The following is a 123,782-nucleotide window of genomic DNA, read 5'->3' on the forward strand; positions in this document are numbered from 1 at the left end:
TGTTGGATTAGAAAGTCCCTGCTCAGGGGCCTCCCAGGGGGCCCAGGGGTAAGTCTCAGCACTGTGAAGCTACCGCCAGCCACTGTGGCCTGAGTTTGATCCTCAGGCAGGGAACTGACCCACATGGCACGGCAGACCTCTCCTGCCTCCCCCCTGCTCCCTCAGCAGTGTGCTTCAATCAGTCCGCCTGTTCTGCTCCCCACTCTGTCTCTGGTGAATCTTCTCACCACCACACCCCATGCCTGCACCTCTGGGTTCTTGTATGCATGAATATATAAAAAATAAATCTTTGAAAAAAAGAAAGAAAGAAAGTCCCTGCTCACCCTACCCACAGCCTGGGCAGAAACCCTAAGGCAAGAGGCATCACATTCCCAGGCCTGAGGCCAGGGCCTTATAAGACGACTCTCCAGGGAGCCTCTTGCTGAACCATTAACTAGACTGAGACAAAGCCGCCCCTTCTCCTCTCAGGAGGGTGTGGGGCTTCCTCATCTTTCATCCCCCAGGCTCCCCCAAGGCCCTGAGACTTAATCCCTGGGCCCCAAGGCCTGTGAGGTGAGGTGGGGTTGTGGAACAGGGGATCCATTGTCCTCTAATAAGGGCCTGGGGCTCCTTGTGCTGAGATGGGGCCTCTTAATGTCAGTCTTACCTGTTCAGCCACAGCTGTGGAAACCCCCTCCCCCAGGGGCAGACGGGGTCACGTGACTAAGGGTCTCACTTGGGGTATAAAGGTTCGGCCCCATCTTGTTCAAAGGCAGCTGCTTTCCAGAGGGACCTGCAAGGTAGGCGGCCCCTTCTCCTGATGGCGTGGGGGCAACAGAGGGAGGGAGGGGCCAGGCTGGAGGAAGGAAGGAGAGAGGGGGGACAGGTAGAGGGCTGGAAAGGAAGGGAGGAGGAGGGGACGGAGGGAGGGAGAAAGCACCGCAGAGGCTGGAGGGGACATGGGTGGAAGGAAGAAATGGAGAAAGAGAGGGAGGGAGGGAGCGTGGGAGGCTCTCCAAGGGCTCTGAGAGGTCCATGCTCCCCCAGGATGCAGCTGGAAACCCCCAGGCATTCTCAGCCCCCCTACACAGAGATGCAAAGCCAGAGACACAGCACTTGGTGGATTTACCTGGAGGAAAAGTCCACCGTGCCCCAAGTGAGGGCCCTGAAGACCAGTGGGCCAGGGACTGTCCCCAGCGCACCAGGTGCCCTGAGGTCTTCATAAAGTACCACCGTTAGGGAATTTTCTGGATGAGGCTGTTTCAGTGTTTGACTCAGCCACTCAGCACTGAAAGGTTCAGCGCCTGAGGCACTTGCCTGTCCTGCCTCCCCCAAGCCTGCCCCACAGAGAGACCTTGCTGCAGAAAGACACTCCCTCCCCTGGGTGGATTTGGTCATCAGGAGGCAGATGAAAGGGCGAGTCTCCAAACAGCACGTGCAGGCCAGCGCCAGGCCTGGGCAGCCTCAGTCCCTGGAGGACAGCGCTGCTCCACGCACCCGGCCTGGAGACCTTCTTAAGCAAATTAGGAAAAGGTGGCCCTTCCTCCAGGTGACCCAGTCTTGCTCCCAAAGTTACCTGACTAGGCCAGCAGAGGATGCTGTGTATCAGGAGCGGCCCTGCCCATTCCAGACCCCAGATCCTAAGTGCAAGTTCCCCAGACTGGGTCTCCCCCTTCAATGCTCAGGCTGATTCTCAGCTTAGCTGGTGGCCACCAGCTAGTGGCAGGCACCCCAGTGAGGGCTGGCCACTCCGAAGGGCCTCCCAAGAAAGTGTTGCCAAAAGTCAGAATACAGGTGCACAGTGAATAATGACGAGGCTTGTTCTGGAATGAACGATCAGCACTGAGCTGGGTGATGCGTGCGGAGCAGGTGGGACCGGCCTAGGTCGGCTCCTGAGCCTGGTGTGACTGTGCTGGCCCTGCCCCTGCCGTTGCTCCTCGTGGCAAGTTGCTGGACCTGTCTGAGCCTCAGTTTCCAGCCTGGGAAGCGATAGTACAAGTCCTAGGGTGTCCTTACAAGCCCGTGAGGGAGAATGTTGGGGGGCACAGAGATGATGAGGCAGAAAATGGAAGGTAGCATTTAAGGGAATAAGATCCTGGAGTTTATAACTCACTTTAATTGTGGTAAAACATGAATAACATAAAATTTGCCACTTTAATCACTTTAAGCATTTGAGGTGCCCCCCCCACCCCGCAGCATGCATGAACTCGCAGCGCTGAGCTCACGTCACCACCTTTTATCCCGCAAATTTTTCATCTTCCCCAACTGCATCTAAGTACCCCCTCAACCCCCCAACCCCCCTCCCTAAAACCTACTTTAAAAAAATGTATTAGAGCAGAGTCAAGACCATGCTGCAATAAGGTCATTTTAGCTCATCTGCATTTTAATAAAAAGATGCTTGAAAATCCAATAAACGTATTTGCAATTCCAATAAACTTCACCTCCAGCCCGTCCTCTCTGAGCACCAGGACAACCCAGGCAGCGTCTCCCTGAGTGAGCATCAAAGAGGAAAGAACAGCTTCGCTGCACTAAACGCCCCACCTCCTGCATCCCTCCAAGTGGGAATCGAGGCTTTACTGCAAGAGCCACTCTTTCTTGAGCCTCAGCGGCCCTGCGGACACTGTGGTTGTAGCTGCTAAAGTTTTCCGGTCTTTCCTCTCCATCAGGCCCGGAAGGACTGAGTCATTCAGGCCTCACAGCCACCTCTAGGGCAGGTGCTGTGATGATGAGCTGTGGATGTGGGAAGTGGGTATTTTTACCCTAAATTGTCTCTCTGAGTCTCCATGAGTCTCGTCTATAAAATGAGAGTGGGCCTTCTGGAATTCTCTCATTGTGCGAGGAGAACATAAAAAATGCTGGTTTAGCAAGTGCCTGCCTTGAACACAAGGCAGAGCCCTGGCTGGATTTCCTCCTCTATCAGCCCCCTCAGCACAATGCTGGTGCACAGTGCACCGTGCACACACAATGCCAGTGCACAGTGGACAACTGTGCCAAGCAGTCCAGTGTGCCACTGCGGTTATCTTGATCACACTGTGTCATCGTTCATACTTTGTCCTAAAATCATATCCTGAAGCAGAATAGTCTCAAGTCAGTCATCCTTTTTACATTCTGTAGGAAGTTATATTTCCAGAGAATTAAAAGTGTTCTAGCCCTTTCCAGTCTTTCATTCTTTTCTTCTCTACAAAATACTCAGTTGACTTGTTCTCTGAGAGTCAGCAGTGCCTTTTGAAGTGGAGTATTTGCTGATCTAACCCAGGTAGCTGTGGTAGGCTCCTGGGCCTTGTCCACCTCTCTTGAACCCCTAGGATTGCAAAAAATTTAAATTGCTCAAAAGCCAAGGAATAGGGAGGCTTTCAGGAGAAGTATTGTTTGCTAGCCCACTGAGACATCAAGGCCATCAAGCAATCGCCAGATTTATTCATAGACCAAGTCAAGCTGAACAAAGGTTCAAAGTCAGAGTGCTTCAGGGAAATTTGGAAAGCAGGTGCATCTTAAGGTCGGCATCATTTCAAAGTCAATGGGAAAAGTCTAACTGCAGGGCCTCCCCGGTGGCGCAGCGGTTGAGCGCTGGGTTGCGAGGTTGCCCGCAGCCTCTGCAGCGCCAGTTCTATCCCCGGCCACCGGCGAGGGTCCCACCAAAAAAATAAATAAATAAATAAATAAGTCTAACTGCAGTTAGACTGCAGCACTTGCTAACTTGCCTCCTGGCCATTAGCCTGTGAACTACTCACAGGTAAGCAGCTTCCTTGCCTTCAATTCCTGGATCCTTACAACAGGCCTGACACACAAGTGGCCACGAATACATGAGTGCATAGCGAGACCACACCGCAGCCTCAAGGGCTCAGTTGCATTTCCATTTTTCAGATTGATGCAATGACTGTCACAGAGGGAAGGTGACCTCCTCAATGTCACACTGCAGCTAGTGGCAAAGCCGGGCAACCCGCTTCTGGGGCTTTCTCTTTTTAGCACCCCTCCTTAGAGGACACAGGACGCCTCAGGTGCTGTCTTGTAAGGTGTCTGCACGCCTACTCACCCTATCTCACTGACTTCTCCCCAGGAGGCTGTTCTCCCCAGGAGGTTGGTGCCACAGTCCCATTCTCTGCCCCCTGCTATGATCCTGCTTCTCCTCATGAGCTTGCAAGTGGCCCCACATGCAGGTGAGTCATGGTGTCTACACTGCACTTCCGCTCAGTGTAGTGACAGGGGATTGACGGTGGACTAGGGTTCTAGCAGCAGTGCTGAGAGCCTTTGTGTCCTTGAAAGTCAACGAGGATCCAAGGAAGTTGGAGCCAAGAAAACAATATGGCAGCGTAATCCGCAGGCATTTCCTGTGAACAGCTGACGGCTATTTAGCATGTTTACCCCGTTGCCTAATGAGTGACAGGAATCAAACATCAGTGAGAAGCTGTAGGTTTAATTCAATCGGTATCTAGGAGCTCGTGCCATGCGGGGTGGGCGAGGAGGTGGAGGAGCAGGAGAGCAAAAGGCAAGGTGCCCAGGGAGCGACCTTCTCTCCCTTACTTGTTCAAGGGGGGGGCCCTTTGTTTTGCTGATTTCTTTGGAGTCTGTTGGCCGTGGTGACATACACAGCCCCTTTCTCTTGAAGGTGTGTCCAGTGTCAAGGGAAAGCACTTCAGTCCCACATTGTAAAGTTGAATTCTGTGCCCTACAACCTAAAGTCATCTAAGCAAGATCCTGAGATCGGGTGGTCATTCTCAGTGTACCTGGAGTCTCAGCTACAACCTGAGACTTCTGTCTCCTTCCTATTTCCTTTGCTTCGTGAATGTGCAGCTCTCAAACACCTGAAATCACGCCTTTCTTTCTTACAACTGTTTGGGCTCTGTAGTTACCTAGAGTACTAATTTAGCCAGGCATGTTCCTCCTGTTCAGGTAGACCAATGTCCTGAGGGAATCACTAGATAGTATTAATCATTTATCTTTTTTTTAAGATTTATTTATTTATGCATACAAGAACTGGGGTACAGGCCAGAGGTGTGGGGGGTGAGAGGATTCACCAGAGACAGAGTGGGGAGCGGAAGAGGCAGATCTACTGAAATACACTGCTAGTGGGGGGAGAGTAGCAGGCAAGATAGGAGAGGTCTGCTGCGCCATGTGGGTAGCTCCCTGGTGGGGGATTGAGCTAGGGCTGCAGTGGCTGTGGACAGCATCATAGATTGCATCTTAACTCCTTGCACCACCAGGGAAGCCCTGATCCTTTATCTTGACCATGACCCAAGTTAGTGGACAACACAGGGTTCACATGTCACCCAGAAGCTCGTGTGAGGTTTCAGTGGAGCCACTTCCCTTCAGAGTCAGTGTTCCTGCAGCTCCACACCCTGCATCACCCCCAGGCCTTCCCTGCAGGACACAGTGGGCCTTCCACCAACTGCTGGACTTCCGCTGGCTATTTCCTACCTCCAAAGGAGTTTTTCCTGATTATAACATTTTTGCCATGACTTGGGTCTTCGTTGCTAGTGCCACTGGGTAGCATGTCAGCCTCAACTTTTACCAAGAACTCTATTCAACTTGATCAAATTCCAAGTAAGAGTTTGACTCATCTCATTTTTTGGTGACAAAATTGTGAAATATCCTATAGATTTTCAGTCTTTTCCCTATTTTTCTCTTAAGTGAGATCTCCTTTACCCAATTTTCTAAATTTTTGCACTTATTTTCTTCATTAATTCACCTTTTCTTCTTCCAAAACAGTACATTTCCCCTTGAGTAAAAAAAGACCTTGTCGACATCCTCCCAGCTACTGCTTACACATCCTTTGACATTTTTTATTTCTCCATAAAATTGTGGTCCTTAAACACTGTTCTACACAAAGTCCTTCTTGCTTTATCTTTTCTCCCCCTTAGTACATCGGGATATTAGTGACGATGATATCTTACTATGCTAAATTGTTGCAAACATCTGCATGCTTGTCCTGAAAGATTTTATTCTTAAACACAAACACCAAGTGCTCACAAAAAGTGATAGCCTATCAGGGAAGGCACAGCTGGGGAACGATCAGAGAGCTGGGAAGCGTAGGGGATGAGGAGAGGGGACACGTCCTAAACCACAGTAGCATCCGAGAAGAGTTTGGCCAGGCCTCCAGGCAGGAGCCCTTCAGAGGAGTCCTGTGTCCCAGGAGCAGGTTCACCTACCTGCTGAGTCACTGGCTGGGAGCTGCCGCGGGGGTCTGCAAACATGACCTCCTTGTAAACACTGCCTGGGGCTGCTGCCCCTTCTTCTCTGCACCCAGAGCTGCCTCATGGCTGGGAAGGGCGGGAGTTAGCGGGTGGAGTGGTGGTCACATCTGTGTTGGGAGAGGGAGAGCTCTGAGACCTTGCACCTGCACCGTGCGCTCCCTGTACCGAGGCGCTCTCCCCTGGATGTATGCCATCGTCTCACTGACCAATGGCAGTTCCGTCCCCGCTCTCCATCGTCCTCTGCCATGTTCATGTCCTTCCAGACTGCTGGGCAAGGGGTGGGCAGAGGAAGGTAGATCTTCTGGGAAGAATAACCCATAACACTACTCATCATCACTAATAGACCTTACCCTTCCATTAACTAGAGGTGGACGTCTCCGAAATTTGCTTAACGTTTACTAGACTAGGAGTCTGTAATTCTAGGAGCCATCGCTCATTGGCTGATGGATCTGCCATTTTATGTTCATGCACTCATTAGCAGATACGATTGAACTTGAACTTCAATTTGTCATAGTCCTTGTCCTCATTAAGTTCCTAGTTTAGTAAACAGTTACTTAAACAGATCTTGGTAACATGAGGTCATAAGCACAATGAGAGAAGTGGCCGGATGTCATGGGGTCTCCAACGAGCCCAAGCTGAGGTCAGGCAGGGCTTCGTGGACTTTGAGTGGAACTGTACATTGTCAGAAGCATCTGGAATGCAGAGTCTGGGGCACAAAAATTCTGGGACACAAAGAGTCTGAAACGCAAAAAGGAGAGCACCCCGTCTGGGGCGCAGCACAAAGCAAAGGTAGGAAGGCAGGAAGTTGTCTGGTGTCAGAAGCCGTGAGCTTTCCAGCATCTCAGGAGCAAGGTAAGAGGTGGTTTTGTGGAGCCAGGTGAGTTCCAGGGCAAAGAGAGCTTGTGTGGGGGGTGGGAGAAGCTAGCGCTTCATGGAGGGAGTCTGGGTTTCATTGTCCAGAAGAGGACAACTACAGCGTGAGCTTCACTGCACTGGAGTGTGCTGGGGTGGCCCACAATAAAGCCCGGAGAGGCTGGAGCTGAATGGTCATCACCTCGGCCTTGTAACACTCTCGTTCCAGAGCAGGAAGCCATTTTATTCTGTGCATTCTGTCCTTATGTTGCCTCTCTTCTCCTCCTCTGGACTTTGTAAGTGAACTAATACAGTCTCTGGATAAACAATTTACAATTTAGGGTGACATCTTCAGTTGCTAAGAAAAATGTGTGGGCGTCAATATCCTGAAAGTTAGGGGGAGTGTGTGGGGAGCAAACATGCCTTAGGAGCGCAGCAGTGATGAGCTCATCTCCCACCCTCCAGAACAGAATTTAATTATCAGTTACACAAAGAAAATACCAGCGAGCTAATTATCAAGGAGCAGGCAAAATTTTACAATTGCTGCTGAAGTGGGCAGCAGGTATTCCTAGCTGTTGGCTGTTATGCTAATTAAATAGTTTCTGAGGTAATTATACCAAAAAGTAAAACATGCCAGAACAATTAGATGGGCTCTGTCTGTGATATGGGTTCAAATGGCACCAAACTCAGGACTCTCCCTCCTGGACTGAAGGTCTGTGTTCTGCAAGACACTGTCCACGGCGCTCAGCTGGTGAGAAGCTCCCTGCCTAGGAATCATTCCTAGGCCAGACAGGTGGTTGGCACCCAAAGCTGAGAGAGGCACCATCAGTCCATACCCTGTCCAGTGGGCCTAGAGGAAGTCCTATTCCCCAAACTCCTCTGTGTCCACCCAAATACCTTCCTTTTACCTTCAAACTGAAGTCAATCTGCACATTTATTGTGTTCAGGCAAATGTTGAGTCAAGAGCTTAAATTGGGAAGATTTTACCAAAAATTTAGATTTCAAAACAATTTTCAAATATCTGAATTGTGGGACTTTGTCCCCAAGATCTGGAGCTGAATGACAGCTGCCCCTCTCATTGTTGCCTGTCTCTCTAGTTCTCCACAGTCCCCACTGTTCCCTATTGCTTCCCATCCCATCATGGTAAATTAAACCCCTTTCAAAAAAAAAAAAAAAACAAATAACTTAAAAATGTATACTAAGAAATAATACTACAGGCAAGGTGTGGCTTCCAGACTACCAACTTCAAAATCAGTGGGGGAATTTATTAGAATGTCTATTTCTGAGTCCCACTGTGGAGCTGCTAGATCACACTGGAGCAGGGCACAGCAATCAGAATGCGGACAAGCCTGCCTCCCAGATGAGTTTGATGCTGATATTCTGGGAGAAAACCCCATCCTCGACTAGTAACTCCTTAGGGAATTGGATCGTTACCATGTCTGTCCTTATTTTCTCTAACCTTTCATCTCACGAAACCCCAAACAAGCATGTACTTTAAGTTAAAACTTATGCTTCATGTGCAACAAAAATTCTGGATCAGTTCCCCAAGTTCTCTTTCCCCAATCAGAAGGCCATTCTTTTTTTTTTTTTAATATAAGAACTGGGGTGCAGGCCAGAGGTGTGGAGGGTCAGAGGATTCACCAGAGTAAGAGTGGGGAGCAGAACAGGCGGATCTACTGAAACACACTGCTGAGGGGAGCAGCAGGCAAGACACGAGAGGTCTGCTGCGCCATGTGGGTCAGATCCCTGGCTGTGGATCTCACTCAGGCTGTAGCAGTGATAGTGCTGAGTCTTAACCCCTAGGCCACCAGGGAGGCCTCTGAAGGCCACTCTTAAGGCCAGCCAGCACGAAACACTGGGCCTATCTCAGCCATTCCTTTATTTTCTTCAAGAGCCACCACAGAGGCCTGGAGCAGAGCAGTCACAAGATAAATATGCCTAGAAATGGATTTATGTGCCTCTCGTTGCCTTCCTTGCTGCCACTTCCCAGCCTTAGCTCAGTAATGAACAGTGGCTAACCCTGTTCTCTTTCTCAATTATAGGGGGTCACCCTCTGGACACCCCACACCTTCCACGGGAACTACTGCCAGGACTCTCAAAAGATATCAGTAAGGACTCTTTGAACTTTTCTTCAGAGACAAAGCTGGGTAGAAAGTTGTCCAGGACATTGGCAGAGAAAATTGCCCCTCTGAATGTGCCCTAGAGTCACTGGTATGGAGTTTGTAGGTACAAAAACCTTTCCCTCACAGTTCCCCCTGAAGCCTGACCCACCATTGGCCTCTCCTTTGAGACAAAGTACTAAAAACTCCCATCAGAGGACAAAGGTCAGGTGGAGGGGGAAGCCAGGAGAAGGAAGTAGAAGGACTGAGCGAGGGTCCCATGGCGACTGGATTCCAGCTTCAAACTGAGCTCAGACCTTTCTAGAAGGCAGGACGAAAAGAGACAGCTGTGGTGAGAAGGAAGATCCATAATTGTTTCTTTTTTTTAAAGATTTATTTATTTATGCATACAAGAACTGGGGTACAGGCCAGAGGTGGTGGGGGTGGTTAGAGGACTCACCATAGACAGAGTGGGGAACAGAACAGGCAGGTGTACTGAAACACACTGCTGAGGGGAGCAGCAGGCGAGCCAGGAGAGGTCTGCTGCGCCATGTGGGTTGCTCCCTGGCCGGGGATTGAACTCATACTGCAGAAGCTGCGGACAGCCCCACAGGCCGTGTCTTAACCCCTTGCACCACAAGGGAGGCCCCATAATCATTTCTTGAGGAAGAGCAAGTTTTCCTGGTGACAGTGTAGAAGTTGCTCAGGTGCGTCCCTGTAGGGGGATCATTGAAGAACATCACCCATAGGAGGAGAGGGTCTGTTCCTGACCTTTTGGAGAATCAACCGGACCTGGTTGGGTCAAGGCAACCAAATTATTTGTGCATGAGCTCATGAAAGCAAAGTGATCAGTTCCACCCTGCCCCAAATGACACAACTTCCATGGGAAATGCAGTACCCCCCTCCCGGTGGTCTTCTTCAAGCAGATGTTTAGACTCTCGGGCCACACCTGGCACTTGGAAGGGCCGAGGTCGGGAAGCACAGAGGGCCAGCAAGCCATGGGCACCAGGTCTCTTCGGCAAGAGCAGCCCGTTGGTTACTTAGAGTCTGTCACTTTGAGTCTGTCTCTACCAGTCCAGACACAAGTCACCAACCAGGGGTCATTTTTTTTAAAAAACATTCAACAATTCTATCTAGTAACATACTTCCCAGGTTAGCAGATCAGGCTTCCACGGCAACTGATGTTACTAGAAAATTAGCCCAGGGTCAAATCCACCTTTTGAGAAAAAGGATCCAAATGATTACTCTTACCCCACAGAGCAGAAGGCGAAACTTCATGCTTTCTAATTTGTTTTCTTTTTTTTAAGATTTGTTTTATTTATTTATGCATACAAGAGCTGGGGTGCAGGCCACAGGGTGAGGGTGGGGGTGAGAAGATTCACCAAAGACAGAGTGGGGAACAGAACAGGCAGATCTACTGAAACGCACTGCTGAGGGGAGCAGTGGGGAGACAGGAGGGGTCTGCTGCGCCATGTGGGTCAGCTTCCTGGTCGGGGATCGAACTCATGTCATAGTGTCTGCCGATAGCTTGATAGCGCTGAGACTTAACCCCTGCACCACCAGGGAGGCCCTAATTTGTTTTCTTTTTTTCCTCTTAGACATCACATTCTTTAATGGGGTGTTTAAAAATGTGGAAAGTGTGGCTGAAATTTTTGGTAAGTTAAATCTGAGGTTGGGTTTACCCACCAGTTGTGTCAGGATTGGAGTGTGTATGGGATGCTACCAGGGTACAAATGACCAGGGACTTGAACTCTGCCCTCTGAGCTCCACAGCCTCCTGGGCAAGCTCTGACAACGTGACCCGGTTCCTGAGGGCGTGGAGGGCAGGATGCCCCTGGGCTGCCAGGTGGCTGCATGGATCTCACTACTTCAGCCCCAGCCACACCTGGCTATGACCAGTACGCCACCCCCATTTCACAGGCGAGGGGCCTACGAGAGCTCAGTGACTTGTCCAAGGCCACAGCTCCACGGAAAATTTCTCCTCTGAGCCCAGAGCTTAGTCTCCTTACATCAAAGTAATTTTACTTTTTTCTTCCCAATTAATAAACATACCTGAGCCCTAAGAATTTCAGTGTGTCAAGGCACCTGGTGTCACTGTCACCTGCAGGACACCAAGGCGACTCCCAGCTTTGATTATGAAAAGTACCTGACAGATAAGCCTGACATGAGCAAAAAGACGCGTGAGCTCCTGGACTCCACAGCGCTAAGCCTATGGCGGCTCTAAAAACGTGTACATGATGACATGTGGGAGTCCTGGAAGTTTTCCCATGAAAATGCATTTGAGAGAAACACGCACACATACGCGGAAAGCAAAGAGTGACGTTTCTGCATAGAACCATTTCTTCATTTTTCTGACTAGACTCTATGGAGACAAAATTTGGGAAAGGGAGTGTGAACGTGGCAGGAAGGAGGCAGAAGAGCAGTCGTGTGGAACCGCTCATCCCAAACAACTCTTAACCTCCCGTGCCCCCTCCTGGGGTCCTGCACATTTGAGCCAGCGTGGTGGGGTCACCCCCTGAGCATGCCACTGTCCTCCAGTTAGAAGGCAGCGTGTGGAGAGCAGCGAGTCAGTGTAAAAACTGGCCCTTGGCCTCTTGCCAATTTTTTTCGCCAAAGCATATTTGTTTCGGGCAAGTCATCATCCTGGCAAATACCTTGGCTCTGTCTCAGACCTTCAGTTTTTTACCTGTGAAATGGAGGTTGCTAGAAGAGCGCCTGCCTGGCAGGATTAGCATGATGAGATAATAGACCGAGTGAATTCTTTCTAAAGCATCGCTGACTTTGTCAATAGTAACTGTTGTGCTATTTAAAGCCTATGGAGCAGTTTCTGGAATATAGTAAGTGCTCAAAATTTCCGAGTGTTGAACCCCCTCCCTTCCTGCACTGGTTTTACTTCGCTAGTATTGGGACTGCATCATTTATAAGCCCTTCATCAAATTAGTATGATATAAATAATAAAGATCTATAAATATTTTACAGAAGTGTCTGACAGCACCAGGACAGGTGCAGTAGCTCAACACAGTTGGCAAAGACCCAGCAGGTCCATTCCATCCTGCTCCACTGCTCACTGGGCATATTGGTTTGTTAGCTTTAAACCAGGGCCTCATGGTTACAAGGTGGCTGCTGCAGTTCCAGGCAGCATATCCTCACCCACATTCAAAAGAGAAAGAAAAAATCTTTCAGAAGATTTTTATGTCAGAAGAAAAAATCTTCTGACATAACAGTAGACCCTCTGCAAATGCTTTGCCTCCTTGGCATCAACCTCTGTGCTCCCTGAAACTCTGTTTCTCTTTCTTGCACTTTCCACACATGAGAGTATGGGAACACAACTGGTTTCCTGCTCCACTCAAGACCCTCTCGCGAAGGTCTCCCCATATCATTTCTTTATAAGGAAATAAGTATTTCCCCAAAGCCTCTAGTAGATGCCCCCTTAAGTTGCTTTGATCAGACCTGGATCACATGCTCAGCCCTAGGTCAACCACTGTAAGGGGAGCTTGGGGTTACCATGGCCCACTGAGAATAACCAGGGAGCATCCCCAAGACGTGGGGCAAAGGCTCACCTTCCTTGAGCACATTTATGTTTTTTTTTTAAGATTTATTTATTATGCATACTAGAGTTGAGGTACAGGCCAAAGGTGCAGGGGGTGAGAGGATTCACCAGAGACAGAGTGGGGAGCTGAACAGGCAGATCCACTGAAATACACTGCTGAGGGGAGCAGCGGGAGAGACAGGAGAGGTCTCCTGTGCCATGTCGGTCAGCTCCCTGGCCGTCCGGGGATCGAACTCGTGCTGCAGTGGCTGGCGATAGCTTGAAAATGCTGAGACTTTAACTCCTATGCCACCAGGGAGGCCTCCACATTTCTGTTTGTTAATAAGAAGGGAGAGGTAGCTGTTGGGTAGGTGTCCAACGGGGGGCATGACCTAGACACTTGCCACCTTCAACTGTCCAGAACTGTCCTTAGTGATGGTAAACGAACTGGTGAAGTGCCATCACCCCGAGGTATAGGAGTCCTGGAATGGGGGCTCCCTCCTCACCAGTAAGCCCCCATGCTCACCCTGCTCCCCCTCTGCACAGAATGCCTGGGCTCCCATTTCACCTGGCTGCAGGCTGTCTTCACCAACTTCCCTGCTCTGCTCCAGTTTGTGAACGGTATGCAGTGTGTGGCTGGTCTCTGCCCCCGGGACTTTGAAGACTACGGCTGTGCCTGCAGGTTTGAGATGGAAGGGCTGCCCGTGGATGAGTCTGACAGGTGAGCAAGGGTGACAGGTGAGCCCGCAGAGGCCTGGCTTCCACGTGGGCAGAGCGTGGACACAGCTGCGCTGAGGACGTGCCACCATGGGGTGACTGCTTTCCCCAGCGCTCAGCTGCCGTGCAATCTGCAGGCTGTTCGTGTTCAGAGGGGTTATCAAGATCTGTGTGACATCCACGCCACAGTTTAGTTCTAGTGTTTCTCAAATTTTGGGTCATCCATATCAGAATGACCCAGATGCTCACAGAACACAGATGCCAGGGTCCCGCTGAGTGTTGTGAATCAGACCCCTGCCAGGGACTACCCAGAGACAAAACCATCATGGGTTGCCCGCTTGTCTCCTAACCCTGACCGAAACTGTCGCCCTAATCCTTCCCCTCACCCACAGCTGCTGCTTCCAGCACCGACAGTGCCATGAAGAGGCTGCCGAGCTGGGCTGCCTCCAAGACCCCGCCAAGCTCAGCACAGACATCAACTGCATCAGCAAGAGGGTCACGTGTGGTGAGCACCTGCAGGTGTCCTGGGGTGGGGCTGCAGGAGAGGGGCTGAGAAGTGACAGTTCAGAAACCCCAGATCCAGATGAAGCCCAGGGGTCGCTTCCGAGGGGTTGTCGTCATCACTGGCAACACCATCGGCTCTGCTAAGACCACAGTCAGGTCTGCGCACCTGTACCTGGCCCAGAGTAGATGCCCAGTAAATGCTTTTTTGAATTGAAACAGAAGTTGGTCAACAGATTGTTGGATTTGTGATGTTACACTTGTAGCAACCCTGCGAGCTTGGGGCCTAAGCTGCTCTCTATGCACTGTGTGAGGTTGGGGTAATTTTGTACCTCCTCCAAACCTCAGCATGGAGAGGAGAGAATCTCCTTCAGAGCTTGGCGATGAAAACATAATCAAACAATGATTACATGAAAATGATGTTACATTAATTCAGTGTGATCAATGGTTAGGGCAGACTGGCCATCCTGGGACTCAGCGGTGGAGCAGCAATGGATGAACATGGCGGTGGTTATTGCTTCTTGTAAGAAGCAGACACATGTAGGTCCAACCTCAGCACCCCACGTACCAGCCAGGCGACTCCTGGAACTTTATTTCATGTCTCTGGGTAACCTTGGCACAAAAGCACACCAGGCAAAGGCACAGAGGGCCGAGGGCAGGAACGCTGGCACCACCCAAGCCGTCCATTCTCAGAGCCTGCTCTGTGTGCCCAGCCTGATACTCGGCAATGCTGATCTCCCCAAAATCCAGATTAGATGGGGGTCCCCATGTACAGTTTACAGGCAAAGAGAGGAAAGAGCAGAGAGAAATTAAATTCCCAGCATCATGTAGCTGCTAAGTGGCAGAGCCAGAGTTTGAACCAAATCTACTGACTCCAAAGCCCAGATCACGTGGCTCGGGAGGCACAGGAAAGGCTTGGGGCGAATCACTGAGTGAGGACACAGAGCTCGGAAAACACAATTCCCTCACTCGCTCGTTGATTTGCTCGACGGACACAGGCTGAGCACCTGCACCGAGGCAAACGCCACAACACTCCGGGTGTTGGGGATATCCTGACCTTCTAGAGTTTCTTCATGGTTCTCAAACACTAAAAATATCAGAAACACATGAGGCCGTGTACTACACAATGACAGGTGCTGTTGGGGAAAATAAATCAACGAGGAGACATGGAGGGGGTGTGGGGTGGGCAGTGAAAGGGCGAAAAGCCTCCTGAGAAGATGACAGCTGAGTCAAGACTGAGGGAATTTGGGGAGCAGCCTGTGACTCCCAAAGATCCGCGTAGACAGAGGACACTCCGGGTGGATGGGCCTAAACCTCGAGTGTCTGATGTGTTGGAGAAATCAGGGGCCTGTCAATTAGAAACGGGGCGATGAGGGAGGGGGGCAGGGGAGACCTCAGAAGGAACGGAGTGGGGACAGCAGTTCTTACATTGAGCTGGGGAGTTGTTGGAAGGTCGTGGACAGACAGACAGACAGGGGTTTACCTGAATTCTGAAAGAATTTTTCTGGCTCCTCGTTGAGACTAGACTGGGAGACAAGTTAGGGGACAGTGACAAACACTGGACAAGAGGTGAGGGGCTTGGCCCAGGAAGTGGTGTGGAGATGGGGAGACGTGTCAGACTGGAAAGCTCTTGGGAGCAGCGCCCAGGATGACCCGTGCTTGGGTGTGGGTGGAGAGACAGGAGTAGGCGGCCCCCCCGGACAGGGACACCCCTCAAGAGATGGAGGTGACGTGAGTGAGATGAAGAAGCCGCCAGAGAAGCGGGGTCTGGAGGGTGCATCAGCTCTTAGGACGCAGGTGAGAGCTTGCGCCCACGCTGTTCTTGCTCAGAGTCCAAGGACGCTTGTGGGCGCCGTCTCTGCGCCTGTGACAAGGCCGCCCTGCAGTGCCTGGCTCGGTCGCATGTCAACTCCTCCCTGAACCTCCTGGACACCTCCTTCTGTCTGCCTCAGCCGCCAGGTAAGACGAACTGGCCCTGCGTCTGCTCGGGGTTGGCAGTCTCTTCAGATGCCAAGTCCAGAACCTTCTCACGCACCCCAAACCCACTGCTCTGAACAGACTATCCAATGTGTTTTCTTCTCAGAGACAACCAGCGGGATCGAGCTGACGACACTCCTGCCCCGAGGTGGGCCTCCAGGGAGGGGCTTTTACTGGGACCCCAGGGGCTGACACAGCCACAAGCTGCTTCACAAAAGTTACACGTGTGGAGAGAAGTGTGGCTGTGTGGGTGTCAGGGAGTGTAGTCACGGTGACTCAGCCGCACAGCCAGCTCCACTCTCGGGGCCGGTTGACCCAACACTGTCAGGGGCACCTGACATTGAGGAGCCGCTTCACGGGGCCAGTGAGCCAGGGCCTGGGTGCCAGGTCTTCTGATGAAGCCAACTCGAAGGCCTCCCTGCACCGGTGCAGCTCTGCCCCCTGCTGTGTGACGGGGGTGGATTTGGTCCTTTTAGGAGGGCGCTGCAAGTCTCTCCTTTCTCCCTCTGTGGTCAGAGCCTGGGCTGCGGTGCCCGGGCAGGGTCGCAGCCCCAGGGAGCCAGGCCCTGCACAGTTGGGTGAACTCCTAGCCACTGAGGCCTCCCAGCAGGCACCCTGCTTCCTTCTTCCTCTCCCCTCTTGCCTCCGCCACGCAGCATCCAAAAGGGAGGCTGTTTTCTGTGTCTCCTCAGGCCAGGAAGCCCCCTCACAGGTGTCCGCTGAGCTAAGCAGGTGTTACCTGCTCTACAACAGGCATCTGATGGAGAAAGAGAGAGCTGGGGTCACGCCTGTCATTCCTGCCTCAGCAGCGTCCCCACAGCTGTGCCCTCTCAACAGGGGGCGCCTGGGGTGGGAAGTGCAAGGTGCCCCTCGGCCAGCCTCCTCCTTCCTGGGGCTGGGGCTCCTCCTCAGCACTGGTCCTGCAGCGTTTGTTAAAGAGGGTGCTGATGTGGGGGTGTGTGGTGTGGGCGTGTGTGGGGGTATGAGTGTGCATGTTTGGGTGTGGCTGTGAGCCTATGTGGGTGTGTGGGTGTGTGTACACTTGTGAGACGGGGGTGCCTGCACTTTTCCCATCTCTTGGTGCCTTCTGAGACCAGCCTTCCCTTTTCTCTGCCATCCTGCCTCCTCACGGAGCAGAAGTCTTCTCAAACCAGGTCTCACACGCCACAGTCACAATCTGTGGGGTTTGCAGTCCTGTCATGGCCTCCAGCCTGTGTCTGACAGTGCCCACATGCGCCCCAGAACCCAGCACTGGCAGGAGTCCCTCCGAGTCCTTGCTGAGCACCCCTGCTTTCTGGGAGGTTTAGGTGAGGCCGGGACCCCTGAGACAGAGTGGACAGTTGCTCTCTGGCTCCTTCCCCCGAGGTCAGCTGCACCCGCCCCCTGCGTGTTGACACCGTGATCTCAGTCATTGCTTGAGGGTCTCTCTCTTTCCAGTGGTTCCCGTGGAGCCCACAGACGCCAGCCTGACGGCCCTCTCAGGAGAAGGTGAGCGCCAGGGGACTGATGTGTAGCCAGATACCTGCCCTCTGATGGCACCGACTGCCGACTGGCTGGCGTCAGTTCCCCAGAAATGACCCTGGCCTGGGCTTGCGGCAGAACCACCTCATGTGCACTCCGGAGTCTCTGCTCGCTCTTCTTGGCCCTGAACCTCTTCCCTGCATGCTCGGCTTCCCCTCACACTCCTAAGTCCACCTGTTAGAACTGTCAGGTAAAATGCAGGACCCCCATCCCAACCGACCAGTTGAATTTCAGATGAGCAACAAATAGCTTTTTGAGTATAAATATGTCCCGGACTCTGCACGGGGCATTCTTTTAAAAAAAAAAATGATTTATTTTATTTATGTACACAAGAGCTAGGGTGTAGGCCAGAGGTGTGGGGGGTGGTGGTGAGAGAATTCACCAGAGACAGAGCGGGGAGCAGAACAGGCGGATCTACTGAAATACATTGCTGAGGGGAGCAGCTGGCGTGGCAGGAAGGGTCTGCTGCACCATGTGGGTCAGCTCCCTGGCCAGGTATTGAACTCGTGCTGCAGTGACTGTGGACAGCTTCATAGTGCTGAGACTTAGCCCCTTGCTTCACCAGGGAGGACCCTGCATGGGGTATTCTTAGACTAAAAAGTTACTTATTATTCCTCACACCCGAATTTTCCCTGGACAGCCTGTATCTTTATCATTAAGTCTGTGCCCTTAATGATGCACCAGGCCCGCTGGATGTGTGTTAATTTCTCTACTGCTGCTGTGAGCACAGAGATGGGCCTGGTGGGACAGCTCACCCATGACCATCCAGTTCCAGGCAGCTCATTTCCAACCTGCCATGGGGTCCAGGAGGAGAGAAGTCCCAGGCAGAGCAGAGCCGGCCATGTGCCATGCCCCAGTCCAGAGTGGTGGTCGGCCGCCACATCCACGCTGGAATGAGGATAAGCTGCAAAGTTCACCGTCCCACCAGCCAATTGCAAAATAAGCCCAGATTGGTATATTTCCATTTCCTTCAGCCAGAGCCCTCACCACCTTGTGGCAGGACCCCAGGAACATGCAAAGGAAATAAAGCTCCTCCAAGAGTGTGGAGTGTGGCTGGAGCGTGTGGACACACACCTTTGCCCACGCCCACTCACATCCGTGACCTGACGGTGCACACACTTGCCCTCCAGGTCAGTTTCTGGTCTCTTTGCCTGAAAGCAGGACTGACACTAGCCTTGTCCACTGAATTGGAGTCTCACTGGACATCGACGTTCAGACATATTGGCAAAGGCCTTCTCTTTGGTCCCTCAGCCCCAAACCTGTGTCATTTGCTGGTGACCCCTGCCGGGTCCAGGCGCTGAGCTGGCTGAGAACTGAAGTTGGGCTGTTTCTTTTCACAGTGGCCATAGAGACCAGCCCTGACCGACTGACCACACTGTCCAGGACAAGTAAGCCAAGGGGCCTTTGGAGCAGAGCTTGGAATTCCATGGGAAATGGCATCTAAATATGTGTGCTCAGTTCTGGCGACCACTTACAACAGGGCCTGCAGGAACCGTCCGACCCATTCTGCAGGTTCCGTAGGAAACAGGTTCTGGGGGGTTCAAAGTCCAGCTCATCCAGCAAGTGACCTGGGCTGGTCACTCTCCGTGACCTCAGGCTGAGAACTGGTTTTCTTTCCATTATACAATTTGCTCATGAAAAATAACCCCTTTTCTAAAAACACTTAGGTCGAGACACTATCAGAATTGACTTAGCCGCTTACTTTGTTCTGTGCTGACTAACCACGGCTGCTTTACCAGCGGGTGTAAATAGCTGGTAATAACTCCTAGTAATTGCCGAGAATGAGCAAGCAGCCAGCAATCCCTTGGTGAGCAGCAGCCATGTTGAGGACCTCAGTGTGCTGCCTGTCCCTGAGCCCCTCCTGGCCTCTGGGTCATTCCTCCCTGGTCCTAGGAGACCCCGCCTCCCCCCATTTAGCAGACACAAGACAAGCGCTGAGCAGCAATTGGCTGGAGCAGGTGAGGGAGGGCGGGGGTTGGGGAGGATGGTTTGGTATTTCTTTAGTCCTGCTTCTATGCAGTTTGCCTCTGAGGAGAATCCCCTGCCCAGCTTAGAACTGTCCAGAGTCTCAATTTGTGTCACATCAGTGTACCTGAAACCCTGATTTTCACTTAACACCATCATAACCTTGACCTTTGATACACTGAATTAAGGCAGCTCCTTATGGAAAGCATCCCGGGGCTGCCCTATCCAGCGCTCTGTGGTGGAGCCAGAAGTGAAATCTGGGGTGCTTAGGAGGTCAGCTTCAGCCACATGGCCTGGGCTGGCTTCCCTCTACCTCCTGGCTCCCTGATCTTGAGCAAGCAATTTAGCTTTTCTCTGCGTTGCTTTCCTCATCTCTAAGCAAGGCTGAGTATGGCACTAACCAAGGGGTTCTATGAAGACGCATGCTGAGTGCTGTTTCTGCCACGTAGTGAGTTTTCGTCCATTCTGGCTTGTAAGCCACAGACATTTATTTCTCTTGGTCTTGGAGGCTGGAAGTCCAAAATCAGGGAACCAGCATGGTCGAGCCTAGTTTCTGTTCCTGGCTCCCAGGAGGCTGTCTTTTCCCTACAACCTCACGTGACGAGACGGGGAGGGGTGCTCTTCTAAGGACACTACTCCTGTTTCAGGGAGAGCTGCACCTCCGGACCTAGTCACTTCCCAGAGCCCCAGCCCCTCACACCAGCCTATTGGATGTTAGGGTTACTATGAATTTTGTAGGACACAAATATTCACTCTGCAGCACGACAGGAACTTAATAACTGTCCAACAACATCAGACTCATGTAAAGAAACCAAGGCTCAGCAGCCTTCCTAGAGGCACGGAGCAGTCCACTGGAATCACAGTTCTGCTGCCTCATTATTCCCTGTGCAAAAAAAAAAAAAGTGATATTCTTTTATTTTTTATTCTTTTCAAATTCTAAAGAGGTTGACTATCCCAAAGTGCCTGGGCAAGCCCCCTGCCTCCAGCCTGGGGCGTTGCAGGTGTGTCCACCTGCAGGTCAGGACTGGGGGGCTCCTCAGGTCTCAGCTGTGACCCTCCCTTTCCAGTCCTCCCAGAGTGGCCAGCGGGTCGGGCGGGGTGGACACTCACTCTGTCTCACTTCTCTTGGGGGCAGGACCGAGCCAAGACAGGGAGGATGTGGGAGCCGCCAAGGCCACACCAGCACCAGGTAAGCTCCCTTGGCTTCCCCTGCTTTTTATGGGTCCCCTAGATTTGGATGAGATCAGGTGTGTGAGGGATGGAAGAATTCACTGGAGCCTTCTCGCGCTGACCCCCGCCACCCTGCCAAAAGCAGAGAAACGACACTGAAAGACAGTTCCATTAGTGGGGAAAATGGAAATTTTCCTGCTGAAGAGAGGCACTTAGAGAAACAAGGAAGCTATATTTAGTTTCTTATTTAAATCGTCTAAACTCCACATCATAAAGACAGCCACTTTGACTATCTGAAGACTTTTTTTCTCGTCTTCACTTCCCGCCCACTTACCAAAACACATCCATGACCAGAAACGTGCATTTAGGTTACTAGGCAGCCACGGCCTGTTGCCCGAGCTGGGTCACTTAATTAGACGGCAGAATATTCTCCTGACCTTACGTACTTTTCTGTAACATAACTTTTAGTGACTCTGCCTCGTTCTTTGCAGGGAAGCCTGTAATTTATTGAACCTGTTATTTATGATCTTTGCTGTTAGAAATGATAGCGATGCGCTTTCTTCATGCCCATCCACTCTGATTAATCAGCCAGGCTAGATGCTTAGAACTTGAATTTCTGGGTATGAGGTGCAGTCATTGCGGGGGGGCCCTCAATATGTTGTTGCCAAGTTATCCCAGAGAATAATGGAAGCAGTTGACACATTTCCATAGCAGAAAGCAAGAAAACAAAAGCCTCTGTTCATTATAATAGGGGAAAAAAAAGCAGCCACTTTCCCTTCTCTCCCCTCTGAGGAAGATCGAGAGGTGCATTTAGTACCTGGCCTCTCCCCGGGCTGCTGGGCCAGGCCTGGGCAGAATCCCCAACCACACACACAGCTGAGAGCATGGAGACTGCGGCCCACCGCCCTGAGAAGCCCCGAGAAGCCCCGAGAAGCCCTGCGACCTCTGGGTGCAGGAGGTGAGGGGGCAGGAAGGGGCTTCAGAGGAATTGCCTGCCCAGACAGGTGGTGGGGCTGGTGGGGCGACGAATCCCAGCAAAGCCCCACGGCCACAACCCTCTCCCCTCCTGTAAGGACAGGAATGACACAGAGCAGGTTTCCTGATCCAGCAGACCAGGTAAAGGAGGAGTCAGAATCCTTAGTGGCTTTTTGCAGGTCTTTTTATTGGGATTTACCAGGTACACAGCAGGCAGGGGTGCTGGGGGGCCGGGAGGCTGGCAGGCCCCCCAGCCCCCTGCAAGTCTTCACTCTAAGCTCTCCAGCCTTCTCTGCTTCGTTCTCGGCTTCTTGGCTTCTGCTGGCGTCCCCATGACGCCGACCTTAAAAGCCCAGTCTCAGCCCAGGTGAATCCCATCTCCCTAGGCCCACACCCTACTCCAGGTGCCGCCATCAGGCATGCATTCAGGACCGCAAGGATCCATCATCTCTCCTGATGGTGGGAGGGCAGAAAAGCCTGACATTTTTCCTTACCCTACACCTCCCTCGTCCATTACTCCCCTCCCCACGCCCTCTGGTACCCAGTATTTTTTTCACGGAGTCTAAGAATTACTCTTGTTGTTTTGCCAGTTTGTTCGCTTTGGTTATTTATATCCTGCAAATGAGTGAGACCATCCGGTAACCGTCTTTCATTTTCTGACTTATTTCACTCGGCATCATCACCTCAAGATCCACTCTTATTGTCCTAAAAGGCGCGATTTCCTCTTTTTTAAATAGCTGAGTAATATTCCTTTGAACATATGTGTTCCACAATTTTGTCATCCAGTCACCTTTTGGGCATTTCGGTTGGTTCCATGCCTTGGTTTTTGTAGTAAGGCTGCTGTGAACAGAGGCGCCATATTGCACTCCCTCTATCAGTATTTCCATCGTCTTTGGATAAATACCAGCAGATTTGGGTAAATACCCAGCAGATTTGGATAAATGCCCAGCAGAGGTGAAACTGTCAGGTGAGGAGGTGTAGGGGCAGCCCTGCTCCTGCCCCATCGGCCGAGGGCTGAGTGAACAGACAGGACCCAGATGTAGGAAGCAGCCAACCCAAGATGGCGGACCCACAGCAGATGCTGGGCAGGGTCTATCGAGGCTCCTTTACCTGGACTGGGCTGCATCTGGCTTGCGGCCTGCAGCGAGAGACTCCTGCGTCCAGCTAAGAGGGCAGGTGGGACCAACACAGGAGAGCAAAGACAGACCCAGCCAGTGCCAGGGAGGCAGTGAAGGGAGGCAGAAGCATCAGAGGCTGCCTTCCATGTAGGACCTTCCACTGCCTGAGACCGATGAGAAGCTGCTACAGTGTCCTGAGGAGCAGGAGAGGGCAAAGGAGCTGAGGGGAGCTGAGGAGCCTGAGGGGAGCTGAGGAACCTGAGGGGAGCTGAGGAGCCTGAGGGGAGCTGAGGAAACTGAGGGGAGCTGAGGAACCCGAGGTGAGCTGAGGAGCCTGAGGTGAGCTGAGGAGCCTGAGGGTTGCTGAGGAGTTTGGAGGGAGCTGAAGAGCTTGAGAGGAGCTGAGGAGCCTGACAGGAGCTGAGGAGCCTGAGGAAAGCTGAAGAGCCTAAGGGGAGCTGAGAAGCCTGAGGGGAGCTGAGGAGACTGAGGGGGGCTGAGGAGACTGAGGGGAGCTGAGGAGACTGAGAGTTGCTGAGGAGTTTGGAGGAAACTGAAGAGCTTGAGGGGAGCTGAGGCGCCTGAGGGGAGCTGAGGAACCTGAGGGGAGCTGAGGAGCCTGAGGGTTGCTGAGGAGTTTGGAGGAAGCTGAAGAGCTTGAGAGGAGCTGAGGAGCCTGAGGGGAGCTGAGGAGTGTGTGTGTGTGTGTGTGTGTGTTTGGGGGGGGGGTTTCATTATTGTGGACCAGGAACTGGCTCCATTTCTCCACCATTCTATAATCACTGTGAGCCCCAGCTGGGCCCTCAGTGCAGGCGCCTCACTGGGACACAACAGGTAGGTCTGAGTGGCTGCAGCAGCTTTGTCCACGGCCGCCCTCCAGATGGCCTAGTGAAGACTCTGGCCCACTTTATGGTTATCATAGAAATTGGGGGCATTCTCAGGTCTAGGATCCCTGAGCCTCTGCCCTGATGTCTGCAGCCCCTTCCCCCACCCCCGGAGGGCGCTCTCCATTGCTTTGTTGTTTGGAAATCCCTGTCTGCATTCAGTCTGCACCACGTGTCCATCTGCAAATCCACTCTTGAACCACTTTTTGAATATGGACCATAAAATTGTGCTTTTTCAGAATCTGCAGAGGTGGTGGCCACAGTGGAAGGTGTAACCATAGCCCCCACCAGCGTGAAACCTTTGGGCTTGGCTGTGTCACCTGTCAAAAGCCGTCCTGAGGAGACAACTGCCAAAGGTAAATGGGAGCAGGCAGCAGAGACCAGTCCTCTCCAGTCTCAGGGTGCTGGGCCGCGTTGTCCACAGACCCCCACTGATCCATGGCGTGCAATGCCAAGTATGGAGAACCTGTGTCTGAGAGGGAGGCTGGGCCAGGAGCCCGACGCTGGGCCTCTGGCTCCTTAGCTCTCCCCCCACTGCTTCTATAACGACGGGGTTACACAATAGACTTCAGCTGAACTGACCCAAAGTTGCAGGCAGAGGAGGAGGGAGGCGGGAGAGGCTGGGAGGCAGAAGGAGAGACAGAGGCAAAGGACAGTCAAGCATCCTGCAGGCAAATCCTGCCAGATGTGCTCACCCGGTGGGGCCAGGAAGCCAGTGGGGACCGCCAGGACCCCCCAGGATGCTGGGCCATGTGGGCCCTGAGCTGGAGCAGGCCCCAAGAGCATCTCCAGTCCAGAAACACCCCAATCCCTGATGGGGGATTTAACAAATAGTCTGAGCAGAGAGGTAAAAACTTGGGAATGAAAATTGACTTTTTGAAAGACACCCCATCCCAGGCGGGGACCAAGCACGCGACAGAAATCCCAGAAGAACGATGCTGGGAGGCCGAGATCAGGGGTGTCCCTCCTGTGAACGCTGTCCCATGTTCCTTGCTCTCCTGAGAGTCTTGTTCCTGTCAGCCTGTGACAGATTCACCTTCCTGCACCGGGGCAGCGGGGGCAGCCTGCAGGTGAAGCCTGAGCTCGGGGAGATGCTCTTCTGTCTGAGCGCCCGGTGCCCGGAGGAATTTGAGTCTTACGGCTGTTACTGTGGACAAGAAGGACACGGCGAGCCCAGGGACGCCCTGGACAGGTATGGGCGGGAGGGTGGAGGGCAGAGGCGCCAACGCCGCCCGCAGAGAGAGCTAACCGTGTCCTCCGAGCAGCTGTCCCTTCGGGACTCACAAAGAGCTTGTCGCAAGCGCGATCTCACGGATGGTGGCTGGTCACCACCGTCACCCCGTGCTCTGGGCGAGCCGCCGAGGCCCAGAGGCTGACTTGCGTCGGTGGCTCGGGGGCACAGAGGCAGCGCCAGATCTTTTGACTTGGGCGTCCGCAGTTCTACCACAGTTACTCCCAGCCGCCCCAACGGGGCCCCTCTCCAAGGACACCCCACCAGACCCCGCCTCTGCTGTTTTGCAAGGAGCCACATGGACAATTGGTGTCTCCGGTTGATGTTTCCCTGCAGGCAACCACATAGAAAGGGGCTTCTCCACTTTGAAGCCTAAGTGCTTAATTTTAGCTTTGCCGCCGGGGGCGAATGGACACTGACCTCACGCGCGCCTTAGTTGTCCGTGGCCTTAGCTGTGCCTTCGGCCCACCCTCCCTGCGCCTCCTCTCTGCGCCGGGCATGACCCCACCTGGCAGGGACTCAACAAGGACAAAACCCAAACAGCAGAACCGAAACGACAGCCCGTGTCCACGGCGAGGGAGCTGGACATGCAGCCAAATGCCAGCGCAGTGAGGGTGGGGGAAGAATAGGAGGAAAAGTGGGGGGAGCTCAGCCTGGACGTGCACTGGAGGAGCATCCTGGAGGTCGAGCTGAGGAGCTGTAAAGACAGGCTGCCTGTGGGGACGGCCCCCGCCCCGGCATGGGGACAGTCTCCCAGGCCCCCACCCCAGGGGCTGTGGAAAATCAGCAACTACAGATGAAATTGAAGAAATAGACCGAGAAAGACAGGCTCCTGGGCTGACTGCAAGCGTACGGCAGGGGCCGCAGAGCAACCGTGTCCGTGGCAGGCTAGACAGGGTCTGGACGGCTCCTCCAGCCAACCTCCCACACCCACCTGCACCGTCTCTGCGGCACCGTCATCCGTCCTGTCAGCATCAGAGAAGGAGAGCGGGGCCAGCCGCGCAGGCAAGCTGCCACGCTCACCCCTCAGGACACTGAAGTCCTGTTTCCAGCAAAGGGCGGCCCGCCCGAGCTAGGGCAGCACATTTGCACCTCCACGGTCCGCCGTCTGCCTCCATTCTCAAGACAAAGCACACGGCGGCAGAACTCTGGGATCCACAGCACTCACAGGTAAAAGGTGAAAGATAGAGATGGTGTGCTTTGATGGACCCCATGAAAGAAAGCAGGGAAGCCGCTGAAGCTATGTGCTGGCCACAGAGAGAGGAGGTTTGGCCGTGCAGGCAGGTAAGCCGTGACGTCGTCAGGAAGGCGTGGGAAACTGAGAACCGGGAAATGGACGAAGGAAGAGCCACACTGGGGCCCGGCGGCCGGGGGTCTGTTCAAGACCACAGCTGCTTTCCATTCTGGCAATTTTTACATTTCCAGGAGGTTTTCGAGACGTGTGAGCACTGATTCACTCACTGACTTTAGATTTCAGTCATTATATTAACTGTCCTCTGCTGCCCCCGCCACATGAGCACACGAGCTAGTCTGGCCGTGCTGTGAAGGCGGTGGAATGGGGCAGGCTCTGGGGTGTGCCCGCACGGGGTGGTGCTGTGCCTCCCAAGGCTGGGGACTTGGAAAGGCTGGTGAATAGGTGCTTGACTGAGCGTACCAGCCCTGTCAGCGGCTGCCACGGTCTGTGACTGGCCTCTGCCCTGGTTGAGTCTCTAAGACCCTTAATAAGATCCCCTGTGAAAGGCCAGGAAGAGCTGAAAGGAGAGGATTTGGGGAGCCACTGCAGGCCTTATTGGCAGAAGCCATCACAAGTTTCCCGGGGATGCCCACCTGTCTGGGCGGGGAGCTCCACTGGAGAGGGTGAGGCTTTATCAGGCCAGATGGGTGGACTCAAAAAACAAGACATGGGTTCATTCCCGTTTATTGACAGGAGACACTTTTATTTACACACACTTTTCTAGATGCAGTTCTTTGTTTATGCTCAGAATACTTACTCTGCTCTCTTGAAGGCCGGGGACAGAGGGAGGGGGTATACTTTGTGAAACTGAAAATAATACCCCTTCCTCCAGACTCTACATTCACCTGTACAATTATTGTAATCATTTTCAATAATCTACATACAAATTACCCACACTTGCACTCAACAGAATCATAATAAAACTATAAAAATAATTTAAATAAGACGCATATAGCGTGATTGGTCCTGCCTAAGAGAGTCTTTGCTCACTATACAGACTGAACCACCCTACGGGACTGCCCTTGGGATATAGATATATACATATTTACAAATCAGCCCTATGGGCTTGGGAAGGGAGGCGCTGCTTTCTTCTCTACTATGGAGTGTGCCACAAGCAGGCCCTGAGGGAGCTCCAGGCAACTGGGAGCTCTGGGCCTCAAAGGGTTTTTCTTGCTTGTAGGTGCTGTTTGAACCATCACTGCTGCTTGGAGCAGGTGAGAAGGCTGGGCTGCCTGCTGGAGAGGCTTCCTCCGTCCCCGGTGGTGTGCGTGGGCCGCAAGCCCAAGTGTAAGTGCTATGGGATTGATTGCACAGGGAGTGCGTTCATGTCAGCCTCAGGACACTTTACCAAGCAGTTTTATCTAGCATGTGATTTCATGGTCTTAACTTTGAGAAAAGTCTTGGCAGCCTAGCGTCCTCTATGAGGGAGAAGCTATTAAATCAGTGGCCATGAGGGGGCGCCAAGGCCCAAGAGCTCTCAGAGAGAAGAGAGCTGGGATAGTCTCAGACCTTGCACCTGGTCTTCATTAAGCCAGCAGGGATCTCCTAAGAAGCAGAAGCCCCCTCCCAGAGAGATCTGGGGAGAAACTCTAGGAAAAGTGAATGGTTCAAGAACGAGAAGAAAAACACTGGCATTTGGGGAACTCCAGGCAGTTTAAAGACAGCAGTGGTTCTGTATTGTTGGGACAGAAAGTGGGGGTTGGGGGGCGGCTGTGGTCCAAGGGGAGCTGGGGAGACGGAGGCACACTGGTCACGAGCCCAGGAGGCCTGGAGTCTTTGCATAGTGTTCCAGAGGGGACTAGGAGCTGGGGCTGGACAGGCTTAGAGTCCGGGAGACGGGATACATCATGACTGTGGTCTGATGAGGGGGCCCGCAATGCTGCTCGGCCAGACACCTTCTCCCTCCCTCAGATCTCACAGGAGCCAGGGACACTGCATTTGTAGTCTGAACCCCAACTGACCCTCTGTGAACTCTGATGGTGCAGTGTGGGGCAGTAAGAAATGAGGGCACCAGGCCCAGGGAGATGGTTGTAGTTATCCTGGGGGAGCAGGCTTATGGGGGTGCTCCCCCCTATGCCTTCTGCTGTTGGCCGGTGTGCCTGGGGCTGACAGAGAAGGCAGGGTAGGAGATTTGGAGGGTAAGTGTGAAAAGAAAAGTCCGCTTAGTCCAGTTGATGAGCACTTCATGGTATGATCAGATGAAAACCACTGAACAGACCAAATCCACCTTTCACTCCATCGCCAAGCGCAGATAACAAGGATAGCAGTTGCAGAACGAGTGTTGATGTCAATTCATCTTCAAAGTCATTATTTTGTTTAAGTCACAATGAGGCTATGTACCCCCTCCCCACTGCCTGCAGCAGAAACCTTCAAGAAATAGGTAGAATGGCCAAATCCCATGAAAACAAAAAAGACACAAATTTGAAGTTCAGACAAACAACAAATAGTTGTTTAATCTAAGTCTGCCCCAAAGGGAGATCTGATTTGGACATATTTACCTGAAATTTAAATTTAACTGAGCATCCTGTGTTCTATCTGGCCAAATTAAAACAGAATGGACAAGAATTACTATTTCTCTTTGACAAATGGGAAACTTTGGCCCAGAGAAGTAACAGTTCAGTCCAACCAATATTTCTTTGGAGGCAAACCCAGCAGACACTCGTCAAGGATCGCCCTGGGTGCGCCCACCCGCCCAGCCAGCAGGAGTCTCCGCCCAGCTACAGGAAAAGGTGGAGGCACAGATGCAAGCACATGAATGTCACCGGCAGGCCATCTGTTGTGCCAGAGCACAGCAGGGGTGCAGTCGATGGCGCCCACAGGAAAACCACTTCATGTGGGCTGGGAGGTTCGGGATCTGGCCACCTCGCCTATTTTTTGCAGGAGGAGGGAGGGAGCGGGTCTCACCCCACCAGGAGCTAGGCAGGAGGAGAAAGTTAAGAGTTTCCCAGCAGAAGGACGGCCTTGCGCCTGATGCCAGCCGTGGGCCTGAGCCCACAGGCCTGTCCTCACCGCCCGTCTCCACCCGCCTCCAGGTGCGGGGCGCAGCCTGTGCGCCAAGGTGCTCTGCGCCTGCGACCAGACCGCGGCCGCGTGCATGGCCTCCGCCGTCTTCAACCAAAGCCTCAAGTCACCCGGCGGCGCCCAGTGCCGGGGCAGCCGGCCCCGCTGTGAGCACCAGGAGCGCCCGCGGGCAGGGCCGTCCGCGCTGGCCCCGGGGTCCAGCGCCAGCGCCAGCTCCGAGGACAGCGAGGAAGCCCCGCCCCTCCCCGCCCAGGACAGCGAGGAAGCCCCGCCCCTCCCCGCCCAGGACAGCCAGGAAGCCCCGCCCCTCCCCGCCCAGGACAGCTAGGAAGCCCCGCCCCTCCCCGCCCGGGACAGCGAGGAAGCCCCGCCCCGCCCAGGACAGCGAGGAAGCCCCGCCCCTCCCCGCCCAGGACAGCCAGGAAGCCCCGCCCCTCCCCGCCCAGGACAGCCAGGAAGCCCCGCCCCCCGCCCAGGACAGCGAGGAAGCCCCGCCCCTCCCCGCCCAGGACAGCCAGGAAGCCCCGCCCCTCCCCGCCCAGGACAGCCAGGAAGCCCCTAGGACAGCCAGGAAGCCCCCCCAGACATCCAGGAAGCCCCGCCCCTCCCCGCCTAGGACAGCCAGGAAGCCCCGCCCCTCCCCGCCCGGGACAGGGGTAACCCCGGGCGCAGGGGGCGCCTGAGAAGGGAGCGGGGATTCCCGAGCAGCTCCGTGGGTGACCCGGGAGGGTCCCCAACCTGGTCCCAAATAGAACCCCAGAGTGAAAGGCAGCCGCGCCCTGAGCGTCTGGCCCCCCCTTCTCTCACCCCCGGGGGCCGTCTCCAGTCCGTGCGTCTCGGCGCGGGCGGCGGGGGGCGGCGGGGGCGTCGCGGTGGGTCCCGGGGCCCGAGAGGGCCTTTGGCCAGGGCCCGCGGGTGCCCCTGCTGCCTCCGCGCTGGGGCGCAATAAAGGCTCCACCAGCGCCTCCCCGTTGTGCTGAGGAGCCAGGTGAGGCCTCGGGGCGTGGGCGCGCAGGTGAGGGCAGGTGCGAGGCGCCGCGGCGGGGAGACAGCTCCACGCCCAGCCGCCGCGCCCGCCTGTCCTGCGGGAACGAGGGTGTCGTCAATAAAGAGTCACCGGTCTCCTTCCATCGCAAAGACCCCGCCCAGGTGTGTGCCGAGGGCCGGGACGCCGGTTCTGGCGCGTGCCCTGAGCATACACTCGCCTCCCTGTCCCTCGGGGCCGGGGGGCACAGTCAGCCCACGAGGCGTCGTCGCTCACACCCCTGCCTTGGCTCCGGCGGTGTTAAACTGTTTCCCCGTCTTTTTTCCTTTTTTTTTTTTTTTTTTACGTTTTAAAATAGCAGATTTATTAGGAAAAGGAGGAAAGCAGAGGCACCTGCATAGTCACAGGCGGGCAGGAGAGCTACCTAAGCTGATTTTTTAAAAAAGATTTATTTATTTATGCGTACAAGAACTGGGGTACAGGCCAGAGGTGTGTGGGGGGTGAGAGGACTCACCAGAGACAGAGTGGGGAGCAGAACAGGCAGACTGACTGAAACACACTGCTGAGGGGAGCAGCGGGCGACACAGGCGAGGTCTGCCGCGCCGTGTGGGTATCTCTCAGGCCCACTGGGGTTCGAACTTGTGCTGCAGAGGCTTCGGAGAGCTTCATAGTGCTGTGCTTAACCCATTGCGCCACCAGGGGGGGTCCTAAACTGATTTTTTTTTTTTTTTTTTTTTTTAAATTTCGGTGTCTCATGCCTTATTCTCGGAGTCCCCATGTCTGTCAACGATGTGTGGAAGGATAAAGGCAGGCACTGGGCTGAAGGAGGCAGGTGGACAGTGGAAGGCAACAAATGCCCACTTTGACATGCAGGTTAATATGGTAACTGTGAAAAACTGGCATCTACCCATCCATCATGCACCCACGGGCAGCTACTGAGATCACATTGTGTACCGGGCAGAGGGCAACGTGGTACCAGAATCCCCCCTCAATACTCAGTGGGGCCCCGCGGGCTTTTGGGGTTCACATCATGCCCTTGGCGCTCAGGCCCGGCGGCCTGTATCCTGTAGGGGGAGCGCCTGAGTTCGGGCCTGCTCTGCATACACAACAGCAAGAAAACCTCCAAAAGCTGGTGTCAGCTGACCTCAGGTTTTAAAAATCCCTCCCTGACTCTTTAAGCTCAGTGGGAAAGATCTGAAATTATAAATGTGATGGTCCTAGACTGAGTCTCGCCCTTAAACCCAGGCTAACGGGTGCCAGAGAGGGCATCTTGGCCTGGCTAATGCCCACCTGCTCCCAGGACAGGCTGTGAGAGCCAGTCCCGCCGGGCCCCCTCCGCCCTGCAGGGCCCCCCGCCTTCCGCACCTTCTCGCAGCGCGTGTTCTCAGAGTCGGGCCGCACATTCAAGCACACACAATCCAGAATGGGGTGGGGCATCGATCCCCAACAGGGTCACCCTGATCGTGAAGAGCAGAAGCCGAAGGGTACATGGTTTCCCGTCTCCCAGCGTCTGGGTGGACAGCTGTGAGATTTCATGAGCTCCTCGGAGTGTCCACGAGGACGGACCTCCAGGCACCTGCTGTGACGGGCAGTCCAGGAAAAGCCGTGCAGTGAAGTCCTCCTGCTCCACGCCGTCCTTTGCGCATCCCGGGGTCATTTCCCAAAGTAGCCCCTGCACGGAGACCGTCCTGGCCGCGGAGGGGAACCTCGGCCAAGACGGGGCCTTTCCGATGGTGCGACTCGGCAGCTAAGTGTAAAGCACCGAATGGAGCAGAACTAGGAGACTTGGAACATGAGGATGTTCCCACTTGGTTCTGCTCTTGCGCTCACTTGAACTTGGTACTGACATAACTTACGTACCTGGTGTAGTTGTAGTTGGAAAGAGCCTGTGAGAGCCAAGCACACAGACTCTGTGCGTGTGCGTGTGTGTGTGTGTGTGTTTTAAATGGGGCGGAGGCCAGTGTCAAAGCTCACTCTGCTCAGTCACGGGCCAAAATCCACCGGCCTGGAGGTGGGGCTGCACCCGAACCCCCAGTCTGTCCTTCCCCACTTTCTATCACGTGAAGCCTCTGAAGGCCCTCAGCGCCCAGGCACAGCGGTGAGTAGCAGAAGCAGCAAACCAGGGGCCAGAGGGTGGTGATTTCACTCATTTACAGCTCAAGGACACAGGGTTGAGAAGACAAACCTGAAACTGAGGCAGAGACGGCACCTCCGCTCCCACCAGCGCACCCCGCGTTTGCTCCCAGCCGCCTCCCCCGACCAGCGACTCCGGATCGGCGGCTTCCGGTTTAGGGGAGCAGGAAACCGCTGGGCAACTCGGTTTTCACCAAAGCTCATTTTTAAGGAAAGTGAAATATTGAGTAAATTTAACCTAATAAATGTAATAATAGCTATTATAAAAAGTACTTAAACAGGAGTGATTTGACTGCTTTATTGCTTACGTATGAATTGCACAGTGAATTTTACACTTCAAAACAATTACATTTATTACATACATGGCATGAATAGGACAAATGTGTTCCATTTTCAGACAGGAAAACATTCTGAAGGGGGGCAGTTAGTTGCTAATATAGTATTATTTGAAGAGAACAAGCGCAGAAGTGTTAAGGAAGGATGTGTGTGTGTTCAGGTAAACCCACCAACAAACGATGTGAACAGTCAAAGACAACACAAGTTTAGGAGGAACATTTAGATGTTTACTATTCAATGTTGGAGAAAGAAAAAGGAATGATACCAGCAACTGCATACCACAAAAAGAGAATGAACAAGTTTATTAAAGTTTTAAATATCTACAAAAATATAGTAAAATACAGTGAACGTCAACGCATCTTAAATTTCCGTCTCTACACCGACTCCGTACAGCATGCAGCTCCTCCCCGCAGGTGTCCTGCGGCCCTGGAAGAGACAGCCCAGTGAAGACCCATTTCTTGGGAATCACTGTTAACTGGACAAGTTCAGTGACACCGAAGACGACTGGGCCTCAAAACCAGAAACCGAATTAACAGTTTACAAACAGACCCCAAGAAAGTGATGGCCGTTGACCGAAATGATTTTTCTTTACGTGCAATACATGCATTTTTTAATCACAGAGAAACAGGAAATTCTGTAGAGCAGTTTGTTCTGCGTGAGAGCAAATGAATATATATCTTCTTTTCTTATACTATTAAATTATATATCTTTTCATACAAAAGCACACAGTGTTAATCTGTAAAATGACATCCAAGAGGATGATGATTGTTTTTGCATGTCCCCCTGCTTAGATTTTTTTAAAATGCAGTCAAAAATTAATGTCCTTCTTTAAAAATACCAAAAAACAAAAAGGAATTTTAAAAAAAAGTAAACTTGGTCTATTAAAGGGTGAAACTTTTTATGTGATCAACAGGCAAAGTTACAGTGAGAGCTGCAATGAGGCCAGGCAGCCCCACGGTGATGACTGTTCTCTGGAAACAGGTCTTGCTTACCTACAACTACTAAACGTCCAGGATATCTGACTATCATTTTATAGGCTTAATAACTGGCACTTTTTGGAAGATGTTTCAAGTTGCTGTAATCTTAAATACTTAAAAAATAAAATCAGAGTATCCTGTTCTATGATGCTGTTCTTTACTTTTTTCTGGTTCTACGAGTGTTGCCCAAATCATCATAAACATTATTTATGATGATTTCATAAATAACCGCATTATTTCAAACAAAACCAAAGGTAAAAATTGAAAATTTTTAGCTACCAGTTTTGATATGTATATTGTTATATGTATAAAGAAATCAAACCTGAACAAGTAGTATTATAAATGGGTGACTTTATAAAAAATGTTCCAAGCACTATATAAGCATCGCAAAGAAAGTTGCTCGCTGCAGCTGCGGATGGATTCCCCGAGATGCACCTGATGCCACGGCATCACTCTGCACGTGCAGAGAGCATGCGCCAGCGCAGCAGCTTCCGTCAACAGAAGCCTAACGCGACCCTTAACCCCTGGGACTGCTAAAACGATAGGTACTCCTTTCAAATGTAATATAAGAAACCCCCAAAAGAGATGAATGCCAGTTATAATTCAAATCTTAAAAATTAAAAGTCCGCTTGGGGAATTTTTTTACTGTGAGGATTTAAAACAATGCACAACATGGACTGTAAATTAATGTGCTTTTAATAGGAATGAAAATGTACACACTCTTCACAGGTGAACTAGTAGTTGTCTTAAATGTCTTTTTCCTATACTAAATATATATCTCATTTAATCAATGGAGCCACAGCAAAATACTACTATTATTTCAAAGCATAGTCTGTAAACTAATACATCTTATGATGTAAAAAATATTCCACAGTTTGGTACTCCAAGAGTAAGCTCTAAGCCTCTCATGTAGAATGGTCAAACCCTTGGCAGAAACAAAGTATTACAAGAACTAGATACTTTAAAGTCTGGTGATTTTTAAGGTCATATTCTAGGATATTACTCATTAGAGGTCATCATTACACACACTGGAGGACTGCCATCACACATCATCACAGCGACAAGCAGCGGGAGGCCAACCACAACACGTGAACCATGGGGCGCAAGCTGCAGAACAGTTGTGCAGCCCGGAACTAGGGATACATTTGCTTACTTGCTTTTGCAGATGACCAAAAACAAAAGCAATGCTATTTCTAAGCAGCTGTGTAGAAGTTCACAAAATACAGTAGATGCTTCATGTATTTTCAACCCTCTGGAGGCTTATTTTGTTGTTAATCTCTGTGAAATCTTTAAAATGTACTATTGAACAATGGAATAATATGAGACCTACATAGGTTCAACTTTAAAAGCCAACAGGAATCTCAGAAGAAATTAACAAGGCATAAATCTATCTTCAAAAGTACTCTAAATTATATATAGTTCTAAAATTTCTGCTATGGTATGCTAAGCATTTGGTTAAAAATAGGTTCCATCATTATTTTCAAGAAATATGTTACTACACATTAAGTAAATCCTGAAAACTCAGTTTGGCCTCAATTTTTAGCTTTTAAAGTCCTATGCTGAGGTCTTCATGAGCTGCTTAGTACACACACAAATCTGGAAACTTCATCTCATAGACTGGGACAGACTGGTACTGGGCATGCCCGGAAGTAATGGTCAGTGTTCCCGATGGACTGGGAGGAGGGCTGGAAAAGAAGAACAAGCATGGTCAAGAGCATATTTGAGAGCGGTTCATTTCACAGAGCACCCTGTGAAGCAGAATGCAAACAGCACAGCACAGCATGCAGATCCTTCACTGCAGAGATCAACGTGAAGTCGCCAGCTGGTTCCAAGGAAGTAGCTCATAGTACCAAGCTGTTTTTAAGTCTTGACCAGACATTTCCCTGTGTCTGTGTGTTTGGATATACAGATGTATGTATATACACGAAGAGATGTGTGCGTGTATATGTATATAGCTTTCTATAATGGGATAACACTACACCCATTCTTGCAAGCTTGCTTTGTTTCATTAGCAAAAGTTCTGTTTTACATGCATGCATTATCCTTTCTGATGGTATTTCATTATCTGGCTATATTGTAATTGAAAGGTAGGAACTTTTGCTTATCCTAAATGAAAAGCACCATAACTTAAAAATATTTAGCCACAGGGCCTCCCTGGTGGCGCGGCAGGGTGGGTGCAGCACTGTGGAGCTGTCCGCAGCTTCTGCAGCGCGGGTTCGATTCCTGGCCGGCCAGGGAGATACCCACATGGTGCAGCAGACCTCTCCTGTCACGCCCACTGCTCCTCTCAGCAGTGTTTTCAGTCCAACTGCCTGTTCTGCTCCCTGCTCTGTCTCTGGTGAATTCTCTCTCCCTCCTGCACCTGTGACCTGTACCCCAGTTCTTGTATAAATAAATAAATCTTAAAAAAAAAATTACCTAGCCACAAATTTATATACACACACAGGTGTGTATATGGGGTACACACCTGTGGCCTGTACCCCAGTTCTTGTATAAATAAATAAATCTTAAAAAAAATTACCTAGCCACAAATTTATAGGGGTCTAAAATTTTCCATTTTGTTTTTTGTAGTAAGAAAAAAGAAAACCCTTACCGTATGGTGAGTTCCAATATTTGAGCAAGTCTATCATGAAGCAAATTTGCCTACAAAGGGAAAAAAAGAATGGGTTTATTATTTTCCAAATACCCATATGTAAAACAATGCAATTTAAAGGAAAACGCACAATTATAGCAATTAAGCGGATCACACCTTCGAAGGCTTTAACATTTTGGTTTTATCTGTCTCATATTGGAATTTAACGGTTCTTTCAGTCCTTTTTGAGTCTCACTACTAAAAACAAACCAACAGAAACAAAACAAAATACCCACAGTAAAATTACTGGAGACCACTACAAAAAATATATCAAAGCAGGGCCTCGCTGGTGGCGCAGTGGTTGAGCGCTGGGTTGCGAAGCTGCTCGAAGCCTCCGCGGTGCCGGTTCAATCCCCGGCTGCTCCCCGGCCACCGGAGGAGGGTCTCGCATGGTGTGCAGACCTCTCCTGCCACCCGCTGCTCCCCTCAGCAGTGTCCTTCGGTCCTTCTGCCTGCTCTGCTCCCCGCTCTGGCTCTGGTGAATTCTCTCACCCTCCCGCGCTTCTGACTGTACCCAGTGCTTGTATAAATAAATAAATAAATCTTTAAAAAAAAAAAAAGTATCAAAGTGCTAACAGTCATTAACATTCAGTTTGGGATGTGCCTTTCCATCAGCTCACAGCGCGTCCGTCACAGCTCTGCCTTGACAGTGACCAGACGCACTGCCTGTGCTCTCCTGAGCCTGCAGCTTGGCACCTTCAACAATGACCAAGAAAGTTTCCACAAAAGCGAACTCTACTCCCTCTCCCTTCACCACTGGTTCACTTACTTTGGATTCACACTGCGCTGCTATTTCCTCAAAAGGTGCCTTCTGGAATTTTTCTATCACAAGCCGCCTTTTCTCCTTTTCCTGCTCTTCCATTCCATTGGTATCTACGTAAGTGTTTACAAAGACCCATTAAAAGAAATATAGAATCTCACAGAACCTGGCAGATGGCCATAGGAGCAAATGATCTATAAACTAAAATTAAAGGCAATTTTCAGGACTACTTTCATAGGAAAGAAAAGGCATAAATCCTTGCCACATCTTAAATCTAGAAAGCACACATATTTAAAAAAAAAAAAAAAATCTAAACTACACAGCACCGGTTCCTCTTCACAGATGATCGCCGTCTCCCTTTCCAAAAAAGCAGGATAATTTTCTACAGGTGAAGGACCTTCATGAAAGATGATGCTTTTATTAATAACTATCCCTTTGCACCTATAAGGTGCTAAATAAAACGTGTGCCAAACTGGACACTGAATGCCTAACTGCAATACGAACAGGGACACTTGAACGGAACCGTCTCAGCCAGTAAACCGTTACCACAATTCCAAAGATATGTTTTGTTTGCTTGATCTGAAGATGATGTGGTCTGGCCAAAGTTTGTAAGATAGTAAAATAAGATGTCTTTTTGACACTACTAATACAGTAACTGGGCCTATTTTTTTAAGACAATGAAAAGACTACTTAGTGGCTTATCAATTCATCTACTGGTAACAGCTAGTAATTCCTCAAGGGTGTTTTTTTTGTTTTTTTTTTCCCCAGCTGAGAGTTTCATAGACATGCACTGTGCCCACGCTTCCTTACACAAAGCTGCTTTTCAAGTGGACAAACTAAAAATTACAGTTTTAAAAATTGGAAATAGTGGGCAGAAAGGAAGTGGGCATTGTTGTTGTTTTTTCCCTTTGAGATTGTGGCAGGTTAACAAAATTGAAGACTTAACCTACTGATTACAACACAGAACTATGATCGCAGGACTGGAGTGACATCAAGTGTGTCTAGGGCTTGGCAGAAGATTGAAATGTTTAAATCAAGCAGGTTAAAGCAGCAGATGTTCAGGTAAATGTGGGCAAGCTGAGCACAAGCCATGTCCGAAGTATTTGGGCTCTCTACATAAAAATAATATTTGCACCTAAATCTGGCCTAGTGGCATAGAGGTTGCTTTCCATTGTAGCAGTTCTCAAATTTTCTGGTTTTTAAGACTGTTTATACTCTTAAAAATTACTGAGAACACCAACCAGCTTTTTATTAATGTGTTAAATCTTTTACCTTCTATATATTAGTACATAAAATTGAGAAATTTTAAACATTTAAAAAGAATGAAATAATTGTGTTAACATAAGTAACATTTTGTGAAAGAACATCTTTGAAAATGAAAAAACTTAAAGAAGAGACTGGCATTGTTTTATATTTTTGCAAATTTTTCTAATGTCTGGCTGAATGGAAGGCCGTTGGATACACAGTAAGTTATTCTCGTTGAAGTACAGAAAGACAATCTAGATCTGTACTGGGAAGTACTGGGAAAGGGGAGTCTTTTAATAGACTTTTCACTTAATTGTATTTCTTCTTAGACACCACAGCAAAACTTGACAAGTGATTGTTTCTTAAAAGTCAGCTGCAATATGGAATGTGAAGCCTGTGAGTACACTTTCTGAGCTTGGCCAGGGCGAGTGCCTTCGTCTCTTACTGTCTGAAGAGACCTTTCCTCAGGCATGATTCTGTGATCTCATGCAAAGGTCATTTGGGATATTAGTCCACTGACTCATACAGACACCTTTCATAATAAAGTGTTTTTAAAAAAATCACATTCATTAGTTATTACCACTGATCTCATTAGAAAAGTCTTTAAATATCGGGAGCTGTCAAATTCACAGTGACAGGCACAAGTTTCAAAATTCTAATTTTGTTCTAAAGTGCTAATTTTATCATTGGGAACAAATACTGTCAGAGGGTGTTGTTTTTCTCCTCTCCTCAAGTGACAGCCTCACTCCATTTATTTTCCAGAAAATGTCTGCGAAATATCATAAGTTTTCTGTCAGCTTTTTTTTTTTCCCAGTGAAAATGGTGCTCTTCGCAAACGAAGGCAATCAAAAAGTGCTTTATATGTACTTCCCAAAGACTTGTACTCCTGAGTTGCAATTTAATAAAACTGGTAATTTATACTGGTTCATCAGGGAATCTTAAGTAAAATCTTGCTGTTTTAAAGTAACAGGGAGCCGTGCTTCTGACTGTACCCAGTGCTTGTATAAATAAATAAATAAATCTTAAAAAAAAATTAAAAAAAAAAAAAAATAAAGTAACAGGGAGCGTGTGATGCTGAGGAATCCGGTGACTGAGGACCACTAGGCAGAGAGACGCCACTGCCTTTCTTGTTGTCAGTGGGTGCAGTGAAAAGGCAGGTGTCTTAGCATCATGATGGAAACACCAGCTTCACGAATCCCTGAAAAAGTCTCCCCTCCACTGTCTTGGAGTCCACAGATATATCTTGAAAACCATGGTCCATGCTGCATAGCCCTCAATTTGTTTTACTCTTTACATGTCTCAAAGACCACATAATGGACATTCAAAAATTGCTTACCAAATTCAATTAATTTTATTCTTGCAAATTTGATACTGCGTTATAATCAGAAATAAATTCTCTCTTGGCTGAAGCCAGAAAAAGGGCAGTTTATTTCATGTATGATGGACACCAGAGCACTTCACACTTCATTTCCCTTGATGATGACTTTCTTATTCTAACATCCCTGAAAAAAATAAGAGCCAGTTTCTACCCTATCTCCCTTTACCAATTAGAGGTGAACTGAAATGAAGGCCTCATTACCCTAGCAGTAATTCATATATTAATACTTAATTAAAGGAATCATTTTAAAATGAAGAGGCAAATTATTTAAGAGGCTTTATTTCCATAAAAGAAAAAAGAGAAAAAAAATCAGAGTAATATTTTTATGGAAAGATAAGTGAAAAATGATAGTGAGATGTGGATATGAAATCTGGCTCCAGCATGTGCTAGCTATGTGAGTTCAGGGTCTGCTAATTTCTCTGCCTCAATGTTCTCATCAATAAAAAAGTAAGGACTGATATGCTTCTCCATCGTGCCTGCTGACAGTCCCAGCCAGCTCCTTTCTCTTACCCCTTTGCAAACATACTTCCAGTTATACTAAATTCCCTTTTTCAGAATTTTCATCCCCATATCTGAAATGAAAGATTATTTCTCTTAAATTCAAGCCACCTAAATGCTGGTCTAATGGCATTAAATGCCACTGTTTTCATAACTCCAGAAAAGTCAGTCTATCAAAGGAAAAGAATTATCTATGATAAGACAATTGTAAAACTTTTACAACTAAATAAAATCAATTCTATGGAACTCAACTATACACACATAATGTATATATAAATATACATATATATATATATATATATATATGCTAGCAAACTGTTAGGAGTGTTAAATAAGCGTAAAACCTCACCAATAGCTTTCTTTAATGCTTCAAAGGTGATTTCTTCCGTGTTACTCACCTAGTGAAAAATGAATTTAAATAAAATAGTTAGAAGGTCAATACAAATAGCATCTTCATCTAGTTTCAAGTCATCTAAGAATGTCTACAATTTTTTTTCTTCTGTGTTTACTTGATTTGTGATTATGCTCCATGGTATCAAATGCAAACGAGCTCACTTTTTCACTGCTATGACAAAGGCCTACTATAGTGAGTCCCCAAATAAGTCTACCTATTAACATTAGCTTAGCATCTTGTAGGCAACTCAACCAGCACTGAATGACAACTCAGCTTCCAGAAGCCTGAGGTGCAGTGCGGTTGAGGCCTACTGGCTGAACTATGCTTCATCAGATCACAACGATTTGAAATATTCAAGGCAGAGATTACACAGATAGTTAAAACTTAGCACTCCACAGCCTCTGTATCTGTGGCACCACACAAAGTTTACCAATCAAAAGTGAAGTGCCTAAAACTGTAAATGTTTAAAAGCAAGAATCACTGCTTTGGGAAGAGTTCAATAAGTATAGTTAATAAACATCTTAAAATAATCTTATTTTGGATCTTCTAACGTCAACCACCAAGTCTTATCCTCCAGAAAGACCCTTTAACTTGGGGTTTTCAAATCTCTCTCTTGCTCTAAGATATAAAACAGGTATACAATCAACTGCTAGAGACAAAATGTCAGTAACACTTATTGTGGCACTAGCCCATTTCCAGGAGGGAATCTTTCAGCTACTATAGTATCTCTGATAACAGTTAAGAAATGATACATGAGTACTTGCCTGGGACTCTGGTCATCCCTAATTTTAGCTCCTGAGCTTCTTTTGCTAAGTCTAAGGCAGCAAGACTAAATGAAAGCAAAGGAATCCACGCTCTGCACCTTAGCTTCTCTGTAATACAAAGGCTTGAGCTGGAAATCAAGCAGCAAGAGTTCCACCCCCTCAGTTTTTCTACTGAGGGTTCATATTCCTAGTTGAAGTCAGATTAAACTTTGGAATCTTCCGTTGCTTTGTTCTAGATGTTTGGAGCAGATATTCAAGATTAGGTTTGGACTGGTCAATAATTTGTACTTAGAAGCAATCTAGCACTTGAACGAAAAAAATCCACTGTTGTTCTTACAACTGGTTAAGAGCTTTATCAGACTTTTGAGAAACAACTACAGTATAGGAGAAAGAACATGAGAGAAGTTCAAGGCCAGCATTCTTGTTACACGTAATTTTTATGTATTACCTGCCCAATCCCGAGTGAAAAGTTAACTAATTTGCCCTCTAATCTAATCTACTTCACCCCAAATTGTCCCTCTTTGTTCCTATTCCCCTTAATGTGGATTTTATGATTCAGTCTCCCACCATCAAAAACCTCCATGTCATTCTGTCCCCTCCTTTCTTTTTTTTTCTAACTCTTGTTTCTAAAAATCCTGTTATGTTACTTGCTGGCCCCACCCAGTCGATCTCCAGAACAGGGTGCTCCTCTCCTGCCCCTCCTCCTCATCTCCACCCTGGCTACTCTGGCTTAGGGCCTAATTTCTTCAAGTGAAGAGCATTACAAAGATCTCCTGACTTGGCTCTCTACCTCCAATCTCTTCTTGTTAGTTTAGCTAAGGCACATTTCTGAGATTTCTTTATGGAAACATAGGCTCACAGTGACACTGCTTGAACTTCAGCATTTACCCACCCCCTACCAAATTATACACAGAGCCCTCCACCTGGTGACAAAACCTTTATACATTTGACTTCCATTTTGTATATCCTACCCTTCCCTTTGGTGGATCCTATGTAAAAATAAATAAAGACCCATTGTTTTACCTTAAGGTTTAATGATTTGTATTTTTCATACAATGTAGCTGCTAAATACAAAGCACCTATTTCATTTGGTGCTCAAGCAAACTGCAATCTGTTCCAACTCTAGCAGAAAAACTATGTGTTGGTGTTATGGAGAAATGGAGCACAGGCGCCATCCCATAGGAGTTTCAATATCCCTTTTACTCTTTATGACTTCTGCCTAGCTCGTGATCTATAGCTCTAACCAAGATTCTACAACACCACTGTGGCTGCTAAAAATCTGTACTCATCTGTTTCCAAACAAAATAGTTGTCACTTCCAAACAAATTAGTTTAGTAAAATTACTAAAATTACTTTAGTATTTTAATTACTTAGTATTTTAATTTTAATTACTAAAATAATTTTAGTAATTTTACAGCACCTACTACAGCTGTCTTGATGCTAGAGATTCTTGTCTTGTTAGCTCACATACAGTCATCTTCAGTTATATTTGGGAAAAAGGCAGGAATATTTATGTATAAAATGAAGATTCTGTTATGTGTTCTAGGAAAAACAACAATCCTTTAGAATTAACCAGTGCTTTGATTTTACACCAGAAAAATACAATAAGTACTCAAAATGTAATACATATAACCTCCTATCCATTCCCCCAAATAATTTAGCACTATTACCTTTTGGGAAGAAGAACTAAGTAGTGATTTCAGGCTTTACTCGTACGTGCATTATGTATATTAATCGTGTCTACAGAGGAAGGCAGGGATACCTTTATTCCATTTCAGTCACTTATCTTCTTGATTAATTTAATTTAGGTATCTTTACATAGACATAGGGTAATTTATAGAAAAAGTTCACTAAGTGATTCATGGTGGGTTAAGATTTGATTTGCAAACATTAGAACTTATATATCTTAAGTGGAACAGGTAATTCAATAGTTCTATAGAAACAGTTATATCTAAGAAAAACAAAAGTTTACTATGATTTTCATTTAAACAATTTTTGACTAAGTTATAAACTCTAAAAGCAGTATTAGATGTAACAGGATAAATTGGGATTACGCATTTAAAATTTCAAATAATTTTGATCACAAACAAAAAAAATGCTCTTTTTAAAGAAGCAATTTTCATGTATGATTCACTGCTAGCAAATACACTTATTCATAATTTCATATTTTGCTGCAATATCAATTAGTGAGTATGTAACTGAAGTGAATTTCTCCTGTCCATGCAATGAAATTAATTAGTTTTAGCCTAGAAGGTAATGTTGTTCTGTCTTCTGGATTTGAACAACCATTCTTAACATGCAAAATTAGATTCCATAATAGTAATGAATATGAAACAAATGTATTCAAGTAAATCTTACAATAAATTGCACTTAAATTTTCAAATGCTTAAGTGTGAGGCACATTTGACTCAGGATTTATAGCAAAGAGAAAACAAGGGGTTTTAAAACAATAGGTTTAAAAGCTAACCTATGTGTCAACGGACTTTTCAGGTTAAATATATGCTCAAGAATCTCCCTGTGTTATGCCTTCATGCAATTTTTTTCAGTTTATCAAAATAAACTGATTTTTTGCAACAGTTTGAAATGCTACATATGAATGTCTAAAAAGAAATAAAAATGGCTAACAAAAGAATGAAATATGAGTCAATAAAACATACTGCACTCTTGACAAAATGTATAAATGAAGGCTTTAGATGAATTTCTTCCTTCAAAAGGTAACAGCAGCAAACTCATAACCATTAAAAGGGTTACCAAGAGAGAAAGAAGTGTATAAATTAAATTGGCTTTGAAGAGGTGAATTTAGGAAAGATGATTTTTCTTGAGTATTAAGTTGGCAAGAAACTTTAAACCAACCTAAGTTTCTAAGTTAATCACCTCTTCAATGACTGTTGATGCTCTGCTGACAACTTCTTGATAAAGCTGATTAATTCTACATAAAAGACAGTTGAGTAGCACGGAAAAATGACGTGGCTGTAACCTGGCCACCGAACAGTTTTAATACCTGAAGACAAATGAGCTGGCAGGGACTGGAGGAGGGTGGAGAAAGAAGGCTGCGAAAGCATGAATTCAGACAACTTCCTTCCCCTTTTCTTATATGGATATTCTTTTAATTATTTATATTGTACCAAGGAGAAATAATGAAGTACCTAGTAAGGCAAACAATGGATAAACCACGAGGAGGAGGCTGACTTGACATGTTGGCATTTCGGCATTTTTACTTGACTATCAAAAAATTCTCAGGTGATTTGTGTGGAATAAGTCCTAGAGAATACTGGCTGCTTTTTCTTCCTATAACTCAGGAGGGTACACTCTCTTGCTCTATTGAAACAGGAGGAGAGTATTAAATCTACGAAGTCTCAAATAAGCCACAGTCCTTAAGGAGTACGTAGATCACCAATCAGCCTAACTTACATGAAATTTGTTATATTTACTATCCAAAATCATAAAAATCTTTCCTTCATAGATGAAGTTTTAAAGCTTCTGAAAATAGTGAGCATTTGGCTTTATATAAGCATGTATAATTCCATTTACTCTCACAATTTATTTTTCATAAATCATTAAAGATGATAGGATCCAGCAGTCCTACTATTTAATAATAGGCCTTGTGTAATATTTTTTACTTATGAAATACTTTATTTGTCTTATAGCTCCTTTGATTACATCAAATTAGAATGTGAAATTTAATGGTATCAAATACATAAAAGTTAAATTTAGGCATCTTTATAGATAGCTGAAATGCATTCTGTCATATAAATCATAAATAAGGTCAAGGCTAACTCAGATTAATTTCTACTAACAATATATTTGATTTAGAGATAATGAAGAGTTGTATTTGCTCCTGTTTGCAAGTTTGACAGTACAAAAAGTTCTTTTAAAGTGTTATCTATCACAACATAGTACTAAGTCATAAAGTGGAACAACTCACCACATCATCAGATGGAAAGCTGTTGGGTAAAATATCCACCTGAATGGATACAGTGTCCACAATACTTTTTCTTCTAGAAAGTCGATCTTCATCTAAAATAAAAAATGTTTCCCCATTACATGCAAGTTAGAAACAGTTTATCATTTGTAAACTCTACCTATTTTAAATTTCAAAAAAACTGAAACAGTTGTATTTTTGTTCTTCCTAAACCATAAAGCAGCATGTTTTCAGACTTTGAAATTTCGTGAAGATTTAAAAAGTAAAACTGATAGGGTGAACTGAAATAGTTAATAGTTTATTTTCCAAAATGAGTCTTCTAGAATAGCTACATAAAACCCATTATCTAAGTTTAATAAAAAACCCAAAAGTCAGGCCTCAGTCAGCACTGTGAAGCTATCTGCAACTACTGCAGCACGAGTTTGATCCCCGGTCAGGGAGCTGAACCACATGGCACAGCAGACCTCTCCTGTCTTGCCCACTGCTCCCCTCAGCAGTGTATTTCAGTCAATCTGCCTGTTCTGCTCCCCACTCTGTCTCTGGTAAATCCTCTCACTCCCTATACCTCTGGCCTGTACCCCAGTCCTTGTATGCATAATTAAATAAATCTTAAAACAAAATAAAAAACCCCAAAAAGTCAAAATAATACCAAGAGGAGGGCATAATCTACACTGAAAATTTCAGTTTAATTCAAACTCACAATAATTGCCCTTATATCTCTAATTTTTCCACAAAACAGTGAAAGCTGACAATTTATTCTAGGTCAGTAATTGGGTGGCCCATATCCAGAAGTGTTTACTGTGAATTAAAATTTATGGATTAAAAGAATTTGCTACTTAATTAACAACTCCATCTCTCCTAAGTCCAATCATTCATCCCACTGGTTGATTCCTGATCTTTTGCTTTATAATTCAACCAAACATCCAGAAAATCTTTCTCTTCACTTCAGTACTCCAGCTAATCTACTTTTCTCCCCACTTTTGCTAACTTGCTTACTTGTTTGATCTGAGCCAACTGCTGTGATCTTTTGCTACCTACAAAACTTAAACCCCTGCAGTAAAGATCCTGCCCCCATTACTGTTCTCAATGTGTTTTTTCATACAACTTCACTGTTTTCCTCATCACTAAACTCACCCTCTATTCCTCAGCCCATTTTCTCCTTAAACATTGCATGTACTGTTTTGTATAGCATGGAAATTTGAATCTTTTAATTAAAATCTTCTATACATTTTTTTCTACTTCTGTTTTCCACTTCAGCATACAACATTCAACAACTCTAAACTGATTAGAAGCCATGTCAGGTGTTAAAGACTGCCATATGTAGTCCACAGCCTCCTAGAAGCTACAGTCTAACAAGGAAAACAGAAAATACAAATAATACACAAATAATTTCACAAATAATAATGTATAATGGAGAAGTACAGGGTGCTAGGAGAACAGCTAATAAGATGGTTAGTTCTCTCATCAGATCTTACCAACAGTAACTTCAGTTTTACCCTAATTTTTCTAGTATTCAAATCAAATGTGCCTATTCTCCAATCTCTGAGCCTGTTTTTACATATCTGCTTCTAGGCTTTTCTACAACACGACACCTCTGTTGGTAACATTTATTACCTAACCTCATTTAAAGAATCTTACCTTTCAAGACCAATCTGAACATTACATGGCTTCCTGAATATTTACATAATACTCTAATTCTTTAAATCATCCCTCTTTCTTTTTTTAAAGATTTATTTTATTTATGTATACAGGAACTAGAGTGAAGGCCAAAATGTGGGGAGGGGATGAGAGGACCCACCAGCGAAGAGTGGGGAGCAGAACAGGCAGATCTACAGAAATAAGCTGCTGAGGGGAGCAGCGGGGAGAGAGGAGAGGTCTGCAGCGCCATGTGGATCACCAACCTTGCCGGGGATTGAACTCATGCTGAAGTAGCCAGTGATAGCTTGACAGAGCTGGGACTCTAACCCCTGTGCCACCAGGGAGGCCCTATCCCTCTGATAGTCACAGAAATTTACTATCAGTTATGACTGAAGTGTGATTTGATCACACTTCAATTATCATCCTTGAACCACTTACTGGCCTTGTAGATGAAACATGTAAATTAGTATCTCCTCTCTCCAACCATATAAGAAATATAGAACATTCTGTATTTTGTGTCTATATTCTGAATTCTGTGAGTCCCCCAGGTTCTGCTGTATGGTGAAGGTTGGAGGCTATGAGTTATGGATACATTACTCAACTGTGACAAATTACCACATACTATTTTGCTACAGTTTTCAGGATGAACTGTTTTATATCCTGTATGTGGCTATTTCTGAGCTGAGCTCACCTAAACACTATATTCCTTCATGCATCCTTCATGAATGTATGCTCTGACATCAATTACCAAACATAATGACATCAATGGAACTGCTACAAAATAGCATGAGGTCATCATTGCTGACTTGCTTTTAACGTCTAACTAGGCCAACTTTCAAGATCTCACCAGAACTCAAAATGAGGCTCAAATAATAGCCTGCCTCTCACAAAAAAACCTCATAAAAGAATTTCTAGGTTAATATACAAAGGCTCATGGAGAAGAGTCAAACTGAAACCTAAGTTAAAAATAAAAAGGAAAGAAAGTGTGGGGGCAGACAGGGATCAATGAGTGGCAAAACCAAAGAGGACAGAAGGAAAGTAGAGCGGGCAGTGATTTTAAAAAATGATCAGAAATTTTAAAAGGGAGGAAAATAAAATTCAACAGGAAACTCTATTCTCAGAGCTTTTTTCCTTTTGACCTACATAGTCACCTGCTTACAGGTGACTGAAGAAAATCCAGGTACAACTATAATCAGATATCTCGTGCCACTGCACAAAAAGGTTTCTCAAATAGAACCTGGGAAAGGTATGTTCCCATAAGCCGTCTACATCTTGCTTTCCAAGACTACTGAAACCCAGTCTTGCTGCAGCCTCCATGGGCCAGACTGCCAGGTGGCGCTAGCAAACTGCCCTCACTGTCACTGTCTGATATGACCAACTTGCCACCCCCCCAGCAAGACCCTTGCTTCCCCCTTGCGCAGGCTGAGTTGGGATAGTGCCGGACTCCACTCCCATGCCCTGCCCATCTCCTATCCCTCTTCCCTCCTCCCTTCCCCTATCTGTTGCTCACATTTATTCCTTTTGTTTTTTACCAGAACCTGCATTTTAGGAGCAGTGCTTAGAGAGCAGTGCCTCACTTCCTTCAGTGATATTCTGCTGCCACCTGGTGTATCTGCATAGAATGTATAGAACTGCAGGCAGATGGTTACAGCCTAGAGAAAACTACAGGAATATAATCTGGCACAGAAGCACATTAAATTACTCTCAATCCATTTTCCTCTGGCTGTATAAAACATGAAATCTAGGAACCGGCTTAACTGTATACAGTAAATCATAAACGTAAATACAACTACTATGCCACTCAGTTTCCATTAAAAAGCTAACTGTGACAAAATGAAATTTCACAGGTATTTTATGTACACAAAATTCAAAATGTCACAGTCTAATGCTGATAAAACTCACATAGATAAACTTTTTAGGTGCTACAGCAAAACAAAATTCCATCTAGCACTAAAATACACTGATAAATACAAAGAAACCACAAGTCATTTTCATCATGGAATAAAAAGTCAGTGTAAGAAAAGGACACAAATAAACTTTAAAACAGACCCATACGTGGCAATACTTTTATAAGCAGATATTGGTTGGAAAATAATGGAGAATTTGATAAAGAAGATAAAAACAGTGATGCATTATAAAGATTTTAATCAGTAAGACAAAAGAACAAAATTCTAAGTGCCAACTGCAAGATTAAGACATTGAAAAATCCCAACACCATTTTGATAATTACATGGCATTCTGCAGTTCTTGGAAGTGCTTTCATATATATAGATAAATAGCAGCTACTGTTTGATGATGGTGGGTGCATGCGTTAATACCCAGCAGACTAAGTATGTTACGCTTTTCCTTTGGATATATTTTTCTTCAATTTTTTAAAGTGAATATCTGCTGGTTAGACAGCAAAAGGAAAATTTCAAAATTGACTGATTATTCCATAAATTATCACTGTCTCTTCCAACACCTTCCACATTGGGAGAGGACACAGGTAGCACACACTGGTTATCAAAGTCTTTAAAAAAAACAGATCAATCGCATCACATTAAGGGATTCCTCTGCAGTTATTTAACTAAGTATATACTAAAATATTCTGAAATTGGGGGAAGACCAACTACCTATTTAAAATAAAAGTACCAGATAGTCATTAAACACCGCGAAGAGGAAGAGGAGCAGGGTAAAAGGAAATAACAAGGGGAGGAAATACACTACAGCTATGGGTAAAAGAGAGCAAAGCAGTAACCAAACTTATCAGTATATAAAACACAAGGGTCACTGGTCCAGTGTTGAAAAGGCACATTTTATTAAGCTGCTCTCCTGGGGGACAGGTGAGGGAAAGGGCAAGTCAACTGACATAGGATTTACCTTTGTACCTGTGCCTGGGCTTATGAGGCTTTTTGCCTGAAGAAAAGAGAGCTGACCCAAATTATAAGAACAAAATATTTTTTAAGTCTTTTTTTAAAAAAATCTTTAAAATTACACAGTTTTACTAATGTTATATTCTTAACACTTTTATTTCTCCCATGGAATTCATGAGAAATAGAATCTTTTATACTACGGAATTTAAAAGAAAATGCGAAAACATTCATTAACATCTCATGAATTATGCACGACTATTACTGTAATAAAAGTATACATTTGGGCCCACATTATTAAAAAGATAGGTAGTTAGAAAGATTGTGCCACTTTTAAGTGATTAATATAGAAAACTACCTAGTGATTAATATAGAAAACTATCTAACAAATAGTTCCCTTATAGAACAGAGCTGCATGCCCAAAAGAAGAACTAGTTCCTCTATCAACTAATATTTATACAATGATCAAATAAAAATGAAAATCAAATATAGAAATTCATTGATTAGCTTTTAAAGTAATACTGAGTACAAGTCACCATTCAGTTTTGGGTTGAAACGCAACAGTCATTTTAGATAATGGCGAGAACAGAAGGAAACAGACAGTGCACAGAGGAGCACATATTCTTAAATTAAAAGTTTGCGGGTTTCTTTACCAATAATCTGTACTCTTTCAGAAGGAAAAACACTGCCTATTTCACTAAGTTCAATAATCACAAATTACTAATTAAACAATTTTCATCAGTTTCCATTTGTTAAATATAATATTGGTAAATAAGAAAGATCTTATTCTGCCTTTTTGTTTATAGTTTTATTATTAAGTATACTAACATATTAAGCATAAATAATAGCAATACTAATCACATGAAGACTCAACAATCTCATGATAAAATCATGCCTTTAGAGGTTAAAGATTTTTAAGAACAAACTTTTAAAATAGAAGCCCTCTAAAGTATTTTTAAAAAGCAGTGATATATAAGCACACAAACAATTCTCACTGCTGAGTTAGCAGAAAATCTCCATTATCATAGAGTAAGAGTCCTGCTCTTACCTGTGACCTGCGGGACATATGGCACGGACAGTCTGTCAACACTATAGCCACTTCCACCCAGTGACTCAGAAATTTTATTGATCAAAAAGTACAAATTTTTGTCATGCTTCTCTAAAGTCTTTGGAAGCCTGTCGAGTTGATCAGAACAAAAGTCACTCAGTACTATTTTATTATTGAGCAAAAAGTAAATTAACAGGCGAACATTCTCGATCAAAGCCTAAATAATATAAATACAACTTAGATTGCTACTAGTACACCTTAAACTGTTATTTGTAATAGAAAAAGCAGTATCTTTGAGATGACTAATTTGAGTTCTTTAAATACACATGGCATTAACCTTTCTGCTAGGATCCTCCCCCCTATAACATTCCAATGGTACCGTCAGCCTTACATTATTCTTCTGGTTTTCACACATTAAATGAAGAGGACTAAATTCAGCATGAACTTTCATACTCATTAAAAATCTGAGAGAAGAAAATGAAAGTATTGTTGACTTGACATCTCACTGACTTTTAATGAAAAGCAGATCAGGAAAATCAGCGATGGGAAGCAGTGGCCCAATCACAAAAGGTTTCACTTTCCTTCAAATTGCTTGATATAATCTTAATCTGACACTTTCAATATTAAACTGCTTTTAGAGCCCAACAGTTTCAATGAAACTTTTGAAAAGAATGTTCATATATATTTTTTGTTTGGACAGCACAGAAGAATGCAGTGCATAACTTATTGACTTTCCTTAATACATTCCTTCTCTCACAATTTTATGAATACTGTTATCTATTGTTCAAAGTCGTGAACAGGATATTGTACTCTGAAAGGAGTGTCACTTTCTATATGAGAACATATTCTGTATTTAAGAGATTTCTCTCCACATTAAAAACAGTAAGTCTTGTCATCAAAGATTGACTCAATGCATGAGTCTGCATTTGTAGTATACAAGAACTTTCATGGCAAGGGGAGGAAGTTAGATGAATTGACAGAAACACAAAGGAATCATTATGAAACAGCAGAACATCATTTTAACAATAATTTACTCTTTTATAATCACTGATTGGTTTCTCAATTCAGCACCCCTTCTTTAAAATGTAAAGAATTAACATACATGCACTTATCTCTGAAAATATGTTCTGGTAGAAAATAAGGGGCTTCCATAGTTCGAATTTCAATAACCTGAAAAAATATCCAAAAACAAAACAAAAATCAAAAACCTCGCCTCAGGATATTGCTATGAAAATTTGGAAAACAAAAGGAACAGAAACAAAAAATTGAACATTTATTAAGAAATGACATCACTTTATCTTGGAACTTAAGCTATGTTGACAGCCCAAATGCAGAGTTCACTTTGTCCCCACATTTATTATCTTAAATATTTAACAAGTTAATAAAGCCATGACAACAAAATGGGATGCATTTTCTCAAATGCCACTACTTGGAAATTGCGTCAGGAAGCACAGGCCCTTGCCAGGCCCATCCAACTTCATTGTGTTCCGCAGCATGGGCACAAAGCTTCAGGGCACGTGAGCGCCATGGCTCCTCTGCTTGTCTGTGAGCAACACAGGGTACTCGGTAGCCTAATCGTTGCATCTCCAGTGACTGATGTCGACTATTCACTCAAACACTGTTTAACCCTTTGCACTCCGCTGTCCCCTCTCAGGGGACATCGGAATTCTAGCATATCACTCGGATGTCCCCTCTCAGGGGACATTGCAATTTATTAGTGATTACGGGGAATTGAGTTATTTCAACGCAACTTTTTGAGACATGCATGTTTCCCTGAAGTTTTATCTTGAAATGGCACAAGAAATTAAATCAAAATATCATAAAATTACTAAGATATATACAAGAAATGTCAGCGGGTTTTGTGTCGGGCGAGAACGTGAGATGCGTGCTCACGACGGTCCGAGCACTTCGTGACGCCACTTGAAAAGAGCGATAAGCTCACGACGGTCCGAGCACTTCGTGACGCCACTTGAAAAGAGCGATAAGGGGAGTTTGTAGAAGAAAAGTCGGTTTTCGAACATAGCGCGCACTGTATAGTGAGATATATAATTACAAATAAACAAGTCTACATCTGGAGGAAAAGATTTTCAAAGCTGAGCTCATTGTGGTTTGAAGCTTCGAGCAGTGCACATAGATCTAACGAGGAGAAAATCGGAAAAGTGATTCTTTTCTTAGTGAATAAATTGTTTGGTGAAAGCTATTTTGGTAAATATCATCTTGTCAGTTAGTAATAACAATTAGAAATTTTCAACCCATGCATTTATTCATATTTTTTATTAGAACAATGGCAAAGCGTCCAACCACGAATGAGTCTCATGACACAAGTAGTAGTGAAGATGAGCTCCAGATAGACCTCTATACAGACATGTCAAACATGCACTCCATCAGCCTGCAATGCATATTGGGGAATGTTACAAAACTTATCATACTGTACAAAATTATAAACAATAAAATATTGGTTTTTTTGCAAATATACATTCCTCGATGTCACCCAATTCATATAAGTCCAATATCATTATAATATGTTACTTGGTTCCAAAATTATACTGAATAATACGAGGGTCTGTAAATGCACGTTTCCGCCGCAAAGTAGCGTCGAGTACCTGGTAGCCAATGTCCAGAATGGTTCGGAGTGCAAGGGTTAATGAATGAATGAGTTTTTCACAATATACTAGAAACCTGAGGTGACTCAGAGATGTACTTCCAATTTCATAAAAAGGAGCTTCTCTCTGACAGATGTCTTTAAAGAATAAAAATTACAGTGGACTTTTTTACCATGTAAGTGAGGAATTTTGAATGTAAAAACATGCAAGTAACTAATGAATTACTACTGAAAATAGCAAAATGACACAGGGTAAATCTGAGAGGCAAATTTTGGAGTTGACTAGTTCAAGTAGATTGGACTAAAACAATAACAATAACAAAAATAGTATAATCTAAGAATGTTTATATGCTACTATTTTTTAAATGCTTTTTTTTTATTTATGCATACAAGAACTGGGGTGTAGGCCAGAGCCACAGGTGCAGAGGGTGAAAGGATTCACCAGAGACAGAGTGGGGCACAGAACAGGAGGATCTACTGAAATACACTGCTGAGGGGAGCAGCGGGTGAGGTGAGAGGTCTGCTGCACCATGCGGGTCAGCCTCCCTGGCCAGGGATTGAATTCATATTGCAGTGGCTGGCGATAGCTTGATAGTGCTGAGACTTAATCCCTGCGCCACCAAGGAGGCCCTATATACTATTATTATTAATGGTTAAAATGAAAAAAATTATATGAGAATTTAAGCATTCTAGAAGAAAACCATGTAGTCTACTCAACCATTACATTAAAAAAATTCTAACAAAATAGGCATCAAAGAAAATACATAATAAACACTAAGTGTAGTTTTAGCAGCAGTTTCTATTTATTCACAGGATAACATTACCTTAAGTGGATACATCATTATCAAAATTAAAAATTATCACTATAAAAAAATTGGTCCTTCCTCTATATAACTGAAGTTGAAGGTCTCTTCTAAATACATTACCTTACTAACATGCTGGCAAAATGCAGGGACAGCGATCATCTGGCTGACAAAGTTGAGATACGCTGCTACCAGAGCCATGATCCCGCAACGATGGAACATGGACAAATTGTCCTCATTGATGATGGCGCTGTCCTGTATGAAGACACAGGCACAGCTGAGGGCTCAAAGTCATGCACACGCCACTAGCATGTTCTCTGTGCTTACACTGAAGACTTGGAGGCCGTTTGGAATGTTAACCAAAATGTCACCTTATAAGAAGGTACTTACTTTTTAATTATGACCAGGAGAATAAATGCCCATTTACAGGAGAGTTAAATCTTGCAACGTCAATAGCTCTTCCTTAGGCAGGACCTCAGGGGCCAAGGGAGTGGGGAAACACACACACACACACACACACACACACACACCCTTCCCCACTCCCCCTCCAGATACAGAGATAGCCCTGCTGCTTACTCTTCTTTGGGCCACAACATTTAAACTCCAACTAAATAACTGCATATGTGTAATTCTCATGTATGAAGCTCTTCCCAACTGTACTGAGAGTGTGAGCACAGGTCGGTGTCACCTTTTCCATCACAGTGTGCTAGGGCCTTAACCGATATTTAGCACACAGTCAGTGTTCACTCGCCATTTGCTCAAAGAAAATGAATGTGAGCAAGATCTTAAGTAGAAACCTCCCTTTTAAAATTCATGTTCTTGGACAAAGGCAATACTTTAAGGCTGGTGTCTAAATAATAATTTTTAAAAAAGCATACCTGTAAAGCAATGGCTAATCGAATGAGATCGATAACCACTTCTTCATTTGCCAATTCAATCGTCATGAGAGCAAGAGAGGTATAAAGTAGCTCATAGTTTTTCTGCACATTGTCTTCCTCTTTACAGCCCAAATATATATGCCGATAGAGCTGCTGCCCATTCTTAAAAGGGTAATGACAGAAGAAAAACAAATTTTGTTCGAAATGTGGTAAAGGCAGACTTCTACATACACAGAACTTCCTACAACATAGCTATTTTAATATGGAAAAGAAATTTAAGTGGACAATTAGATGATCAAATTGCATTCCAGTTATTAATATCAACAAATACACTAATGTAATTACAAACTAATATTAGTTGAAGAACAAACCTTAAATAAAAGTAGCAAAAAAATAGTTTCAGTGTAAACAATAAGTGTTTTTAGTAATAATCTGAGAAGTCAAAAGCAAATTATAGATTACTTTGAGAAAAAAATTGCAATGGATGGTAGAGTTATGGAATATACTTTTTGCCACACAGCATAACAGTGATAAAGTGTATTTGGCTGAAGAGGAACTTACTAGGCTTTCTTGCCTTGCAACAATCTCCTGTAACGTGGGTTAGGAGCTGTCCAGGGAACAGCATCTGCAGGTTTTGCTATGCTCCGGCAAGAAGTCACCAAAGCCAAGCCCAAAATCTGTCCATAGGGCAGAGGCCACAGGAACACCCCAGGATACACAGAGCTTTTCCCCCCTAAGCCAAACTAATCTAAATGTGTTAATAAAGGACGTGACACCTGGCGACTCTAAAGCAGTCCTGGCACAGCTCTGACTGCCAAGTGCGCTAACAGAAAGAAGGTGGTGCTCCATTTCAAGTTACCATAGTAGCTGACTCAGTTCGCGGCAATGGTTCTCCACACTGAACTATGACCACCGGGACACTTCACTGAGCACCAACTGTTTCTGCCTTCCCACTCCTCACCTCTGCCCACCCCCAAAATATGACTTAATGATGAGTGGTAAAGTCCAAGCACCAGTGTTTTTAAAGCAGAACTCCTAGGAAATTCTAATGTGCAGCCAGTGTCAAGAACAGTGGGGTGCTACTCATTTATATGTGCCTAAGCTTTAGCTTAACACTGAGCTGACTCATCTGACTGATCATTTTAGGGCAAAGAATTGAGTGAGAACAGCACAGTCTTGGGAAGCCCACCTGTCTGTAAAAAGTATCTTTTGTTCTGTTCTCTATTTAAAATGATGACCTACCTTGTTAAGGCAGACCTGTGGTTCTCCAGCTGTGTCAACCTAGTAAAGACTAGTAAAATCTGTTTAAATCTGCTGTACAGTACTGGCAAGTCACTGTTTGGCTATAAATATAAAGCTACACACTCCTTACAGATCCCTCTTTATTCTGGAGCTGTTATTTTGGCTTCCACCTTTCTGAACCCAGACTTTCTCTCACGTGGATCTGTACACAGTAGCCAGGAGGTCTACATATTGGGCCCTATGAAGCCTTAGAAGATTCTTGAATCCTATGGTTCCTGGACATCACAGATGGTCAGAAAAATGGTGCTTACAAGCATGTGAGTTTAGGCCTCAGGTTCCTTAAAGTAATTCAAGTTTATTTTTTAAAAAATCATTTATGATGTAGCCATCCTATTAGAACAAATTGAAATTTAACATTATCTCCTAATAGTGTAGTGTAAATAGGTGTAATGACTTTACAAAGTGGTTGGCATTATCAGTACCTCTGAAGACTACATAACCCCATTCTTGGCATCTCCTCCACTATATGCCATTCACTGATAAAACAAATCAGAAGACAATGAAAAGGGGTATCTAATTATAAAAATAAAACATTATAAAGATGTGAACAGATTGCTCCTAAAGAAAAACATCTTAAAAAAACTATTTATACTAAAGTTAAGAAATGCTTATTTAGCCAGATAAGTTTCTTAAAATTATAAAACGGAAGGCCAATTCAGAGACGTTTCCAGCTTCAAACTTTACATGGACTACTCCTCTAATCTTTCAGTTAACTGTAGTCTTTCAAATTGGTTGACATTCCAGATGAGAGACACAGAAAAGGATTATTTCTATCACTGCCATGCCAGATAAAATAACATCCAGTTCTAAGGTTTTGGGCTGCTTAATGTCATTCTGTAAGTCAAAAAGCAAAAATTTAGTTACCAATGAGTTTTCAAAGGTCACTCTATTAATTGTGATTAAAATTCATTGATTTTGGGAGGCAAGTTCTTTCATTAACTGAAGGACATAAAGAAATACTGAAAAACAAATGTTGGAAGGAGTTACTATGTCTTTGTCCTGTTTACTAACCACTTTAATTTCATATACAATATAGCCAAGCATAAAGAATTATTTTTATTCCTAATACAATCAGGCATCATTTAAAAATTACTTTTCAAATGAAGTTTTTAACAGGCTATTAACTTGAAGCCAGGGCAATCACAATGGAGAGTGACAACAAAATAAAAGCACCATCTAGTCAAGAGCCAGAAGTGAGCATGGGTTACTGCTACCTGCACCTACCTATTGCACCTACCTATCTCCCTAAGGGTGCCTCACGCCTCTACAGATCAAGACTCATTTCTACACCAGGCTGAGATTACCATGAGGCCAGTCAGCACGTGTGTATGGTTCTATCCCTCAGTGTTGAGCTCAGTGTCTGGAAAATGAAAGGCTAAAGGTGAAAATGAAAAGCTACAGACAAATAAAGATCTGCTAAAGACAGATCCTGCCAACCTCAACTTTCTGTCCCAAATAGAGCACAGAACAATGCCTGGTACAAAACATTCACTATAGGTTTTTTTGGTGGTAATAAGTATTTTCAAAAATTTATAAAAGAGGTACAAACATGGGTCAATAAAAGAGTCATTAAAGGGCCTCCCCGGTGGCGCAGCGGTTGAGCGCTGGGTTGCGAAGCTGCACGCGGCCTCTGCGGCGCCGGTTCGATCCCCGGCTGCTCCCCGGCCACCGGAGGAGGGTCCCACATGGCGTGCAGACCTCTCCTGCCGCCCGCTGCTCCCCTCAGCAGTGTACTTCGGTCCTTCTGCCTGCTCTGCTCCCTGCTCTGGCTCTGGTGAATTCTCTCACCCTCCCGCGCTTCTGACTGTACCCAGTGCATGTATAAACAAAACAAACAAACAAACCAGCAAACAAATAAATAAAGCATGCCTCTATAAAAAAAAAAAAAAAAAAAAAAGAGTCATTAAAAACGGAATCAGTATGTATGCATGCTTGGGGTGAGGAGCAGTGCAGAGCAGAAATCAGAGGGAAACATTTTTCATGAAGAAATTCAGCAACTATTACAGCAACCCCACAATCCAATGCTTCAACACAGGCAGGAGCACAAACGGTCAGGCATGTTCCAGAAAGGCGGGAGAAGCTGAAAGTGGTAGTGTAAGGTTGTCACTCCAGATTCTATGACTTCACCTTACGATCACAGATCAATACAAAACTAGCAATGCAAATGAATATAACGCATCTCACAAATTTTCTAGGAGACAATCTTACCTTTTTCATGAAACTTGTATCTTGTCTACAAATTTTTTCTCTTTTTATCTTTAGGTCAGCTACATCTGGTATTATTCTAGAGACAATCAATGTATATCATCTTTAATAAATAGCACATGTAGTTAAAATGTCATGACTTATATGCAAATCAGTTACATTTAGGATTTTGTACTATTTACATTCATTCCCAAGAACATTTTTAAAAAGTCTATAGATATGACTGAATGACCAAGTTTAATTAAGGAGAATTGCAAACGCAATCTTGACTTCTAACATTATTCCTAAGTTTAAAGCAAAACCAAAATAAAATTCATGTAACTCATGATTGCTAGTAGATGAGATCACTGAAAATACAATAAAAACTATTAAAGCATTTGTTACCTTAAAATATAAACCTGAAATTCGTACATTAAAATAAATCACAATGTTTAAACACATTAAGTAAAAATTTTAAAATATTATCATTAGATTTAAAAATAGCAATTACCTGATCCCTCGAAGCTTTGCCCTGTTGTCGTGGCGATCCATGAGATTATGCATTACTTCTAAGACTAACTGTCTCAGTTCATAGTCTTCCATGAGGGATGGTGATAACAAAGGATCCAGAAAAGACCCAGGCAGGGCAGTAACAATAGTCTTAGCTTTGTATCCAGAGGTCACCTGGTTACAGGGAAGAAAAAAAGGAACAGCAAAGGTACCTTTGCCATGAGTCCTTCACAAGAAACTTAAAATGAGGAGCTAGCAAGTATGAATATAGTCTGAAAGAAAATAAAAAGGCAATCTGTCTATAAGGTGACGAGGATTTTACTGAATTGACAAAAACAACATTCATAAAGGGAATGAAATTAGTAAACTCACATTTATCATGTGCTAGGCACAAATCTAAGCACCGATATGCACTGCTTTCCCATCACATGCCATTTTATAAAAGAAAACTGAAGTTTATTAGAGAGGTTCAGAATATGTGGGAGAGCTGGTCATTACTAAATGAGCAGAAGGAGATTAAGTAGCAAAAAGAGTAAGTGAGACCTGAGATTTTAAAATTTAAACTGACAATTATTCTTTTATTTTAAATTAAGCAGTTTAAGTTAATATGAAACATTTTCATTTTCGAAAAGCTTCTTACTTGATTTGACATTTGAGTACATCCCTCTCTTCTAAACAGAGTTTTAAAGTACATAAATACTATTAAACCTTTTTTTTTTTTAAGATTTTATTTATTTTTATGCACACAAGAACTGGGCTACAGGCCAGAGGTATGAGAGGTGAGAGGAATCACCAGAGACAGAGTGGGGAATAGAACAGGCAGATGGACTGAAATAAACTGCTGAGGGGAGCAGCAGGGAAACAGGAGAGGTCTGCTTGCACCATGTAGGTCACCTCCGGCTGGGGATCAAACTCGTGCTGCAGAGGCTGCTGATACGCTCATAGGTTGTGTCCTAACCCTTTGTGCCACAAGGGAGGCCCCTATTAAACATTTTAACCGTAACTACATGGGCAATGACTCAGTTGATTTTGTGGTACAATTAAGATTAGAGGCAAGATGATTTACTCAGGGAATTTAATAAAAAGGCTTAGGATCCAACGGAATTTGGGGTTAATTCAAATTTTCATTCACGATTGTAGGTAGATATGGAACACCCGACCATTTATATTTGGTGTAATTCACTCAAAGATGAATACAATCACTATAATGTATAAAGTAACGCAGACCTCACATTTTAGGCATGCCCTGTATTCTAAATAATAAACCAGTATTTGAAGAAATAGCACAATACCTAGATAGCACAGTGGGTATTTCAGGCCCAAGCACCATGCTGTTGCTCAGGGCCTTACTGAATCTCCATCCCCACAAAGTTCCTGACCAGGTGTCTTCATGTACCAACTGGTAATACTTCCTGCCCTCTGTGTGTTTCATCATTGTGAGGATCAAATAATATGATAGGAAAGGTGAAGAATCAGTAAATAAAAATAAGTGCAATAAAAGAAAAGAAAATACAAAGAGCATACTATTAAATGTCTAAACCACAGGTAAAAGCCAATCATAAATAGCATCTTACAATATAAGAAAAAGCAGCTGATAATATGAAGCTATTCTTACCACTCCTAAACAATCTGAGATTAAGTGCAGCTTCACCTGTCTTAAATGCCTTACCATTAGCAAAGATCTCAGCAACATTATCTGAATCCGCCTGGTTCCTAAATCCCTAGAATACACAAAATACTGGTATTATGCTATTAATACTAATTAAGATTTATTTCATTTATTTATATCATTTCCTGATTTAAAAACTCCATTCATATTGGCTGAATAAATTCTACTTTCATACCAGCTGAAATCATGGCTCACTTTATATGCTAAAGCAATTTTCATGTGAGTCAAATATAAAAAAATTAAAACATCTTTGGCACTCAAAGGCACAGACCCATGCATGTAATATCATGAAAATTAAATCATGTGAAAACACAAATAAATAACCCAAACTAAAAGACGCTATAAGTTGGAGGAGACATTTAGTGCAAACATAAAAAACAAGCATTGTAACCTATTTAACATGTAACAATAAGAATAGACAGTTTAAGAAAGAATAAAGAAAAGGATTAAAAACAATTTCTAGATTTCGTTCAGATGAAACGTAACCCAAGATTAGGCTCACATTTAGAGTTTGGGAAACCAGAGAAAGGACACACATACCCGAGCTGGCTGACATCCAGAGTATGGGTGCTGCTTCCAAACACGGGGACCTTCCCCATAATGAACATCATTATTTCTGACCTCTGATAATCTGGGAGGTTACTTCCAAAAAATCCTGTAAAAAAAATTAAGTTAAACTTAAGATAAATTTTATAAATTTAAAATTATTTTTCCAAATAACACAAAATTATAATATATTTTGAACTGAAACTTTTAATATGTCGTGAAACGATGAGCTACATGTAACCCTGAAGATAGAAGTTCATTTGTCCAAATCATTTAATCAGTATGACACTGGCTAAAACTTAGATAAAATAATAAATATCTTACAGTCTGTGCATATTTTTAGCAGTGGCAGACTACTGTTAATTTGAGTTAACTGGCATTTTAGAAAAAGAGAAAAAAAAAAGTTTGGGAGTATTCCAGATGAGAACCCTTGTTCACATACCACAGGTCTAAATTCTTGTTCTGCAAGGACAAGCAATGAGTCAGTAATGAGGCTACACTTAGTCTGGTGAAAATTCCATAATTTGATCACTACTTTGGTTTCCTAGGATGCTGAAATGTTTGAAAATGTCATTATAATGAGCCGTGTTTTTAGTTTAACCCTGTAGGTTAATTCAATATATATAGTTCAACTTACATAAATTTTCTTATCTTTTTTCCCTCATGTACCCTTGGGTTTTCTGGGTATATTTAATTTATCTACTGTAGCTTTTGATGGTTTGCTTTCTAGTCCTAGGAGACTTTACAATACTTAATTATCAATTAGTCAAGCTTCAAACTTTGTTATTTCTTTGAAAGATCAGAACAGATATGAAATCATGGCAGTTTTGGTCAATTCTTAAAATGTAACAATCATTAAAGAAATCATCTGCAATTACATATTTCTTTCATAAATTAATTTTTCAATTTAACCCTTTAGCTTCAATTATCAGAATAAATAATTTATACAAACTCAAATTGCTCATCATTGGGATCCTCATAACAACCCTGTGAGTCCAGGTACTATCACTAACCTTCTCTCAAGGAAATAAGGATGAGAGAGGTTCAAAATTCATATTAGAAATCACACAGCTAAGCATGATTTCCAAAATCATGCTTTAGCACGCTCTACCACCTTCCGATAAGGCACTTTTAACTTTCCAAGAACCCAATTAGGTATGTTCTTTATCACTGTACAAACTGGACATTGATTTCTGTCCCAAGCAGATTACCACACTCTCTGAGGATGGAGTATTGCAAGTTTCTCACTCTCGAAACCTGTCATTTATATTTGAATAGCAGGGAGCAGTGTGCTTGATTATTTTCAAAGAAAGCAGAATTTGGCCAACAACCTCATCATTTGAAGTACAAAAGCTACAGTGTTTCTCTTCCATTGCCAACCAAAAGGAATATCCAGGCCATCTGAGAACTTCTAAAGAAAATATTGAGGAAATCACAAGCATCACTGAGATAAAAATCTTACCGGGGCACCCTGCATTTCTTTTCTCTCATGTTTTAATTTTCACATTATTCTGAATGTTGTTATGTCACAGAAATACTAACACATTTTATAATAAAACACTTGAGAAACAAATTAAATATTCTAGAGTGAAACAGTAACACTGAATTAATTAAAGTCACTAAAGCAATTTAATGTGGTGAAAACAACATGAGCTGATTTGATATATCATCTTAAAATACCACAGAAAATCCACAGGTAATTTACATTAAATTTAAGAGTCACAAGAAAAGTCAGGTTTACTATATACATTGATACTAACTTTTTAAACTATAAATAGAATATCTCAACTTTAATGAGATCCCATAGCAATACTGTCTCTTCAGCCATTCCCCAAATCTGAAGCACCTACTTGTCTGAGACACTGTGCTAAACACCTGCTTGGGGTCCTGTCCTCCTCAGGACAATCTCCATGCCTGTGGTGAGGCCATTACCAGGTGAGGCACAGGTACTGCCCAGAACAGAGCCACCAAACAAGTCCCACCAGGTGAGAGCCACATCATTGCAAAGCCCTAGCACAGGATCTAGTGTATGTATGTACACATTTAAAAAATAAATGTTAGATGTGGATGCAGAATACATACATTTATAGCCATAAAGCTTTAGAAATAATGTGACATGAAAAAGCTTTGCATTAAGTACTCCAAAGTACTATTGCTAAACAAGTACCCCAAAGGTGGGAAAATGATCCAGATAAAAAGACACTATTACATATGACTATTTTTAGCAGAAACTGTTAGTAACCATTAGAAATTAAGTACTAAAGCCCAAGAATATAACTGAATTTTAAAATTATCATAGAAATCATGTAGTTACATTAAAACATGACCTGGCTATTCTAAAGGTACTGAGTGAAGAGAATTAAAGTAGAAAAAAGTTTGCTTGCTTTAATTTTTATTTATATATAGTGAGATCATTTCATTCCCCCAAAATTCTCATGCTTATTTTTTAAGGAGGTAACTTTGTACTTTGACCACTGTGTTAAAAAAAAAATGGATTAAAGGGCTGGATCACTCTTGATTTTACTGACATTGATAACTGTACTTTGTCATGTAAGAAAGTATCTTTATTCTTTAGAAAATGGCACTGTGGTAAAGAGCCTTGGTGTATATGCACTTACTATCCAGTAGTTTAAGAACAGCATTTACATATCATCTATCTACACATATACACATGCTTGCACAGCTACAAACATACACACGTGCAACACACACTCACAGAAACAGAGGGAGAGAGGATGCATGCATGCAGATGACAAAGGAAAGTATTAACAGACGAGAATGTGGGCGACAAGTACCTAATATTCTACGTTTACTGCACAGATATGAAGCTTTTTAAGAGTCTAAACTATCACTCATCTTTGACTGTGTACTCTTAAGAATCAAGAATCTTCTGTGAGAGCTTTTACAACCAGTGTTTTACATAACAGTTTTGAAGAGTTGGCTGCACTCACCTATTGTTTGGATGATAGCATTCTGCACTATTTTCTCATCGTTGTCTTTGGAACTTGTGTTCAAGTTGGCACTGCCTAAAGATCCCCCTTGCAAATCATTGGCTTCAAATTCCACACTGAGTCGCAGGTGCTTCAATAGCGTGTTAAAAACTTCCAGCACTGTGGGTCCTGCAAGTCACCACCGATATGAGCAGACACACCTTTCTGGTGCTATGTAACCAAAATCAATCCTCATATTTCTCAACATTTGGGGAATTTTCTAAGCAGTTGGAAATACTTAATAATGCATTAATTAACCAGTTCATTTTTAAAAAAGTACTTAAATAAGAAAGTCTCTTAGTTTTGCGGCACACACATTCCTGAGTAGCTCAAGCGCACCATCTCAATTTCTGGTACAAAACCCACAATATTTGTACTTGCATTAAAGAGTTCCAAAAACTGGGCCTCCCTGGTGGCACAGCAGTTGAACACAGCGCTGCGAAGCTGTTCGCAGCCTCTGCAGTGCCAGTTCGATCCCCGCTGGCCTCGGAGCAACCCACATGGCGAGCAGACCTCCTCTGCCTCGCCCGCTGCTCCCCTCAGCAGTGTCTTCAGTCTGTCTGCCTGTTCTGTTTCCCGCTCTGTCTCTGGTGAATCCTCTCACCCCCCCCATGCATCTGGACTGTACCCCGGTTCTTATATAAATAAAATAAACCTTTAAGGAAAAAAAAAAAGATTTCCAAAAACTTTCCACCTATCTAATCTTTCTACTTAAAATAATGTGTACTGGGACAGATTTTAACTTGACTGGTGATGGAATCTGTGGAACTATAATATAGTTTATTATAGCATAGGAATTTTATTTTGTATCTTTTGTGAGTGAAGAAGGAAAAGTTTGTTGCCCTAATTATCAGACAGAGACCAGCTGATTGAAAAGATTCAGGTAAACTAAACTTGTTCCCCTGCCGATAGCCCGCACACACTGCTATCACTGTCACCCACCACACCGCACTCAGTGCCGCCCACTCCCGCTCACAGCCTTCTCTGGGTGGCCACATTCAAATGCTCCTTTAAATGTACAGAGCCTCGCACAGTACCTGACACATAACAGACATTACTATGATACTGTATCATGTGTTTTATTTCATAATTCAAATTAAATAATTTTCAATTAAATAACTTGTTTTCATTTCTGTGAGATAAGTTATAATGAAAAGTTCACACCAAAATGCCTATGCTTTGAACACTGGATGAAAATTAAAGTATTTTAGTAGCTACTCTATTTTTACTTTGATTTTGAAGCAAAGAAACCATAACCAGATTCTCCTAGTAACTCGGGCAATACTATTACAGACACTTTGATTCTTCTAGTCATGTGTAGGTAATAGCATCTTTGACCTGCCCCTTATCCTGGTCACCCCTTCAGTCAACCAGTTCTCAAATGCTGTGACTTCATATTCCCATTCTGACTGCTGCTATCCAAGGTCAAGTTCTTTCTCTCAAGCCTCTCAGTGACAACCACCTGCTATTGCTACTGCGTCCCACATGTTGCTGCAGATGGATTATCACACAGTGCATCTCTGATATAGATCAAGGTAAACCTTTCAAGTGTGGCAATGAACTACAGAATCACATCCATGACCTATCTGGCTGCAACTTTAACCTACAAGCCACTTGTCGGACTTCCCTTCTGTTGCACCACATATTCCAGCCAAAGAAGTTAGCATATTTTGCTCTTGATAATCCATTTTCCCTTCTTTTCTTAATTCTGGTTTTCGTGAAATATGTAATCAAATTCTGCTGTGTATGACAGTATTAGGTGGAGTTAACTCAAAAAAAAAAAAAAAAAGTTTTTTGTATCTGTATCCTCAGAGATGTTTACATACAATTGGTATTCAGAGCTCTTTACGAGAAAAAGGGCAAAGAAAAAAGACTGATTTAGAGAAAAATGTTTAACTGTGTACTAAAGAAGTAGGAGAATAATCACAGAAATCTAAAATTTCAAGAGAAATTACAGCACATTTAAAAATATTACAAGTATTTTCAAATATTTTTCCATAAACTGCTATAACCAAGTAAGAAACACTTTGAAACAGAGTAATGTATTATTATGTGTGGAAGGTGGGGAAGTCACTCACCTATGGAGCCTTTAGCAGCAATGGCAACAGCCTCTAACAGAACCTGAATAATACCTGCTCGGACCCGTGGAGAGTCTTTTTTACGAGCATCAAGGTGTCCTAGAATCTCCTGGATCACATGATGAGAATACTGGGCCTAAAGAAAGCAAAAAAGTACAAAGTTGTGTGAACAATTTTATGCATCCTGGAACAATTCGTAAGAATGGAAATTCACATAACAAATACCCAGTTACAGGGGACTGGTACTGATGTTTGGGATAAAAGTAGTCACTAAAATCATTCTTTCTAAAAATAAGTAAGGATACTATAAAATACTGGATACCCTAAGTGAAAAGTTACAAAATACTACAATCAATAATATTCAATTTAGTTTTTACAAAGTATGTAAGACCAGCATTATATATAAATATTAACTCTGGCAATCTCTGAGAGGTATTTATGAGAAAAATGTGTCCTCTTTATACTTCTCAACAGCTTCACAACAAACTCTTATAATTTGATAACAGGACAAAATATTGTTCAAAAATAAACAGCTTTTAACATTTACTGTACTTTTCCTTTACCTAAACTAAATAAATACTATTTCTTATTATGGATACCTAACAACGCTAAACAGACAGCTCTCACCTAATCAACAGGCATTCTGATCAATGTATGCCTGAAGAAATTTAAATCAAGAAGACATCAAAATAACACAATTTACATAGGCAATTTTATCACGTATATATGAATTTGATTAATCACTGGAATGATACTGAAACCTAAATCTAAAACAGTACACATAAATGCTTAATTTCAGTGCATATGCTTATTTTTTTTTTTTTAAATGGGGCTGCAGAGCTGTTATTTCAAACCCATACCCAGGCAGGGGTTATGAAAAGGTCTGCTGCTCTGCATCAAGCTGTTAAAAAAGCAAATGGAAAATAACTCCCCGCTGACTCCCCTGGTTGGGTTGCCTGTCGATAGGCCCCCGCACCCTGTTTCCAAGCTGGTTACACCTTTCTCTTTCTTAGTGAGGTTACCTGAACTCTCTAAAAGGGTCTGTTTCTGACCTGTCAAATGTGGACAATAACAAAATCTACTTCATAAAGTAAGGAGGACCTGCTCAACAGCAGCCGTATGTGGTTGTGTGCACGTGTGTGTATAGATTAAGACAAGAGTTTAGTTCATATATACCCACACATACGCATACACCAGTAGAAGTATGTATTAAGATATTAAGATTTCTTTTCAAAGTAAAGGAAATTGGAGTTCAGGGAGGTTAAGTAATTTGCCCCCTTTCATACAAACAGTAAACAGCATACCTAGGATGCAAATCGTGGTATGACTTACACTAGAAGCTGTGCTGCTTCCTTCCTTACTACCTTAACTCCTGCACGTTATTGAAGTTTTAGGGCATTAAAAAATATTTTTAATAAAGCTAAAATCCCACGAGTTAAGAGCTAACTATGTCTGTTCAGATTTTGAGGAAAACCAAGGTGGGTGTCCTCTGCAGTAGAAAAGAGATCTCACATAAGTCCTATAAAGACTAAAGGGGTTAATATATGCACTATTATACAGTAAATACTCAATAAATGTCACTTACCATTACCAACTATATCCTGCACATAATTATTATCAATTCCAATACCAGTTAATCAGTGAACTATAAATACACAATAAGCATATTCAATAAATACAAAATAAAGGGCACCATCGTAAAATCATTTAGTTCTTTGGGTTAGATAAGTCTTCATCTTGGCAAATAAAAATACAAGTGGTAAATAAAATAAAATGAGACAAAGGACTAAATTTAAGGACAAGTCCTATATCCTACAATGTCCTCTATCTGTTCCCTGGTATCTGTGTCTACAGAACCAGCATTACTTATCAATAGTTAACCAAATCTTACCTTACCTGAATGGAATACATTATAATTTTAAAGCAGTGAACTGCAAATTCATTGGGATCCCACAGTTTGTGATGATCTAAATGCCTGTAATTAACAATAAAAAAACTAAATTGAGACTTGCTTATTTATATCATGCTTTTTTCCTTAGAGTTATCAACAATATGTAAAGTTTAACAGTCAAAAGAACATTATCTAAAAGAAAGCCGAAGTTTCCACATATTACCCCAGTTGCCAATCCTTTCATAGAACAATAATAAAAGGCTAGGAAACATGTAAGACTTATAAATATTTAGAAGAGCTGGTAAAAAAGAAAACTCTTTTAGTCTCAACTCCACACTGTGGCAAGAACCTAGAGAGGTAAGTACATGCTGAAGTCAGCAGCTGTCCCAGAGGCATATAGCTTTAGACCTGTCAAATGTGGACATTTGTGGGGGTGGGGGTGGTAGGGGTGGTGGTGGAGGAGGAGCAGTGATTTAAAGGGCTGCAGATACAGGAGGCTGGAGACAAAGCTCATCCATCTTAACCTTGGCTCTGAGAACCGCAAAAGTCTCTCTGGAGAATTCAACCACATACCCAGCACCCAAGTTTCACAGAATTCACAGTAATCGTGTGGCTCAGAAAACCTAAGTTAAGAATGTCCTCAAAGTGGTGGCTGGATGGCACCTCACCCATGGCTCCAGCAGAAGCAAAATAAAATCTCTGTGGAGAACACACTACAAATTCAGGCCTCATTGAATTTCCACAAGTAAATTTACAGTGAATGAGCTCAAAGTTAAAGTTCACAAAACACATAAAATAAAAAGCCACTATGAATGAGAGGTAGCAGAATCTGGTCCTCAAGAACTAGAGATATTACTGGAATTAATGGATTAAAAAATTTAAATGAATCTATTTTTATGCTTAAAGAGAAAAGGTGTTAAAATCTGACAACTGAGTAAAAAGTCTGTCAAAGATGACCAAGTAAACTTGAGAATTAACCAAATACAATTTCCACATATACAACACATAATACTGAATCTAGAAACTTAATATCAATTTAAACAATTTAGACAGAGAGAAAGAGAAAATTAATAACCAAATCTGAATAAATTACCTAGAATGTAGCACAAAGAAGCAAAGAAATAAAAAGGGTAAGAAAACTTAAGAGACAAGAAGTATAAAAGGAGAAGACCTAATAAATACTTTTAACCAGTTTTAGAAGGAGATCAAAGATAGGATGAAAGAAAAGAATCAGAGAATTTTTTTATTTCAAAACAACTAAACAAAAAACAAGAAAAAATCTAACCCTCAGGTTTAGGAATCCAGTAAAGAGAACAACAGTTCACCTCAAAAAGAAATATAACTAGATTTACAACACACCAGAAAAAGGGCAGAATAATATACTCAAAGTGCTGATCAATAATACCCTTCAAAACTTGCAACAATGAGGATAAATTAGATATTCTATAAAGGAATTTCTGGAGGGCTTATTTCAGGAAGGGAGAAAAATATTTTCAGAAAAAAGAACAGAAAGACAAAAAGGAATATTGAGCAATGGAAGTGAAAAACACATGTCAAAATAAGCAAGACATAAATTGAGTAACAATAATATCCAATGAGTGGAGTTGAAAAACAAACTGAAATTCTGGTCAAAATAGACTAAGACAAGAATTTCACCTTGTCTTTCTAAGGAAGAGGGAAGAAAATGTTGAACTCTTACATATAAAACAAGTATTAAACTTTAAACTTGACCTAAGAAATGCTAAATTTCCTAAGAACCACTCAAAAAGGCTTTCAGATAAAGCATGCAAAAAAATGCTTGTGGTTTTAAAAACTGACAGCAAAGAAAATATAAGTAATTCTTAAACCAATGAAAGTTTTCTATTATAAATAAAAACAAAAATTCAGCGGAAAAATGTTAAAAGCATTCTGTTCAAAATAAGAGAAAAGAATGGCCCGATATTATCATTTGATTCCACAGTGTACCTGAGGTCCTAATTAACGCAGTAAGAACTGGAAGGTGTAAAGATGGGAAAGGAAGAAGCAAAACTGTCCTTATTCATGGATGGCTGTGTACACAGAGAACGCAAAAGAAAAAATAAATCTCTAAGTACCTTAAAAGTCATTCCTAGACTTTGAGTTTATACCAAAATCAGATATAAGATCCATACCAAAAAAGTCAACAACATTTTCCTACATGTTAACCACCAAAACGATGTCATTTTTAAAGACAGTATTTTCTACAGCTTTAAAAAATAAGTTTTCTCAAAACAAATCCTAGAAATCTGAGTGCAGAACTAAGGCTACCAGTTGGTAGCCTTGGAGTCTGGGGGGTAGGGTAGGCGGGAGGAGGCCCAATGGACTATGATGGAAGATTACTAGTGCTTTGGTGGTGGGAGTGTTGTTTTAACACTTGCAGAGGTGTGAACCCACATACCTAAAGCATAAACAGTGGTGTTTATCAATATTACCTAATAAACATAATTTAAAATAATTAGTAATAAAAAACTTACTTGTTAAAATGTAAAAATTTGTTTTCCTGCATATATGCATCTCAAGCAGTGAGTAGAAATTAAAGTTAAATGATGTACATGATTCTATGTTTAAGGGAAAAAGCTGGTAAATGGCTGAACCAATACTCATGTCTGACTCAACCTGGTCTCTTCCCACAATGCTGCACTGTTTCCATAACTAACTCATGCAAGGGAAAAATGATTTGTCCTCTGAAAGTAAATCAACGCAGAGTTTACACGACAGTCACAAGTAAGCAATAAAACACAAACTTCTTACGCAAAAACTGGTCTAACTGCATTATTCATATTCCCAAAAGTGGCTCGCCCCAGCAGTTCTCTGAAACAGTTTTCAGCCAGCACAGCAGGATTCTCTTCCTTTTCAGCTGCTGTGGGAGAAGAAGGAGGGCCTATTCGACTGAAAACATACGAGAAGTAGAGAAAAATGAATGCAAGAACTCTAACACCAGTTCTAATAAAAGAAGTCTGTTAAAATGTTATAATATTTTTTTTTTTGATTCAAAAAAGATAAACACATGCAATTTGCAGCAACATGGATGGCGCTGGAAGGCAACATGCTCAGCGAAATAAGCCAAAAAGAAAAAGAAAAATACCGGATGGTCTCACTCATAGCAGGAATCTAGAAAACTTAAATAAGGGACCAGGAAAATGAATAACTATAAGAAAATGAAAATCAAAATCAACAAAAAACTATGAACCAGAGACACTTTTTGGGGGGTGGGGGCTGGGAGGGGAGGGATTGGGGTCAGAATGGGGGGTTTGCAATTGTATGGGGGAATATAAAAATAAAATTTATTATTTAAAAAATAAAAAAAAAAAAATGTTATAATATTTTCTTTCTGTCCCACAAAGATTCTAAAACTTGACTCTAACTTCATGAATTCAACACCACCAAAGTTAATCACATAATCTCCCAAAAGGGAGAAGTAAGTTCAGTTGTGTAACTTGTTTCTTTCTAGAGCATATTTGCACTAGGTGAAATCCTCAGCTGCTGCAATTTTGTGCACTCTCTATAACTTCTCTCCATTTATAGCAAAATCAGTCAGATGACAGTCCTTAAGGTATTTAGGTTTCTTACTTTTAACTACATATGGGCAAAAGTAAAATGAACTAAAAACATAGGACAAGTAAATACATATGACAATCTATACATAAAAATTTTAAAACCTAATTAGAACACATGTATAATAGTGTCTTGAACAGAGACTATTTGCTCACAATTTGAAACAATATTCTAGACTAATATATTCCTGCACAAACAAGAGAGCATATTCATCATACTGGGATTAACACCATGAAAAAAATACAATTTCTTAAAGATTTGACAATTCATGGTCTCTGCTTCCTGTATATAATTTAGGCTAATTCTGGGTCATGACCCTAATCATGACTAAGGGTTATGATCATGAGGAATGGTTTCTCAACTAGCTAGTTATCTTTACCAGAGTAAACACTTCAGACAGGAAAATTTTACCTCTGCTGTGGTGCCCAGAATAGGGAAAACATGGAAGATTCTAAAATATATTGTTTTACATGTTAGAAAAGGTTTCAAAGTTGAAGCAACGTTCAAAGTGACATCTAAGGAATTATGCACAGAACTATTCTGTAATCAGCAAAAATTTAGATAAACATGTAAGTGCTGCCATAGCTATCAACTTCATCTTTTTTTTAGACTCCTTTTAAAAATTTTGACATGGTGCATATGATCATCAAAATTATAAAGTTCAGGGCCTCCCTGGTGGCCTAGAGGTTGTCTCAGCGCTATCACATCTACTGACCAGAGAGATAACCCTCATGGTATAGCAGACCTCTCTTGTTTTGCCTGCTGTTTTCCTTAGCAGTGTATTCCAGTATATCTACCTGTCCTGCTCCCCACTCTGTATCTGGTGAGTCTTTTCACCCCCACACCTTTGGCCTGCATCCCAGTTCTCGTATGCAAATAAATGAAATCTTTTAAAAAATTATAAAATTCAGAGGGCTTCCCTGGTGACGCAAGGGGTTAAGCACAGCACTATGAAGCTATCTGCAGCCACTGCATCAGGAGTTAAATCCATGGCCAGCCAGGGAGCTGACCCACATGGCATAGCAGACCTCTCCTGTCACGCCTGCTGCTCCCCTCAGCAGTGTATTTTCAGTCAGTCTGCCTGTTCTGTTCCCCATTCTGTCTCTGGTGAATCCTCTCACCCCCTGCACCTCTGGCCTGTATCCCAGATCTTGTATGCATAAATAAATAAATCTTTATAAAAAAATTATAAAGTTCCAATCTTAGATTTAGAGAAATATCTTTGAAATGTGATTCAGATTTTCCTCTTCAAACTACAAGTATGGGAAAGACTGGGATAATAAGCCAAAATGGAGAACATTGGTTCTGAAACTTAATTGCACAGAATCTCTGCATACAGCAACAAGAATGTGGGCAGAAAGCTTGCTGCAGGAATTTGAAAAGCAGAAAAAAATTATAGAATTGGGAGTGTAACTGGATATTGGAAGGGAAGCAAACTATAATACACCCCAAAACAGCATTCCATGCCAACATCCAAAATACATTAGAAGAATAACTAAGAAATAAACAGTCTAACCTTTTTGCTGAAAAAAAATATATATATAATGAATAGCAATTACTATTATTTGATTATTTCTAACTCTATGAAGAAGCATACTGGATTTCTAAAGAATAACAAAAGTTCAGCTAGGATTTCTATTTCTCACACTTGCAACTCTACAGATTAATTTAAATAGCAATCTGGATGCTCAATAATAAACAAGTAAAATGCAAATTTATTCTGAAAGAAATAAAAACTGGAGTGTATGAGTAAGAATCTGTGCTCTGCTAAGTCTAATGTGATCACTAAAGATGAATCATTTTTCAAGAGAAGGAATGTAAACTCCATCCAGTTTATGAGACTGTTAATTACATAATAAAGACAAAACTTTCTTATCCTAACAAGCGCACACACGCATACATGCAGCAATACAGCCTCAACCCGGACATCGTGACTCAATACCTCTCGACCTCTTCTATCTTTTGCATGTTAAACAGCAGGGATGGAACAATTTTATCCATATGTTGAGGTTCCCAGATGGTAGCCCGGAGTTCATCATTAACTGTCTTGCGAACCACACCTTGAATACCCCTGATTCCAGCAATTCGGATTCTATAAAAAAGAAGAAAAATTGAGACAAAAACAAATGTTTCTTAAACAAGTAATGCTTGCTTAGCTAAGAGATGGATGCCAAATAAGTACTGTGTTTCAAGTAAATGAAATGAAAATAACACAAGTCTAGGAAATTAAAATCTCAAAAATCTGAGAGTCAGGGCAGTTCCCAAAAAAGCTTACTTTAAAAACCATCTTTTTAAAATCAGCATTAAAGTTTAAAAGGACTATTAAATAGAAATATCTAGTCTATGTCTATTTTTCAATAAAAAAATAATGTAATCAAAAGCACTTGGTTTTCCTAAGAGGATGATAATTCAAACTAATTCTTCATCAGACTTCTCCGTCACTGCTTCTTCCCCAGGCCACCTAAATGGAAGGTTAGTTAAGCTGATTCCTCTAAAGATAAAAAGATGAGAACCATCAAAATAGAGTACAGATAACCCCTGATGTAAAAATACATCGTTTGTGTGCACTGACACGCACTATTACCTACACATGTGACTCAGAATTTATCAAAACAGTGAGCAAATACTTAAGCCTCCCATCTTCTGCACTCACCCCCAAACCCAACTTCCTCAAGCTTGTCCTTATTCTGCCTTAAAAAAACAACACACACACAAAATCACTATCCATTCAAGAAAGAACAGTGATCAAAAAACAGCATTTAAGAGCTGGGGAAGAATAACCTCTCAAGCCACCTGCCTTGGTAGCCCATTTGTTCCAAATGCCTTCCCTCTGGCCATGTCTGACTGCTATTTACTTCATTGTTTGCTATGACCTGAACATGGTCACCATTAGAGGTTTATTCAACTTTCCACTGTCTGCCAAAAGCTAAGTTTAAGGAATGGGAGCTAGGGGGGCAGGGGGTGATATTTACAAGCCCATGGGAAAACAGTGTAGGCACCAGGGGCTGCAGGAGGAGAGCGGGATACCCACAGGAATATGACCGTGAACAAGTGAGAAAAGTCAACGGGGAGACAAAGACAAATTTTGTCTATTTCAAAGGGTATATGTGCTTTTTCCTCAACATAAACAAAACCTTGAGACTTGTGCAGCTATGCCCACTGCGCTAGCCTAGCATGACAACCCGGAGCCTGTGCTGTGTAGCTGGTGCTTTCCCGGGGCACTGAGAGGATCATACACCGCAGCGTGGAACACAACAGTCAGACAACACACGGGGGTGGCTCCTGGCTTATGATAAATGGAGGAGAGCGGAGGGCGGTGGCCTCATTTAGAATGGGGAGCACCAATAGCTTCTACAGCTGCAGCTGGCAATGAGCCCAGCCCTGGTCTCTGGCATAATCAACATAATCCTGAGAAGGATTTTATAGTGTCTCCATCAGTAAACCAGAGTAATTGTCATTGGAATTTTATGAAGATTCAAATGAGTTCATTCATGTAAAGTGTTTATCCAATAAAGTGTTCCTGAAATTGGCACATAGTAGGCACTCAGCGTTAGTTGCTCCTGCTGTTATCATTATGACAGGGATGGCGATTTCACTATAGCTGAAGGGTGCTCAGGAAATTAAGAATTACAGTTTAGAATTGTGATGCATGATTTTACAACTGGAAACCATTTCCACAAGGTAAATATTTTAAGAAAATCCTAACAGTTATAGGTCCCATTTCACTGCTCATGCTCCCTGACAGGGTTTTGCTAAACCCTATAATAAGTATCTAAGTTAGAACCTGAAGAAAAAAAAAAAAGGATTTTTACTCCAGGTAAAACAGCAAAAAAAAAAAAAAAAAAAAAAATCAAGCCTCATATATTTTAAATAATTTTAGTTTATTCATTTATTTTTCAGTAATTCAAATCAAATGTCATTTCTGAATTTCATATTTCATATAATGAAAGACTTAATATTAGGAAAAAGTATTACAAGGTCTTTCATTTGCATATAGAGAATTTCAGTTCCTTATAAATGAAAGTTTCCTTATAATGAAAAGTGTTATTTATTTCCTTATAATGAAAAATGTTAGTTGAACATATGTTCAAAAGACATCTTTCACTAGGTGGCGCTAAAGACCTAAAAATAAGGTACCTTATGTAAAAAAAAATTTTATTTCTTACATGCATTAGACATTGTAAACTTTAAAATCAGACATTGTAAACACTAAACCTACATTGGTTTATATGTGAAAACCACCTTAACCAAAATCTGAGCAGTATCTGTATAATTTATTAATCCTTAAAATACTAAACAAAAAAACACTACATTCTCAATCTTTTCAGTATTTTAAAAGAAAACAAAAGTGCTACAATCTTGAAAAAAACTGCTATATTCTTTTAGCTAACACCATATACTTTTGTCCATTAATTAAACAATGTCAGCCTCTGAGAACAGGGAACAGTTTTATAATACATTTTTTAAATGTCTATAAGGGAGAGAAAGAAAATGTTAGGGGTGAATGGGAGAAAGTTACACTGAATTCAGGTTAGTCTCTTTTTTTTTTAGGTGTGTCACAATAATGCTCAACCTACTCTATATTTGCCAGAGTCATTCTGACTTTAACTCTTATCTTTAAAATTTCCTATTTCTAGATAGATAACAATCTACAGATGTTTGCAGATAAGTACCTGCTTTCAGATTAGTACTAGGATGCATTTATAAGAAATTTTATAAATATCCAAATGAGTTGTCATGAGAACCTGAGAATGACAGTGATTCAGTAATATCCATTCATTCAATTTATTCAAAAAGTATTTAACAAGCGCCCACTATGTGCCCAGCACTATTCCAAGAGCTAGTAACAGAGCAATCCGCAAAACAAGCCCTTGTGCTCCTGGAGCTCATTTTCCACAGAGGAGTGAGAAACAGACACAGACAGGAGATGAAGAGTAAGTGAAACCCTACCCTTGGGGATAGGGTTTGGTATCTAATAAGTAAAAGGTAGCCAAAGGAGGTGTGTCCTGATAAAGTGATATTTGAGCACAAATCTGACCAAAGTGAGGTAACAAGCTATGTGGGTATCCTGGGAGTAATACAAAGCAGAGAGAATGCTTACCCCGAGAAGTGTGCCTGGTGTGTTCAAAAAGAGGAGGAAGAAACGACCCAATGACAGGATCTAAAACTGAGGTAGGAGGAGCACTAAGGGGCATTCTGGGCTCCCACAGAAAGTATGAACTTTATTTTGAGTTAATTGGAAAACTGCTCTCAATTTGCTACTTAGGCAAGTTGTTGTAACTTCTAAGAACAATGCAGGTATAGTTCAAGAATAAGGCACATGCTCCCCCATTTCCTTTGGTGATCATTACATCACACGTAAACGTGGTATTTGCCAATGAATTAGCCCATGGGTAATTCAGGGACCAGAAAGTGACACCACACATACTCTGTCCGTATTTCAGGATCGCTGTGGCAGGAATGACACATAGCACTGAAGCGAGATACAAAAAAGTCGTAACGTCTGTGGTAGGATGGTGTGTCTTCTTCAATATTTGCAAATTTAACAAACTGAAAAACAAAAACAATATAAATGTGTTAGCATCTTTTTGAAAATGTGAAGCAAGCACATTTATAGTTTCACTCATTATTTGTTACATTAACTAGAAACAGCCACATAAGCAGCAAATGAAAAATCATAAATACCACATAGAAACAAAAGTAATGGGCTTCAAAACCAAGGACAGAGCCTAATAAGTATTAAATATAACTTCTTAATCCAGTTCCTTTTGAGAGAGCGACCCCACTCTCTAGGAGGAAAAGTCTTAACTCTAAAGCTCTCAAACATTTCCTAAACGATGACATCGCGTCAGTGAGAGCCTCAGAGAGGCCCGTACCTCCAGGGAATGTTATTCTAACTGTGGATATGAAATCTTCCTTGGCACCTCCTGCATAACATACAAATGAATATTTACAAAAATAACACGGGGGGGAAAAGGGGAGAACACAAACTGAAGGAAACATCGCAAGTTCACTAGAAAAGAAAAATGAGATGACATTTACTTCACCTCCTTCGATGATTAAAAAAGGAGAGAGAGAAAAGAGAGAGCCAGGGGGTTAGAAATTTTTAAAAAGCTGAGATGTGTTACAGATATGAACTCTAAGAGTCCTTCAAATGGACACTTCTCTTGAACGCATTCATTCAGAAACGTCTTAGTTTTGTGCACTAAGTAGCCCAAGCTTTAAAAAGCTACATTCCTAAGGCTGGTGTCAAGGTAATTATCACCTTTCAGGTCTTACACTCAAGTCTTTAATCCATTTTGTTAATTTAACAAACGAAAGTTTTACCAAACAAATAATTCACAATTTAAAATAGTTCAACAAATTTTAAAAAGGGGGCCTCCCCTGGTGGCGCAGCGGTTGAGCGCTGGGCTGCGAGACTGCCCGACTGCCCGCAGCCTCTGCAGCGCCAGTTTGTTCCCTGGCCCCCGGCGAGAGTCCCACCAAAAAAAAAAAAAAATTTTAAGAAGCATAAAAATAAAAAGTAGTTAGCACAATTTCTCAAGCAGGAGACTATAAGCCAACCAGGCACTGTCATACTCCTCATTCACAACAGCAAATGCCATCAAATTCAAATAAAATGTACAAAGATCATTAACAAATATAAAAGTTTTAAATGAGTACTGATCATGTCTGAATATTTTTTCAATGTTTACTTTTCAATATTCGACAACTCAGCACCACTAAGAAATTAAAATCAAACATTCACGGAATACTAGATAATGTTGGTAAAGATATTACAGCATTTCATGCCATACAATTCATTTAAATCAAAATGGGTAACTGGAAAATCAAGTCTTTTGCCCAAATGACTCACTAAAGGAATCATGATGGCGCTGTTGGATGTAAGTAAAGGCATTTGTGGGGATACACACTAAGACAACCCCCTCCAACCACTACACCATTTTCCCTAAACTTTCCTCACCTAATTACAAAGGAATTAAAAGGAGTTCAAGGAACTGCTGGATTGTTGGAAAAGTCATGATGTATTTTTTTCTGCTTTTCAAGCAAAAATGTGTCATGATTCTTCTGAAAACCCAATTATATTGCCTAAATCTGAGCCTGTCACATCATTTTAACTGTATCTGGAAATATTCAATATTTTCCCTGTTTCAAAGGATAAAATCATATAAAAAGCTTTTAGAGAGGATTTTATTTATACACACTTGCTTTTTTTTAACATTCTACTCTACCAATAACAACTAGCAATGCCATTCAATGCTCTAAGAGCTCATCTCACACGATAATCCTATAAGATAGGATTGGTACTAATATACCCTCATTTCATAGATGAAAAAAGATGAGGCAAGAAGAAATCATGTAACTTGCCCAAGATATAGAACAAGAAAGTTGAGCAGGAAAAGTTCAAACTAGGCCAATGGGACTCTGGGATCACACTGTCCAGCTACTACCTGTATATCCTCTCCCTAAACCATAAAATAATTATTCATTAACACTAGCAGGTGATGTGTGTGTGTATGTGTATGTATGTGTGTGTGTATATATATATATATATATATATATAATTCAGTTGCTTCTAATAAAAATATGAACGGGACCATACAGATTGACTGAATGCTTCAAAGTTTCCTCAGAGATGAAGTTGGCACTGAAAGGCTGGAAGTTAAACAACATAACTAAAGAGAGAAAGGCTATCATTATATTTTAGTTTCCTTTTTAAAAATGCCTCCCTAATCCCATATATGTTTAAACTAACCTTTGAGATAGAAGTGAGTGTGTTAAGTGGAAGTATTTAAGAAGTGAAAGAAGGCATGGGGAAAGAACCCTTACTTTCATGGCCAATTGATTTTCTGTTCATCACTACAATTGGTTACCATTCCGGATTTCACAAGGAGCAACAGAAAAAGCTGAGACAAAGCGCTCTAATAATCACATGTGACCCTATCATTGTCCAAATGCCTGACAGAGCATCTGCCTTTACCAGGATAGACATTCAAGAAGATACTAATTCTAGATATGCTAATTGAACTCTAATTCAATAGAGAATAGTTTTACTCACAGAATTTGTTCCAAGAACTTGAAGCTTTGGTTCCCCTGATTCCAGCAGCTTGGCTACCATATGAAGAAAACTTTCTACAAATGGCTTGATGCTTTGAGAATGGCAGGCCATAAGAAGTTGGTCCAAGGCCTCCATAGCAATTAAAACATACCTAAGTGTAAGAGAAATAATGTCAAAGCATTACTAGCTTCCTTAATTCTCCTAAGTGCTTCCTACTAGAATAATTTCAATATATTTATTTAAATATACAGAACACAGGAAAATCAATATAGTAGTTTCTGAGTAAAATCATAATTCAATTCTCATATAGCACTAAAGATCTTAGATTATAAAAATATCCTCACATTGAAACCTATAAACACTGTACTAGTCTAGTTTCTCCTGCTGACAAAAGCTCTTTCAAAGTTTCTTTAATTTTACACGTTTATATGTATTTTTCTTTGTAAGCATGGACATTTTCTAATTTCCAGACTTTCAAACATAATGACCCAAAACGTTTACTATAAGCAATATGAAAAAATTTCCAACAGAATCTTTTTGTATTTCTAAATATGAGTCTAGAAAACAGGATTGACAGCAGAAAATATTATAAAGAAATGTCTCATAATTCTTTAGATTTTAACACTTGTACTAAAAATTAAAATTCAGGCAGGCTTTAAATAACTGCTTCAACAATCAACTATAAAACTACATGAAGACTCACTAAAATGTTGTAAGTGGTAACAATGTGGAGGTAGTGAAAGAATTTGAAGTACTTTAAGCTCCTAGGATCATAGTGACAATGTGGGAAAGCATAATCCAAACTGCAGAGTTACAAGCACAGAGAACTGACAAATACGATGAAACTTCATTTGTAGGTGGGTTACAGCTAGCGCAGTTTCGATCAGTGTGCCTGCATCTTTTGAACCTCAATGTTTAAGACTAACCTCTCTTTTATTACTCCTCTGACAGGTAAAACTAAAGCTATGTGAAAAATCAGCTCATAGTTATTGGAAACTGATTTTTAAAATTACAGTATTGTGCTGATAGACCGAGTTAAGTCCTACTATTTCCACTTGAGAAGTTTCAAAAACTAATGGATGCTTAAAGGAAATTCTGTTAATTGAGTCTATTCTTATAACCTGACCACCAGGAAAATAAAAGCTACAGCATCTATACAGTATTACAGATGTTCTCCAAGTACCATATCTTTGCCTGACAAGAGAGCAAAGTAATCTACAGGATGGTTTAGACCAGAAAAAAACCTGCAAAAATGCTATATTAGCAGCAATGAGTTTCCTTACCCGGATCGATGTCTGACAACATCCCTGCTCAACCTTTCAGCCAGGTAAGCGCCAATTCGATCCAGTTTCTCTGGAGCAGATACTGCATAAAATGTCAATTTCTCCATATCAGCTTTAACAAGGCCATCCTAAAAATAAGAATAATAAGTAGGTAATACTATATCTATAATTTCATGTTCACTTTTTGTATTTCTAAGTGTTGCTTGCTTCCGATTTTCTTTCTAGACTACAGTGATCCATACTTATGAATCACTTCATTAGAAAATAGCCTCTTTAATACAAACAATCTTTTTCGGGATACACAAAATTTTCAAAAGGTTAGAGAGAAAGCATTTAAAAGCATTTAAAACCTTCAAAAGCAATTATTTATTCTAACACCATCCATTCTAGAGAAATAACTCAACTGAAGTATGTAGGAACTGGGATGGATTTTGGTGAAAAGATTTCAAACAAAATTTGCTTCAATTTAAAAATTTTAAATGTTCTATTTGTAAGACTATTTATATACATATTTAAGACTAATAATGTTCTATTTTTAAGACTCCTTTATATATATACAACAATGAAAAACAATGCTTTTAAATAATTTAGAACTTGCTGATACCATAACGTTTTGTTATAACTAATAAATAAGAAAGTACTAAGAACTGTAATGATCTAAGTGTAGCCAATGTATTAAAAAAGCAAAACCAGGTCCAATGTGGAATTACTGAATGGTCGCTGGTCTCTGCCCTCTAAAAGGTGACATGCAACAGAGCGAATGATGCTCCCCACCTTCATGCAACTCCAAGGCAATGGTCACCCTAAATTTGGTCATATATAGTCCAAGGAACTAAATGCTGTTAGAACTGATGGACATGATGGGAAGGGAGTTAGCAAAACTATGTTGGATGGTGAATCTACAAATAAAACTGCTTTATTTTCTGTTTTCTACCTCAAATGGCCACCCGCTCAGACTTTATACCTGCTCTATCTTCCTCAAACTTAATAGTCTGCCACCTCTCTTCCCTTCTGGCATCAAATGAGCTCTTCTCATCAGAGAAGACAGAAAACAATCCGATTAGAATTAGTGGCAAAAACACCCCTGCTTTCTCAGTTACTTCTAGACAGGTAGATCTCAACCAGGGGTGATTTTGTCCTCCCAGGCAATATCTAAAGACTCTATGAGCTGTCACAGTTGGGGGAGAGTGTGTACTGTCTGTCACCTCGTGGTAGGGGCCTCGGATGCTATCTAACACCCACAGCACATAGAACAGCTCCAACAGTAAAGAATTATCTGAGCCGAAATGTCAACAGAGTCTAGTTAGAAAACCTTGCCCAAGGCTAAGTGATAGCTCTGTCTGTCCCATCCGGAAAGAATCAGCATGCCTGCACTCTGGCTGTCTGCCTCCCAGGCTCAGGATCTGGCTGTGTGTCACTTAGTCTCTCTCGTTCCAGGTTTTCTGACTTTCCCCTTGCATGAGTTCTTCCACATCATTATTTAAATATGACTGCATCTCCTGCACTTTTTTCATCTCTTATCAGTTCTACTGAGGAATAATTGATATACTTCAAACTGCACCCAGATATTTGAAATCTGAGCTTTATTTATATGAGAGTGTGTGTATGTACATGAAACTAACATTACAAAGCAGAAGCAGGATATTTACATCATGTACAAAAGACCCCTCATGCCCTTTGCAGTCCATCTGCCCCTCTCCACTACTCTGCTTTTTATCAGTACAAATCAATAGTGTCAGCAGCACCTCTGGGCATGACTTCTCAGCTACCTCTCCGCCCAGGGTCGCTACTCCAGCTCTCCGGGACAAATTCTACTCATTTGTCCTATCCTGCAGGCCTCACCTTCATCCTAAAAGCCTTTACTGTGACCTCCAAACACTCCTCCAAGTTGGATGAGCTGTTTCTCTTATAAAGCCTTTTAGCTCATAGCACTTATTTTATACGTTTGTATATTTTTACTGTCTTTTCATTCACTTAACAAAGACTAATCAAATACTAACTATGTGCCAAGCACTGTGAGAGCCATCAGGGAAGCAAGAGTGAGTGAAGAACTGTACAACTAATTTAACCTCATGTAAGAAAACCTTATGAAGTAGGTGCTAGTCATAACTCTCATTTCACAAAAAGAATCTGAGAGGCCTGCCCAAGATCATGTGGGTAATGAATGAAGAGGACTCTCCACTCTGGGCACCTGTCTCACCAATTTTGGCTATGCCACTAGATTTCTGTTTGTTTAATAAATTAAAAACAAGAAATACAGTCAGCTGAGCTATGGCTAACATTTGTATTGAAGGTTCCTATAAACCTTCCCCTTTTAAAAATGTATGTATTTAAATAAATCTTATCTAAATACTTACCAAAAATAGCACACTTTCTGTTACCATTTTCTGATTCACCTTTCATTTTTCTCATGGTCAAAAGTCCTCAAAGTCCCCTCACTACCCAGAAGTTAATTACGTAATGGGTGTGTCATTAACAGTCCTCCATCCTCTGGTCTTCACCTCACCTCCAGTAACCCTTCACCCCTGACTCCTCTGGAAAATGACCTGAATATTCAACCTGTGAAATGATACTTCTGAAATTTCAAATTCAAAACCATGGTCAACATGACCACTACCCACTATACTCTATGACTCGGCTACAGGAACTTCACACAAGTCTTCGCTGGTGTTCCTCACCTCAAACTATCTCCTGCTAGCTCTCACTTGCAAACAGGATGGTCTCTCCGTGTGGCATAGGATGTCAGTAAATCTCATTTCCTCAGAAAACACTTTCCAGAAATTGCCAACCCACAGTGATGCACCCTACTGCAGAGGCAAAAACCTTACCACCTGTTTTACTTAACCTTTTACTCACCGATTTAAGTGTTGAGGCTAAATATTTAGTGTTCTTTTCTTATATCAGTCAATGGAGGAAAGTTTCTATAAAAAAGGCACCACATCCGTGGTGTTTCACATGCCACAAATACTAGGATAATTGGCAACCAGCAGTTTCAAATTGATCAGACTCCTCTAAGTTAAATATTTAAATCAGATTTGATTAAAAAGATGTATCATATGTCATGAGATACATAAGTTAATCAGAGGTGCCTATATATAAGTTAACCAGAGGTGCCTATAAATACAGCAAATTCTGAGAATCAAACCCATGCAAGATTTTTTTTTTTATTCCTATCTATTTCAGACTAAAGTAGTCTTTGAAAATTTAAGACAGTGTCGAACAAAATCATTCAAGCCCAGTAACTTTGAAAGCAGTAATCTTCTACAATAAAGTAATTTTTCTAAAAACCTTACAGGTATTTAAGTAAAAAGAGAACTCTGCCTGAATATGCGCGCCCTCCCCCCCCCCCACTCTTTGCCTCTCCAGTTTTCTCTTTGTGGACAGCCCTACTTGTTCTTTGGATCTTAGCTTAGATTGATTTCCCAGACCTACATCTCCCAAGTCCAAATCAGAGCTCACTCTGTCTTCTCCCATAGGACCCCTTCATACAATATTTTAATTGCCTAGTTACTTATCTCTGAGCCTGGTAGACCAGAAATCATGTCTGTGTTCACAATTGTATTCTTATTAGCATTTTGTACAAATAATCTGGCACAGACTAATAAATTTAATGTGAGTGTGATTTAAAGTTCAGATCTATATAGACAAAGAATATCTGTCCATCATCCAAATTTATTCCTAATTTAATAAAAGTATCTGAAAATTAGAAAAGCAAGCAATGGTCATTTAAAAGTTAAAAAAAGAGCGAGAGAAATAAAAATTACTGTGTACATGAGATTTAGGGGGAAAAGTAGAGAAATGAAATTAGGGAAACCTTAGGAAGGTCAGCAGGGGGGAAGGATGGGTCAGCAAAGAGAAGGATCACTAGGTGGGTCACATTACTTTTGGATCTTCAGGGAATATGTTGTCCACCAGGCGTTTGTAGCGAGGACGCAACGCAGAACAGCAGCAACACACCCCTGTATAAAAGAGAGTAAAATCACAAAGTCCATCAATTATTTATATTATAAACTGACCTAGAAATTCAAGTTTCTGAATTGTAATGGATTAGTATTTAAAGTAATAGGGAAAAGTTCAAACTGTCACAAATTGGAACAGGTATAAAAATTCAATTACTAAGTAAAAAATAAAAAAGTTGAATTTTTTCTGTCTCTCAAACAATAAAAATAAATAGGCTAATAAATTATTGCAAAATTCCAAACCAATTATTTGGGGCATGTGTATGCACACACAACTATCAAATTCATCCCAAAGGCAAATACATAATCCATATCCTCCCTTTAATCTCTTTTCTGATCTCACCTCCTATTACTCTCTGCAGCAACTCCTCCCCGCCCCCACCCCACCCCCACCATGGATCCTCACTTTCCCTGTTTGACCTGATCCACTTTCCATTCCCACGAGTGCAGTCAGTGGGAACTATTAATACATCTCTCTACATAATGTAGCCTGGAAGGAGGGTAATAACCTCAAAGGAAAGTCGAGAAATGCTCAAAGGCTGCTCTCTATATATTCAGTATTGGTTTGGTATCTTGGAAAGAGCAATGGATTTAGACCCAAAAGACATGGGTTCATTCCAATTCTTTCATTTAAGTGGTTATATGACCCGGGGTAGGGCATATCAGCTCTCTGGAAAGAACTATGTAAATGAAAGGGATCAGTTTTCTTGTCCTGCAAGCTAATAACTTCACAGCAATGTTGGTCATGAGTCATTATAAAGTTATTTCCATGATTATGAAATGAATATGTGTGTCCAAGTATGCAACTGTCTGTACTTAGGAACCAAAATATATGAGGGAACACTTGAGTGAGAAGTTAAGAGAACTTAGATCCAAGCAGACTTCCGCTACTATCTTATCAGTTGGCTCTTATTTAAGAAACTTCTTCATTCTCAGCCTGCTCGTGAAGTATGCATCACGCGTGCATTCAGTGATCCACCAAATATCAGCTGAGTGCCCCGCACAAGCCAAAACAAAACTGAGTCCAGGTTTGCAGCATAGTGGAGCCATTAGAGTCATGATAAACACCAAACAGAATTGAGACTCAATACAGCATCATCAGTAGCCATAAAATACTGTGTAGACAGGATTTAACACCATTTCCAGTAATAACAAATAACTGTGATATTAAGATCATGTTCATTACCAGCAGAACTGACGAAGTAACTCACTCAATAGCAATCCTGGTAAAAATCCAGTGTCTTAACTCTAAAGCCCAGTATTCTCTCCAGCAGACCGCACATATTGGTGGTCAAATCAATCACAATCAAATGTGCCTACACCATGCCATCATGCAGCACGTTAGATGCCACAGACAGAAGAAAGTATAAAGGCAGCAAGATGCCTTCCTTGCAGTATATAAACTGCTACTTAAAGAAACAGTGAATATGGTTTCACTTGGCGGGGACCAAGTGAAAGTCTTATTTCTGAGTCTATTACACTTAGTATAAACATTCTTTAGCTAAACACTGAAATAAATTAAAATGCACCGAGAGTTTGACTTTGCACAGGTCCCTGAGAGAGCCGGGTGTGACAACAATGAAAGGAGGGCGTCCCTGGTAAGATCACAGTGAATCCTCTGCTAGCACTAACGCAAGGCCAAATCTAGTGCATTGCGTATCACTATCATGGCAGAGAGACTGGCAATGAGGCTGAAAAACAAGTCTCAAAGCTTCACGTTTCCAGCCGGAATGGTAAACTGTGCTATTTTCAATAAGTAAGAGGGGTTTCCTAAAAAGTTACTGTTTCACTTTCATAGACATTTTCTGATATTAGTTTAAAGAGGCTTTTAGTTTAAAGAGGCTTCAAAAAAATGTGACACTGGAATATACACATCACCTAGTCCCTAAGTGCAGGCAGGTAACTTAGGTCTACTCGGGACATGAGAGTAAAACGGCAGCTTGGGGTCAAGGGGGGAAGGCTCTGAGCCTCGCAGCCCTGGGTGAACTCAGAGACTGACCGTCTAGCTGGGTGGGCAGGTTATTTTCTCTCACTTCACCTATGTTCTCCCCTCCGCCCCCCAGCTACATAGATGGAATAATTCCCTCATCACACTCATTGGGAAAATGAAATACAACTTGTATAAAGTTCTTATTGAGGCCGTAACATACAGTAAGCACTGAAGAAAGCGGCAGCTGTTATTAGCAATGCCGCTTCAAGAAGTTATTACTATGGGCAAGCAGGAGGCAGTGAGAAGCGCTGAGACAGTCTTCCCCACACTGTGAAAACCTTCCTGCAAACTGATGGTCTGCAAGCCGCAGGAGGGTGACATCTGTGGATGTCGTGCTGCCCAGAGCTACAGGGAAGAGCAGCAGCAGCATGTGGGGAGCTGCCAGTTTCTGAACAGGACGTGCACTCACTACACTTCACCGCCTATTCACTGAGTCATGGAGGGGTTGAAGCTTGAGGAGACACATTTGTCTAACATCACACACCCTGTAAAAAGAGGAACTGAGATTCCAGCCCCGACCTGATGACTGCACAGGGTCATTGCCACACTAATGTCCACACCAGCCAACTTCCAAGATACTTTAAACACAAACCATGGCCAGTGAACATGACTGCAGGTATGAGTCTGACTAACAAGTAAGGAATGCGCTGCCATGCAGGGAAATAGGTGGCCACGGAAAGTCTCTCCAGAAGGCCTGAGAAGAAACAAGACAAAAGACCCTGACCACTTACTATAAATGAAAAGCTACCATCTGTACAGACACCTGAAACTGGGTTTAGAAATTACAGTTTACTCAAGATTTGATAAAAGGAGGACACTGAAGATAACATAGAGTTAAAATAACTGTGGCAACAGAAATTATAAAAGAAACAACGCTATGGACAACTTAAAACAAGAGAATGTTGCACTTACAAACATCACAAAAGCAAGCACAATGAAATCATTGGACCTACGCAGGCAGAGGAATGTGCTGGGCTCCCGTGGGGATGTCAACTCATAAGCCTTTTCCAGTTCAGCTGCAGGTACCCGGACATAGTCCTTCATGTTGTAAGAGGCTATTTTCTAGCTGCTCTTTCCTCCTTCCAGATCCTTTTACCTACTGTTCAAGATGTACCTGGTTCACTTCACTTATAATTAATTAGCAGAGGATACTGATGTACTGTAACTTATCTAACCTGTTGCTACATCAAATATAAAGCTATCAAGAACTTGATAATCTATCAAATTCTGCTGGCAAAACCAAACAGCTTACATGAGCTGCTCTGAAGTCCTGGTGGTGTTGCAAATTAAATAAAAGTAGAGTTTTAGACAGTTGAAGAAAATAAACTTATTTAATACCTTTTTCCCTTAAAGCATCCCTTTAATTCCTCCTCATCTTAGCTTCTGAGTTCTTCCCACAAACCCCTCACTTTATCCCCAATTCACTTCTATGTTCAACTTCAACCCAACTTTCTCTTTTCCAAAGGAAGAGTGGGCTAAACATACCACAGAAGCCTCACGCAACTGGCAAGTCTGAAAGAATTTTTCCTTTAAATGAAATTCAAGCACATGAAAGAGAAGAGACTTCACTACTCTTCTGTAGTATGAGAATTCAGCACCCATTTTTTTTTAATAGAGGCAGCACTGTTTTACGGTGCTGTATATGATTTAGAGGTACAGGGTCACACCCTCAGGTGCATGTCACCCTAATACCCACACCACAAAGGCACTGGCAGTCAAAGCCTACTCACAATGCACTTGCTAGGAGGAGAAACAGGAAGTCTCAAGCGGGATGACTAACCAGTGGGAAAACGGAACTTGGGCATGCTTGAAAAGAGAGAAATTGTGACCACAACGAAGTGCCAGGTTGTGTGTGAGAATCATGTGCAGGTAACACTGGGGCAACCTGCTCAACAAGGCCTTTTGGGCCTTCCTCAGTAAACAGGAAACCCCAAAACCTACCTACCTACCTACCTCCCAGGTTAATTCTTAGGCGTAAACATGTAAAAATGTTTCTTTACTAAATGAAGACCCAAAGTTTACTGATAAAATAAATGCAATATGCACTCTGATACGTGCTATGAAAATGAAGATGATGACATACATTGTCTAGCACAAAACACTAAGTAAATGCCAGAATAATATTTCGCAAAAAAACAGATGACAATATCAAATGAATCACTTTAAACAATTTCTGTTTTATTTTTAGGCCTAGTGGAGGCTCTTAGTAATCAAGGTGAAAAGAGACTGTTTTCCTACTAGGAGATTTTTAAAGATTAATCACTTCAAGAACTCTAGTTCTGTGAAGAACTGTAGGCCTGTAAAAGAGTCTACATCATATATATTCCCTTCAAGGTTAAACTTAAAATATAGGATTTAAAATTAGATACCACTGAGTTGGTGTGAGAACAAAACAATACAATTAAAAAGATTTAATGATATTGTAACCCACCCACACATATCCCTTCCAAACATCAAAGACTTAATATATAAATACAAACCCCCCACAAACTTATGCTATACACAAAGGCTATAATATGGGTGCTATTCCTGTACCTCAACATGTGTGCGGGGACTCGCTCAGAACCACAGGAGATTAAAAAGACACCTATGTACTTGAAAAGACAAAGAGTTAAAAATGGAATTTTGAAACGGTATTTGGAAACCATGTGAGGCGGAGATAGCCAGTGCCATATGGATGGCAGGTCACAGGGACCAGAGAGAGCGAGGAGCACTTCCAGCTCAGGTGAAGAGGGCTGACGGAGGAAATAGGATTTGAGCTGTGGGTCTGCCTGGAAAGTGAGGGAGGCTGAACTTGTGGGCTAAATCTGGGACAGTGAAGGACACCTAGTCAGGGGGGACGATGGACGCAGAACTCAGCAGGGGGCCCCACGGAAAAAACTGAAAATGCATTTTCTAATGCTGCAGATTTCAGAAAAGGAAGGAAGGAGATGGCACAAAGGATGGAAAGGGGTTGGCAGCTTGCTAGATACAGGGGAGGGCAAAGGAACAGGAGCGAAACAGGTCTTATCTTTAGGAAAGTGTTCCTTTTAAAAGGATTTTAATCCATTAGAGGAGTATTTCATTACGTGGCTCTTTCCACGTGTAATTCTACACTTTCTGTTCTTTAACTCTCAATTTCACTGCTTGTTCTTTGCTCCCAGGCACATAGCCTGATGGAAAACAGAAGGACACAAGGCAACAAGGAAATTCAAACTCTAATTCTGCGTTAGAACAGTCTTCCACAGCACTGCAAAACTTGGTTTTCATATGGTTGTGATACAGAGAAATCTCTGGTACACTTTTCAAAACTATTCAGAATTACTATCTAGGGAAAAACCAGCAGCTTTTTTCTGAGCCAATGAGTGACTGGTCTTTACTCAACATGCTTTTATTGCCCCTTACTATCATACCAATTAATAGAAAAAAATACGTATTGACAACGCCTTCTTACAAAGTCAATTTACAGATGTATACCCATACTTTACTGCATACTATCCCACTTAGCTGAAAATAAAATATTACTCAGCAGAGTTACCCAAGGACAAGAGCAACAAAACACAGAATAATCTAGATTTTAGAAGACATAATCCTGCAAGATTGCATTTGCAAAGCTTCTACAATCATTATCTAGGGAACAATTATTGCAAATATTAAAATCAGGAAACAGAACTGTCTATTCATTTCATCTGATACTGACTTAGTTTGTTAACAAGTAAGACACACTCCAGTGGAAGACAAAGAAACCAGAGCTGCAAGCAGGAAAGAAAAATAACTACACCTCAGTCCACACCACTGCTGAGAGACAGCCTGTGCCTCCTGCCTCTTTCTAAGACCACTGCCTGGATGCTCCGTGCCACAGACTTTCAATGTGAGCAGGGGGCAGTGTGGCCAGGTGGGACAGCACTCCTGCGCCCTGCCCACCCGGGGTAAGTAAGACAGAACTGAAAAATGAAAGAGTATGTGCTTTCCTTTTTATATATACAAACTACTGACTTTTTATATATACAAATACTGACTATTTTATATATACAAAATACTGACTAAATAGTTCTATGATAATGCCAGTAGTAGGACTACAATTTCTAATCAACTTGTATGAATGAATGATTTGGCAGACCCATGCTGGAAATAAAACAGAGTGAGGTGCTAAAGGCCTTAAAAATCCTAAGTGTTGCAAGTAAAGAGAAATAAATGATTGTGATCTTTTCACATTTTTTCTAAAATAGGATCAGTCCTTTGAAATTTCCTTTTCCTAAAAGACTACTGTGGTACACTTCTCTGTATTTCCTGCTGCTCTGTCTTTAACATTATCATAACTCTTGGAATTTATTTAATGTGCAATGGCTAAAGGTAGTTATCATTTGAAGAAATTGTTCTATTCCTGGTGCTACCTTCTCTATGTAAGATTTCTGTACAGTATGAGAGGAAGAGAAACTTCTTATACCGGCGAGCCTGGAAAAAGAAACCAATCATGCCTTAAAACATAAGCTCCAAGTCTGTATCCTTAGCACATACATACTGGCCAGGACATAGTCGAACTCATTATTTGTTGAATGAATAAATGAATTCCCAAGAGTGTCTCAGCTCAGATCTCCATTCTGCCATTCACTCTATCTGCTTTTAGATGGTAAGGTATTTGGATCTGAAAACCTGTCTCTATGGGGCTACCAAGAAGTCTGAGTCAGAAAGTCCTGCTTGCAGAAGACTGGGTAAGTATTTTTTTTTTTTTTTTGACCACTTTGGGGAGAGAGAAGTCAGTAAGACACCTGATGATAAAAGTCAAGTCACACTCTCAGATGCAGCTTTACTAGCAATAAAGCTAGTATTTTGACTTGTATCAGATGGATTTTTTTATTTCTCTCAATTAGTTCCAAACTTGGACAGTGACATGGGTGCAACTGCTACCCTCTTGAAAACAACAAATACATGTCTCTCAGAAATGCATTTGGTTGGGAAAAAACACTTATACCCAATCAGAGTTATTCTTTTAGTAAGAATACTTAATGTGAATTACCATTCCACATGCAATTGGCTAAATGCAGGAAATACAAAGGTCACAGCCCTGGCCTTCAATAGCTCACAGTCTGGTGAGGAGATAATCACATAAAGAGAAAAATGTAACTGTGTGATAACAGCAATAACAGAACAGGATGCTATGGGAGATCAGCAGAGGCTAGCAGGAAGGTCAGGCAGGAAGATTAGGTTTAACCTTCCTGCATGAAGTAAAGACTAAGTTAAGTATTGAAGAAAAAAGTGGAAATTAGGCAAAAAGGGGAGGATTAGCACGCCAGGTAGAAGTCAGTATGTTAAGGCTCAGAGGTAAACAAGCATGTCATTTTAATTTGCAAACAAGCACAGAGCTCTGCACATGAGTAAAACAGCCAGACAGATGCTACCTGGAAGGCCTAAGTGGAACAAGGGAAGATGAATTTCAGGGTGGAGGAGATGCTGAAGAGGGAGAGAATGAATTCTATTTTGCACTTGTTAAGTGTGAGGTAATAAACCTGAAACGGGACATGCTGTAGTACAGAACTGATCTAGGTTAGAAATAAAAATTTAAGAACCAAAAACATATATAGTAACAGCAAAAGCAGCAAGCTGGAGTAGCTGAGGCCACCGAAGAAAACGGGAGGTCGTCTGGGAGAGAACCCTGTGGAAAACAAGCATTTAAAGGATGATCCAGCAGAGGAGGAAGTGAAAGAGAAGACATCTAAAGAAATGGGAATAAAACTGCAAAAGAATTGTGTGCAAGAAAACAAAGGAGAGTTTTTTCAATCCTATACCTTCTACAAAAGTACCAATTACACGGATAAAAGAAATGAGAACTTTAAAAAATACCCTAGGAATGAGGAAACAGCAGAAAAAGAAATTAAGAACATTTTAAAAAACAAGTAAAGATGAAAATCTCAGATTTTAATATGTTGAAATTCTTGGTTGGGCTAAGCATTTTGACCAAAATTAGTTTCAAAATGTCCAGACAGAAAATCACTGTTCTACAGATCCTACATTTGATGTTGGAAAAAGAGACTGATGACAGTTTTCAACCCTGATTGTTTCTTATTAAAAATTAAATGAATAAGATGAAATATCTCTTAAAAGAATCTACTAATATATTTCATGTCTATTTTAATCAATTCTTATATGATACAACTTTTCTATCTAAAATAGAGAACTAAAGTGTGTTAATTCTGAATAAACAGTGAAGGACAAAATGATTAGAATGAGACAATAACAAAGCAAAGTTATACTGAAATAAATAACCAAAGGAAAAAAATACAACGTCTGCAGAATCCTCACCCTTCACTTTGGGATTTGGTGTTGAACAGTGATTAAAGCAGAGGTTTCATCTAACAAGATCAAGAATCCGGCACTGATCTTATCCTAATAATAGACCCAGATTAAGAGCTCTACATTTGAGTTCTTCTTCTTCTAAGATAGACATTCAAAGAACCTTTTAACTTTTTATATGACTAATCAATCAATCAAAATATGTTCATTAAAGTGCCTGCCACATGCAAAATGCCTGAAATACAGTATGTATGTTTTCAAATAGTTCCCAATCTAGGAAGATAAAGTTTAAAAAATTCTATTTGTCAAATTGTAGTTTACATTGTCAAAGGCCACTTTAAGATGATTGTAGAATTATTATCAGTAGTGTTTTGGAAATTATGATGAACAGGAAGTTTGAAATGGTTTTTTGTTTGAACTGAAATAATGAACAAATGAAAGATAATTGAATAATGAATAATAAATGAAAAAATTATAATTAAATTTTCAAGAAGTGCAGAGGTAAAAGGTGACATCAATAAATTTAACACCAACCACTAGCAAATAATAGAACCTATATTTTACTTGCTAAGAATGTCTCACTAAAAGCAATTTCATTTTGTTTTGAGTATATGCAGGGCTGGCTCATAACCTGTAACCATGCTGACTTTGGTGTCCGTGTTTGCTTCTATGTCCAAAGTCACCACCAACGATTATCAAAAATATGAATTTTAAACTTCTCAAGCAGTATTTTTTTAATTGAAATAACCCTGGTTGTTTGTGTGGTAGAGGTGTTTTTTTTTGATCTAGGATATGAGAACACTGTCAGAGGTAGAGTGCTCAAGTTTGGGGGACACAAACTTGTAGATTTCTAGTCACTACCACAAAACTTAGTTTTTTTTTTTTTTTTGCCTAACAATTCTGTAGACGGGATATAGAACAAAAAAAGCAATGTTTGACATTTTCAAAATTGTAATATATTTGAGGAAGAGGACAGGCTTCTCTCTTGCTATCCCTTTCCCCAGCCCTTCTTTGTCCCGCAGGCAACCTACTCATCCTCCAGCCCATGTCTGGCATTGTTCCACCAAGATCGAGATGCCCACCAAGAGCTGGGCAGGCATTACTCACCTCTACCACAACTGTCACCACCACCTGTTTAACTGACCGACTCAAGTATTTCTCTGAGGGCTCTAAAACTCAAAGGCAGGGCTATGGTTTACTCATGTCCAAAAGACTTAGAGGATAAAATATGTTCGAAAGCTAAAGACCCAAAAATGTCTAGAAAGAAAAATCTATAACTATGTACATTTTTCCATTCTGTGAAAGAAAAATGAAATCTTGGAAATCTGGAATTCTCTTTGACATGTTACAGTTAATTTTTTTTTTTTTTTACTTTAAATCACTTGTAGTGAAAGTGCTAGTATTGAATAAAACTTAAACCAGTTTAAACTGGTTATCACAAAAACTTGTAGTTGTTTCTCAAGCTATAAAGTAAATTTTAGCATTCATTAAGTATGCAGCTTAAAAATGTAATTTTAGTATCGGATACCATATGTACACCATTATAGTTTGCTTTACTGGATCACAATAAAGCTTTAAGGCTTTGATTTCATGTTCTACAAAAAAATAAGCCACAGCTTTTTTAAATGTCATCATTTGGACACATTTCTTTTGTTTATGTTACATTAATATTAAAAAAGAGTAATACTGCAGTGTGTTGACCTTAACTATCTAGAATATCACATATATTTACGAGGAAGTTAAATAAACTTGGAGTCACAGACGAGACAAACGACCTTTTCAAATTAACACAAGGACATTCTGAAACTGACTAATCTACAGCATCTATGATCCATGAACTAAACCTCTGAAACAGTCATTAGAATATCTGAACTGTTTCATGATTTTTCAGGGACACACAACCTTCAGACCACGTTGAATATCATCACTGTCTAGTGTGTTCACTGTTTTGTATAATTCTCTGTTTAATGCATTATTAGCAAAATTTGTGGAAGATTAGAGGACATTGTTTTTCGTCTTTAGTTACTTCTTGCCTGTGCCAGAGGAAACAAATTATTTGTTCTTGAGAATTTCCCCATTCATATTTTTGTATAAGCAGGCCTATTTGTATAATTTTATATTTTTATGTTTTCTATTTAATGTACTTTGAGATCAAATCAAAATCATTTCTTAAAAATAATTTTTAATTCTCTGACCACATATTAGTGGTCAGAAATGCAGGGCAATGCATCACCTGGATGCAAATGCTAAGTAGGTATCTTACTGCTAATTGAGGGTAATTTTGCTGCGTTTCATGGATTCTGCAACAGTGAACTTTCATAAATAACAATATGGTATTTCTGCAGGCTATTCAATGAAATTCCTAATGTTTAATAGAAAACTTGACATCAAAGTCCTATAGTTTAGTTCTTTACATCAAAAACTGCTTATGACGGAGTATGACATACAGTATTAATATACGAGGTTTTACCCAAATATTTAAAGTACATTATATTAAAAAGGGATTACTCTGTGATACTCTCAAAGGACAGAACTGGGACATAAGTAGTCAAAATTATGAGAATTCCCTGTGAATTTCCAAACAGGATCAGGCGGGAATTGTATGGGGAATATAACCAAAATGAAAATGCATACATTGTGCAAAAATGAAAAATGATGTAAGAATTATATAAAATTTAAAAAATTTAAAAAAAAAGATTCACATTAGAGGTTAAATTAAGTAAACTCTCTAAATATGAAAAAGATCCTTGGGAAAAATATATGTGCCCCTATTTTTATAGCAGCCTTATTCACAATAGCGAAAACATGCAAACGACCTGTCTGCCAATCGACCGATAACTGTGGTATATATGCTCGAGGAAACCTTGCCTTCTGTGACATGTGGATGGAACCTGAGGTGATTATGCGAAGCAAAATAAGTCAAAAGTAAAACATAGTTACTAGAGGGTTTCTCTCGTATGTGGAATATAAATAAGGAAAGCAAATGAACAAATCACAACAAAAATAAATCTCATGCTCTGTGAAAAATATAGTGATTGCCAGGGGGAGTTAGAAGGAGGGTGGAAAGGGAGGAGAGAATCAACCTGATCCTGGGGAGGCACCGGAATTTCAGGAGTGGGTGACATGAGGCTTACACATACATGTGCCAAAATTTGTATAGTGTTGTAATCAATGGTAAAACCATAAAATTACATAAAATATGTAATGTCCAAGATTCCAATTCATATGCAAACACACACCAGTGAATACCAATTGTATAGAAAATACTATACACAGTACTGTGAAAGGTACAGAAAAAACTGACAGTGGAAAGTATTATCTTGTATTTCATACAAGAACTCATGTATGAAAGGATGGAATAAAGAATCACATACAGGGCCTCCCCTGTGGTGCAATGGTTGAGTGCTGGGTTGCGAAGCTGCCCGCAGCCTCTGCAACGCTGGTTCAATCCCCGGCTGCTCCCCGGCCACTCCCCGGCCACCGGAGGAGGGTCCCTCATGGCACGCAGACCTCTCCTGCCACCCGCTGCTCCCCTCAGCAGTGTACTTCGGTCCTTCTGGCTGCTCTGCTCCCCGCTCTGGCTCTGGTGAATCCTCTCACCCTCCCGCGCTTCTGACTGTACCCAGTGCTTGTATAAATAAATAAATAAATCTTTAAAAAAAAAAAAAAAAAAGAATCACAAAGAATATTAATACAAGAAATGAGAAATTAAATTCCAACTGAAAAAGTCTAGAAAAGCTACTCAGAGGAAAAATGGGTCAGCCAAACATGAATACAAATGAACAGCATAGTTAGAGGTGAGCCTGGGAACAACAGCTATACCTTTTCAGATCCAAAGGGTCTTGGATAAACAGATAATAAGATTTAACTTCGCTTTGAACAACCTGAAGCATTTGCATAGGACAATGGGATGATAAAATAATGCAACTATGAGTGTAGTCTGTTTAATTACTATGTCAAAGGATCCAAAACATTACTTGGTGAACAAATTTAAACTAATCACATTAACAGTAATTACAGAAAATGTATAATCAGGGACAAAGGATAAAGATTTTTCAATTAAAAACCTGGTATAAAACCACCATATTCAAACAAATAAACAGTCATATCTAAAAATGCTTAATATTCTTAACACAGCATAAAGAGTAAAGTTTAAAAGACAACCAGATTTCTATAAAAATAGCTTTAATTAGTTTAATTAGATGTACATTAGTTATTTCTGAGTGTATAAGATGACTAAGGGCAGCATATGGAAATGATTTCTAATTTATAAAGGTTGATAATCATACTTTAGTTATCAACTGTCCCCACACTGGTCCTTAGTTTTTATGAGAAACAATCAAATAAACACTCCTTTTATGGCCTTAAAATGGGAACCCGAAACAGTATTTATCAGGATACACCAACTAAAGTAAGTCAACAGAGACTCAGAACACAAGTTAAATGTCAAAATCACTGTACCGTAGGCTTTAGATTTTTAATTTCTCAAGGAAGAAGTAAGCCTATTAAATGCCAGTATCAAAATCCATTTCATTCACCTATACAAAATACTTTGTAATGATTCCTAAGGAAAGCTGAAGACACTAATGGCTTGTGAGAAGCTCTTCTCACACCATACACGGGCAAGAAAGTTAAGTGGGGAACCATGCCCTTGGTCAGTTAATGTAGGCTGCCATTTTTTCTGGTTTGCATGCTTTGAAGGGTCCCTTCTAAATTAATTTGCCATGCAGTTAACAAGAAAGTCTACTGAAGTTTTTGGTAGAAAAACATTTTATACTAAAACCAGATGTATATCTAAAGTCAAAACCTAGACTCATAATAGCAGCCTTTTATTTATCCTCAGAAGTTGTCTGAGTGTGGCATTTCCAATTTGTGAATGTTAAAAAAAAAAAATCAAATGACATTTTCTAGATGTCTTTGAAAAGGCTGTGAAATTTATATAAAGAAAAATGAACACACAAAAAAAACTGCATACAAAACATTTTTACTGTATGTCAGAAATATATTGAGAACATCCTGGATTAATATAGTATCCACAATTAGACAATTTATAAGATAACTCATTTAGGGCACACCTACAAACCCCAATTCACTTATTTTATAAAACACATGATTAATGTAATAGGTTATTTTTAGCTACACACACACACACACACACAAATCAGTTATACTTTGCCATTTAGAGATCACCCCAATTATTTCATTGATAGGCTGGTCTTGGAGGTGAACATAGCACAAGCTCTACCGTTTCAGACTGACTTCCCAAATAATTCATAACCTCTTTACAATAAAAGCGATGAATATCCATGGTTCTCAAATCAAATCCCAAACCTTTTCGTTCCCATGCATTTACTCCTGTCTTTCCTTCTGTAGAGAACACCCACTGTTAATAAAAAGTGGTACAGATAACTTGCATTCAGTAGTGAGAAAACAATTCAATTACTAAAGGCTAAAGGGAAATCATTATGTTACAGAATAGTTAAGTTCAACAATTTCAAACATAACTCAACACTCTGTAAAGAGTTGGTAAAGAAAAAGACCAAAGAACTTAACTTGCAACGAAGTTAAAACAGAAGAACAAAGAATCAAAAAGGAAGCAAAATTCTGCACCTGGAAAACCAAGGCAATGGGCTAAGTGGACAAGTGGGTGAGTTCCAGGTTGTCAGCCTCAAGTACATAAAGTTGTCCCTTTATACTGAGGAATACTTGGAGGAATAAGGAAGTTAACAGTAAAGCTATTTTTAAAAGCAGTGGACAAATGCTGCACTGCGTCCCCCAGTTCTGCCGATGATTTCACAGATGCGGAGTGAAAAATAAAGCAGAAAACCAGAGCTGAACGATGGGACAGGCCCGATTTTCACCAGGAATCCCCTGCTCCTGTCTACTCCTCACTGCCAGTCTGATTCTTTCAGAGTTCACTCAACAAATAATTTCAGTATCTACTCTATTCCAGATTGCATATTACTTAACGCTCATAACAACATTTATAGGTCACTTTGTTCAAGGTCATGCAACTTAAGTGGTGGATCCAGTTAAGAGTCTGTGCTCTTAATAGTTTACGTGCTACAGTTCCTTCCTGAGATGGCGTTTTATATTTTTTATAGTCTGAACTGTTCAATTTGGAAAGTGATGCAACACAGTCAAAATATTATGCAGCATTCAAAAAGATTATACTGTCATTACTCTAGCTCTTCAGTACAAAACCAAAAACCAAGTCAGATAGCAGAGAATGAAAAGCGACACCCTGCCTGAGAACACTTCCCACTTGTAGAAATGATCTTACTTTTCCTATAATAGGTTATCTGAGCTTTAAAGCATGTCTAAAAATACAAAAACACTTAAGGAAGAAAAGATGATCTGCCTTTTCAGTTGTTAGAGTACCAGACAACAAGAAAGAGCTTCAGGGAGCACTCAACCAGGGGGGAAGGGTGAGAGAACCCCATTACTCTGCAGACTCACAAAGACTGCTGTCTCAGATGTCCTAAAGCCTTCCCACCCACTGTGCTCTGATGAGTTTCAGCTGATAACAACAACTGTCCCCAAACTAAATAAAAATAATGATGATGGAAGCACATCTGTGTAACCTTTCACAAAACTCTAGCAATAAATCCTCACTGAAACTTAAGTTCCAGCTGTGAAGTTACAGCCCATCTTTACTCTGCAGTAGTAAAGTGGGAATCCTTTACAATTTAGTGATTTGAGCATGCAGAGGAAAAAATTCAGTTAATTTTCTCCTCAAATTAAAACACTTGCATTGTGATACACTGCACGGTACCCTGAGACTGGATGATTTCAGATTTTTAAACTTAAAAATATACATCATAAACTTAGAGCTACAGACATAAAAATATCTTCTTTACAATTAAGAGATTTAAAAGAACTAAAATTTTGGAGTCTCACCACTCGGTATTTTCAGGGTTTTTTTTAAAGATAAGGTAGGGTTTTCTGCAGTTTGTTTTTAGCCTAAGCCTTTTTAAAAAAGGTACCAATAAATCCAATTTCTTCTTAAGCAAACAAAGTCACAAAAGTCTAGGAAAATTAATCTTTAAATGAAAAGATTAATTTCTCATTATTATGAGCAAAAATAATCAACCGCAGATAATGACTAGGACCTTTCTGAGCTAACCAGGTTGACTTGGGCTATTTTTATTTAAAAATCTTCTGAATATTTCACAAGTAGGATATGAGTTATTTCGGGCAAAATTCAAAACAACACTATAATTCCCCAACTTACTTAAATTTGACAATTTTTAATTTCCTCATTAGTCACTGAGTAACAAAAATGTTCAATCTGTGGGGTGTTGTAACTTCCAAAATTATTTTTAGAACAAATACATTTAATATACCAACAACATTGATTCTTCTTATAGATTTCACAACACCCACAGTGCCTATGCCATATGTTAAAGATTCTCATTTGAGTTGAGATGATTAAATTTTCTGACTAAAGAGTAAAGGAAAAAATAGGTAGCACGCTAATTATGTATCTAAATAGACTGTGTATTTTAAATTATTTCTGTGTCCAAAGATTTTAAATAACAAAATATAACAGGATTTGCTGAGATGCTTAGCTAAGTAAAACATTTAATAAAGATACAAAAAAAGATATACTAATTTAAAGCTTCAAGGTTTAGTGTTCTTTATACTGACCCCAAACTTTCAACTAAAACACAGAAAACGAAGCATTTTATTTTCACGCCACTTATAAGATTTTGGTAAAACATGGCAAAATCCCACAACTATAAATTTCCATGTATTCTTTTAACATATTACACACACTATGGTCGCAGTTAATATACACAAAGTATGGAATTTTATGTTAATCAAAACTCTAAGAGGGTAATAAATCTTGTCTAATTACTATTCCTAAATGAATCAGAAACCAAAATCTGATACGACCGTAAGATTTCAATTTCTTACTAAGTTTTTCTCAAAGGTGAGACTTATTACCACTAATACCAATAATTCTGTGGCATTATGACCAAAGAAAGCTAGAAATCTATATACATGTGAAGTATTTGTTTTGTTACCGCAACTATAAAAGGAAAGTTTTTTAACTCTTAAGTTAAAAAAGACCCACAGAAAATTATTTTTATGCAAATACTCAGATTATTTAGCAAGACTGAATTACAGTGCAATTTTAAATTAAAACAAAAATTATGAATGGTGGAATTAACTGCTATTCCAGCAAAAGCTCAGCATCTAAACTATGCTTTATTATACTTACCCCTCCCTACTGTCATGGACTTCTGCTGGATAAAGAGCTTTTAAAATGGTTCAGCCCCTAGGCAGCACGCTGCTGTATCCCATCAGGGCAGGCAATGAAAAGAAGAGCAATATTTCTGTTACAGAGAAGAGAGAACAGAGCCTGGTGACTGAGTTACGCCCAGCAGACACACAGAAACCAATGGTGACTGAGAGGAGAAAGAGGAGTATTCGATGTGGAAGAGGAGAAAATTGTGCTGAACATTCAAAGAGCTGAGACACGCTCTCAGATGACTTGAGCTTTTCAAGCTCAAGCCTCCAAAAGCCCCTCAGGTCTTTGAAATAAAGCAGATCTCCAGCCAATTTACACAAGCATTCTATTGGCTGCCAGCAAATCATTCAGTTCTTTCACAAATATGCATTCTAAGGAGACTCAAAAAAGACAGCAACAGGATGGTGAGTTAACTAATAGTTTAGTTCTATGAAATATTACAAATTACATGATGCAGAACTGCCTAACTTCCACTTGCAAGCTGCACTATTAACTCAGGAGATATAGCACAGTTTAGACCCTCTCAACTAAATACAATCTGACAGTCACTGTTGGGAAGCAGCAACAGGACAGTTAAGGACATAAGTACAAGACAGTACACACCAAGATGAAGACACAACAGTCATATTTAGGTCTTTATCTTTAAAATAAAAAAAGTTCCTAACATTTCATAAATTATCATTGTCACAGCACAAGAAACTATCTGGTTTTTTCCATTCGTTCTATCGGGAACATTTTGAATGTTATCACAAGAATGAACTCTGAGTAGCTGCACTTGCTGCAGCGGCATTAGCTTTAATACCTCGCCTGCTTCATCTTTGGCTCTTCTGTCTATCTGATCCTTAAATGGACAAGTTCCTTGAGGATCTGCCCTCAGTCTCCCCACTCTCTAGAGAACCTATTCTCTATATTCCTACACATTTTTAAAGTACCACACACTTACCGTACCCTAGAAGGGACTCACCTTCCATCTCAATTTCCCCAAACAGCAATTCCTTCAAAAGTGCCTATGTCAAACCAGAGCAGTTCACCCAAATGATCAAGCCTGAAATGCGGAAGTAAATCCTGACTCCTCCTCCTCCCTCCAGCCCTCATCCAACTAATCCTACCAATTGTATTTGCTCAACGGTAGTCACATTTGCCCACTGCAATCCATCCCACCACCACCATATGACCAAAGCCTACCACTCAGACTAGTATATTTTAATAACCTGAGTGCTCTCCCTCCAACCTCTGATGTGTTTCCATAGCAACCTGTGTTTCTCTTCTCATAATTTGAATCACTCTACAAATACACACTGACTGTGTCCCATGGGCCAACCACTGTATCAAAGGCTACATTAATAGTGGCCGAGTAAACAGGTATAGGCCCTGGAAAGCTTCCCTTCTGGTGAACAAGCATGCGCTCAGCACCTGTCTTCCCTGCCACACTAAGTGCATGAGAATGGGATGGTGTCCAGGAAGAAGCCCGTAGGTACAGAGTAAGGACACTCCCACATCCTCAGTGCTGAGGATGACACCACATAGTAGGCATTCCATAAATATGTGTTGATTGAAAGATAAAATTAACCAAATCTATATATCTATATGGCTGGAAAATAATCACCCTCCCTAGCACCAAAGACTTACTTCATCCGGCTTCTGGTTATTTTCACCTATATTACTCACCTCAAACATTTTCCCCAAACCTGCATTTAGCTGATGACCACTGCTTCTAATCACGTAGTAGCATTTAAGTCAGGCTTCCATCACCTCCACTCATCTTCCCTTCATCTTCTCTTGCAGTCTCTCCTCTGAATGCCACGGCACCATTTTTAGAGGGCTGGCCATTTCCTTCTTTACATTACAGCCCCTATAACAGATTCCACAAACTGGACAGACTCTTAAAAGCTCCACTCATCTCTATATTCCCCATTTTGCATAGTGCCCTGCACATATGCAGGCACCAAAACAACTACTGGAATAATGAATGAATCCCTACAAGAAGTCCAGTAAGAAAACAAGACTGACTGAAAGAGAACATCTGTGAGTCCAGAAGCAAGTGGACAGTGCCCATAAGCAAAATGACTACTGGAGACTGGACAATGACATTCTAGGAGCTCATTAGAGCAAAACGGACACCATCGGCAAAATGATTTTTTTTAAAGATTTATTTATTCATTTACACAAGAACCGGGGTACAGGCCAGATGCCTGAGAGGGTGAGAGGATTCACCAGAGACAGAGCGGGGAGCAGAGCAGGCAGACTGACGAAATACACAGCAGCAGGCGAAACAGGAGAGGTCTGCCACGCCATGTGGGACCCTCGCCCGCCGGCCAGGATCGAACCGGTGCTGCAAGGCTGCAGACAGCTTCACAGTGCCTCACTCAACCACCTGTGTCACCAGGGCCCCGCAAAATGATTTTTGGGTTTGTCTCTAGGTTCCTAAGCTTTTGATTAGAAAACATCTTAAATTCTTTTCAGAGGACACATTCTAGCGACTTAGACTATACATTTTCAACTGTATATTCAAATGTCTACAAGTAGACATTATTTCCCTACTGAAATATAATAAAGAAACCCGCAAATGAAACATGAAAACAGGGCTGGGAGGCATAGAAAGGTCTACCTGCTCAGTCTCGTCAGCATCTTCTCCACACAAGAGTCCCTATTATTTTTCTCTAGAAAGTATTTCAAAAAACATTGGCTCTAAAGGCTGCTCATGCCTCCCCTGTGCCATGCTCCAATGTGACTTAGGACCTCTAAATTTCACATAGTCTATGAGAACAGGAGAAATTCAGAGACTTGGAGCCAAAAGTCAGCTATTATGCATTTCCCCAGAGTCATCCTCTCTGTAGATAGACATTCTTGTGGCAACATACTAACCCATATAACATATTTGTAAGGTATTAATTTCTACTTCTAAAGCACAATTACATAATTTCTATTGCACCTAAGTATCCTTGAGCTATTAACATGCTATTAACAATGGATCCAACTGCTAGTAAAAATACTTCCAACTAAGTTCATAAAACAATTTCAGTCAGATGTCATAAATGAGTCACTCCTTCAACTTCCAGGCCAGTGTTCTTTAAAGTTTTTGAGGTCCTAGGAATTGATAATGATAAATTTGAACACCTCACATTTCATTTTCTCTGCCCAGCAGGAGTGAGATCCATTTAAAGTTAAGCGCAACCACAGCACAGAGAACTTGGTAGCAAATCGTTGCTCAAAAAGCTAATAAAATAGCAGGGGTGTGAAGAACACTTAGCATTATCCATAAAACTACAGTAGCAGAAATACCTGGGAAGTTCAGGTAATTAAAAAAAAGACACAGTACAATAGCTCATCCACTTTGAATAAAATTAACAAATGGCATTCAGAGTTCCTCTTGAAGACTACACAGCAAAAGATTGAATGCCTAACCTTAGAATACAGAGGTATATTGAAAAAAATGTGAGTAGAGTTTCTCCTTTAATAAAATCTGGAATCATGCTATCTAATAATACCTAAAGTTAGAACACAGTACATAAATATGCAAAGGAAGAATCTGATAGCCTACATGGAAAGAGGAAAAATAATCGTAGCTCCTGTTTGCTTTAGAACATATGCAAGAGCTAGCTCATTTCAAGAACTGAATGAACCTGGCAAATACAAAGGATGACAGAATTTTGACAGGTTTGACATATTAATCATAGGAGAAATTGCCAACATTCATTTTGTAATCATACTTCCCTAGAATTGTGTTCATTCTGTAACACAATCGTTCCCAAAAAGAACCTACCCAATAAATTAAACCCACACATAATGAGTCATCTCAACCTTTTTCAGGTTTTTAAGATTGAAACTATCACTTAATAAATCAGAACGTGCTCTTCCTTCTTTCAAAATAAAACACCAATGCTAAGTTGGAAAAAGCTTCACTATTTTACTTTCCTATTTGGAAATAAGATACTCCAATCAATGCTCAAAGTCAATCACAGACTTTAATATTTCTTAGAATGTGATACCAATCACACGACAGATGCACTGTTTTCCTAACTCACGTACATGGTCGACACCATCTGATAAGTGACTTAAAATTTTTTTTGGCATAAAGCAGCAACCAGTTCATGACAATATATCAATGCTTCATTTCAGGTTTTTGAAAAAAAATTATTAATTTTTAAAAATTATGCTAAGATTATTAAAAAACTTAAACATCTTTTTTCAGATTACAAAACATGTGTTACCTGTAGAAAATCTGGGAAATAAACTGCAGACAAGAAAAACAGTTCATAATCTCAGCACCTTCATAAGTATTATTTTAAAGGCTGCATGACATTTTGTTGTTAGGATGTATTACATTCAATTCCCCAACACTGGGTACTACAGTTTCCAGATTTTCACTGCTTTCAAGTATTACTGAGATAGGCATCTCAGTGCAGAAATCTTAGCTCAATCTCTGTTTTTAAACCTTTTTAAGGATAGACACCCAAAATGGAAGCTACTGGGTCAACAGCATAGCATTATTACAGTATGTCACAGACTGCAAAATTATGTTCCCAAAAAGCCGTACTATTTAAACTTCTGGTTTTTCTACTGTAACTCACTACTTTTGCCTGTTACAATTAAAATGTCTTTGGTAATCTTATAATCCAAAAATGATTTTATTATTTCTTTATTAATGAAATCAAATCATCTCTGAAATCCTTATAGATCTTTTGTTGTTAGATTGTCATATCAGTATGTGCTTTAAGCATAAAGGATTGGTGTTTGCTTTCTGATTTATAGAAATGCTACAATTAGTAATTTTTTATAGTTGGTATTAGTTGTGAATCCTTCAAATCTTTAGGCACAGATTTTTACAGAACCTCTCCCCCATACCCTCCTTCCCGGTGACAGTGTGAAGCACACAGTGTGAAGCACACAGTGGTGAGAACGCCCACCCCACCAGTGTTCAGAGGGCCCGGGTTCCTGCACCACCATTACTCAGCTACACTGTTTTCATGTCCCTCTTAACAACAGGACCCAGTGTTCTTTATTAGCTACAAAATTCTTTATTTCATTTTTCCTTCTATGGTGATCCTAACATTCTTAAATTAACCCTCTTCACAGATACTGAGCTTAGAAAATCCTTACTGAATATTCCTCTATACTATAATTCACAGCTTTCATTATGCTAGCAGGGAGAAGGGGGGAAGAAACAATGAAAAGCATGTACAAACTTGGAGGGGATTTAAAGGTGAAGAAGTACCTGGAATGAGATGGCATACTGGTAAACAATGATATGCCTCCACAACCTGAGTTACAGTGTTTAGAACACAGAGCCGCTGCCTTTCCAGCGTGCCTTTAAAGCTCTTGAGACTCTATACAACCTTCACATGAAAATGTGTTTTGCAGAACAATCATGGTTTCCGCTGACTCCTGAAACCATGCACCCCGCAGTAATAGTTACGAGACCCCAATGTGAAGAATCAGAGCAGGTCTTGGTAGCATGCCTTGCTAGCAAGTTCTCTGTGCTGTGGTTGCACTTAACTTCAAGTGGATCTCACTCCTGCTGGGCAGAGAAAATGAAATGCGAGGTGTTCAAACTTATCATTATCAATTCCTAGGACCTCAAAAACTTTACAAAAGGTGCTGTTCAAAGGACTGGCCTGGAAGTTGAAGAAGTGACCCATGCTGGTCTGCCTTTCCTCCTTCAAGCCGGGTGGGCTACTGGAACGTTCTGTGCCCTTCTCTCCACTCCTGAGAATGTCAGGGACCAGTTTCCTCCAGTGACATCAAACATTTTTACTATTGACAGGTCAAGGGGTTCCTCTAGAGTGGAGAGATACTGACATGTAAACATGGAGTTTGTAATGGGGCTGCTGTTCATACACAAACACTGTGATTCGGCGGTACGATACAAATAACGTAATAATGATTCCCTTCTTGACAAAAAGTGAGATCATGCTATCTAATAAACTTTAGGTGGAGAGGGGCTAGTGAATATGCAAAAGAGGGAATTTGATAACCCACATGGAGCCAGATTTGTTCATTTCAATCCATCCCCTACTACAGAAATACTGAGTGACACCTGAATTATTCCATTCCAGAGTTGAGCTATATTAAAAACAAAACTAGTTGTTAGCTTTATCCTAAAAACTAGTACCTTCAGGGCCTCCCTTGTGGCGCAAGGGGTTAAACACTGCACTGTGAAGCAGCCTCTGCAGCATGAGTTTGATCCCCGGCCGGCCAGGGAGCTACCCACATGGCACAGCAGACCTCTCCTGGCTCGCCCGCTGCTCCCCTCAGCAGTGTATTTCAGTCGGTCTGCCTGTTCTGTTCCCCACTCTGTCTCTGGTGAATCCTCTCACCACCACCCCCCTCCCCCGCATCACTGGCCTGTACCCCAGCTCTTGTATGCATAAATAAATAAATCTTTAAAAAAAAAAAAAAAAACTAGTACCTTCATTTGACTCAGGAAAAGAAATGGCCTCTGCCTCCCTAAATACAAAGGACTTTTCCTTTTATACGGACATGTGGGCGAGGGAGGGAACAAAGAGGAGATACCAAAATCATAGCCCTCTAAACCAAAGAAAGGGGGCGGCAGCTATTTTCGATTGAAGTTGCCCACTCCAAAGCACCCAAAGTGGGAGTCTAAGTAGATGGAGTTCCCCAGAAAGCCGCTGTGGTTCAGGTGGTATATTCTGGGGAGGCACTTAGAACGGCCTGGAAATCCTAAGGGAAGGTGAGACACAGAAAGACTGGAACCTGCCCACCTTGGCTCCCTGAAGGTGCACGACTGGATCAGGTGAGGCCCTACCTGACCCAACAGATCACTACTAAATGGATCAGGCCCCCAAGCTTCCAGGGTCTCTAGGCGTAGAAGGCAATCTTTGGGGAGTATGCAGGCTATAGGGCACCTGATTGAGAAAGAAGGCCAGTTTCTGGTCACAACCCAGGACAAACACCCCACCCACCAAACAAGAAAGTATTTGATCCAAGACAAGTGTAAAGTTTGAGAAACTCTGATTTGCAGGCCTCGTTTGTCTTCTTGTCTCAGGCCTCACAAATGTTACAGGTATGTCTGTTAATCGTAAATTATGAAACTTTTATAATACTGCTTTAATGGAGAAAAGTTAACTTTTCTGACTCCAGTTAACCATTCATTTATTCAACAGTCACCAAGCTCCTATTACGTCATCAGGCACCGTGCCAAAGAAAAGTGACAATGTTAAAAGAAACTGATGGAACCTGACGAAAGCAGAGTCAACTCCTGCCTGGCTCAGGGCAGTGTAGTAATGGGAAAGCATAGAATGAAGTCAGACCCATCTAGTTCCAATCCCAGCTCTAAACTGCAGCCCTTACTCTAACAGCTATGGTGCTTAAATTCCCTGAGCACTCCACTTATGTAACAGGGTAAACAGGGCCTTCCTCAAGAGATAATTAAATAAGATAGTTTCACATAAAGCACAAAATATACTACCTGCACAAAGTCAATATTCAATAATTAATTCCTACTACTAACAACAAATTATATGTTTTTATAAAGTAACCTATAAGCTGAAACTGCTAGTATGCCTTTAAAATAGTCACTTAAAAAGACATCCTACTGAGTGGGAGAAAATAGTTAATGCATAACCGACAAGGGGTTAATATCCAAGGCATATAAAAAACGTACGCAATCCGTCAATAAACCCGCCCAACTAATAAGAGGGCAGCAGACACGACTAGACCAGTCACCAAAGGAGGTACCCCAAAGGCCAACAGATACACAAAAAAACATTAATCCTCACTTCCAGTGAGGGAGATGCAGATGAAAACCACAATGCGAGGGCATCTCATGCCCAGGAGAATGGCACATATTACAAGGCCCCGCCCCACAGCAATGCTGGAGAGGATGGGAGAGAGAGAAACCAACGACCCTGTGGTGGGAATGCAGACTGGGGCAGTCAGTGGGGAAAGTGACCAGCAACCCCACTCTTGGGCATCCAAAGGACATAAAACCATCAACACAAAAAAACTGTGAGCGCTACAATGTCCGTTGCAGCACTGGTCACAACAGCCGGGACATGGGGGCAGCCGGAACAGATGACCAGATCAAGACCATGTGGGATGTCCTCACTGTGCAATATTATGGAATTCAGCTGCAAGGAAAGTGGAAATGCAGCCATTCATAGCAAAATGGATGGAGTTCAAGGAAATTATATGTAGAAAGCAAGTCGGAATGACAAAAAATAACACTGAACATTTAGATAATTAACAATTTGACAGAGGAAGACACGTACAAACACTAATAGATATTAATAACGCAGTGAGTACTCTGAGGTTAAGGGAAGACAGGGAGAGGGGAAATAAAGGACGGTGGTAGGTAACAAAAATAAAAGACCTGTGTCAGTAAATTCAAAATACTGAAGCCTGGGCGATAACTCAGGCCATCGCCTAAGCTGGATGGGGAGGTCAGTGTCCCCCAAGGCACCAAAGAAAATAAAACAGACAATCGCTGTAACCATGCTCGTGACAGCGTGATCAGGATTTCAGCCAGGTGAAATACATGTCATAGAGACACAATACTTTTATATAAAAGTATGTAAATATATGCTTATATATGTTATATATTTTAAGCATATAAAATACTTCAAACTTTTGGCTCCCTCCCATCTCCCTCTTCAGCTTTATCGCCCACCACGACGTCATCTTCAGTGCAGCCTCATGTCCCCACAAGCAGGAACACACTGAAAGATGAGATCTGGCATAACCGAAACAGTGCCAAGCCAAAGGTAACTGTGAGAAAGGAAATCTTTCCGCTGTAACTCTGGCAATGCACACTGTGCTGGGAAGGGGAGGAGGAGGTCGGGAGATGGGGTGGGGTAGGAGCAGAAGAGATGAAGAGAGAGGGAAAGAATGTGAACAAAATTCAAAAGCCAGTAACAGGACTGTTTAGGTTAAGTCTCCTTGTAATGTGTTTCTAGGGAGAAACACTTCAGCTAGCACCCACACATGATAAAGCATCTAAATCCTGCTCTTCTCTCATACGAATGGATTGAAAAATTACTCAAATATAGTCAAGCCTCACCACAAAACAGACAGGAAGCCTGATGTGCCCCCATCACCACAGAACTGACCAATCTGCCCATACAGTGATCTGGCCATTAGCTAAGTGTGAAAAGTAAGCATAACCACTAGAAAGGATAGTTTCACAGAAAGCAATGATTAAGGGCTTCCATTTCCTTTAGCCAATATATATTAACTTTCAAATACAATGAAAGAGTATATTTTACTGGACCTGTTTTGAAGTCAGCTATCTGCAAACTAAGGAACCCCTTTCACAGTAGTTTATTAAAAAGTTTAAGAAGTCTGTGCCTGTACAGCCAAGCATGTACTGGGCAAACAAGTACAATCCACAGCCTTCTTCACACAAATCACTGTGGCAAGGCAAAGGCAAAGGCAAAATGTGAAATTTTCCTGTAAGCTCAAAGTTTGACCAAGGTTTCCTCTGTCTTAATGCTACTCCAGGGAAGGAAAAAAAGATAAATTATTAACTTAGTGCCAGGGGAAAATGAACATCCTAAGCTCGCTGTAACTCAGTACAGCAGCAACATCTGTGTGCAAGTCCTGCTTCTCCTCTATGTGTGACCTCAGCCAAGTTGCTGAAATTCCCTGCATCTCAATCTCCTGATATACAAAATACAATAAAATTATTGGATTACAGCGTTTTAACATTTCCACTGAAATTCTGATTCAGGATTTGAAATCTTTATGCTCAAAATGTTTCCTAATGGTTTTTGAATGGAGGAGGATGAAATACAGGCCTTTAGAAAAATGATGCATCAGATTATAGGTTATAGATTAGATTTGAAAGCTCATTTAGACGGTCTTGAAATCTGTGTTGGAACAAAGGTCATGTTCAGAGTTATGGAGCCTGAGAGACTATGGTGGTCATCTTCAGCAGTTTGAATTTTATGAAAAGCATTACATTTATTATTATTAACCCCCTGATGATTAACTGCCTGAGCTGATAGATGTTAACTTGGCTGACATTTAAAAAAAAAAAAAGTAGCTTATTTGGAAGGGGAGGGGATTTCTTAAAAAAAATTTCCCTAAATAAGGTTATAATTTTGCGGTTTCTCCTTAAGTAGTGAATATGCTGGAAATGTATTCTACGCCCAGAATTTCTGAACAGTCCTACTGCCTATGCGCTATCCCAGCAAAACTGATGATTTGGACTATAAAAGAAGAAGCAATATGAACACCCCTGATGTCACAGGGGCACCACCAATCAGTACCACACCTTAAGAAAACACAGAAACTACCGTCGTAAACAATAATGTGGGACTGACCTGAAACATTTCGCTTGCATCCAATCTAGGTCATGAAAGCTGCATTTATAACTATGCAAAATACACCCTGGTTCATCCTTACATTATTTGTAAAGTAAATCATACATTTTAAAAGATACAAGTTTTCTACAGCCACTCTACAGAACTAAATAACCTTAAAACAAAATTTAAAAAATCGTTCAATTTTAAAGGATGCTCATAATGTCATTTTACCAATAAATCCCACCTGAAGCCTTAAATTTGAAGAACTGGTATTTATCACCTTCCTCTTTGCTTTCTCAGAAAAGTAAAAGACTAAAACAGTGCTAGTCTCAAATATTCACTAAATAACACGAATGTGAATTTAGAAATAATAAGCTGACAATAACGATGATGATAGTCCTCCAATCTAAAAGAATAAAATCAAAACATAAACTTACTGCACCAGTCATTTACTGCATACACAGAAGCCCAGCATTGGAGCAAAATCCAACTTTCCCTCGATTCTGAGAAGTTAAAAGTAATCTTTACATCAAGAGTAACTGAAGATTTGCTACAGCATTACAGAAACCCTTCCAGTTTCATGAACTCATTCCTCTTTGTCCACTACTGGAGAAAACATCCCTGAGGCTGATCTGGAAATCCACTGACCCAGATGTCTACGAAGACGCGGACTATGAGGAATCGTGAATTCCAAGAAAGCTGAATTAATTATTAACACGCTGGCAGGTGTGGAACATTTACTTAAAAGACTCCCTAGCCCAACATGCTGACTCCTCACGGCCCAGGAGGGCTGCTCTGATCTGCACACACACAGCTCGGCCACAGGGTCTCCAGCAGCACGCTGGGTTCTCCGGGTCGCGGGTCCCACTCCAACAGGTCGTCAGCAGCGCTGCGGGGGCCCATCTGTCCCCACAGCCCCCACACTCAGCGATCCCCAAGCCTGAAGGGCCTCAAAGACACACAGGCCACTTATTCAAAGTGCGGGTGGCGGGGCCCCAGCGCCGCGTCCCAAGGCGAGCAGCGCCTGAGCCGGCACCGGCGGCCGGCGGCGCGCGACCCGGGCGGGCGGCCCGGCCCCTCCCTCGAGGGTCGGAGCCCGAGCAGTCCCCGGAGGGCGCCCCAACGCCCGGAGCTCCAGCCCCGAGGGAGTCCAGGCTGCAGGGGCGCGGGGCGGGGAGCCGGGGCCCCAGGAAGTGAGGCGGCGCGGGCGCCGGGACCTCAGTTATTTCTCGGCGTCTCCACGAAGTTCCGCGGCGGCGCCGGGGCTGTTAACGAGCGCGGGCCCCGCGTCGTGCGGCTCCGGGCGCCACCGCCCGCTCACCCCCGGCCCGCGCGCCGTCCCGGCCTGGGCCTCAGTTTCCCTCCCGCGCCCGCCCCGGGCCGGCCGGGCCGAAACGAAACCAGGAGGCCGGCGGCGGCTCTTCCTGCCCGCGCGGCCCCCGCCCGGCCCGACGCCCCGGGGAGCCGCTGTGCGAGCCGCCCCCCGCCCCGGCCGCCCGCCCGCCCGCCCCCGGCCGGCCACTCACGGGTGGGCATGGTGACCCCGGGCCGCGGTCGTCGCCCCCACGACGCTCAGCGGGGCCGCGCCGGGCGCGCCGACGGCACCATGACGCGCCGGCGCCGGGCCGCGGAGGCCGGACGGGGCGAAGGGCGGAGGGCGAAGGGCGGAGGGCGGGGGGGAGCGGGCGGGCGCCGCCGCTCACGCAACGATACCGGCGACCGCGGGCAGCACCGGCCCGCTCCGCGCCGGACGACGCGTGGGGCGTCCCCGCGCGCTGACGTCAGACGTCGCCGCCGGCCGGGCCCCGCCCCCGCAGGACAGCCGGGCTCCGCCTCGCCGCCCACGAGCGGCGGGGCGGGAGCGGGTCCTCGGCGGGGCCGGGGGCGGGGCCGGGGGCGGGTCCTCGGCGGGGGCGGACGGGTCGGGGGCGGGGCCGGGGGCGGGGCCTGGCCGGGCGGGGCGGGGCCGGGGGCGGGGCGAAGGGCCGTCTGGAGCCACGTCGTGGTCAGTTCCAATGGCGGGCCCGGGCTGCGGGAGCCCGGTCGCTGGCGTGGACCTCGGAGGTCGGCACGGCCGTGCTCGCAGCCGCACCTCCGTGTGCAGCGTCGGGGGCCGGCGGGAGCCCCCGGAGGCTCCTCGGGTTTCAGCCACGGGGGTCGTTTGGGGAGCAGGTGGCGCAGTGTGTTGAGAGGACAGAGCCTGTGGCCTCCTCTTAGGTACCGATGACCTTCAGAGAGATTCTGCGTGTCGGGAGTGAGCCTCCGAGAGGGCGGTGCTGTCCCCCTGGGTGCCACTTCCCGACCCCGTGAGGGTCGTGATCCTGGTGCAGGGATGTCCCCGCGGGGGGCACGGGGGGGGGGGCCTGGGACATTCAGCGAGGTGCGCACACCTGGCCAGGCGCCGGGCTCATGGGCACGTGGTTATGCTATGGATACGACAAGGTAGAACTAGGTAGTGAATAATTTTATAAACAAACTTGGCGTCTGTCCTTTAATAACAACCTGTGTGTGAAGAAACTCGAGGAGCCACCGAGCTCCAAACAGTGTTCCCCAAAGCTATTCAGGATCCTTTTGTGCCTGAGTGATGTGGCTTTCAAAAGCAGATTCCAGGATCCCCATCTACACCTGCAAAGTCACCTGTGACCCAAACACAAAGAGTTGGGAATCTTCGTCCTAGGAGGGGTGCGAACTTTCTGCCTCAGCAATGCCCTGTGCGGGGCTGGGAGAAGAGGAAGAAGTTGCAGGGCCAGGAAGGGATTGGGGGAAATGAGTTTTGCAGTGGACTTGGAAAAAAGCAGAATTTGAATTAGCAAAGACTTGGGGAGGCCTCACAGAGACCGGAGGAGGGTGGAGGGCCCTTCAGAGTGAGTCATGGACCCAGCAGGAGGAGCCGGTGTGCAGTGGGCCCCGGGAGACCTGCTCAGTCCGGGTAAAGGGCAAGACCAGATAACGAGTGATTGGCCAGCGCTTCCCCTTCAGTGCACTGCTGCGTATTTCTCTCTCCCATGAAACCTCACTTGCTCCCGGTTTTCTCCCCTACACCTCCAATAGCTCAATTTGCTGCTTCCTGAAGCACTTTTCCCTTCGAGTTCTCATTCAACTACCCTAAGTTCTATCAAGCCCCTGGGCTGTAGCCTCTTCAGGAAACAGCAAAAGACATGTGTGTGTGTGTGTACGTGTGTACACATATATAGCTACCTGGCACACAGTAGGGGTCTAGAACGTATTAATTCAGTAACTGTATAAATAAGGAACATATTTGTTCAATGAAGACAAAAACAAAATAGGTAAAATAGATCTAGTCAGTGAACAATTTTATAAACAAGCTTGGAATCTGTCCTTTCATAAGCCATCCTGGGTCCTTTCCATTTCCAAAGCGGGTCCCTGGGGTTCAATAGCCTGGCTAGAAACCATGAAGGGCAAGACTTGATGCTGACTCAGAGGGGCGGTAAGGCGGCTTGTCTCAGGGGTGGCGGTGGAGTGGGGAAGCGCTGACTTACTGCAGAAGAAGATGCCTGGGATCTGTTGGCTGCTGACTTGGGAGCTACAGAGAGGCATCTGTTAGTTATGTAACTCCAGGCTTGGAGACTGATGGCGCAGGGAGAGCAAGAGACAGGATGGGAAGGAACATTCTTGGGTGGGGGGGCGGTATGAAGAGAGGATGTGAGTTTCTCTTTGACAGGTTGAGCTCAGGAGTCACAGTGAACAGATCCAAAGGCAGCTGAGCATCCCAAGCTGAAGGTGGAGGGAGGTCAAGGTGGGAGATTTGGAGCTATTTGGCCCAGGACCAGAAGCTGAAGCCAGGAGTTAGAAAAAGCCCACTGAGTGAGGGTATGGAGCCAAAGAGACAGTGTGAGCAAGGAAGACCCAGAGGACACAGTGTCCAGGAAGCCAAAGGATGATTTGATTCCAAACGACCATGTCTCTGCTTACTTTAGTCAAAAAAGACGTGAATCCCAAAGACTCTGGGGTAGTTTGGCTCATAATGAGTTCATTTTTTAATTTAATCTCCTTGGTCTTTCGGTTTTGTGTGGTTGCCAGAGGTAAAATCAGCAGCCAAAGAGTCCGAGGAAGGGCAGCTGAAAGTCAGGAATAATGACGTGTCCTGGCTGTTGGATCACGCTCTTCCTAAGTGTTTTCTCAGTATGCACAGGTACCAAGCAGACCCCTGCCCTGTGGAATCCTCTGGATCAAGTGCCACCTTCCCACATGATTCTTCATGTGATCTTATCAAATTGTGTTATTTGTCCATCGTTTACATAACGGCACTTTGGGGAGTGCGTCTTCCCTCCTAAGCCTCACTCACCTTCCACCAAAGCCCCACGCCAGTGCCCTTCCCTTATTTCTCACGCTCTCTTACCTCCCCCATTCCCTCTGGTAACCAGTATGTTTTTCACAAAGTCTAACACTTATTTTTGCTGTGTTTTGCCAGTTTTTGTTCTTTGGTTACTAATAATCCACAAATAAATGAAACCAACAAGTACCTGTCTTCACTTTCTGACTTACTTCACCGAGCATCTCACCTCATGCTCCAGCCATTTTATCCCCAAAGGCATCATGTCATGTTTTTTAATGGCTGAGAAGTTTCCCGTTTAGTGCGTGACCCACCATTTCTTTATCCAGCCCTCTGTTGATAGACAGTTAAGTTGGTTCCCTGATGTGGCTATCTCGAGTGACTGCAGTGAGCACAGGAGCGTGGACATCAGAGTTTTCAAATTGATTGCAAATACCTAGCAGAGGTATTGTGGATCATATGGTATTTCCATTTTTATTTTTTTAAGGAAACTTCCATACCGTTTTCCATAAAAGTTGCACCAAATTACGTTCCCACCAACAGTGATCGAGTGTTCCTTTTTCTCCACATCCATCATCACCAGCAATTTTTGTTTCCATTCTTCATGACTATCCACCATTCTCGAAGGTTGAGGTGATATCTCACGATGGTTTTGATTTGCATTTCCCTTATAATAAATGATGTTGGACAGTTTTTCATAGGTCTATAGATCACCTGAATGTCTTCTTTGGAGAAATGCATATTTAAGACTTTTGCCCATTTCTTTAACAGATTGTTTGGTATTTTTGTTGTTGAGTTATATGAATTATTTATATATTTTATAATTAAAGGTTTGTCAGATGTGTAAGGTACAAATACATTCTCCTAGTTCATGTGTTGCTTTTTGTTTTTGTGCTGGCTTCTTTTGAGGTTCAAAAGCTTTTTAGTTTGACATAGTCCCGTGTTTTTTTTTAACATTTGCTTTTCTTTCCCTTGCTATCACCTTCTTTGGAACTTGATCTAAAAATGTCGGCTCTCCTGGAAAACTTTCTCTTTCCTCTTTTGATAACACATCCCTCCTCCTCTGCACCAGGGCCCCCCTTTTGAAGCTCAATTTCAACTGCTAGGAGCTTTTCCATCTCCTCCAGTCCCCATACTGCCCTGCCCCTTCCTTGCACACTGCGTGTGGCTGATGTGGAGAAAGGACGCCTGCCTGATACCAGCTAAAATGATTGGAAGATCCTTGTCAACTTTCTATTAGAGCTTTAGCTTTTAATTCAAATTGCCCCAAATAGCTCTGCTTCCAGTTCAGTCCAGTCTTTGTTCCATTTTCTAAATTAGGCACTGAGATGATTCACTTTTAATTAGCACACATTTCAGTATTCAAAGGAAATTGCCAGCAAATTTACAATTTATAGGAAATGACTATAAGGATTTTTACTATTCCCAAAAGCTTATTCCCAAAGGTCATAATGATGCAATTGGATGCTCTGCTTCCTGAGTTTTCTTTCTCACTGATATTAATATCAATAAAATGCTCTTCTTGTTTTATTTCATTCCATTTTATTTTTGCCATTACATAATAGTGACTCTGGGCTTTCTAGTTTTTATGAGGCATAAGAAGCATAGACTGTGGATGTAGAAAACCTGGGTTTGAATTTTGCCTTTTCTTTTCCCTGACCTTTTGACAACCTTTGACCTCTCAGGACATAATTTCCCTTAACTTCAAAATCAAGAAATGCCCCTTCTGTTACAGCGTTCTGTAAGGCTCCTCCAGGCAATCACCAGGGCTTCTTTGGTATCTATAGGGGTATTTTTAAAAATACCCACGCCTGGATCCCACTCCCAAGATTCTGATATACTTTGATATGCACGCAGTCTGGCCTTGCTCTAGTTGAAAAGCCTCAGGTGTTTCTGTGTGCAACCCAGGTTGTATTCCATCACCTCAGGTAAGAATGGAAGATGCCTTCTATTCCAGGCTCAGAACTGATGAGGCTATTTCTGTTGCCAGCTAAGCTCACGCCTTCTGAGATGAAGCAAGCTGAATTTTAGAGTGAATTTCTCACTCATCTACTAGCCAAAGTAGTTGGAAACACTCCTGAGAACACATGAGAAGAAGAAACTTCTCATCTAACAGGTCAATCCTAACCCTTTCTGTGCCAACTAGGGCACTGTGCCAGGCAGAGGTCCCTATCAAATGGTGAGGCAATTGTCACAGCCTTCTGTGCTTTATAAAGAGAATTGCAAATGGATGGGGAACAAAATTCTGAGATAATAAGGTTAAGGGTTCTTGATTAAATCAGACAAAACAGCTGGAAACCCTTCCTCAGAAACACTATCATTTTAAACAATTAGAGGAAGGCATTATCTCTCATTGTTATTTACCAAAGTGCTAGCTAGCTGTAGCATTTAACACGGGGTGTGGGGAGCTGCTAAAAGAGTGGAGGGGGAGCTCTTTTAAATATAGCAGTAGACTAGCAGTGATATCCTTTGTAAGGCTATTAGGACATCTGGAATCAAATCTTTTCATCCTAACCCCATACATGGAACATATTAGGTGCTCATTAAACATTTGATGACGAGAAAGGGAATGAGAGAGGGAGACAGTACTTTCAATTCTACATTCAGACTTTCAGAATTTGTTTTGGTTTAGTTCTGGCTGTTCCTTTGTTTTGTTTCTTTATAATTCTACATATGGGTATCTTTTTCCTTCTGACTAATTTTGATTAGCATAACACCCTTCACGTCCATCCTTGTCATGAATGGCAAGAGTTCATCTTTTTTTTTTTTTTTTATCAGTGCATATATATACCACATCTGCAGGGGCATCATTTAATAACATTAAAATCTAATGGGAATTGATAAGTTTGCTATGGGAACCAGGCCACAAGGCTAATCACTTTGACCCTGAAGGAGGAAGCAGGGACAGGATATGTTCTGTGTCAAAGGTCAACACCCAAGACCAGATGTCCCAGTGTTATAGGGCAGCCCCAATATTGAACAGGTTGCCTGGCTGTGGGTTCTCACCTGCGCGCTTAAAAGAGACTTATTAATACTCCACTACAGGCATATAAAAAAGGTTCATAAAAGGTTTATTTACAAGGGAAAAGGAAATAAGGAAAATGTACAACTCAGGGAGAAAATAGGGAAATAAAGTCTTTAATGCGTCCTACCCGATCCGACGACCTGGAAACCCAAAGGTACTCTCAGAGCTGGCCAGACACTGCGAGCTGGCGGGGAGCCAAAATGGGGGACCCCCCACCAAAGCCCACATGTCTGGCTTTATACCAACCTGGCTGCTTAACCCCACCCTCAGGTCCCAGCCACCTTCCCTTTGGTGGGGATGGGATTTGGAGTTCCCGGTGTCTTTGGCTTTGGCCTGGGGTGGGGGTGGAGTCCACAAAGCCTGTATGGAATTAGCTTTAGGACAGCCTGTTCCCCCTAACACCAGCACTAACTGGCCCAAACCAACTCCCCAGTCATGAAAACTCCACGAAAACATGTTATAAAAGGGAGCCCTAAATCCTCCTTTGTGCACAGACCTCTCCTGCCTGCCCACTGCTCCTCCAACAGTATATTTCAATAAATGCCCCTTTTCTGCTCTCCACTCTGTCTCTGGTGAATTCTTTCACACACACACACAACCTCCCCCCCCCACACACACCTGTGTCTCTGATCTTACCCTGATCTCCCCACACCAACACCTTGATCTACTCATCTGTTGTTGGACACTGAAGTTGGCAAACATGATTTTCATTGGTTTTATTATTGTTAAAGTGCTCTGCAAAGAATGCATTCCTTTATAGCCCGGTCAGTGACCATGCCCACTTACCTTGGGTAAGCGGAAGGAGGGGCCTTTGCTGAAGCCTCTATCTCTCCCTCCCAACTCCCCTTTCTCTGTAGGACAGCACTCAGGTACATTTGCTGGATAGTGCATCCTACAGTTGCAATTATACATTTGTCCACATATTTATTCATTGTCTATCCTGCTGCATGAATCGGTGATGGCTTTGTTCCAGCATCTAGTGGATATCTGAAATACAGAAAGCATTCAATACTTTTGTCTAGAAAGAATACATGCATGAATCTGCCATAGCCTTGTTCAGCTAGCAGTTGTCATGAGGATGAGATCATATATTACCAGAATGCAATTTATGCAAAAACAGAACCATGGGTGTGGCATGCCTTGGTATGCAGTGGCCAGTTTACTCACTCTGATTAGTTTACTCACTCTGATTAAAATCATGAGGTTGGAATGTACAAATAGATGTACAGGTGGTGAGAAATATAACTGAGGGAAGGCAAAGAGGTTGCAGTGGCTTTATCATGCATTCTTCCTTGTAGAAATATAACAAACCAAACATTGCTTAATGAGCCCAGGCCTGGGGTCAAGAGAATCAGGCTTATGATTGGAACGTTTAACAACATAGTGACTTATTTGGATTTTTTCCAAATAAGTTAGGGAGAGCTATGGAATGTTAATTTTTTTCCAAAAATCCCTAATGGTTGGCAGAAGGGGAAAAATAAGATATGTTAGCAAAATGTTGCACAAAAGCTATTTGAATCTTTTAGTCTGTACCCCATCCCTAACACTGTCTGATGTGAATCCACCACAAGATGCCATTTGACTCTCCTCTTTCTATTTAGTGTCACTGATGACTCCTTATGAGTACTGAAATGCTCTTTCAACTTAAGCAAACAGAATGATCACAGGCTGTGTAGTCAATAGAATTGGCTTAAACCCTAATCCCACCATTCCTATGCCTCAGTCTCTGCATCTGTAACAAACAGTTAAGTGACACCTCAGAGGTTCATGGGCAGACCCATATGGTATTAAGTTAGTGTTTTGAGAATTACCAGCCCAGGTCATAATAATCATTTTATGTCTACCTTTTGCTCACCAGTGTGGTTCTCCAGCATCTAGGCTTATATTGTTCACTATGGTGAATTAACACATTGATAGGCCCAATTAATGGATGCCCTGTAGCCACCATCTTTGCTGTAACTCTGCAGTTTGCTCTTCCCTGATGATGGGTCTGGCAAAGACCTATTTTGGCCAAGGGAGCTTTGATAAACTTAATTCAAGTCAAGTCTTAAAAAGTGTTTACATGTTAGCACTTTCGCTCTCATCACCATTATGAGTGTCAGCTGAGCTTGCCCATTGGCGAATGAGAGACCAGGTAGATCCCAGATGAGGTCATCCTAAACAGCACAGTTTCCAGGCAACCCCCCAGCTGACCACAGCCTCATGGCTGCGTCTAGTCAAATTCCATTAATCTGGGCCCAGTAGAAACCTCCAGACTCTCTCTTCCTTATCCCTCTGCAGGCTGGTAATTTTGCTATAAAATTAACATTCCATAGCTCTCAAATTTTATTATGTGCTATATCCCAAACAGCAGTCCAAGTTGGACTCTTCTCTCTCTGTTATCCTCCAGTTGACATACAAACTCAGGAGAAATAATGAATGATTATTGTCTGAAACCTCTGAGTTTTGGGGTGGTGTGTCATGGAGTATTATTGTGGCAATAAATAACTGATGTACCATCTGTTTAGCTACAGATGACTGATACAACAGGGAGAGTTGACTCAAACTGTACCAATCAGATTCTCTTAGAAATTTGGAACAAGGATAACAGAGAAGAGTCCAACTTGGGCTGCTGTTTAGGATATAGCAGATAATAAATTTGACGGCTATGGAATGTTAATTGTATAGCAAAATCACCAGTCTGCAGAGGGATAAGGAAGAGAGAGTCTTGGCATGGATACATTATTCTTATTGTTCCTGATGGATTTCCACTTTATAATTTGAGTTTTGTTGAGTTTGCTACATACCTCCCCCTGGTACATAAATAATTCCCCCTTTTTGTGTGTGTATTTAAGCTAGATTAAAGTGTTTTTTCATAGTTTCAAATCATATGTATAAATACAGGTACAGATTTTTTAATCTAGTCAATTGCCTTTTATTGAGTAGGTACTTAACAAGAAGTTGTGCTAAAATCCACTAATTCAATCCACTCGTTAAAGGTAATTTTTTTCCTCTACTTGCCCCCCATTAAAACTTGTGTCTTTTTTTTTATAAATTTTATTTTTATATTCCCCATACAATTGCAACCCCCTTATTTTGACCCCAGTCCCTTCCCTCCCTGCCCCCACCCCCCATAGAGTGTCTCTGGTTCATAGGTTTTTGTTGATTATGATTTTCACTTTCTTATAGTTATTCATTTTCCCGGTCCCTTATTTAAGTTTTCTAGATTCCTGCTATGAGTGAGACCATCCAGTATTTTTCTTTTTCTTTCTGGCTTATTTCCCTGAGCATGATCCCTTCCAGCGCCATCCATGCTGCTGCAAATTGCATGTGTTTATCTTTTTTGAATGCTGAGTAATATTCCATGGTGTATATGTACCACATCTTCTTGATCCAGTCATCTATTTTCTTAGTGGTTATGTGGTTTGGTAACATGCAATATGAGGATGTGTGAACCTATACTTCTGAATCATATACAGTATTGAAAATCAGTATTATGTCAATAAAAAAATAAATGTGATATTAACATGAAAAGGAAAGAAGTTCTGAATTCATATTTGATATATATTCTTTTATCTCTGATCATAATTGTTAAGCATCAACATATGTATAATACCATAAAAGAGATTAGTTTCAAGGAGCCTAAAATATGTTGTGCATAGGAAGGTAATACATAAATTTATGATTATAAATGCAATTTAAGAATAATTTATGGTTTTATTATTTCATTCTGGATTAATATATTAATAAAATCTGTTTGAACTGGAAAAAAAAAAAACTTGTGTCTTTAATATAATTTCATGCATCATATTTCCTCAGTTGGAAAATACCATCAATTGTAAGACATGTTATTGATTTAATCAATAACTGTCCCTAGGATTTAAAATCTAATCAACAAAAGCCTGTTTACCTATTCAATGATACTTGCTAATTAACTTTACAATCTTAATAGTTTGAATTTGTCTTTCTTCACACTCAGCACCCAAAGATTCTTCTGAGTCACACTGTCTCTCAATAGTGATGTTCCTCAGCACGGTGATGGACTGCTTTCCTTGAACTTGCTCTTGACATCTATTGCAACCTTTGGTCTGATGGTAGTCTGCTGAGTCTTATCAAAATGTACCAGGGTTTTAACATTTGTTAAACATTTAACATTTAACTCTAAACCTATCAGTGTTGTGGGTTTTTGTTTGTTTACTTAATTGAATTTCCTATTACTGAAAATAAAAGATTCTTTCAAATTGATGGGAAGCCTTTACAGATAAATTATTTTATTTTTCCATAGAACTAGGGTGTAGGCCAAGGTGTGGAGGGTGAGAGAGGATTTACCAGAGACAGAGTGGGGAGCAGAACAGTGGATTTACTGACATCCACTACTAAGGGGAGCAACGGGCGAGATGGGAGAGGTCTGCTGTGCCATAGGTGGGTTAGCTCCCTGGCTGGGGATCGAACTCCGGTCCTAGAGGTACTAGTGCTGTGACTTAACCCCAAGGCCACCAGAGAGGCTCCCTACACATAAATTCTGAATAATGTATGATAGGTTCTGCATTATTAACTTTGAAAATTTTCTATTATTATTATTATTATTGCTTATTTATCTAAGTAGATATATGATTGATTCGAGGAGATTGCCTACACAAATGAAAGCTTTGTTTTAATGCTGCCTTCTAGAATAGATCAGCAACAACTAGGAATGCAACCATATGCGATCCTGCTAATGAAAATAATATTGGGACAATCAGCTGAACCCACATGGTTATGGCAGAAACTTACCCCTGTCTTCCACAAATGGTGAGTGTTAGTGGACATCAAATGTCAGTGCACCCTTATTCTAGAAGCATTCAAATAAGAAA

At 42.4% G+C, this 123,782-nt stretch overlaps 2 protein-coding genes across 8 annotated transcripts; one reads left to right on the plus strand and one right to left on the minus strand.

The window, feature by feature from the left end:
- Positions 1–746: 746 nt before the first annotated feature.
- On the plus strand, positions 747–29,291 carry OC90 (otoconin 90). Its single transcript, XM_037514092.2, has 15 exons — positions 747–779; positions 4,037–4,136; positions 9,065–9,130; positions 10,720–10,776; positions 13,196–13,370; positions 13,759–13,871; positions 15,698–15,826; positions 15,951–15,992; positions 17,282–17,332; positions 18,706–18,753; positions 20,466–20,519; positions 23,717–23,833; positions 24,498–24,669; positions 27,123–27,229; positions 28,975–29,291. Exons 2-15 carry the CDS (start codon positions 4,091–4,093, stop codon positions 29,289–29,291), a joined length of 1,494 nt encoding a protein of 497 aa, XP_037369989.1. The 5' UTR covers positions 747–779; positions 4,037–4,090.
- A 3,049-nt stretch (positions 29,292–32,340) lies between these two features.
- Positions 32,341–113,389, minus strand: EFR3A (EFR3 homolog A). 7 transcript variants are annotated; one of them, XM_037501678.2, is made up of 23 exons: positions 113,158–113,389; positions 84,773–84,849; positions 80,891–81,018; positions 79,608–79,758; positions 76,977–77,098; positions 73,491–73,640; positions 70,745–70,882; positions 67,981–68,059; positions 66,085–66,220; positions 63,968–64,135; positions 61,011–61,125; positions 60,471–60,522; positions 58,803–58,975; positions 58,316–58,391; positions 54,806–54,967; positions 54,051–54,182; positions 51,625–51,692; positions 50,523–50,650; positions 44,991–45,082; positions 40,257–40,305; positions 36,796–36,899; positions 35,988–36,037; positions 32,341–35,079 (listed from the first exon to the last, which is right to left on the minus strand). In XM_037501678.2, exons 1-23 carry the CDS (start codon positions 113,165–113,167, stop codon positions 34,974–34,976), a joined length of 2,466 nt encoding a protein of 821 aa, XP_037357575.2. In that variant the 5' UTR covers positions 113,168–113,389; the 3' UTR covers positions 32,341–34,973. The 7 variants fall into 7 exon arrangements, 6 of the variants coding, with proteins under 6 accessions (XP_037357575.2, XP_037357576.1, XP_037357572.1 ...); XM_037501679.2 differs by lacking the exon at positions 113,158–113,389 and adding an exon at positions 103,953–103,967; XM_037501675.2 differs by lacking the exons at positions 84,773–84,849; positions 113,158–113,389 and adding an exon at positions 84,705–84,760.
- Between the last annotated feature and the right edge of the window lie 10,393 nt (positions 113,390–123,782).

Source organism: Talpa occidentalis, unplaced genomic scaffold (assembly GCF_014898055.3).
Source record: "Talpa occidentalis isolate TD23 unplaced genomic scaffold, MPIMG_talOcc4v2.1, whole genome shotgun sequence".
Lineage (NCBI taxonomy): Eukaryota > Metazoa > Chordata > Mammalia > Eulipotyphla > Talpidae > Talpa > Talpa occidentalis.

Bases quoted from the DNA above. Each gene is read 5' to 3' on its own strand.
- OC90 (XM_037514092.2), top strand. From the start codon at position 4,091: ATGATCCTGCTTCTCCTCATGAGCTTGCAAGTGGCCCCACATGCAG. The intron at 4,137-9,064 runs GTGAGTCATGGT...TCTCAATTATAG, and splicing joins GCAAGTGGCCCCACATGCAG to GGGGTCACCCTCTGGACACC. The intron at 9,131-10,719 runs GTAAGGACTCTT...TTTTCCTCTTAG, and splicing joins AGGACTCTCAAAAGATATCA to ACATCACATTCTTTAATGGG.
- EFR3A (XM_037501678.2), bottom strand. The intron at 54,968-58,315 runs GTAAGATTGTCT...TACCCTTTTAAG, and splicing joins ATACAAGTTTCATGAAAAAG to AATGGGCAGCAGCTCTATCG. The intron at 45,083-50,522 runs GTAAGAGCAGGA...TTTTTATTTTAG, and splicing joins ATATGTCCCGCAGGTCACAG to ATGAAGATCGACTTTCTAGA.